At 43.1% G+C, this 144,179-nt stretch overlaps 1 protein-coding gene and 1 non-coding gene across 2 annotated transcripts; both read left to right on the top strand.

Moving 5' to 3' along the window:
- Positions 1-25,981: 25,981 nt before the first annotated feature.
- On the top strand, positions 25,982-98,670 carry LOC126481702 (UDP-glycosyltransferase UGT5-like). Its single transcript, XM_050105650.1, has 7 exons — positions 25,982-25,998; positions 38,631-38,757; positions 57,997-58,243; positions 69,638-70,218; positions 80,538-80,760; positions 90,581-90,800; positions 98,361-98,670. The coding sequence occupies exons 1-7, from the start codon at positions 25,982-25,984 to the stop codon at positions 98,668-98,670; spliced, it is 1,725 nt and encodes a 574-aa protein (XP_049961607.1).
- A 39,672-nt stretch (positions 98,671-138,342) lies between these two features.
- Positions 138,343-138,417, top strand: Trnat-ugu (transfer RNA threonine (anticodon UGU)). The gene has a single exon. It is a non-coding gene; the product is annotated as a tRNA-Thr (tRNA).
- Positions 138,418-144,179: the final 5,762 nt, after the last annotated feature.

The following is a 144,179-nucleotide window of genomic DNA, read 5'->3' as shown; positions in this document are numbered from 1 at the left end:
AGAGCTATGTGCCAATCTATGCACATAGTTCGGAATTGTTGACGAAAGAGGAGCGGTTCGACCCCTTGGAAAAAGGCGGTATACACGCGACGGATTTCATTAAGAATTGTGAAAGAGTTTTACCCAGATCATGGACTAATGAGAGAAAAATTAATGCGATTATTGATGTGTTGGCTGGTGATGCCAAGCGTTGGGGCTTAAACCTCAACATTACGGACCTGACTTTTGACGAATTTAAGAATTTGTTTCTGGCTGAATACTGGTCACAGCAAAAACAGCAAAGTGTCTGGCGCGATTTTGTCGTATCGAGGCCTTTCGATGCGAATTCGCGCGGTTCGATGAAGGAGTTTTGTGAGGGTTGGATCCGCAAGTTGGAATACTTGCGTGATCGCCGCACGGAATCCGAAATAGTCTGGGAACTCTACAAAAAGCTTCCAGATGATACAAAACGCTACGTAGGAAGCAATTACAGAACAATAAATGATTTCCTGGAAAGAGTTGAGGACGAGGACAATTGGCGCAATAATCGCGACAGTGGTAGAGGCCGTGGTAACAACAACGGGTACCACAGCAACCACAACAACGATAACCATGGGAATAATGCATACCGCAACCATGGCAGCAATAACAATAATGGTTCGGATCGTAATAACAATCGGTACAATGCAAATAGTAACAGGAATGACGGAAACCAGTATCATACTAACGTGATACGGGCTTCACAGGATAGTAATAACACCAGAGGGTGTGATCAGCCGCCTCAGCAGCATCTGGGGACCGTATCTGCTGGGACGAGACAGGGAAACCATTAGCCGCGCCGGTGAGGGGCCGAGCGGGCGTGGAGAAATTTTGGCGGCCCAATAGCAGGAGAAAACCCAGGTGTCGTCGATATGAAAATTCCGTGTGGAATAATCAATGGCGGGAGAGTGTGCCAGTGTTAGGAGAAAGGAGTGCGCCCACAAGTAGTAGATAAGCTGTATACACGGCAGTAGGAAGTGCATTCACTGTCAGTGAGAACAATTTAAGTAGTGTTCCGGAAATCGATTATAAAGTGGCAGCTGTAATACCCGCAGCGGAACTGGAGATTGAGCGCCCACAAGTAGTAGATAAGCTGTATACACGGCAGTAGGAAGTGCATTCACTGTCAGTGAGAACAATTTAAGTAGTGTTCCGGAAATCGATTATAAAGTGGCAGCTGTAATACCCGCAGCGGAACTGGAGATTGAGTTTAAGAATGATTCGCAAGTGTTGAGAGAAGATCAGATGTCGGATAAAAGTCCGTCATCGAGCGAGGGGATGCAGAGAGGGATGAGGTCTGGTTAAGGCAGTTCGGTCGCTTATACGACGAACTAGGAGGTTATAGGGGCCTGCATGGGAGAAGTGTTTATGGGGAGCGCGTGCAGGATTTTCCGCGTCTCGTCCCGCAGGAAGATAGTGTTTGTGAAATGATGGAAAGTTCTGGCCCTAACCGGCAGACTTTACTAGAAATAGTTGATGTTAATGGGGAGCACGAGCAAGATTGGTCGTGTTTCGTCCCGCAAGAGTTGGATGTTGAAGTAGTAACGGAAAGTTCTGGCCCTAACCGGCAGACCTTACCGAAGTTTTCAGTGGTAGAAGTTGCCGACCCATCCGACGCAAACCTCCAGTTTAAACATTGCGAAAGTATTAAGGAGAAAGATTGCGAAAATTTTAGTGATAGCCGGACACGATTGGTAGAAAACCACGTAGATTACAGTGTGTATGAGGTTAGAGCTGACGTTATACGGTCAGACGATAACAGTGTGGGTTGCGCAAATCTAGAGGAAGTAATTGCAGATACTACTGGGCACATTTCTCAAGGTAGATAGGCAGATGAGATCAATCTGGCTAAAGAGGAATCAACGAAGGTGACAATTAGTGAATTGATAGCAAAGCAACACTCGCTAGTTGACGAGTTACAGGAAAAGGTTTCGGTATTGGAGGCGAGGCTACAGACAAAGCCTCAGGACAAACGTGTTGAAATTAAAACTGTATGTGAACAGAGGTTGAAAAAGCCACCAGATAAGCCGGATTCGGGATCAAAGCCGGATGGTTTTTTCTGGAATGACCTGGATATAGACGAGGATTTACTGTGGGAAAATAAAGAAACAGTCGAGGACAAGTGTAGACGGGTAGTAGTGTCTGTTAATATGCACGACCTACAACTAAACGTGTTGATTGACACCGGTGCAGAATTGAGTGTTGTATCTGGGAAAATATTTTAGTTACTGAAAGATAGACCGGGCATCGTAGTTATGCCAGTAACAGGGGTGAAAATTATCGGTGCTACCAGGAAGGCCAGTAAACCGGTCACAAAACAGATTTTTGTCCACTTCGAGATATGTGGGGCACGATTTGAACAAGAGTTTGTCGTCGTGCCAGACTTAACTACGGAAGTAATTATCGGGTTAGATTGGCTATTAAAGTACCGTGCAGTGATTAACTGCGAAAGCAAAACTTTGACATGTACGTCCCAAGATAAAACAATAGTAGTTAGTTTTGACGAGGCAGGAGACGGTGTGCATGGGCAATACCAGCCTATACACATTGTTAACTGGCCGAATGGTATTGATGTAGGTATGAATTTGAACTACTGTAATGTGAGGAATCTCGGCATTGACAATAGTGTAGAAAGTGAATTGGAAAGTATTGTAGACGGTGTGTCAAACGTAACACACGAACAAAGACGAGGCCTGTATGAAGTAATAATCAGGAAAAAGAGTGTGTTTTCAGACAAACCGGGTCTTGTGGAAGGATATAAATGCAAGTTGCATGTAATTCCGCACGAACCATTCTTCGTGAGACCGTATGCTATACCGCTGTCCAAAAAGGAAGCAGTGCAACGGGAGATAGATAAGATGATCGAATGGGGAGTGATTGAAAGAAGTACGAGTCCATATAATAACGGTTTGGTCATTGTAGCAAAACGGGATGGTAGTGTGCGTATTGTGATTGACGCACGCACGTTGAATAGGGTCGTTCAACGTGAAACAGACAGACCAGAGAGTATGGAGGACTTTTTGCAACGTTTTCATGACGTTAAATTCATGACTAGCCTCGATCTGACGGCTAGTTACTGGCAAATAGAACTCGAAGAAGAATCTAGGCCATACACCGCCTTCTTGTTTGCGGGCAGGTGTTATCAGTATAGAGTACTGCCGTTTGGACTTAATATATCTGTGTTCGTATTCATCAGGGCCCTAGATAATGTGCTAGGACCGGCTTTGAGTTCAAGATTAACTGTATATGTTGACGACCTATTGTTGGCCAATGCCACTTGGCATGACCATTGTGACCTGTTAGATGAAGTTTTTAGAGCATTGCGCCGTGGCGGAATGACTCTAAAGCTAAAGAAATGCGAATTTGTGAAGCAAGAACTGAAATTTTTAGGGAATGTAATTACCACTGCTGGTACTACAAAGGACCCAGAGAAACTAGAGGCAATAAGGAATTGTCCTCCACCCAAGTCTAGGAAACAGTTAAAAAGTTTTCTAGGGCTAACAGGATTTTACCGTAAATTTGTAAAGGGACAAGTGTTTAATGATGAAAATTTGAATAACCTTTTACGCAAAAACGTTCCGTTTGTGTGGACTGACGGGTGTCAGGCCGCTTTCGAGAGATTAAAAGACGAGTTGTTAAGATCTAACATACTATTTCATCCTGATTTATCGCTACCCTTCCATCTGGGAACGGATTCGTCGAATTATGGGGTGGGGGTAGAACTGTTCCAAGAAGTTGGTAAAGGAGAGGATAAGGAACACCGGACGATAGCGTTCGCGAGTCGAACTTTATCAAAAAGTGAGCGAAACTACACGATTTCTGAGAAAGAGTGTCTCGCTATCGTGTGGGGATTCAAAAAGTTCAAGGGTTACCTATGGGACCGTAAGGTGATTATTCATACGGACCATAAGGCGCTCACTTATCTGAAGGATTGTAAACTACTTCACGAAAGACTGACTAGGTGGTCGCTGTATTTACAGCAATTCAACTATGACATCTGTTACGTAAAAGGGACCGACAATTGCGTAGCGGATGCGCTGTCGCGTTTGCCCGAGTCTAATCAAGAGATATTGAAAGATGAGTCAGATGGAGTGGTCAAATTATACTATTTTAAAGAAGTTGAGGGACGTAAATTAATAATGAACATCTGTAAGAATCTACGTCGTCATCAGAACGAGGAAGGTTGTTTAAATATGGTGAAAACCCGATATGACGAAAGGAGTCCAGAAGGAGAAAAATTAAGGAAATATTACAAGATATACGATCATATCTTGTACATATGTAAGAGTGAAGATAGCAATATTTGGCGGGTATGCTGGCCCACCAAATACGTCACGGAAATAATTGACTACTACCATTTGGCGTATGGTCACTGTGGACCAAAGAAATGTACGGAAAAGCTGAGTGAAGTAGCGCATTTTAACAACATGTTAAAACGCGTTACTGACAGAGTGAAAACTTGCGATTTATGTCAGAAGGTGAAGGTTACCAACTGTACGAGTCGTGGTCCTATGCAAAGTATAAGGCCTAACGACACCTTTGAATTACTGTGTGTGGACTTGTACGGACCTTTGCCCAAGTCATCAGAAAACGTCGCCTACATTTTAGTAGTGCTAGAAGCTTTTCCCAAGTTCATCAAACTATACCCTATTAGGAAAGCTACAGCCAAAGCGGTCTATAGCAAGCTTGTGAACGATTATTTTGTTCATATTGGTAAGCCCAAGGCGATTTTATCAGACAATGGGGCACAATTTACTTCTAAGTTGTGGAATGAAGGCATGGAAAGTAATGGGGTCGAGGCGATCCATATTTCAGCTTATTGCCGGCTGGGAATCCCGCTGAGAGGTATATGCGCGAGCTAGGCCGACTTTGTCGTACCTATTGCCATCACAACCATAGGGCATGGGGCAAATATGTAGCAGTATTTGAGAGAATTATGAACACCTTGAGACATGAATTGACGGAATTTTCTCCAGAGGAAATCTTGTTGGATGACAGAAGTAAAAGTTTAGTCGAAGAGATAATCAAATTCCCTCCACGGGTTGACATTAGTATTGGTGTGAAAAAAGATCGTTTGCGAGAAGTAATGAAGCTAAAAGCCGATGCTCGCATACGTTGTCATGACGCTAAAGCGCGTTTTGCTAAGTTTGCAATCGGAGACGTAGTACTTGTAAAAGCTCATGAGAAATCGAGCGAGATAGACCATGAAATCTCTAAATTTAAGTTTGTTTATAATGGACCATATAAAGTCATTGTTATACCTCACACAAATGCTTATTGCTTAGAGTATCCAAGCTCTGCAAAACTATTAGGTATACGGAACATTGTAGACCTGAAATTGTACCAACCTAGGATTGATTAATACCACAGAATGGGTAATTTGTACAGTATGTAAAATAGAGTGTAAGATTTAACGATTTGCTAGATTGCCATGCTTTTGACTGACCAAGGTCATTAAAGAAGTTGTAATTAATAAGTAATTAATTTTGATTAATCAATTTAATTTTAATCAATTTAATCATGATGTAATCAACTGAAAAATCCAAGCTGCTAGTTTAAGTTTTCAGCTGAGTCACAGTAGATTAAGGAATGTTAATATGATTTTGTAAATAGCTGTAAGATTTCATAAACATGTGATTTACTAGTCATTGCCAATGTACTTAGACGCTGTTTTAAGTTTCAGGCTAGTACATGCTTGTGATGATGGATAGTGTTGAGTTATCCACTGTGATAGTGTTAATGGACTCCTTGAGATTACTCGGGAGTGAGTTTTTCCGAAAGAATTCAGTGAAACGGACGTTCTGGAAATGCCGTTACGCAGGCGACTGAGAAAAGCGTGCCGCACAGGCGGGCGCAACAATACTGGCGGGGCGGAACCGTTGTCGGCTCTTCTGCCGCTGTCGGCTCTTGTGCCGCTGTCGGCATTCTTTGTACTTGCGAGTACGGACGGCGGAGTTGTTTTTCTTCCCGGACAGCTGATATGACAGAATTCTGTTGTCAATATTTATGTTTTTGTCGATCTGCTGTATATTATTTTCTTGTTTAGCGTTAAGTGCACACTCATGACGAGAATATTAATTATGAAAAGTTTATATAAAATACGTATTCTATGTAATTAATTATTAATTTGCGTATTTTGATATACCTGTTTTCTAAGACCATGTAATCTGATTAATTTTGTAAATAGTATTCCATTTCTTGATACTGCTAGGAATTAGATTTTTAGAATAGCTAAACCATTTTCTATGTTTTCTATGAATTTTAATATGTTGTCAACCTGTTTTATTTTGATCAAGATGACAGAGTAGAATAAGATTAGGAATGTCTCCACTCAATTATTATCGTCTAAAAATTGGTTTATGGTTAATTAGGCGAATGCCATATTTTGTTGATGTTTTGAGCACATGCATTTCCGCTGTTTCTTTTTTTTTTTTTGGACATTTTCTGAGTCTGTTTACGTTACACGAACATCCTCAGACAATGTGGGGCACGTGTAACGCCGGAAATGCATATCCTCCTATTTCCATCTATTGTACTATAATTTGTTTTCCTTATTTTTGTTACCTGAATATATGACATTTCTGTGTCTTTACATATTGTAATTGTTTTACTATTTGTATATATATATTTATGCATTTCTGTCGATGTATAATTGGTTTGTTTCGTAAATATTATTTATATTTTTACGCTGAGTCTTGCCTAGGGAAAACTGCTATCGAACGATTACATCGATAGGTCGTGTGAAGACTCAAAGTGTGTAGGATCTTTGGTAGTGTTAACTCTGCCGCGTGGAGCGCGGGCAGAGCAAGAGAGAGTCTGGCTGGAGTAGCGAGTGGAGCAGGTGTGTTGTGTGACGCTCCCGCGAGTTGCCGCGCTTTCGGGGTTTGGCAGCATGTAATTGCGCTCGACTCGCGATGATAGTTTCTGACATGGTGTCGCGGACGGGAAGCATTAGCTGGCGCACATCAAGAGCCCGTTTCGCCTGGTGACCGTGTCGAGAAGAAGGCGCGCCAACATCCAGCTTCTGCAACAGCGACGGCCGACAATGAGTGACTGTCGCCACCTCCTCCATCGACGGCTTCAAACCTTCAATCAACCAACAAGGAAGATTAAAAGCACGTAAAGTTTCAGAACTGTATGGCACACCTCAGCTTTTCAAATTGTTCCATTTGCCTCGCAAAATTACAGCAACTTAGCATGAACCTTTGTTATTCATTGTCCCAATTGCATTGCCAAGCAGGGTCCCTTCCTTTTCCGAAATGAACCCGAGTGTCGTTGAAATTCAAACGCCAGCATAATTCCATTTCACTGCTTTAATTTCAAAGTTCAATTTAAGTATTCGTAGCTGGCTACAATAGTTAGATTACACAAGCACAAATTAAGAGTGCGAGTTTTGTTACCGTATTTTAGCTTACCTGTGACTGCAGCTCAGCTTGGTACGTACTAAATTTTACTATTGTTAATTGTTCAGAATCGTTTAATTCAAGGTCAAAGTTAAATCTCTTCTTTCTAAATTGCGTAGATTCAAGTAGCTTTAGAAATGATTGTTGAGGTAGTCCAAGACTAACTGTATTTCGATGTGCTTCAGAAAGAAAGCTCACTATTAACTTCAGTCACTAAATTAACTTTCGATTTTCCGGTTTCATTAATTCTTTTGCTAAATTAAGTGTAGCGAAATTTATTACTTCTGACAAACTTTCAGTTTTCACACTACACGTGTCAACCTTCAGTTGCCACGCTTCTAGTGCTAATTATATGTGTAATAACCTTTCTTTTTCAGTTTTATAGTAATTGTCCATAGGACTGGCGACCATAATTACCCCCAAATCTCAAATATCTAATTACCGCTAGTTGATTGTTAACGTAACGGCCGCACATTTACTTTCTTTATTAACTTTATCCCTATTTCAAAATTAATTTCCACCAGTTTCACTTGCATTTTTCCTTTCATTTAGATGTAACCCTTTCCTCCTTCTTTACCGACAGGTTAACTTCGGTGACGATTGCTTTTCCAAAATTCCCATTAGGTACACGCGGTTTCATTTATCACTGTCATTAAGGTGGATAAGTGAGGGGGAGGTTACAATTTGCACGCACAAATTCGTTAATGTTCCCGACATAGGCGACTTCGGCAGACGTCGACGGAGCTCTCAACGAGGGCCATCATTAACTTCCCTTCGACCATTTTTAAATCTTCATAACCATTCGTAACACAGAGTACGGCTTAAGCGTTCATCACCGTAGCCTTTCTGCATCATTCGGTTTGTCTCTGTAAGGGTTTTCTTGAGTCTCGCGCAAAATGTAATGCAGACGCGTTGGTCCTGTAACTCAGCCATCTCGAAACTCGCAAACTATGCGACACAATGTTCTACTCAGTATAGTACTGAACAATAACTAACAAACACGCAACAATGAAACTTCCGACAGTTACGCATTAAACACGGTCGTGTGGGGATGCCAACCGAATTTCACCACTGACGCGGGTTTAGAATGTACCGGAACTTTTTTGAACAGTGCTCGCATTTCCAGCTATACATAAGATATGCCCTTGTAAGGCAGGTAGACGCTTCGCGGATAAGAACTTTTCGTGTGTTAGGATTTACATCAAGTTTATATTTCTATACCCGCATCATCGAAGACCGGCCGCGCGGGATTAGCCGAGCGGTCTCAGGCGCTGCAGTCATGGACTGTGCGGCTGGTCCCGGCGGAGGTTCGAGTCCTCCATTGGGATTTTGTGTGTGTGTGTTTGTCCTTTGGATAATTTTGGTCAAGTAGCGTGTAAGCTTAGGGACTGATGACCTTAGCAGTTAAGTCCGATAAGATTTCACACACATTTTAACACCCAAGACCTATACTTCCTAACGGAAGATCCAAGTCACATCACATAGGAACATAATGACTCAGGAGTCCAAATAGAGTACCCACAGGGCGCTGACTGGTGGAGCAGCTGCCTGTCACTCCGAAAGAGGAGTTCGTAGGGGGCGCTCCTCTAGTCTCTCGTTTCGCAGCTGAGTTGTTTGAACTAGCCGCCGTCGTGGCACTTGCTGCCATTCTTGATGAGTTCCCTCCATCTTCGTCATATTTCTCGCAATTTATATGAAGAATGTTCATTTTGCGCTTGGCGTAATCTTAAAAGCGCACTGCAGGTTAAAAAATGTTAAATGTGTGTGAATTCCTAAGGGACGAAACGGCTAAGGTCATAGGTTCCTAGGCTTACACACTACTTAAACTAACTTACGCTAAGAACATCACATAAACATCCATGGCCGAGGAAGGACTAGAACCCCCGGCGGGAGGGACCGGAGAATCCGTGACATGGCACCTTAAACCACGCAGTCACTCCGCGAGGCGCACTGCAGGTCTTTCGTGGTCTGTTGGCAAGTGATACCTCACTAAACAAGTGATATCTCACTAAAGGGGGACCGTCGACAACATGACATCATGTTTTAAGGAGAGAACAGTACAATAGCAAAATATCTAAGCCTACAATCGATCCCACGCGAAAATCTGGGACATAACATAGTACCCGGTTATGACATTGTGAATGTACTGCTTTTTAATTTCGTACTTACCTGGTGTTTTGTCACTCACTTCGTCGCACTGCAGCTCCTTAACGCCCGAGCGTTAACTGCTGTACAGCGGAGCCAAACGTTTGTGAAATATTACTGTTACTTTGGTGACATGCTTCGTTCATAATGTCAAAGTACCCGTTTCTTAACCTGTATCTTGTGCCAGAGATCCCTTTTCACTGAACATTTTCATGCTGCTATTCACAAATTTAGTGTAAATGAGTAAAATAAACAAATCTGTGACCGAAGAAACGATGGAGTGCTATTTAGTTATCAACACCACCGTCGAGCGCGATTGTCTTTGGATTTTAGAGTTAACTATCTCAAAGTTAAGTACATTTATAGGAGACCAGCTATCCGTCAACGTGTTTGACATGATTAAATTGAAAGTGTCGGGGAAGAAAGTGCTAACCCTCAATTATAAATCATTAGTGAAATCGACAGTTACCAGTGTGAGGCAAATGACATGAAAGGATTAGGCTACTTTAACTAACGTCATTTATCATTCGAAAATAACATTTATTTCTCTATTTTGGGGTAACAACGGGTCCCCTTAGAAAAACTGGCAGGAAAACTGAAGTTAATTTGCCATTTCAGATATAAAGGCGTTCAAAATGATGAGTGAGACAGCCGTTGAATTGCAGTAATCATAATCTCAAACAAATTGAGAAATAATACCTTAACAATATTGGACCCGTTTTAAAATTTTTAAATTAAACAATTTTAAATATAACAGCTAATTAAAATAACTAAAACAGTTCAAGATTAATTTCTTCAGGCAGATTCAAATACAAGATATTAGCCAGACCCCCCAAACGATAAATATTAACAAAGATAACACTTGTCCTTCACAGATTACCCAAAAGGTTTACACCAAAAATTTTCATTAAAACTTAGAACAATAATACAATATGTATTAAAAATTAAACGGAAAATTTCGTGCGCGAAGCCAATTAATAAAAGGCCTCTTGGCCTCTTGGTGGACAACAAAACTTCGTTTGTAGTGCAATTCAGGTAACAGAAGATGCTCAGCTTGAGCACAGTCAACCAGGGTGCACGACTCCAAACAAACAGCAAGCCGCGCTAGCAGATGTTCGAGAACCATGCACGCGGCCGCAAGTATGGCAGGCCCATGCGAAAAAAAAAAAAGAAAGAAAAAGAGGTGCGTGTGAAATCTTATGGGACTTAACTGCTAAGGTCATCAGTCCCTAAGCTTACACACTACTTAACCTAAACTATCCTAAGGACAAACACACACACCCATGCCCGAGGGAGGACTCGAACCTCCGCCGGGATCAGCCGCACAATCCATGACTGCAGCGCCCTATGCCGCTCGGCGGCGAGAAGCCTTCAGCACTGAACACTCTGCCAGCAACTCAGTAAATGCTGTTATGTAACAAGAAACCTAAGTGTCTTGGTGGATTACGCTACAGGTTAAGTTATGGTTTAACAGTGACTGCACTTATAGAGCGTTTCCAACAATTCGATACGCCCTAGGAAATAAGATTGGCTAGCAGAGAACTGTTGAAAGGCAGCAGTAATTTCTTCCAGGAAGGAATATAAATAACAAAATCGCTAGGGTCTTCCCATTGGCTGGAGCTCACAAAGTGCTTAACGGGGTGGATTACGGTGATACCAGAGAGCTCATCAGATTCAAAACATCACGAGAACAAATATTAAAATTCAGAAACAGCTGTTCCCTTGCATAAGAATTATAAAACAAACACCTTTTTTACATTCTTTTTACTACATCTGGCGTAGGCCTCTGATATACGTATGCGTGACAACTGGGCACATTACGTCGCCATAACAACATTAACCATGACAAATTATCAAATTATTTGAGACAGAAGCCGGCCCCGGTGGCCGAGCGGTTCTAGGCGCTTCAGTCTGGAACTGCGCGACCGCTGCGGTCGCAGGTTCGAATTCTGCCTCGGGCATGGATGTGTGTGATGTCCTGAGGCTAGTTCGTTTTAAGTAGTTCTAAGTTCTAGGGCACTGATGACCTCAGAAGGTAAGTCCCATAGTGCTCAGAGCCATTTGAACCATTTGAGACAGAACATTGGCCACCAGGTTAACACAAGTTACTTTAAAATCACAGGGCAACACACTCGTCCTAGAATCACAGAGCCAAATAATAAGGCGTGCATTACAACTCAACGAACATAAACGCGAACATCTGCTCACGCAGCTTGCGGAGCGAGAAATCGCTGCATATAGCTGAACGACTAGTTGCGCACGACATAAGCGGACCAGACCTTTGCCTTTCGCCCAGTCTTGGCGAAGAAGACTGAACAACGGCGCGGAAAAGAGGTCGTGCCCATCCGAACCGCGTGTCCGTCGCTCCAAGCACTGCGGCTGCCACCGTCAACCGCCTGCGCCGCGATCTCCGGAGGCCTTTCTCCCTAGGCGGGACTCTAGTGTCCGCTTTTGAAGACCATCTGAGACAGCGATAACCGCACAACGAAGTAACCCACGTCCCCTGGTGAGACGCCAGCCAGAAGATATCGATACTGGAAGACGAAATGAGCTGCCACAGTTCGACCTCCCACACTCAAGCCAGAAACCCCACCCCCACATCCCATTTTCTGATTTATAAATGAGAACAGAACGAGAGAAACGAATTACTTAGCTAGCTTTTATTTGGCTGACATGTACTTTCAACTTCTTCCCAGTCACCAGGTTGCATACTGGCAGATTAATGGGACTTAAGATCTTAACAACTGCACAGGGTCCCAGAAACCTGGGAACAAGCTTCCTGGTTATAATATTACCCTAATTACCAGCCATACACAAATTCTCAACAAAAGTCGTATCCCCAATTTTGCCACCAAAGCGTCTGATTCCCTGATTATACCATCTCACTTGACAGTGATGGGCCAAGTCGATGTTCCTAGCTCTATACCTGTTTTCTTTAATCAGACAGGGCTAATCCGCTAAGGCAACTGATGGTATACTCGACAAATTAGCCAGGGACGGATTAAGGGAATATGAAAACATCAAAGCACCAGAAGCCTCATACTGTGCCGAATTTAAGGCAGCATCAATCCAAAGGTTGAAAATGTCCCATTTGGTCTGATACTTAGCATGACAAATAGTAAAGACGGCCTTAAGATTACGATTACCCCTCTCCAAAAAGGAAGGATGAGGCTAATAGGGCATGGTCACAATATTCATAATGGCATTACGAAAATAAAACCGCTTAAATTTTCGTGACACAAAGGCGGGGCATTGTCACCGACAAGCGTATTTAGTGGTCAGAAACAGGAAAATATTTGAGCGACAAATATTTAGCGAGGCAGTAAGCCCTCTACTGTGAAGTAGCCAAGCAAAGCAACAAAAGGGATCCACGACAACTAATATATAACGGTATCAGCTCTTGTTCGAAGCAGGGGGCCCACATATTGAGTAAACAGTTTATCCAAAGGGCTTTGCTCCCTTTCGGAATCAGCAAGCCTTTATGTGAGTTTGAAATGGGCTTCGTCATTTTGCAAGAATAACACTCCTGAACCGATTGGATAGTATCCTTAACCATGTAAGATGAGTATGGACCTTAGCAAGGGTTTTATAGAGGCCCAGACGCCCACGAAGGCGTCATAAGGGACTATGAAAATAATAAAATCCTGATGACACCAGTTCAACTGGTAAACAGATTTTGGGTTCGGCTAATTTCCCAGCTCTACGACGAAGTATATCCTTCCTGAAGGAATAACCGTGAAGTTGCTCACAAGGTAACAACCGCCTTCTTATAGGACCTAAATAAATATGTCAGTCCTACTTAGCCTTAAATCAGAAAATAGTGGAGGTACCTCAGTTCAAAATGGTTCAAATGGCTCGGAGCACTATGGGACTCAACTGCTGTGGTCATCAGTCCCCTAGAACTTAGAACTACTTAAACCTAACTAACCTAAGGACAGCACACACATCCATGCCCGAGGCAGGATTCGAACCTGCGACCGCAGCAGTCGCACGGTTCCTGACTGCGCGCCTAGAACCGCGAGACCACCGCGGCCGGCGGTACCTCAGTTAAGACGTTAAAAACGGAAGACCTGACGACCGAACAACACTCCCAGGATTCATGGGCGCCCTCCTCAAACATGCGCCTGAGCGTATTGACCATCTAGTTATCTGAACCCCTTATATGGTGAATCATCAAAGGAAACGCAGGTATACGGACCGCCCACCTCGAAATCCTACCTGTCTTTCTTGGGCGAGCCCAAATCCAACATAGGGCCTGGCTGTTAATCTCTAGGTCAAATTCTCTGAGTTCAAGACAAAATGTCAACTTTTCAAAAGCGAACAGAACAACAGAACGGCCAGAGGCTTTCACTCATACTCGAAATACTTATGTTCACGTCCCACCAATCTTCACGAGGTGAATGCAACAAGTCGTCTTTCACGAGGGTCTTCCTGTAAAAGGACTGTGGACACCTGGCCTTACACGCGTCGGTCTGTAGAATGAATCTGTTTTCGAAATTAGGAATCGCTAGTGCTGACGGGTTACTTGGAGCCGTCTTAATCGCCTCAAATGCGGCCTGCTGGCTCTATCTCCAAAGAAATTTCCGTGCCTTCTTACGAAGATCGTTAAGAGGGGTTGTTGTTGTTGTGGTCTTCAGTCCTGAGACTGGTTTGATGCAGCTCTCCATGCTACTCTATCCTGTGCAAGCTTTTTCATCTCCCAGTACCTACTGCAACCTACATCCTTCTGAATCTGCTTAGTGTATTCATCTCTTGGTCTCCCTCTACGATTTTTACCTTCCACACTGCCCTCCAATACTAAATTGGTGATCCCTTGATGCCTCAGAACATGTCCTACCAACCGATCCCTTCTTCTGGTCAAGTTGTGCCACAAACTTCTCTTCTCCCCAATCCTATTCAATACTTCCTCATTAGTTATGTGATCTACCCATCTAATCTTCAGCATTCTTCTGTAGCACCACATTTCGAAAGCTTCTATTCTCTTCTTGTCCAAACTATTTATCGTCCATGTTTCACTTCCATACATGGCTACACTCCATACGAATACTTTCAGAAATGACTTCCTGACACTTAAATCTATACTCGATGTTAACAAGTTTCTCTTCTTCAGAAACGCTTTCCTTGCCATTGCCAGCCTACATTTTATATCCTCTCTACTTCGACCATCATCAGTTATTTTGCTCCCCAAATAGCAAAACTCCTTTACTACTTTAAGTGCCTCATTTCCTAATCTAATTCCCTCAGCATCACCCGACTTGATTAGACTACATTCCATTATCCTTGTTTTGCTTTTGTTGATGTTCATCTTATATCCTCCTTTGAAGACACTGTCCATTCCATTCAACTGCTCTTCCAAGTCCTTTGCTGTCTCTGAGAGAATTACAATGTCATCGGCGAACCTCAAAGTTTTTATTTCTTCTCCATGAATTTTAATACCTACTCCGAATTTTTCTTTTGTTTCCTTTACTGCTTGCTCAATATACAGATTGAACAACATCGGGGAGAGGCTACAACCCTGTCTTACTCCCTTCCCAACCACTGCTTCCCTTTCATGTCCCTCGACTCTTATAACTGCCATCTGGTTTCTGTACAAATTGTAAATAGCCTTTCGCTCCCTGTATTTTACCCCTGCCACCTTTAGAATTTGAAAGAGAGTATTCCAGTCAACATTGTCAAAAGCTTTCTCTAAGTCTACAAATGCTAGAAACGTAGGTTTGCCTTTCCTTAATCTTTCTTCTAAGATAAGTCGTAAGGTCAGTATTGCCTCACGTGTTCCAGTGTTTCTACGGAATCCAAACTGATCTTCCCCGAGGTTGGCTTCTACTAGTTTTTCCATTCGTCTGCAAAGAATTCGTGTTAGTATTTTGCAGCTGTGACTTATTAAGCTGATAGTTCGGTAATTTTCACATCTGTCAATACCTGCTTTCTTTGGGATTGGAATTATTATATTCTTCTTGAAGTCTGAGGGTATTTCGCCTGTTTCATACATCTTGCTCACCAGATGGTAGAGTTTTGTCAGGACTGGCTCTCCCACGGCCGTCAGTAGTTCCAATGGAATATTGTCTACTCCGGGGGCCTTGTTTCGACTCAGGTCTTTCAGTGCTCTGTCAAACTCTTCCCGCAGTATCCTATCTCCCATTTCATCTTCATCTACATCCTCTTCCATTTCCATAATATTGTCCTCAAGTACATCGCCCTTGTATAGACCCTCTATATACTCCTTCCACCTTTCTGCTTTCCCTTCTTTGCTTAGAACTGGGTTTCCATCTGAGCTCTTGATATTCATACAAGTCGTTCTCTTATCTCCAAAGGTCTCTTTAATTTTCCTGTAGGCGGTATCTATCTTACCCCTAGTGAGATAGGCCTCTACATCCTTACATTTGTCCTCTAGCCATCCCTGCTTAGCCATTTTGCACTTCCTGTCGATCTCATTTTTCAGACGTTTGTATTCCTTTTTGCCTGTTTCACTTACTGCATTTTTATATTTTCTCCTTTCATCAATTAAATTCAATATTTCTTCTGTTACCCAAGGATTTCTACTAGCCCTAGTCTTTTTACCTACTTGATCCTCTGCTGCCTTCACTACTTCATCCCTCAAAGCTACCCATTCTTCTTCTACTGTATTTATTTCCCCCATTCCTGTCAATTGCTCCCTTATGCTCTCCCTGAATCTCTGTACAACCCCTGGTTCTTTTAGTTTATCCAGGTCCCATCTCCTTAAATTCCCACCTTTTTGCAGTTTCTTCAGTTTTAATCTACAGGTCATAACCAATAGATTGTGGTCAGAGTCCACATCTGCCCCTGGAAATGTCTTACAATTTAAAACCTGGTTCCTAAATCTCTGTCTTACCATTATATAATCTATCTGATACCTTTTAGTATCTCCAGGGTTCTTCCATGTATACAACCTTCTTTCATGATTCTTAAACCAAGTGTTAGTTATGATTATGTTGTGCTCTGTGCAAAATTCGACCAGGCGGGTTCCTCTTTCATTTCTGTCCCCCAATCCATATTCACCTACTACGTTTCCTTCTCTCCCTTTTCCTACACTCGAATTCCAGTCACCCATGACTATTAAATTTTCGTCTCCCTTCACAATCTGAATAATTTCTTTTATTTCATCATACATTTCTTCAATTTCTTCGTCATCTGCAGAGCTAGTTGGCATATAAACTTGTACTACTGTAGTAGGCGTGGGCTTCGTATCTATCTTGGCCACAATAATGCGATCACTATGCTGTTTGTAGTAGCTTACCCGCATTCCTATTTTCCTATTCATTATTAAACCTACTCCTGCATTACCCCTATTTGATTTTGTGTTTATAAACCTGTAGTCACCTGACCAGAAGTCTTGTTCCTCCTGCCACCGAACTTCACTAATTCCCACTATATCTAACTTCAACCTATCCATTTCCCTTTTTAAATTTTCTAACCTACCTGCCCGATTAAGGGATCTGACATTCCACGCTCCGATCCGTAGAACGCCAGTTTTCTTTCTCCTGATAACGACATCCTCTTGAGTAGTCCCCGCCCGGAGATCCGAATGGGGGACTATTTTACCTCCAGAATATTTTACCCAAGAGGACGCCATCATCATGTAATCATACAGTAAAGCTGCATGCCCTCGGGAAAAATTACGGCTGTAGTTTCCCCTTGCTTTCAGCCGTTCGCAGTACCAGCACAGCAAGGCCGTTTTGGTTATTGTTACAAGGCCAGATCAGTCAATCATCCAGACTGTTGCCCTTGCAACTACTGAAAAGGCTGCTGCCCCTCTTCAGGAACCACACGTTTGTCTGGCCTCTCAACAGATACCCCTCCGTTGTGGTTGCACCTACGGTACGGCTATCTGTATCGCTGAGGCACGCAAGCCTCCCCACCAACGGCAAGGTCCATGGTTCATGGAGGAAGAGGGGTAGCTAACTGAAAGAAATGAGGGACAAACTTCCGAAAGTGGTTGGCCATTCCGATAAATCGGGCGACTCCCTTTGTGCTCTTAGCGGAAGCAATCTTCCTAAGTTCGGAAGAATGTTCTCATCTGTTCTGTTTCCATCTTTAAATACCAGGTGTCCCAAAACCGAAGTCTGATGACTGGCGAGAGTGACCTTACAGGGTTTGACCGTGAACCCAGCAGACCGGAGCCTCAATAGGACCTGTTGCGAAAGATGTTCAGCAAAGGACCGATTACACAGAGCAACATCATTAACATAATAATAAACATAGTTAAATTTTAAATCTCCCAGAACAAGATCTCAAAGCAGTGAAAGCACGGCAGTCCCAGTGGCTAGCCCTTAGGGTACATGGTTGAATTTAAAACGGGGAAATAGTTAGGTTAAAGTTATATATGGTGGGAATTGGTGAAGTTCGATGGCAGGAGGAACAAGACATCTAATCAGGTGAATACAGGGTTATAAACACAAAATCAAATAAGGGTAATGCAGGAGTAGGTTTAATAATGAATAAAGAAATGGGAACGCGGATAAGGTACTACGAACAGCATAGTGAACGCATAATTGTAGCCAAAACAGACACGAAACCCACGCCTACCACAGTAGTTTAAGTTTATATGCCAACATCTTCCCAGATGATGAAGATACCGAACATACGTATGATGCGATAAAAGAAATTATTCAGATAGTTAAAGGATACGAAAATGTAATAGTCAAGAGGAACTGGAATTCAATAGTAGGAAAACGAAGAGAACGAAAAGTAGTAGGTGAAAATGGAATTGGGGCAAGGTATGAAAGAGGAAATCGCCTGGTAGAATTTTGCACAGAGCATAACTTAATCATAGATAACACATGGTTTAAGAATCATGAAAGAGAGATGTATACGCGGTAAAGGCTTGGAGACACTGGAAGGTTTCAGGTAGATTACATAATGGTAAGACAGGGATTTATGAACCAGGTTTTAAGTAGTAAGACTTTTCCAGGCGCAGATGTGGACTCTGACCACAATTTATTGGTTGTGAACTGTACACTAAAACTGAAGAAACTGCAAAAAGGTAGGAATTACGGAGATGGGACCTGGATAAACTGAAAGAACAAGAGGCTATAGAGAGTTCCAGAGAGAGCATTGGGAAACGTGTGAAAAGAACTGGGGGAGAAAATAGAGTACAAGAAGAATGAGTTGCTTTGAGAGATGAAATAGTGGCGGATAGTGGCGGCATCAGAAAGTCAAGTAGGTAGAAAGAAGAGATATTGAATTCGTGAAAGGAGAAAATATAAAAATGTAGTAAATGAAGCAGGCGAAAAGGAATAGGAACGTCTCAAAAATGAGATAGGCAGAAAGTGCAAAATGGTTAAGCAGGGATGGTTACAGGACAAATGTAAGGAGGAAGAAGAATGTACCACTAGGGATAAGATAGATACTGCCTACAAGAAAATTAAAGAGACCTTTGGAGAAAAGAGAGCCACCTGCATGAATATTAAGATCTCAGATGGAAAACCGGTCGTCAGCAAAGAAGGGAAACCAGAAAGTTGGAAGGAATATATAGAGGGTCTTTACAAGGGCAATGTACTTGGGGGAAAATATTATGGAAATAGAAGAGGACGTATATGAAGATGAAATGGGAAATACGATACTGCGTGAAGAATTTGACAGCACTGAAAGACCTGAGTCGAAGCAACGCCCTGGGAGTAGACATCATTCCTTTAGAACTACTGACAGCTTGGGAGAGCCAGCCATAACAAAACTCTTCCATCTGGTGAGCAAGTTGTATGAGACAGGTGAAATACCCTCAGACTTCAAGAAGAATATAATAATTTCAATCCCAAAGAAAACAAGCATTAACAGGTGTGAAAATTATCCAACTATCAGTTTGATAAGTAACGGTTTGGAAGGTAGGAGACGAGGTACTGGCAGAAGTAAAGCTGTGAGTACCGGGCGTGAGTCGTGCTTCGGTAGCTCAGATGGTAGAGCACTTGCCCGCGAAAGGCAAAGGTCCCGAGTTCGAGTCTCGGTCGGGCACACAGTTTTAATCTGCCAGGAAGTTTCATATCAGCGCACACTCCGCTGCAGAGTGAAAATCTCATTCTGGAAACATCCCCCAGGCTGTGGCTAAGCCATGTCTCCGCAATATCCTTTCTTTCAGGAGTGCTAGTTCTGCAGGGTTCGCAGGAGAGCTTCTGTAAAGTTTGGAAAGTAGGAGACGAGGTACTGGCAGAAGTAAAGCTGTGAGTACCGGGCGTGAGTCGTGCTTCGGTTGCTCAGATGGTTGAGCACTTGCCCGCGAAAGGCAAAGGTCCCGAGTTCGAGTCTCGGTCGGGCACACAGTTTTAATCTGCCAGGAAGTTTCACTAATACCAACTCTTTACTGGAATAACTGGTAGAAGCCGAACTCGGGGAAGATCAGTTTGGATTCCATAGAAATGTTGGAACACGAGAGGCAATACTGACCCTACGATGTATCTTAAAAGATGGGTTAAGGAAAGGCAAACCTACGTTTCTAGCATTTGTAGACTTAGAGTAAGCTTTTGATGACGTTGACCGGAATATTCTCTTTCAAATTATGAAGCTGGCAGGGTCAGATACATAGTGCGAAAGGCTATTTACAATCCGTACAGAAACCAGATGGCAGATGTAACAGTCGAAGGGCACGAAAGTTAAGCGGTGGTTGAGAAGGGAGTGAGACAGGGTTGTAGCCTATGCCCGATGTTATTCAATCTCTATACTGACCAAAGGAACCAAAATGAAAAATTGGAGTAGGAATTAAAATCCATGGCGAAGAAATAAAAACTTTGAGGATTGCCGACGACGTTGTAATTCTGTCAGAGATAGCAAAGCACCTGGAAGATCAGCTGAACGAAATGGATAGTGTCTTGAATGGAGGATATAAGATAAACATAAACAAAACCAAAACGAGGATAATGTGTAACAGTTGTGATACTAAATGTAACTGTGTTTTCTCTTTTGATGCTAGACAATTGTCAGGATGAGCATTCTACAGCATACTGTCAGGGTGAAAATATTAAATAAATTAACTTTTCTCTCTTAACAACATGTGGGCAGCGTGGGTTCTTCCTTGGCTCGGGTATGAGGTAGAATGAAACATCATTTTTACATAACTTTTATTGAAAATATGTACAACTGTTTCTTACTCGATGTTCTGGCTCGGAGAGCGGCAGCTGTGTCGTTTGCGAAGTCTTCTGCTGCGGCAGCGGCGGCGGCGGCGGCGTCTGATTGCGCGTAGCGGTGTGCATCTCGTGTCGCCGTCTCGCCCAGTTGACTGGAGTCTTGCAGCGCGAGGTGGCCCGTTTAATTATTGCGAGCGAAGTCGTGCATCGGATGGTGATACCTTGGATGTGGCGTCCCAGTGTTTCTCTTCTCTAAGCGGCCGTGTGTGTTCAGCGTCGGCCAGCGGAGCGGCGCGGCGCGGGAAGGCCAGTGTCCTGGACTCGAACCACGGACTCCCGCTTGCCAGTCTTCGGCTGTCAGATCTTCATCCCAGCTCACAGGTGACTGCTGATGTGAGGCCGTCTCCTTCCCGTCCTCACGAGTCACCCGGGTACGTAAAAATCAGTCTTCAAATACCTTTTAACTTCTGTCTTCTGGCGCCGCGGCTGCTGCTTGCTATTCCATTACAGCGGCGGACTTGGTGCGTCTGTGCATGATGCAGTCTCTTCTTGCATGACGGTCTTCAGCACCGGAACCGACTGAAAACTACTGCTACGCTTCTTCACTTCTTCGTCTTCTTCGTCTCCGTCTCCGTCTCCGTCTCTCGGGCCCACTGCGTCTCGCGTATTTATTCACTTCAGTTTACTGGAGGTGAACGACTTCACGGCCATTGCCTCTTCTGTCACGTTGAAAAGTTTCTCGAAGAATCTTCTTAACGTCGGTCATTGGCTTTTGGGATGTAGGCGAGGGCCTTTGCTCACATGCGACAACTGAGAAACACGTGAGCCGGTCGGGCGATGCCCTGACGGCTGAATCGACAGCGCCCGCTTATGTGGAACTTGCTGACTTCATGGTCATTGTCTCTTCTGTTCTGTCCGCTGTTTGCCAGTATGTAACTCTCTAAAGTAAACCAAGTTTTTCATTTATATTCTAATTTATACTTCACTTTGATTTCACTAATTTATTTACTTAAGTACCACTCAACAAATGGAAGGTAGTCGAATTAAATCAGGTGATGCTGAAGAAATTAGATTAGGAAATTAGACACTTAAAGTATTACGTAAGTTTTTCTTTATTGGAAAGCAAAATAACTGATGACTGTAGAAGTGGAGAGGATATTAAATGTAGACTGGCAATGGCAAGGAAAGTGTTTCTGAAGAGAATGAATTTGTTAACATCGAGAGTATATATTTAAATGTCAGGATGTCTTTTTTGAAAGTATTTCTATGAAGTATACCCACCATGTATGGAAGTGAAACATGGACGATAAACAGTTTAGACAAGAACAGGGTTGAAGCTTTCGAAATGTAATGCTACAGAAGAAGGCTGAAATTTCGATGGGAAGTGCAGTGTCCTGCTGTCGGCAGGAAAGAACTAACGATCAAGTTTGAACACACTTTACTTTACTAAAACGATTTCTTGGCATTCATTAATTTCCGAACTCAAGAACAGAAAGAAACACAGTAATTCTTGCGGTAGCAAAAGCGAGACAAAAGTAACAAGACAATGAAAAGAAATAATAGCAACCAAAATACCATGCTACACAATTCCGAAGTGGCGTTACGCCCAACAAGATACAAATTTCTACAAACTGCGGCGAGTGTCTACTGGCCTAGAGACGGCGTAGGTATTGGCCGGAGGTGTCCTATCTGTAGGTACACACTGCCTATCTGACTCTGCTGGCGTGCTTATAACACCGATTCTGCGGTGTTCTACACTTAGTCACATCCGTTCTTATTGGTGGATGTCACACGGCCATTCACGAAGTAGTGCCATGTTTATGCGGAAAGTCTGTTGATGTTTTCATTCACTGGCGATGTTTTGATCTGAGCTCTTGAAGAGAGGTCGGCAGCCCACCTTGCTCGTCTGTTGTGCGGGTCCTCTAACTGATACCGGGCCACCACGACAGGTAGATCAAGCAGCTAATGAGGAGGTACTGAATAGAATGGGTGGAGAAGAGGAATTTGTGCCACAACTTGACTAGAAGAAGGGATCAGCTGGTAGGGCACCTTCTAAGGCAGCAAGGGATAACCAATTTAGTATTGGAGGGAAGTGTGGAGGCTAAAAATCGTTGAGGGAGACCAAAAGACGAATACCCTAAGCAGATTCAGAAGAATGTAGGTTGCAGTAGTTATTCTTAGATGAAGAGGCTTGCACAGGATGGAGTAGCATGGAGAGCTGCATCAAACCCGTCTCTGAAGGTCACAACAACAACAGAAGGCTATAATGTACTTGGAATCCTCTGTCAAGCGTATTTGGTGATAAAACTGATTTCTTTGATAATAAACCTGATTTCAGTCAAGCACAGGAGAACAGGAGGCTTCACGGGAGAATTGACTCGAATATGACCTTTTCATTGGGGATCCTATAATCAGCAACCGGTCTAAAATCCTCCCCATGTCTCTTAGGCACAAAAAATGTAGATGAGGCAAATGGAGAAGTTGAAGGTTTAATTACAACATTGCGAAGTATGGTCTGTATCTTTTGCATTTAAACCTTCATTTTAGGTAGTGACAGTAAGAATCCTGGCAGGCGGATAAATCATCCAGTAAATGGATTTTATATTCAATCTTGTCACTCACCCCCAACCGATCAATTAGTATGCTGGGAAACTCGTTCAAAAGATCCCTTAACCGAATAGCGCCAGGTGCACTAAAATGACCAAGATCCACCTCCATCTGGTCAGTCTGCAAGGTATTAATGTTAACACTACTAGCGGAACATTAGGCAATCTTCTCTGATGGAAAAAAACCAAAGAGAAGGTGTTACTGGCAAAATCGAGGAATAAGAATGTCTGTAGAACCAAGAACCATGCGTTTTTGGATGGGATGGCCTGCAGCCAATGAGAGAAGAGTTAGTGGCAGAAGATGGCTGGAGTCAAGTGGACACACAGACTTTTCAGTGGTGTGCCTGAAGTAGGGGCGCTGGTCACCTTTATGCGAGTTCTTGAAGGAAACAGGTATGTCTGTGGTACCTTGCGATATTATTTCGTGTAAATGACAGACACTGAGCGGTGAAGGGTCGCTAACAATACTGTAACTTTTGAAGAGGTCTGAATGTGCTCCAGTGCGGAACTTCAACTTTTTCGCCTACATTATGGAACTGAGACTCAACATATTATCACTTCCTACTCGTTATCTCTTATGTATAAATTGTCCGCCCCAGTAGCTGAGTGGTCAGCGTGACGGATTGCCGTCCTCTGGGCCCGGGTTCGATTCCCGGCTGGGTCGGAGATTTTCTCCGCTCAGGGACTGGGTGTTGTGTTGTGTTCCTCATCATTTCATCCCCATCCGGCGTGCAGGTCGCCCAATGTGGCGCCGAATGTAATAAGACCTGAGATATGGCGGCCGGACCTGCCCCACGAGGGGCCTCCCGGCCAATGACGCCAAACGCTCATTTCATTTCATGTATAAATTAAATTTTCATACTGTGAACCCTGAGTTATTTAGAGCTGGCGAATGTTTATTATATTGTGGACTTACTTGTTCGTGGGTCATCTATGACTGTTTACTTTGGTGATTCGGCTACCATTCTTATAACGTACTCAATACAACTTTTTTGCATGTTATAAGGTTATCGTCCTGTCTGTGTTATAATTTGTTACTGTAGGATCACTTTCTGTTCGTTTGAGAATACATTATTGAGTAAACGGTACTCAACAGAAGTCGCTGGTGTGATCAGTTTCAGACGTCGGAATAGAACCCTTTTTTTAATTATTAGTTTACCTTTACATAAAATTTCTGTTTATTATGTTAATTCGCAATTCTAGCCAATGCATAGACTATTTGACTGTAGGATCACAGTCTTAAAATTTCTGTTTATTATGTTAATTCGCAATTCTAGCCAATGCATAGACTATTTGACTGTAGCATCACAGTCTTAAAATTTCTGTTTATTATGTTAATTCGCAATTCTAGCCAATGCATAGACTATTTGACTGTAGGATCACAGTCTTGTCTTAATATTTGCAGCGAGTTATCTAAAAAAACTAAACTCCGTCCGAGCAGGCCACGAAGACCAAACGGTACCGACCGGCCGCCGTGTCGTCCTCACCAAGAAGCGTCACTGGGTGCGAATACAGAGGAGCATGCTGTCAGCACACCGCTCACCCGGCCGTATGTCAGTCTACGAGACCGGATCCGCTACTTCGCAATCAAGCAGCTCCTCAGTTTGCTTCAGAAGGGCTGAGTGCACCCCGCTTGCCAACAGCGGTCGGCAGACCGGATGGTCAGCTATCCAAGTGCTAGCCCAGCCCGACAGCGCTTAACTTCGAGGACCTGACGGGAAGTAGTGTTACCACTGCGGCAAGGCCGATCTCAGCGAGTAATCTGCTGGGCTTGAAAGCAGATGTGCGTGGCTCTACTCTACAGTATTACTGAGCTATTCTCTTTAAACAGATCTGTGCGTAGCCTAATTATCTAACGCATGAGCAACAGCAGGTAAATTGATTTTCCCGTATAGGATATTGGTTAGAGAAGCCATTCAGAAATCATTTACGTAACGTCACAATTCGTTCGATCGTGTGGGATTCTGGTTAGAGATTCTAAACTGAATAATTCCTCTAGATGAGGTAGCAATCTTTGAAAGTCAGTATATGGATCAAGGACCATTCAGCATGGAGGCATTTTTCCTCCTCATTAATACACAATCTACAGGGCTGTATCGTCAGTTTGATCACACGTGCTGGTAGAACTATGCAAAGCACTTACTCGATAATAACAAAATAAAATTTAAAATTCGTATTCTAAATACGCAACTCTCTTCGAGATTTTGAGCAGTCGATAAGGGCTCTACCTCTGATTACGCTTTTGCAGACATTAACTAGGTTCTGCACCAGCCACGTTACTCGAAATTACCGACCTGCTTGTACCAAGGAATTAATTAATGCCAGTATTGTCATATTTGCAAACAGAAGAGACAACTGGTTTTAAATCAATGGTTCCCTTGTGAAGCGGCACCAGTACTGATGGAATAGGATCCATATTGGTACGAACAAAGGGAGAACTCAAATACTAGTATCACTCTCGAGAATTACTAGAACCCATTCCAGGATTCGAGATGAAAAACTCTCCCGAACACATATAGAATCTAAGGGAGCAGTTCCTTAACGAACAATTGTCTGCCCTCAAAAAGAAAAAAAAAAAACAGACATGTACCAATACATGTCAGTTGTTTATAACTTTTAATGTACCATATAAAGAAAATTTTTCACAATAAGGACATATAAAACAAATCGAAACATAGTAATTAATATCTTGTCTAGTCACTTTGGTCACTGTAGAAAATTTCTCCAACAGAGTGTAATGGGTGCTGTTTCAAGGTATGTGCAATATTCCTTTTGAATAATCATGCGGCAGACATTGCACTTCTCGAGACACTGCGTTGAAAATTTTGAAGCAACCATTGTAAAATTATCTTACATTCCAGACAGTCAGCACCTCGGCAGCTTGGTATTTCGATGTTCGTTAGGTTGCGCATAATTATGTACTTCTTGACTCATACTGGTTTCTTTTATACTAATGAGGAATTAAAACACAAACGGCTTGAAAATTGTCAGTACTCCTGCATTGGTCCAATGTTTTGCTTGAAGTGATGATTTTGACACCACCTTTTTTATCATGTACACTGCACTGATGAGTTGACACAGCCTTTTATTTCTTCAGGACTTACATTCCACGGGAGAGGTTGGAGCACATCTTCACCGTGTGCTCATTCACTGAGTTTGTTGTTAATCATGGCGTTCAGTACTTTGAGTGCCTCCTTATTATCCTAGCATCCAGCATTGCTGATGTTGGGTATCAGACGGTGTATTTTTTCCTCGTACATTTTCATTTTTTTTTTGTCAAATCATTCTTTGACGTTTTCAGAGAACACATCTGTAAAATGCAGAGCCTGTGCAGCAGGTTTTCCTTTGGTGAAAAGGGTAGTGTCATCGGCAAACTGTAATGTGTGGTTACTGCAGTCTATACCACTGACATAAAAAAGGACAGGAGAGCTCTTATGACGCATCCCTTAGGCACGTCATTCTCCAGTTTTTGTTCTTGGGAGATTGTTCCATGTACTTAAACTACCTACCTGCAATTTTCAAGATTAAAGAGTTGCCTGAACAACACCTCCAGTACGTTAACACTTAAGCGTATTAAGCAGTACCATGTGCGAGACGCAGTCAAATAGCTCGTTGAGGCCACACAGAGCCAGCGTGATACTTTCTCAGTCCTCAGACCCCTGCCTTATCTTTATAGTTAAGTTCAGTGCTGCTGTAACCGTTGACTTTACCTTGCGAAAAGCGTGTTATGTGTCATGGAAGAGTTTATTGTCTTCAAAGTAACTTAGTACCCGGTCTTTCAGCGCAGGTTCAATGACATTAGCTAAAACTGGGATTTTTGAAAATGTTCTAAAACTGGACATTTTGTAGACTGGCACTATTCGTGCAAGTTTCAGGAAGTGTGGGAGGACACCAAGGATAAGCATTTGTTGATTACTATGGCTATGGGTTGAGTGAACTCTGGAATGATTTTCTTCGGGATTGTGCAGGACACTCCATATCGGTCTGCAGTCTCTGAATAATCAGATTCACTGAATGAAATTTTCACTCTGCTGCGGAGTGGGCACTGATATGACACTTCCTGGCAGATTAAAACTGTATCCGGACCGAGACTCGAACTCGGGATCTTTGCCTTTCGCGGGCAAATGCTCTATCAACTGAGCTACCCAAGCACGATTGAGACCCCGTCCTCACAGCTCACAAGTTTCATATCAGCGCACACTCCGCTGCAGAGTGAAAATTTCGTTTTGCAAGCATCCCCCAGGCTGTATGTCTCCGCAAATATCCTTTCGTTCAGGAGTGCTCGTTCTGCAAGGCTTGCAGGAGAGCTTCTGTGTAGTGTGGAAGGTAGGAGGCGAGATACTGGCAGAAGTAAAGCTGCGAGGAGGGGGCGTGAGTCGTGCTTAGGTAGCTGACTTGGTAGAGCACTTGCCCGCGAAAAGCAAAGGTCCCGAGTTCGAGTCTCATTCCGTCACACAGTTTTAATCTGCCAGAAAGTTTCAAATTAGATTCACTATTTTTAAGATGACTTTAGGGTGCAATACATTCTAGTTGTTAATGGTGCAACAGCTTATATTTTTGTATGAACTGTAGAATCTGAGCCTGAGACTGGAATGTCCCTTACAGTATTTTTCAGTATCCTAACATAGTACTGGTTGAAGACATCAGGACATGAATTTAAGAGAGAGGTAGGCTTCTTCCTGTGACCATTTACCGGATTCCAAGCTGCTTCACATGAATTACGAGCCTCTTAAATGAACCTGTCGTATTTTTCCTTTGCATCCTCAGATCCCCATCTGTACATTCTCTCGTTTCTTAAGTTCTTACAATGAAGCAGGTCTTTAGCTGGAGGATCTAGACTTGGCTTCATTTGCTGCCTGAACGTTATGACAGTGCATTTTAATTGATCTAGCTCAGTTGTATACCACATCTTTCTTTTAATAGGTTCTCACCTCCATTGTGATTTGCCTACAGGATTCTTGTTGGTGGGTATTGGGAACACGTCGTCGAATTTCGTTCTTACGCTTGGGAACAGATATTCAGATGAGTCACTGGCAATTATTTCTGCAATTTTCTGTAGCTAGTTTACGCCAAACGTTGCAGCTTTCATCTCATTTACTATTTTTTCTGTTATGATCCTTCCGCAGAAGTACCTTGAGTACTATGTGCTTGAACTTTACTCTTGCTCTCTTCGTACTGAGTTCCGTTATTAATCTGCTGTGATCTGCAATCATATTTTCAACTACACTGATACTTTATTTCCCATAACTGAGGTCTATAATTGCGTCTAGACAGGCCAGCCCATAGCTGTTTATAAGGGCCCTTTCCTTAGTACCTCTACCATGTACAGGGTGAGTCACCTAACGTTACCGCTGGATATATTTCGTAAACCACATCAAATACTGACGAACCGATTCCACAGACCAAACGTGAGGAGAGGGGCTAGTGTAATTGGTTAATACAAACCATACCAAAATGCACGGAAGTATGTTTCTTAACACAAACCTACGTTTTTTTAAATGTAACCACGTTAGTTTTGTTAGCACATCTGAACATGTAAACAAATACGTAATCAGTGCCGTTTGTTGCATTGTAAATGTTAATTACATCCGGAGATATTGTAACCTAAAGTTGACGCTTGAGTACCAGTCCTCCGCTGTTCGATCGTGTGTATCGGAGAGCACCGAATTACATAGGGATCCAAAGGGAACGGTGATAGACCTTAGGTACAGAAGAGACTGGAACAGCACATTACGTCCACATGCTAACACCTTTTTATTGGTCTTTTTCACTGACGCACATGTACATTACCATAAGGGGTGAAGTACACGTTCGACGGGCGTTTCATAGGACGTGGAGGACGCATAAATTGGCCAGCCCGTTCTCCTGATCTTACACCTCTGGACTTTCTGTGGGGTACGTTAAAGGAGAATGTGTACCGTGATGTGCCTACAACCCCAGAGGATATGAAACAACGTATTGTGGCAGCCTGCGGCGACATTACACCAGATGTAGTGTACGACATTCATTACGCCAGAGATTGCAGTTCTGTGCAGCAAATGATGGCCACCACATTCAACATCTGTTGGCCTGACATGTCAGGACACACTCTATTCCACTCCGTAATTGAAAACGGAAACCACGTGTGTACGTGGTAATGTACATGTGCGTCAGTGAAAAAGACCAATAAAAATGTGTTAGCATGTGGACGTAATGCACTGTTCCACTCTCTTCTGTACCTAAGGTCCATCACCGTTCCCTTTGGATCCCTACGTAATTCGGTGTTCTGCGATACACACGATCGAACCGCGGAGGAGTGGTACTCAAGCGTCAACTTTAGGTTACAATATCTCCGGATGTAATTAACATTTTACAATGCAACAAACGGCAATGATTACGTATTTGTTTACGTGTTCAGATGTGCTAACAAAACTAACAGGGTTCCGTTTAAAAAAACGTAGGTTTGTGTTAAAAAGCATACTTCCGTGCATTTTTTTATTGTTTGTATTAACCAATTACACTAGCCCCTCTCCTCACGTTCGGTCTGTGGAATCTATTCGTCTGTATTTGATGTGGTTTACGAAATATATCCAGCGGTAACGTTAAGTGACTCACCCTGTATATGTGTGCCACCCTGATATTATTTAGTTTTTACATTGAGCAAGCAGTAAAGGAAACGAAAGAAAATTATTGAGTCGGAATTAAAGTCCAGGGAAAAGTAATAAAAAATTTGATGTTTGCTGATCACACTGCAATTTTGTCAGACACAGCAAAGAACTTCGAAGAGCAACTGGTCGGATTGGACATTGCCTTGAAAGGGGGATATAAGATAAACATCAACAAAAATAAAACAAGGTTAATGGAATGTAGTGGTATTCAGTCAGGCGATGCAGACGGTTTTAGATCAGAAAATAAGACACTGAAATTAGTAGGTGAGTTTTGCTATTTCGACAGTAATAACTGGTGATGGCCGAAGCAGAGAGGATATAAAATGTAGACTGGCTATGACAAGAAAAGCATTTGTGAAGAAGGGAAATTTGATGACGTTTAATATATATTTAAGTGTCAGGAAGACTTTTCTGAAGGGATATGTCTGGAGTTAGCCTGTTCTGGTAGTGAGATGTGGTCGGTAAACAGTTCAGGCAAGAAGAGAACAGAAGCTTTTAAAATCTGGCGCTACAGAAGAATGCTGAAGATTAGATGGGTGGATCAAATAACTAATGAGGGGGTACTGAATGGAATTGGGGGGAAGAGAAATTTTCGGCATAACTTGACCAAAAGGAGACGTCGCTAGATACGACACTTTTTAAGACATCAAGGATCAGCAATGTACTATTGGAGAAAGCGTGGTTAGGGGGACGAGTAAAAACTGTAGAGGGAAATCAAGAGATGAATAAAAGAAGTAGTTTCAAAAATATGTCGGTTCAGTAGTTATTCGGAGATCAAAAGGCTTTACAGGATAGAGCAGCGTGGAGAGCTGCATCAAACGAGTCCGTGGTCTTAAGTCTACAGCAACATGTATGTTGTCAACGGCGGACACAGGGAGGACCATTACTTACTTAAGGAAGTGGGTGTGGGATATATCATTAACAGTACTTCAGAACGAAAGAAACAAAAACGCTTGGACTCGAAAGTAGCGCCCCTTGCTAAGTCTCACTGGAAAGGCCTAGTAAGTTGCTATTTCGTTATCAGAAATAACCAGAAAGTCTCTGCTTCCCTCACCAGCAGATCTGAACTACCTACGGCCAAACATTCTTATTGCACGAATTATTCTTCGATAAGTAGTGGATAACGACAGAAAGTTGGTTGTTGCATAACAAATAAAAAATAATTTTTTTCGCACTATGCACAATCTCTTCCCAATGGTATAAAAAACGCACAATCAAAACCATCGGTGCAGCGAGTAAATGAGTTTAGGCGACACAAGAGAAGCGGAAATGGTCACATTTACCCGACAAGACGTGCAAGAAATATGGAAGTGTGCTTGGACATCCATTGTTTCGCAAGGAACAGTCTCACTGAATTCTGTGTTATCCAGGATCGTTGGTTGGAGGCTAACGGCACCCTGACTGTGGAATTACGACTCCGTGTGTAAGTTGCCGTTAGCGTCATAACACAAACGGCTGCGTATGGAGTGGTGCAATGATAGTGAACCGTAGAATGCCTATCAATGCCGTCGCATTGTGTTAAGCGATGAATCGCGGGTTCTACACTACTCTGGATGACCATGGCGGCGACCTGGGAAGAAATGCCATTCTTCCAATATTTTGGATTGACAAAGCGGTGTTACTCCTGGTGGAATGGTGTGGGGAGGCATCGGGTGTGGCTCCAGGTCTAGGCTGGCAGTGATTAAGGGAACACAGTACAGCGCTAGGTCACGGATATCCTGTGTCCACATGTGTTACCTCTCATGCAACAGTAACGTGGAGACATTTATCAACAGGACAACGCTCATCCAGTCATCGCACGTGTCACCGTGAACTGTCTATGTTTTGCTGAGGAATTCAAGTAGCCAGCAGCATCCTCATATCCGTCCTCGATAGGACATGTGTGGGATGTGATCGGCTGTCATCTCTGTCCTAGTGCCGATACCAACAGTTCTACATCTACATCTACATTTATACTCCGCAAGCCACCCAAAGGTGTGTGGCGGAGGGCACTTTACGTGCCACTGTCATTGCCTCCCTTTTCTGTTCCAGTCGCGTATGGTTCGCGGGAAGAACGACTGTCTGAAAGCCTCCATGCGCGCTCGAATCTCTCTAATTTTACATTCATGATCTCCTCGGGAGGTATAAGTAGGGGGAAGCAATATATTCGATACCTCATCCAGAAACGCACCCTCTCGGAACCTGGACAGCAAGCTACACCGCGATGCAGAGCGCATCTCTTGCAGAGTCCGCCACTTGAGTTTGCTAAACATCTCCGTAACGCTATCACGGTTACCAAATAACCCTGTGACGAAACGCGCCGCTCTTCTTTGGATCTTCTCTACCTCCTCCGTCAACCCGATCTGGTACGGATCCCACACTGATGAGCAATACTCAAGTACAGGTCGAACGAGCGTTTTGTAAGCCACCTCCTTTGTTGATGGACTACATTTTCTAAGGACTCTCCCAATGAATCTCAACCTGGTACCCGACTTACCAACAATTAATTTTACGTGATCATTCCACTTCAAATCGTTCCGCACGCATACTCCCAGATATTTTACAGAAGTAACTGCTACCAGTGTTTGGTCCGCTATCATATAATCATACAATAAAGGATCCTTCTTTCTATGTATTCGCAATACATTACATTTATCTATGTTAAAGGTCAGTTGCCACTCCCTGCACCAAGTGCCTATCCACTGCAGATCTTTCTACATTTCGCTACAATTTTCTAATGCTGCAAGTTCTCTGTATACTACAGCATCATCCGCAAAAAGCCGCATGGAACTTCCGACACTATCTACTAGGTCATTTATATATATTGTGAAAAGCAACGGTCCCATAACATTCCCCTGTGGCACGCCAGAGATTAACTTACCGTCTGTAGACGTCTCTCCATTGATAACAACATGCTGTGTTCTGTTTGCTAAAAACTCTTTAATCCAGCCACACAGCTGGTCTGATATTCCGTAGGCTCTTACTTTGCTTATCAGGCGACAGTGCGGAACTGTATCTAACGCCTTCCGGAAGTCAAGAAAAATAGCATCTACCTGGGAGCCTGTATCTAATATTTTCTGGGTCTCATGAACAAGTAAAGCGAGTTGGGTCTCACACGATCGCTGTTTCCGGAATCCATGCTGATTCCTACAGAGTAGATTCTGAGTTTCCAAAAACGACATGATACGCGAGCAAAAAACATGTTCTAAAATTCTACAACAGATCGACGTCAGAGATATAGGTCTATAGTTTTGCGCATCTGCTCGACGACCCTTCTTGAAGACTGGGACTAGCTGTGCTCTTTTCCAATCATTTGGAACCTTCCGTTCCTCTAGAGACTTGCGGTACACGGCTGTTAGAAGGGGGGAAAGTTCTTTCTCGTACTCTGTGTAGAATCGAATTGGTATCCCGTCAGGTCCTGTGGACTTTCCTCTGTTGAGTGATTCCAGTTGCTTTTCTATTCCTTGGACACTTACTTCGATGTCAGCCATTTTTTCGTTTGTGCTAGGATTTAGAGAAGGAACTGCAGTGCGGTCTTCCTCTGTGAAACAGCTTAGGAAAAAGGTGTTTAGTATTTCAGCTTTACGCATGTCATCCTCTGTTTCAATGCCATAATCATCCCGGAGTGTCTGGATATGCTGTTTTGAGCCACTTACTGATCTAACGTAAGACCAGAACTTCCTAGGATTTTCTGTCAAGTCGGTACATAGAATTTTACTTTCGAATTCACTGAACGCTTCACGCATAGCCCTCCTTACGCTAACTTTGACATCGATTAGCTTCTGTTTGTCTGAGAGGTTTTGGCTGCGTTTAAACTTGGAGTGAAGCTCTCTTTGCTTTCGCAGTAGTTTCCTAACTTTGTTGTTGAACCACGGTGGGTTTTTCCCGTCCCTCACAGTTTTACTCGGCACGTACCTATCTAAAACTCATTTTACGATTGCCTTGAACTTTTTCCACAAACACTCAACATTGTCAGTGTCGGAACAGAAATATTTGTTTCGATCTGTTTGGTAGTCTAAAATCTGCCTTCTGTTACTCTTGCTAAACAGATAATCCTTCCTCCCTTTTTTTATATTCCTATTAACTTCCACATTCAGGGATGCTGCAACGGCCTTATGATCACTGATTCCCTGTTCTGCACTTACAGAGCCGAAAAGTTCGGGTCTGTTTGTTATCAGTAGGTCCAAGATGTTATCTCCACGAGTCGGTTCTCTGTTTAATTGGTCGAGGTAATTTTCGGATAGTGCACTCAGTATAATGTCAATCGATGCTCTGTCCCTACCACCCGTACTAAACATCTGAGTGTCCCAGTCTATATCCGGTAAATTGAAATCTCCACCTAAGACTATAACATGCTGAGAAAATTTATGTGAAATGTATTCCAAATTTTCTCTCAGTTCAGTAATTAAAACTTCCGGGCTAAGAGGCCGTGGTCCAATAGTAGAAATACTTCTCCCAGAAGTTTTAATTACTGAAGACGCCGGCCGTGAAAGCCTACACGCTATGTTTTCTCTCAGTTGTTCTGCCACTAATGCTGCTGCGTCGGGAGGTCGGTAAAAGGAGCCAACTATTAACCTAGCTCGATTGTTGAGTGTAACCTCCACCCGTAATAATTCACAAGAACTATCCACTTCTATTTCACTAGAGGATAAAATCCTACTAACAGCGACAAACACGCCACCACCGGTTGCATGCAGTCTATCCTTTCTAAACACCGTCTGTGCCTTTGTAAAAATTTCGGCAGACTTTATCTCTGGCTTCAGCCAGCTTTCTGTACCTATAACGGTTTTAACTTCGGTGCTTTCTATCAGCGCTTGAAGTTCCGGTACTTTACCAATGCAGCTTCGACAGTTTACAGTTACAATACCGATTGCTGGTTGGTCCCCGCATGTCCTGACTTTGCCCCGCTACCTATGAGGCTGTTGCCCTTTCTGTACTTGCCCGAGGCCATCTAACCTAAAAAACCGCCCAGCCCACGCCACACAACTCCTGCTACCCGTGTAGCCGCTTGTTGCGTGTAGTGGACTCCTGACCTATCCAGCGGAACCCGAAACCCCACCACCATATGGCGCAAGTCGAAGAATCTGCAGCCCACACGGTCGCAGAACCGTCTCAGCCTCTGATTCAGACCCTCCACTCGGCTCTGTACCAAAGGTCCGCAGTCAGTCCTGTCGACGATGCTGCAGATGGTGAGCTCTGCTTTCATCCCGCTAGCGAGACTGGCAGTCTTCACCAAATCAGATAGCCGCCGGAAGCCAGAGAGGATTTCCTCCGATCCATAGCGACACACATCATTGGTGCCGACATGAGCGACCACGTGCAGATGGGTGCACCCTGTACCCTTCATGGCATCCGGAAGGACCCTTTCCACATCTGGAATGACTCCCCCCAGTATGCATACGGAGTGCACATTGGTTTTCTTCCCCTCTCTTGCTGCCATATCCCTAAGGAGCCCCACTACGCGCCTGACGTTGGAGCTCCCAACTACCAGTAAGCCCACCCTCTGCGACCGCCCGGATCTTGCAGACTGAGGGGCAACCTCTGGAACAGGACAAGCAGCCATGTCCGGCCAAAGATCAGCACCAGCCTGAGACAGAGCCTGAAACCGGTTCGTCACACAAACTGGAGAGGCCTTCTGTGCAGCCCTCCGGAATGTCTTCCGCCCCCTCCACACCTCGAGACGACCTCCTACTGTACCACAGGTGAGGGATCAGCCTCAATGTGGGCAGTATGGCCACAGTCGTAGTCCGATCGGAGGATGCGTGGGACGAGCTGGCCGTCCCCGACAAACCCCCATCCGGACCCCCAAAGTGATGCCCTTTGGCAACAGCCTCAAGCTGTGTGACCGAAGCCAACACTGCCTGTAGCCGGGACCGAAGGGATGCCAACTCAGCCTGCTTCCGAACACAGCAGTTGCAGTCCCTATCCATGCTAAAAACTGTTGTGCAAAGAGCGTCTGAACTAATCTACAGAGAGCACAAACAAATCGACACAGAATTTAAACGGTTATTAAAATACAAGTTTGCCTAATAGATGCAGTAATGCTGCTACTAGCGCACTGCTGACACACTGCTCGGCGGCGGAAGGAGACTACGCGATTTTACGCTATTCAGGTACTAAAACGCGATGCTAACGCTCAAATACTATAATACGCCTGAAAGTTTTGAATTAGATAACGCAAGTTCCAAGAACACGCAAAGAAATTAAGAATTAAACTATGTAACAAATAAGTGAGCTAGGAGTATACGACTTGCTGCAGCAGCTGCTTGTCCAACGGCGGCAGGGAGCACACTGTTGTGTACCAGGTTTCCTCAGGAGAGGATACAACGTCTGTATGACACCTTTCCCAGGGAAATTACTGTACGCAAGCAACACAGCAATGTCATACTGATAGGTGAGACCAGCAGATCTTTCTAAACTTCATTCGATTTTGTAATCATGTAAGATCAAATAAGGCAGAAGGGATAGATAACCTTTCATCAGAATTTCTAAAATCGTTGGGGGAAGAGGCAACAAAATAACTATTCACGATGGTGTGTAGAATGTATGAGTCTGGCGACATACCTCCTGACTTTCGGAAAAATATCATCCACACAATTCCGAAGACTGCGAGAACTGACAAGTGCGAGAATTATGGCACAATCAGCTTAACAGCTCATGCATGCAAGTTGGTGACAAGAACAATATACAGAAGAATGGAAAAGAAATTTGAAGATGTGCTAGATGGAAATCAGTTTGGCTTTAGGAAAGATAAAGGCACCAGAGGGGCAATTCTGATATTGCGGTTCATACAAGAAGCAAGAGTAAAGAAAAAATCAAGACACTTCCATAGGATTTTTTCACCTGAAAACACGTTCGACAATGTAAAATGGTGCAAGATGTACGAAATTCTTAGAAAAATAGGGGTAAGCTGTAGGGAGAGATGGGTAATATACAATTTGTACAGGAGCCAAGAGGGAATAATAAGAGTGGAGGACCAAGAACGAAGTGCTCGGATTAAAAAGTGTGTAAGATAGGAATGTACTCTTTCGCCTCTACCGTTCAATCTGTACATCGAAGAAGCAATGATGGAAATAAAAGAAAGCTTTAGGAGTCGAAGTATAATTTAAGGCCGAAGGATATCAATGATACGATTCGCTGATGACATTGCTGTCCTGAGTGAAAGTGAAGAAGAATTACATGATACGCTGAATGGAATGAACAATCTAATGAGTACAGAACATGGGTTGAAGGAAGACGAAAGTAATGAGAAGTAGCAGAAATGAGAACAGCGAGAAACGTATCACGATTGATGGTCACTAAGTACATGAAGTTAAGGAATTCTGCTACCTAGGTGGTAAAATAACCAAGGACGGACGTAGTAAGCACATCGAAAGCAGACTAGCAATGGCAAAGTGGGCATTTCTGGCCATGGGAAGTCTACTAGTGTCAAACATGGATCGTAATTTGAGGAAGAAACTTGTGAGAATGTACGTCTGGAGTACAGAATTGTATAATAGTCAAACATGGACTTTAGAAAAAGTGGAACACAAGAGAGTCGAAGCATTTGAGATGTGGTGCTACAAACGGATGTTAAATATTAGGTAGACTGGTAAGGTAAGGAATGAGGAGGTTCTGCGAAGAATCGGAGACGAAAGAAATATGCAGAAGACACTGATCAGGAGAAGGGACAGGATGATAGGACATCTGTTAAGACGTGAAGGGATGACTTCCATGGTACTAGAGGGAGCTTTAGAGGGCAAAAACTGTAGAGGAAGACGGAGATTGCAATACATCCAGCAAATAATTGAGGACGTAGGTTGCAATTGCTACGCTGAGAGGAAGAGGTTGGCACATGAACAAAATTTTCGTATTGACACCTGTATATAAGTTGAAAAAGGTAGCTGATGAACTTGAATCGTATCAGCTTCATCTTTACCTAGGAGTGGTGTGTCGTCTTCCGGAGCCTTGGCTTTGCTCTGCCGCGATAGGTCCGTTTGCTTTTAAATTTCGGAGGGCGCTGCGTTTTGTGGAGAGACCTGTTGACGACGAGAGCATCAAGTGCTGCTGCCGGAGTGAGACGGGGAGATACGTTTCCGGTTGTGTGGCAGCGCAATGTTGCGGGAAAGGTGGTATAACTTGCTGTGAACGCACGTGATTGCTACGAGCGTGTGTACTCGGGACGGCGGCAGTCGTCCTGGACGGGCTGTGTGATAAGGAAGCTCGGCGTGGCAACTGTTGTCGCGGCGTGTCCGCGTTGCTACGGCGGAACTGGGGCGATTGACGTAACTCGAGCTGGTGCTGGTTGCAACCTGTCGCCGAATGCTTGTCTGCCTTCTTGACTAACGGAGAGAATTTCTTGACTTGATGTGTCTCACTCAATTTCTGCCCGTGTCGTCGGGTGTGTTTTGCTCTAAGGTCGTGTGCCATTTTGTTTCGCAATTTTAGTAGGCTCAGGCGTGCCCAAAATCCCGATTCAGTGATCTGCTGTTATATTGTCAAGTGTAACTATCACCAGAAAAGAGTGTTAACACTCTGTGCCTTAATAACTGAACCTAAAATATTCTCTGTAGTTGAAATTTTATTCTGACCCAAGTGCAATAACGATCTAGTATTTTACAGTTTGTTGAGTGGTATTATTATTTAGTACTGGCCGTCACATTTACTGAGTCGAAGATTTACGAAGGCCAGTGGGCGTCATTAACAGTTCCTGCCTAGATAGGCGTTATATTTTGAACCATGTGTTTCAATGTTTAGTAATTTTTATTTTATGTGTTACAGAGAGTTGCTGCCATGCCCTATGTGGATGATTCGCCACGTTGGTGAAGTTTCTAGTTGTTCTGCTGGTCTGCGCCATATTGCTAAAGCAGGCAGTCCTGGCACAGCTGATTGTAAATATTTCCTAGTGGTGAGGAGCACGGGCTGGTTTTAAGCGCCAACTCACTAACTTCAACCATTCTCAAATATTTATTACTACTGATATTCAGGCCCTTCAGGCCGAGTGGTGACGTCACTACCACTTTTTGGTTATTAATTTTATCTTGTTAGCTTGTTTCATAAAAAAAAGCCTTTGGTATATGAATTTGTCTTTTGGTCTTTACTGCTCCTTTGGACGAAGTAAATTAACTGTTGGTTTTACATTCTTGTAGCATTATCAAAACAGCATTTGTGGTTATATTTGATTGGCCCTTCTGGCCGAATGAAATGGCTCTGAGCACTATGGGACTTAACATCTGAGGTCATCAGTCACCTAGAACTTAGAACTAAGTAAACCTAACTAACCTAAGGACATCACACACATCCCTGCCCGAGGCAGGATTCGAACCTGCGACCGTAGCGATCGCTCGGTTCCAGACTATAGCGCCTAGAAACACACGGCCACTCCGGCCGGCACCAATGATTAAAGTCAATCCTTTCAGTAACTTATTGTATTGGTCAATAATTAAAGGTGTTGGGTCATTCAGACCGTGATTATCTCCTTATGTTCAATATTAAGGTTGTCGTTCTGACATTACAGTTGTGAATGTTCAGCGGCCCTTCAGGCCTGGAGCTTAAAAATTTGTATTGTGTTTTGTGGTGTATAAAATTAAATTGTGTTTGAAACTGTAACCTCATCTGGTTCTACGCTTTCACTCCCTGCAGTTTCTGAGCTCTGCTTACCAAACGTTTTGGTTAAGTTTTCCCATACCACGACGTATCAGAACTAGTATACAAGTTTTAAACGCCTTTACGGGCGATAATTGACGTACAAATAAATCAACAACCGAGTTCTAAATTCCAGCAGGAGACTACAGAAAGAAGTAGGGGAGCTGACCCGTTTCAAAAGCCAGCCGCTGAACTTATCGTTGAGTCAGCTCGTGATAAACAGTTTCACTATCGCGAGTGTGACGTCGCTGTGCCAGGTGCCTGAGGCGGCTCCTTTATCTGCTCCAAGGTCAGTTTACACGGCCGGCGAGAGGGGCGCCACGTGCGACGCCAGTCCGCCTTCATTCAGCAGTACCAACGCAACGCGCCAGTGCGGTTCGCGCTCCTAGGCTGAGGGCGTACACGGGAATATCGACGCACAATGCGAGTAAGTTGGCAGCACTGCGTGAGAAAATTAGTGTGGTGAAACTGGCTTCTCTTGCACCAGCAGCGTGTGTATTCCAGTGTACTAGAGATGGGCAAACTGAAACACGTAACTGTTTCGAAACAAATGAAACAGTACAATGTAATGTTTCGATACGCTCTTTCGAAACAGTGAAACAGTTTGTGTTTTGTAATCTAATTAACCTAGACATTTTATCATCTTGAATGTCTACTGTATAGGTATGTCCATGTAAACACAAATGAGGTGCGAGAGCGCTAATCATGTCGCAGAAAGTATGAAACTATCACTTCGGCCTCTTGGCAGTTTCGTATTTCATGCAGCAAATGCGCTGCTTTCGTGTCGTGTGACTTTCATACTTTTCAATTGGCTGAGGACAGCTATAGCTGAAGACAGAAGAACCACCACGAACGGAACTGGAGGTGGGAGCGAACTGCAGAAACAACGGATATGGTACTGGGATTCCCACATTCCGCTAGTATGGGAATATACCCATCTTGCTAATTGCCATGCACACAAAGGGAATCATTGTGGATAATAGGCAGTGACTATAGACTCACAAATAATTCGAATAAATAACAAAATATAACAGAATAAATTTTGTCTTTCAAGGTGTTTCGAACAGTTACTATAAATTCACCATGCTTCCCAGCCCTTCCATTCACCATTACACTATCAGTGATATGTCAAACAGATTGCTTGCAATTATACCTACATTAAATTTATGTATATGTATAATAACTGTCACTCTACGCACTTCTTTTATTCAAAATGTTCTAGGCTTACTTGCGTTTCGTAATATGATTACTGTGCTTGAACAGAGAAACGTATGTTATAAGAAAAAGTGTAATTTAACTGAATGATTTTCACATATTTATTATTTTGAATGTGAATAGTATGCGTTGTTTTACTGTTTGGTTGATGTTTATAAAGCAAATGTTACGCCATTTCGGAATAGGACAGTCATCTAGAAACGAAGCTTTATTTTCGGATATCTTAAGCTTCATGCTATTGCTTGTCAAAACGATTTCGACACTCTTGAAAGTGTTTCACGAAGTGGTATATTGTGTTTCAGTACCTGTGCCGAGCCCGAATCTCGTCCGACACAAAGCGGAATGAAACATCACTGTTTCGATACAATCAGTCCGTTGCAAGCACAGGTGGACTGAAACAGCCTTATTTTGAAACAACGATACAGTTTCTGTGTCTGGCTCGAGATCGAATCTGGTCTGGATATCCGAGACAGGGGCGGAATGAAACACCACTGTTTCGAAACAGTGAACCACAGCCGTTCCGAAACACTGAAACAGTTCCACGTATCAATACACTGTATCGAAACTTAGGAACAGGGGCCAAGTCTACAGCGTACGTAGTGTTGTTGCTGAACGAGTCCACGTTGTGGAAATGAGCTCACGAGATACGTTGTGTGTTAAATCTGGAGAAATGCTAATTACAAATGGGAAGGAAACGTAAAGAAAAACGACGGAGTTATGATGTTAAAGTCACAGAAAGATTAGCAGTAATATTTATCGTGACTGTGTCTATACCATGAAATTCCTTGGAGCTCGTGACTCGAGAAGTAGTCGTCCACGTACAGAGCCAAGTGTGGTCATATCTGTGGTATACTACGAGTCCGTAACAGATTATATTATCTTGGCAGGTTTAAGGTTATACAAAATGTTGATTGTTCAACGAAGAGCGGCGTGTTTCGTCACAGCATCGTTTAATCGGCTTGACAGCGTTACAGAAATACTACAGTGGCAGAGACGGGCGTACTTAACGTGTCCTTGCGTCACAGAGGCTTTTTACTACTAAAATTTCGAGAGAGTAATTTCCGTTACGTGTCTGACAACGTATTAGTTCCTCCCACATGTTGTTGTTGTGGACCTCTGTCCGAAGACTGGTTTGAAACAGCTCTCCATGTTACTATGTACTGCGCAAGCCTCTACATCTTCGAATCACTAATGCGATCTACATCGAGTCTCTATTCTTACAATTTGTCTGGTTATATACTAATGTCAGAGCTTTGTGCATAAGAGTAATAGTGCTTTTGGTGTTAAACGTAAGTTCAGAGATTCCTGAGTTTTCAAAGTAATTTAACGTAAGTACGTTAAAGGGTTCTTGAAAAAGTGTGTAAACAGTTTTGCGGGAAGTTTCGTTGTAGTAAGCAGGACGAATTATTCAGTGTTTGCTAAGTGCCTTATTATTAGCATTTTTATTGCCTCCTTTAATGTTACTCTCCTGCATACTGTGACTGTAGTTGCAGTTCAAAAATTCAAATGGCTGTGAGCACTATGGGACTTAACATCTGAGGTCATCAATCCCCTAGAACTTACAACTACTAAAACCTAACTAATCTAAAGACATTGCACACATCCATTTTCGAGACAGGATTCGAACCTGCGACCGTAGCGGTCGCGCTGTTCCGGACTGAAGCGCCTAGAACCGCTCGGTCACAGCGGCTGGCGTAGTTGTAGTGGCAGTGGTATCGATAGTAGTAACAGCAGTAATAGAAATAGTTTTATTCATTGGTGGTTCACTTTTAAAGAGATAAGAGAGTGTCGTAGTATTTAAATTTAAGATGGGAAAAGGTTCTTCATATACACAAAATTTACGAACACCGAGGTGACAAAAGTCGTCGAATATCTCCTGATTTGGTGCTGGACCTGGTTTCCCCCTGCCTGGTGCAGCCTCTCGACGTGACATCGACTCAACAAGTCGCTGGAAGTCCCCTGTCGAAACATTGAGGCATTCTGCTTCTGCAGCCGTCTATACTTGTGAATGTGTTGCCGGAGCTGTATTTTGTACACGAACGTACCTCTCGATTATGCCCCACAAACGTTCGATGGGATTCATGTCGGGCTATCTGGGTGGCCAGATCATTCGCTCGAATTGTCCAGAATGTTCTTCAAACCTATCAGGAACAACTGTAGCATGGCGACAATTCCATCGATGTTTGCGAACAAGAAATCCGTGAATGGCTTCAGATGGTTTCCAAGTAGCCATACATAACCACTTCTAGTCACTGATCGGTTCAGTTGGACCAGAGGACCCTGGTCATTCCATGTTAAAACAGCCCGCACCAATATGGAGCCACCACCAGCTTCCACAATACCTTCTTGACAACTTGGGACCATGGCTTCATGGGATCTGCGCCACACTCGGACCCTACCATGAGCTCTTACCAACTGAAATCGGTAGTTTTGTGGACAGGTTACGTTTTTCCAGTCGCCTACTGTCCAACCGGTATGGTACCGAGCCCAGGAGAAGCGATGCAGGCGACGTAGTGCTGTTATCAAAGGCTTTCGCTGGCATTAATGCCGAATTGTGCCACACTTTCCTAACAGATACGTTCGTCGTCCGTCCCACATTGATTCCCGCTGTTATTTCACGCAGTGTTGCCTGTCTGTTAGCACTTACAACATTTCTCAAACACCGTTGCTATTCGTCATTACGTGAAGGTTGTCGGACACTGCATTGTTTATGGTGAGAAGTAATGCTCGAAATCTGGTATTCTCGGCACACGCTTGGCACTGTGGATCTCGGAATATTGAATTCCGTAACGATTTCCGAAATGGAACCACCATTCCGCGTTTGGAGGCTGTTAACTGCCGTCATGCGGCCATATTCACGTCTGAAACCTTTTCACACGAAACACCTCAGTACAAACGACAGCTCCGCCAATGTACTGTCCTTTTATACCTTGAGTACGCGATGCTACCATCATCTGTGTGTGTATATATCGCTATCCCATGCCTTCTGTCACTTCAGTGTACTTACAAGCGTAGTTTGGCGAGGATGGGCAGTCGGTTGTATGCCTGTGTTAGTGAAGATTCCGGAACTTTCCTGAAGTAATTTAGGAAAAATGACAAAATCTAAAATTCAAAATGCTCAGGCTCCATCACCCCAAATGCAAACCCATTCTGTTAAAAACAGTGTACGTTAACCGGGGTAATCCTTAGTGTACAAGATACTGCTTCGTTTACACACAATCCAAAAAAAAAAAAAAAAATACACTCCTGGAAATGGAAAAAAGAACACATTGACACCGGTGTGTGAGACCCACCATACTTGCTCCGGACACTGCGAGAGGGCTGTACAAGCAATGATCACACGCACGGCACAGCGGACACACCAGGAACCGCGGTGTTGGCCGTCGAATGGCGCTACCTGCGCAGCATTTGTGCACCGCCGCCGTCAGTGTCAGCCAGTTTGCCGTGGCATACGGAGCTCCATCGCAGTCTTTAACACTGGTAGCATGCCGCGACAGCGTGGACGTGAACCGTATGTGCAGTTGACGGACTTTGAGCGAGGGCGTATAGTGGGCATGCGGGAGGCCGGGTGGACGTACCGCAGAATTGCTCAACACGTGGGGCGTGAGGTCTCCACAGTACATCGATGTTGTCGCCAGTGGTCGGCGGAAGGTGCACGTGCCCGTCGACCTGGGACCGGACCGCAGCGACGCACGGATGCACGCCAAGACCGTAGGATCCTACGCAGTGCCGTAGGGGACCGCACCGCCACTTCCCAGCAAATTAGGGACACTGTTGCTCCTGGGGTATCGGCGAGGACCATTCGCAACCGTCTCCATGAAGCTGGGCTACGATCCCGCACACCGTTAGGCCGTCTTCCGCTCACGCTCCAACATCGTGCAGCCCGCCTCCAGTGGTGTCGCGACAGGCGTGAATGGAGGGACGAATGGAGACGTGTCGTCTTCAGCGATGAGAGTCGCTTCTGCCATGGTGCCAATGATGGTCGTATGCGTGTTTGGCGCCGTGCAGGTGAGCGCCACAATCAGGACTGCTTACGACCGAGGCACACAGGGCCAACACCCGGCATCATGGTGTGGGGAGCGATCTCCTATACTGGCCGTACACCACTGGTGATCGTCGAGGGGACACTGAATAGTGCACGGTACATCCAAACCGTCATCGAATCCATCGTTCTACCATTCCTAGACCGGCAAGGGAACTTGCTGTTGCAATAGGACAATGCACGTCCGCATGTATCCCGTGCCACCCAACGTGCTCTAGAAAGTGTAAGTCAACTACCGTGGCCAGCAAGATGTCCGGATCTGTCCCCCATTGAGCATGTTTGGGACTGGATGAAGCGTCGTCTCACGCGGTCTGCACGTCCAGCACGAACGCTGGTCCAACTGAGGCGCCAGGTGGAAATGGCATGGCAAGTCGTTCCACAGGACTACATCCAGCATCTCTACGATCGTCTCCATGGGAGAATAGCAGCCTGCATTGCTGCGAAAGGTGGATATACACTGTACTAGTGCCGACATTGTGCATGCTCTGTTGCCTGTGTCTATGTGCCTGTGGTTCTGTCAGTGTGATCATGTGATGTATCTGACCCCAGGAATGTGTCAATAAAGTTTCCCCTTCCTGGGACAATGAATTCACGGTGTTCTTATTTCAATTTCCAGGAGTGTATTTCATAATCTGAAAAGCTAAAACCGTTCGTTCATGTCTCAGCAGCACACACTGCACACGAAATCCACCCTGTACACGCACAACCACTGATAACAGGACCATGGCGATTAGGTTTGGTTTCCATTTTGTGTACTGTGGTTTCTCATTTACTGGCCTGAGGTACTGATGCTGAATAATATAAATGTAGTGCATCGGTTGTTTGACGCTACTATTTTTTTTAATTTTGTGTACTACGACCTTTAGCTGCGTAGCCATTCCGAAACAACATAGTGAGAATAGAAAATAACGATTCGTTACAGTTAGCAGAATAAAACCAGTGAAACAACAAAATAAAAGAGCATTCACAATATTTAGACTGTTAACTATATATGTTTTGGTTTACATTCATATAATTTTGTCAGCAGTCTCTGACTGTCCTGATGTACAATAAAGTAAAATAAAAATTAAACGTTATATAAGTACAGGTAATAACTTGAACCAGGCAGCCATTGAAAGCGTCATGTTACAAAATGGTTAACCACATTACTGGCTTGTAGAGCTGCAGGCATGATGTTCGGTTCAGTACAGACAGCAGCACACAGCCCAGCCATTTAATAGTGTGAGGGACCAGTGGACTGTGTGCTGCAACACCCCATAACAAACAAGTCAGGGGTAAGCCAGTGTGCACACATGCGCTTCATGTGTGTCCACCATCCTACCGTACCCTCGATAGGTGTACAGCAGCGTGTACACTCCTATGTTGAGGATCTCTGGTATTCTAATGGCTCGAAACGTATTGATCAGCGTAGAGACTTGTACATCATCATAAGCAGCTGAGATAGGCAGATGTCCAGGAGGTGGTTGAACTAAATGAACGGTGGCCAGCTGTCAACTATTACTACCATCTGATGGTCACACATTGAGTATACGAGCCTCGCAGTCTCCTGGCCTCGGGGAGGGCCATTCTGGCGAAAAAAAATATCTCCTAGCACTATGGGACTTAACATTTCAGGTCAGCAGTCCCCTAGACATAGGCTACTTAAACCTAACTAACCTAAGGACCTCACACACATCCATGCCCGAGGCAGGATTCGAACCTGCGACCGTAGCGGTCGCTCGGCTCCTGACTGTAGCGCCTTTTTTTCCTTTTTTCTTCATTTTCTATTATTTATTTATTTTTTATTACCTCTTCCACTTCAGGCGTTGGGCCTTATCACCCATACTACCCCCAAAAACCTATCTAGCAGTAGCAGTCACGTAGCAGTCGATCGTAGCAGTCACGCGGTTCCGGACTGAACCGCCTACAACTGCTCGACCACAGCGGCCGGCTTTGGCGAAAACGGTTGGTATTCGCTGGAGGAACCTCTGACGTCACAGTGGGGAGGCAAGCGCCTCGCGGCTGTCTCGTAAACGAGCCACATCACATACACAAATAAAATCAAGTGAATTACAGATGTATTTTGCCTTAGGACTAATTATATGGTATTTTTGATAAAAGATACAGATGAAGAGGCAACCAGTAGCTGTTTTCTCCTTGTGGCACATTGCTTCATAGCTTTCAGCTTAGCTGTATGATTCAGGTAACTAATTCTTATAAAAGTTCTTGTTCCTACATAAAGAGCTATATCTATGTCATGAAACTCAGAAGACCTTCATTCCAAAATAGAGTACAGAGATTTTTGAATTTTGTTTCCTTGCACACTCTGATTCCAAGAGGAGCAGCCAATTCAGGTCCAAAATGTGATACTTTGTTTGTCCATGCTGTTGTTTAAGCCTTAAGACATCCAAGAGATGTAACTGTTATCCAATCTGCAATAGATTCTCTTATTTCACTTTTGACGTTTAAATGCAAAGTTGCCTGCATTGCATTTTTCTACATCTGGACTATTAAATCCATAAATAGAAGTGCTGGTGTTGTGTAGTCGTTAAGAAAATTTCTCACACGATACAGGTTGTGGGTTTGAATCTCATTTTTTTATGTTTATTTTGAAATCGTTATCGAAATGAGTTTCATCATTATTTTTATTTAATTACTTAGGTTTAATGTAGTTTCTTATTTTTAATATTTTGCTGTTTTCATTGTTTCATTAACGCTTTTATTTGTTCTAATTTTCCCTCCTGTTATTCTTGTTTTGTTTGAAGGACTGCAGGGTGTGATACGCGGGACTAGTAACTGTAGATGGTTTCCCCACGTCTGGCGACCTCTCCTCTCCTTGTTACAAAATGTGTGGATGCAAGAGTTCAGCCGCGATTCGTGCTATATTCTCACAGTGAAACAGTGGCAACTCGTTCAAAATCTTACCAGGGTGCTGCAAAATTACGAAAAGGTACAGCAAATAAATTCACAAAAAATATATTAAAATAAAAAGTGTAACTCACAAACTGACGAAATAATAAAGTCCGTAATCATTGTTTTCTGCTGCAGAATTTATCTGTACCTTTGGAGTTGAGACCCTCAACGTTGGTCATCATATTGTTCTCAGTGGAGAGCCGTTAAGTCATTGTTCTGACATGGTATTTCAAAGAGAGGTCTTACACCTCTTTAGAGATGAAAAATGTCTTTCAGGTTCAGCAGGCGTCATCAATCTGTACTATTTTCAGAGGTCCTGTTATGTGAGAGCAAATATCCTACAGGTCGTTTCTCGAAATGGAGTATTGATACAGCCTCGACGAAAGATCCATACCCAAAAATTGGAAAGTTGTACATATCACACCAATATTCAAGACACGTAGTAGGAATAATCCACTAAATTTCATGCCCATATAATTAACGCCGATATGCAACAGGATTTTGGAGCATATATTGTGTGCGAACATTATGAATTATCTCGAAGAGAACGGTTTATTGACACACAGTCATTACGGATTTAGGAAACATCGTTCTTGGGAAACACAACGAGCACTTTACACACACCAAGTGTTGAGTGCTATTGACCAGGGATTTCAAATTGATTCCGTATTTCTAGATTTGCAGAAGGATTTTGACACTGTACCTCAGGAGGGGCTTGTGGTGAAATTGCGTGCTTATGGAATACATGTGACTGGATTCGTGATTTCCTGTCAAAGAGGTAACAGTTCGTAATAACTGACAGAAAGTCATCGAGTAAGAGAGAAGTGATTTCTAGGGTTTCCAAAGGTAGTGATATGGGCCGTCTGCTGTTGCTCATCTATATAAACGATTTAGGAGTCAATCTCGGCAGTCGTCTTAGTTTGTTTGCAGATGATGCTGTCGTTTATCGTCTAGGAAACTCATCAGAAGTTCAAAACAAATTGCAAAATGATTTAGAAAAGACATTTCAGTACTACGAAAATTGGCAACTGATCCTACATAATGAAAAGTGTGTTGTCACGCACATGAGTGCAAAAAGGAATACCTTAAACTTCGGTTACACGATGAATCAGTCTAATCTAATATTCAACTAAATACCTAGGTATTACAACTGCGAAGAATTTAGATTTGGAAGGACTCATAGAAATTGTTGTACGGAAGGCAAATCTAAGACTGCGTTTTACTGGCAGAACGCTTAGAAAATGTAACAGATCCACTAAAGAGACCGCCTATGCCACGGTTGTCCGTCCTCTTTTAGTATACTGCCTCACGGTGTGGGATCCTTATCACATAGAATTAATGGAGTACTTTGAAAAAGTTCAAAGAAGAGCAGCACGTTTTGTATTATGGCGAAACAGGGGAAAGAGTGTCACGGGCACGATACGGGATTTGGGATGTACACCATCAAAACAAAGGCGTTATTCGTTGCGGCGAAATCTTCTCACGAAATTTCCATCAACAACTTTTCCTCCGAATTCCAAAATATTTTGTTGACGACGACCTACATAGAGAGAAACGATTATCATAATAAAATAAGGGAAATCAGAGCTCCCTCGAAAAGATATAGGGGTTCGTTGTCTCGGTGCGTAGTTCGAGAGAGGAATAACAGAGAGAATTGTTAAGGTGGTTCGATGAACCTTGCCTGGCACTTAAGTCTGATTTGCAGAGTATCCATGAAGATGTAGACGTTCCTGAAGTCTAGTCGTTGATACAATACCGACAGCTCTGCCTTTAACCTTCGATTCTCCTACATATTGGAAGCCTGGACAACAACAATAAGTTCTTTCTTAGGAAAACAGGTTCTCTTCAAACTTGGGAAATTTAACAGCATTGTTGCGTCCAGATGATATAAGGCTTGGAAACGATCATGGGATTTTCTGTTAATTCTACCGCATACTTCTTTTGCCTCGTAGTATCGAGAAAGACTATCTTCTAGAGCTTGCTCTGAGAGGTGGTTGTTGCTGTAATGTACTGATGAAGGTACGAAGCTCTATTAGTACTGGCGGAGGTGATGCCACGTCATAGCGTGCTGAAACGAACACACAAGACCATAGCGCAGCTGAAATCATTTCAGTACTCGGCGCTGTGGTTCCTAGTTGTGGGCCAGAGCGTTCTACAAGAGATGTTGATGTCTGTTTGGTTTGTATACCACCACACATTCAAAGGGAAGATCTGTAATTCTAGTGCGGTTTCTGGCTCGCAGTCACAGATAATTTTAGTCGGTATTTACAGTCTCTTATAGCACATTATCACCAGCTGCCACTGCACTGAAATAGTTAATATGTCTTTGGAATACGAAAAACAACTATTTCTACGAGAAATGAAGCTATAATATCCAGGAGCAAAAGCTAATAAACCTAAGCAACATAATCTATTTATTTCCTATTCATTAATTGTTGCAGAGTACTGCAGTAAGGTGTGAAACATAAAATGTATGGAAATTAATTTATGTGAAAGTAATATCTGAGTTTTAATTAATTTGAATGTTAATTATTTAACTGCTGACTTCTTATCTTTTCACTTGCATCCCTATTCTCTACTTTTTTTCCCTTTAGAGTTTGCAATGTTCATGCTGCAGGTTGGTATGGACAGTAGCTTCTTTGTTGAAGGTAATCACGAAGTTCGTTTCTTAAATCTCATTCGTAATTTTCTGGCTGAAAACGAAATGAACCACCTTAACTCTTTGAATACAGTTTGCCGGCGTGTATGCAAGTGAAGAATCTTATAAAAGCATACAAAGCTGCGAGTACATCTACGAATAGAGCATAGGTATAGGTAATCAATCAGTCGTACACCACCAGCTGTGTATACCAGTATTCATCTACATCTACATGGATACTCTGCAAATCACATTTAAGTGCCTGGTAGGGGCTTCATCGAACCACCTTCACATTTATCTATTATTCCAATCTTACATGGCGCGCGGGAATAACGAACACCTATATCTTTCCGTACGAGCTCTGATTTCCCTTATTTTATCGTGATGATTGTTCCTCCCTATGTAGGTCGGTGCCAACAAAATATTTTCGCATTCGGAGGAGAAAGTTTGTGATTGGAATTTCGTGAGAAGATTCCGTCGCAACGAAAAACGCTTTTCTTTTAACGATTTCCAGCCCAAACCCTGTATCACTTTTGTGACACTCTCTCCCTTATTCAGTATTCAGTATTGTTTTCCAATACGCACAATGAAAAAACCACGCACATGCTAAAATTCAGCGTTCATTAGACGTGCAGTACGTCGCAAAAATTGTTGTTTTACACGTTGCTACTAGCCTGATGCGAACAGTGGTCCATAGGTTACACATTACACTTGCCACACATGTAGATACAATTATATAAATGATATGACTGTATTGATTTGATGGAAAGAAACTCGTTCATTAGACGTGCAGTACGTCGCAAAAATTGTTGTTTTACACGTTGCTACTAGCCTGATGCGAACAGTGGTCCATAGGTTACACATTACACTTGCCACACATGTAGATACAATTATATAAATGATATGACTGTATTGATTTGATGGAAAGAAACTTGTGTACTCTTTTTTTCATTTGAAATCTGCTAAAGGAAGGAAAAAAACGTCTCTTTTTTCAGCATAGAGATTACGAAATTGATAATTGATCATTCATCAGTTACGGATAATTTGCAAAGGCTTGGTAAATTTGTTGTTAGAATTAGGTGGGAATGAATAAAAGTACCAGCAGTGAGACAGGATTCACAGACCTCTTGCTCATAAAGATAGGTCCTGCGGTCGCGGGTGGTGTCAGCGACCATACAAAAACTTTGAAACTCGTTTTTGTCGATAACGTTTGAGAGTTGCGTCTTCCCGTTTAATTATGTTTAAATCCTACGTGGTGAATTTGTACGGTATCCTTATAAGCCAGCTGCAAATGCACGGCCGAGTGGCAAGGAGTCAAAATGCAGCTACGAAATATTACGTAGCAAAATATTAAAATTCAATATGATGGACCTGCATGATAAATGAGAAAATCAAATTGTGCATCCTGGCGTCAAATGTTATACCCAGCATTGCACCATCCTGTGCAAAGTCTACTTTTCAAACTGACTTTTATAAGCAATGGCTGTAAATAAATTTTAAATTACTCTACCGATAAACCGAAACTGCCACAATCATAAACGATTTGTTAAACAGGTGCTTCGTTGTGCACTGAATGCATGGTGCCACAGTTTGCCTGCGACTTAGCTTAGGTCCAAAGTGTCAATAATATAATTAAAACCATTCATTTAAGCCAACCAAAATGATAAGTATCCAACACTTACACGTATTATGACGTCAGAGTCTCAATCTACAGGTCTACCCTTTTCAGATATGTAAGACATTTCTGTTCCGAATTAAGTGCTATGCTGTTCCATTGTGACAGGCCTCCAATTACATCTGTAAATCAAGTTTGGTGTATGCCGTATTAAAAAAAAAGTACCAAGTGACCTAACAGGAAATGCGCTCTGTTCTAATATGACACGCTTAAATATATAAAAATATTCTCCGGTATTTGCTTATTTTAAAAGTTTTGCGTGCTGGCACCAGATCATGTTTTCATTGATATTTAACATAATATGAATGAACGAATGTTACTTATGATCGAAAGGTGATCAGCTTAGGGAGACACTCATTTGAATGCGTTTAGTCTTAAGAAAGTGACATACTTTCAGTCATGGTTTCATGGTCTCTCGATGTAAGTTTGTAAGACATTTGCCTACATGTATCATGGTGTGGTTTCCCGAGAGTCAGCTGTTTTCGCAAGGTCGGATCTGGAGCGCAGCTTGTGGTGGGTCTGCGTAACTTTTGACAGGAGGTCAGCTTCATCTGTGTATGGTAGTTCAGCTGCACCGTTCCAACACCTGAAAATTTTACGGGTGACGGAATTGTTAAACAGCGCCTGGGGGCTTAAACATTCTCACGCTGCTTTCGAGTGTTGACTGTTTTCGCTATTTGAGGTCTTATCTTTTCCCGAATGTTAGACTGTGATGAACTTTAACGGACAGAAGCAGCCTCACTGGTAAACTTTACTAATGACGCGTGACTGGAACCAGGATTTTGGTTCTGGTTTCACGGCAGGCGACCTAACTGAGGATTCGGCCTAATGTCATTAACTATTCACGCGATCTTAACTGCTGCTACGATCTTACTTCTTTAACCTTCTTGTGTAAGACTGTTCGCATTTAACAAATTCATTTAAAGCTATCATGTATACACCTGTGTTTTGAATGAACGATATTAAACATCCAGCTTAAATTCGCCATGACCTTGAGTACCTTCTTCGTTGTTTTGTTTCCACTGAATTTTAATTCAATTTATTTAACGTATCTACTTAGTCTTTAGCTGTTACAATATATGCCAAACTTCGTGTATGTATTCGTTGATAGCCTAACACACGTGTTGTAGGCTGATGGTGCAGTTACGAGGGAAGAAGTACTTTGTAGGACGACCGACCTCTATGACAGCAGCACATAATTCGTTGTTAGGGGAGTCCACTATCCCCCGAGGCCCAACAAATTCTAGAACCAATAAGAGAATGTTAACGCAATACGTCCTGAATAATTTTCTCAAATAGGGGAGGGGGAGTCAGCTTGCAACACGATCGCTTTACTTTCTAAAAATTCTTTTGGTTGTTCTGGAGTAACTAAATGTATTCCAGCCCAATGTCCAGCAATGTTTTAACAATCCGTTTCAGAGATCAGCACAATCGTTACTGCAGTATTTACCTTGCTCTGCATTGATTTTGGTGGCTTACATCATTGAGTGCGATCCTATAGGGCACATTTTACCGAAAATTGATAGGAAATGTTGCGATGGCTCTGCTGGAAATAATCCTGTAACAATTGTTTCCAATCCCGAAAGCCTTGGATATGTTTGCTTAAGTACCAGCAGAAATTTCCTCGTTGTATCGGGTGCACATCGAAAGCGCACTTACACCCCACAATCAAACAAAGTAGCGTGTGGCCTCATAGATGTTGAGCAGACTGTGTCCAAATAACGGCCAATACATACAGGGTTGATTGTGTCCACGAAGTCTTCCATCTAGCCGGTGAACATGTCCTATCCTGTGCATATATGCCTTGCTTCTCAGCCTCTAGACTTTAGAGTCTAGAGAGCAAATCAAAATGTACATGTTTACTCTAGAGTCTAGACTCTTCGCCCACATCCTAGCACCTCCCGTCAGTGAGACACAGATTGACTTTGTAGAGTCAGTTTGGCATGGGTTCGAGCGTCATTGTGCTGTGAAGTAAACGGGTCATTCCCTACATGCTCTGTGTAACCTTGCGAGTTTTTTCCGAGCGAACGTTTGTTTTAGGATAGATAGCTCCATGTAACTTCGGGGGCTGACATCTGCCGGCCTAACCGGGAGACACAAGCGCATCTGTCACTACCTGTCGTGAGAAAGCTATCCAGAGTCTCTTACTGGACGCGTACATTCACCATCTATGAGAACCTAAATAAATGATATTAAACAGTATTCAATAATTTTCAAAATCGGTACACTACCTTTTGACATTCAGGAGAACACTGTACCCAAATTTCAGCTTTATAACTATCATAGTTTCTGAGATAAAAAAAATTGCAAAAAAAGTCAAAGACCGACACTTAGGAAACTTAACTCAATTAGAAAATGTAAGAGTGTATTCTTTGGTATTATTTAAAAACATAAACAGATCTCGCTGGGTGCAGAATTAACTAACTGAGATTTTCATACTAAAAACTTTAATTATTTTTCGTTTTCATAATATAAAAGTCAGACAAAATTATTATTTGTGTCTAATATTATTGAGGAAGTAAATATGAGTGAATGAGAGTGTGTACGTGGGACGTTCGTCAAATTGTAATCTGGCATTATATACTTTCTTAAGTAACCTGCAAGACTTACGTAAGCCTGTCTTGGGGAATGTTCGTAGGGAATTTACCCACTTTGCTGATGACGTACGTCTAGGTGTGATTCCTATTGCAACAGAGCAGCCAGAATGTCAGTTGGAGTATTATCTGTATCTAAAGGATATTTCCAGATTTACTTCCTTTCCGTTTTAGTTTATTAAACATTACTTCAATACTTTTATATCAGAATGCAGTAGATGCGTTTGTATGTAAGAGTTGGTGTATGCCATGACCATGAGCGAGCATTCTGATTGGCAGGGAGTATGGTTAGCCAATCAGAACTGAGACGGTTCCCACTCGTTACCTGATGGTTATACTGGGGGTGAGGCCACAAGGAGGCAGTCTCTTGCTAGCTTTGAACGCGGACGGTCATGTTACTACTGTGAGTCAAAATAATGTGTAAAATGAAGGAATACTTGGTTCCTCGCGTTTGATATGTGTCGTGACTAACGCTGACGTAATTACGGACAGTTTTGTAAAGTTTGGAAGTTTTAGATCTGTATTGTTGCAATGATATTCGAGTGTGAAAATTTGGCCTTCGTTGTATCCGCGTGGCATGTCCCGGTAATCAACCAATGAGCATTTGTTGACAGCAATTTCTTTTTTGAAATCCACCACAAGTACCGAATGTAATAACTCATGTTGGTGGTGGAATTAATGACTGTGGAAACGTTGCTTGGCTCGGGTCAGATTTGGACAGATATCTGGCTGCTGTGCGTGTGAAATGAGTGTAAACATTGTGAACGTGAAGAAAATAGCCAATAGTTTAAATGTGGACTGGATAGTACCGTTTCTTTGGCTAGATGGACAAAAATAAACCTTTTTGTGGGGAAATTTCGGACATTATTTTTCAGAAGCCATTCCACTTTCTTACTGCCCGATAAAATAATGTAATGACACTTTTTCTACAGAAATTTATTTCATCACAAGCGTTGCGCGGCCTCAGTAATTGTAGATATTGGATTGGTGTTTTTTATCAACACAGCTTTTACATCATCTTACATGTATCTACGTTACCGAGTGGAGGGATATCAAGCAGACGCCATGCTGAGTTAGGTGATTTCTAATATGCAGCCTGGAAAGCAGAGTAAAACCCCGCCACGCCGCAACTGCTGGCTAAACTTGCTTAATGGTGACCATCTCAAAGCAACACGGTGACAGAATTGCGTCTTCCACCCTATATTTCATCCAATGTGGTCGTGTGGGAGATTGGTGAAATCGATTTTTATCCTGCTCTCATACTGTTCCGTCGGCATTGTGGCAGTTTTATTGGGTTGACCCGGATACCTCGGAGAATGCGAATTTGCTGTTAGAGTGGTCAGTATGGGATAGTGAATAGACCGGGTGAGGTTACTTAAGATTCTACAGTTGCGTATCAGAGCGAGAGAAGGACAGACGGAGACGTCAAGACCTGAGTGTTGCGTCTTTTCTTCCTTTTTTTTCCCTTATTGTATTTCGATTCCCCCCGAAGGGGGCGGGCTGGCAGCAGCTTATTACGCTGCTCTGCAGCCTACAGACTTTTTTAAAACATAAGAAGAATATAAGAAACAATAAAAGCAGGCTATAAAACGGTGACTGATATTGTAAAACGGCAGAAAATTGAGAAAAGTTAAAACATAAAGGAAAGGGTTGGCAAAGCTAATAAAATACACAGGAAGCAGGCAGGTAACATAGTAGACAGGCAATTAATAAAACATGGCTACAGTCTGGTTTCTGTTCGCAAGATATAAAATCACACACAGCGACAGTTTGATGTCCGTTCGCAACACTTCGGAGAAGGCACACAACACTGAACACTCACTGTAAACACTGTACTAAAATGGCGGGCTGGCCGCGGTGGCAGAGCGGTTCTAGGCGCTTCAGTCCGGCACCACGCGACCGCTACGGTCGCAGGTTCGATTCCTGCCTCGGGCATGGATGTGAGTGATGTCCTTAGGTTGGTTAGGTTTAAGTAGTTCTAAGTTATAGGGGACTGATGACCTTATAAGTTAAGTCCGATAGTGCTCAGAGCCATTAGAATTAAAATAATATATCTGTAATGCATAATGTACGTAAAAACTAACTGTAAAATAGGTAGTTTTATGATTTCAACACACATAATTTTCTGAAAGACATATTTTGACTAAACATATGTGCAGATGTTTAATGAATCGATATTTCACATGTCTATTAATAATTTTTTACAATTTCAATACATATTTACAGACATCAGGGGTAAAAGAACCTCTGATTACTTAAAATATCATACTGTATTCATAATCCGTCTTAGTATTTGCATGGCCCTGCGGATTTTATTAATATAAAATTATGAAACATAGTTGCAGTTTATATGTCTGACAACAGCACCTAATCAATAAATAAGAGTTTTCAATCGTGTTTCTGTGAAATTCTCGAGCCTCCGCTGGTCCTTCGATCACGTGATGTCTGACGATACTGTCACCAACATTTTTATTGCCGCTGCAATTTAATCTCGTGACAGGATTAACAGTGGTTTTACCACAATATATGTCGTTTGTTGGGCATTTAATCTGTCATTAATTATGTTCACTGTTTCATCTCAATGTAGAGATTTGAAGTAAATCAGCCAAGAACTTTGAATTAAACTAGTCAAGTATTTTTTGAAACGTTTGGTGACAACTTTTCTCCTTTATTTATTTCATATAGATGTATATCTATAAACTGCGTATATTAAATATATATATAGCTTGTGTCCGCCCAAATGTCCGTTAAGGGCTCGTATAGAATCTCGAAGTAAGTCCGCCAAGAACGTTTAGAGATTTTTAGTAACATCGTTCCCCTTTTATATATACGTAAATATTTCAAGTGAGGTTACAAAATGTTATGTTGACAGTGATCTTCTCTTGTCTTGAACGTTAAGTGTGCAAAATTTCACCAAGATCGGAATGAAACTTTAGATTTCCATTAATTACAAAGAAACAACAAAGAAACTGACACTAACAAGAGGATGCGTCCTTACATGTAGGTTCAAATGGTTCAAATGGCTCTGAGCGCTAGGGGACTTAACATCTGAGGTCATCCCATACACTTAGAACTACTTAAACCTAACTAACCTAAGGACATCACACACACCCATTCGCGAGGCAGGACTCGAACCTATGACCGTAGCAGCAGCGCAGTTCCTCACTGAAGCGCCTAGAACCGCTTAGCCACATCGGCCGGCTGCATTCAGGTGGACAGAAGAAGGGAGATGTTATTCATGTGTCTATATAGCCTCAGTTATTTTTCAAACTGAGTGATAACAATACTTCAACGATGCTAAATGGACAGTGATACATGACACAGTGGATCTTTGGCTTAGCACATAAAACTGATTTAGTACGTATTTTCGGAGTTCGCTTCATGTGGGTCACCTGGTTCGATAGTTGCGTTTATTATATGTGCAGTCCTACCTACCGCTGTTACAGGTGAGTGCTGTCCTGCTGCTGCTGTTGGTGACGTCAGCGTCGCTGCTGCCGGCCCTGGAGGCTGCCGAGGTGCTGGGGCTGTTCCAGTCGCCTGGGCGCAGCCAGTGGCTGCTGGCGGAGACGTACCTGAGGGCGCTGGAGCGGCGCGGCCACCGCGTCACCGCCGTCACCACGTACCCCTCCAGCCAGGGCGGCGCCGCGGCCAACTGGACCGAGATACTCATACCGAACCCTTTCAACGAAGACGGTGAGCAGAGTCTTCTTTGTATTCCAGCCTGAAGGAGGCATCTGTTACCAGAGAAAATAATTTCTTGCCTGGCACTCTATCTACGTCTCTTTGGAAGTCACACTGTTTTTTTTTGTTTTTTTTTCACAAGCTCGTGTTTTTGCTCTGGAACTTTAATACCAAAGCCTCAGAGGTAAATAGCTTTAGCTCTCAAAGTAATAATGGCTTGGAGTATCGCGAGTAGCTCGTTTGCATCTTAAGTAATTATTGCTAGAAATCGCTTAATTTGTGGTGAAGTGAAATGTGCGAGTTGTTAAGCCCTCTCGTCGGGTATACTGGTCGCCGGATGAGAATCTTTTTAGTTGGTACCACTTAGGTGACTAGCTTGCCGATGAGGATGAAGGTTTGACGAAGATCACACAATAACCAGTCCGCAAGTGGAGAAAATCTGCGACCCAGCTGGAAATCGAACCTAGGCCCCTTGCATGGCATTCTGCGCGCTGAGCACTCAGCTACGGAGGCGGATAATTGTGGCACAAGAAAGAAATCATACTTGCGGTCCAACACAAAAAAAAAAAACAGTCTGACGAACTCGTTGCTCTGTAAACATTGTAAGAGCAACACGCTATGTTAACGATTCCGAGAGCCTATTAATATGTTTCTGATAAATTGTCAGTAATACTACCCCTCACCTAGGTCCAGATGACATCATCCCTAACTGCAGGGCCGGGCTGGGAGACCGAGCGGTTCTAGGCGCTTCAGTCTGAAACCGCGCGATCGCTACGGTCGCAGGTTCGAATCCTGCCTCGGGCACGGATGTGTGTGATGTCCTTAGGTTAGTTAGTTTTAAGTACTTCTAAGTTCTAGAGGACTCATGACCTTAGAAGTTGAGTCCCACAAGTGCTCAGAGCCATTTGAACCTAACTGCAGATGGGCAGTGATAAGTCACCTGTACTGCCTATGTCTCAACTGTGCTGATCAGCTATACAAGACAGCAGTATGTCTATAGCGACCATGACACCCTTTGTTTACACTAATCAGTGAGAACATTATGACCACGTACCTAAAAGCCCGTATGTCCACCTGTGGCTGGCACGGGTAATTCGTGTGTGAAATCTTATGGGACTTAACTGCTAATGTCATCAGTCCCTAAGCTTACACACTAACCTTAATTATCCTAAGGACAAACACACACACCCATACCCGAGGGAGGACTGGAACGTCCGCCGGGACCAGCCGGACAATACATGACTGCAGCGCCCACGACCGCTCGGCTAATCCCGCGCGGTACTGGTAATTTCAGAGACGCTTTGTGGCATACAACCAATGAGGCCTTGGTAGGTCGTTAGAGGTAGTTGGCGCCACATCTGCTCACAAAAGTCAGCTAATTCCCGTAAATTAAGGTCAGAGGGGCGGTGAGTTCTGACGCCACGTTCAATCATATCCAAGATGTGTTCAATCGCGTTCACATCCGGCGAGTTGGGAAGCCAGTACGTCGACTGAAACTAGCCACTGTGTGTCTCGAACCACTCCGTCACACTCCTGACCTTCTAATATGGCGCATTCTCTTGTAGAAAAGTGCCACTGTCGTCAGGAAACATGACCGTCATGACGGGTGTATGTGACCTGCAACCAGTGTAGGATACTCCTTGACCGTCATTGTGGCTCGCACGAGCTCCACTGGACTCACGGATGACCACGTGAACGTCTTCGGCAGCATAATGGAGCTGCCGTCAGCTTCTCTTCATCCCACAGCACAGGCGTCAAGGATCTGTTCTCTTAGAAGACGATGGATTCGTGTCCCTCCGTAGGCATGATGAAGAAGGTATCTGGATTCAGCAGGCCATGTAACGGTCTGCCACTGCACCAAAATCCAGTGCCGATGGTCACGTGCCCTTTTCAGTGGTAGCTGCTGATGTCATGGTGATGACGTAGGCACATGCATGGGTCGTCGGCTGCAGAGGTCAATCGTTAGGAGTGTTGGGTGCACTGTGTGATCAGACAAACTTGTACTCTGCCCAGCATTAAAGTCTGATTTTAGTTCCACCACAGTCCGCCGCCTGCCCTGTTTTACTAGTCTGCCCAGCCTTCAACATCCGACATCTATAATGCGGGGTGCCCGCCCAACCCAACAAGTTTTGCAGTTTCCCATATGCTCTTGCCGAGCCGCTGGGTATCCCAGTCTGCCCTCAGTCAAACTCAGAGCGCGAGTCTTCCCCATTTTGTACATGGACAGCGCACTCACCGATACTGCATGCAACGTGCGTGTGTCTGACAAGCAGTCATTGCTTGCCAGGTGGTGCTGCTATCGTCTGGACGGGTTTATTTTCACAGTAGGCGGGCCATGATGTTGTGGCTGATCACTGTAGGCGCTACCATTTTGTGACATTGTGACCCAGGTCAGTGCCCTACTAATGATGTCGCAAGGCCTACCCACCGTTCCAGTCACAAATCATGTTATAACTCTTATCAGTGAAGTCATCAAATGGTTCAAATGGCTCTAAGCACTGTGGGACTTAACATTGTAGATCATCAGTCCCCTAGACTTAGAAGTACTTAAACCTAAGGACGTCACACACATCCATGCCCGAGGCAGGATTCGATCCTGCGACCGTAGTAATAGCGTGGTTCCGGACTGAAGCGCATAGAACCGGTCGGCCACAGCGGCCGGCAGTGAAGTCATCAGCCTTATCGGTGACTCCCCCATAAGACCTCCTCCACCCTCATCTACTACCTTACATTCAATCTCTCCAGCCAATCACACTGTACTACTAAAGTGAAGCAGCCAGTCAGTAGTGTCACTCTCCTCTAAGGCAGAGTTATAGTAACCTCAGACAAGTTCTTCGTAGAGTGCATTTATGTGCTTAAATAATGCACTGTGGTAATTATTGAACATTCAAAGATCAGTATTTACGGGCATCTTTGGTTGACGGTCTTGGAAAGTGTGTATTTATAATACTCTCTCTCTCTAGTTTATTTACTTTCGGCCTACGCAACATAAATTCAGCAAGCGTCTCTCTCTCTCTCTCTCTCTCTCTCTCTCTCTCTCTCTCTCTCCCTCTCTCTTTCACCTTTGACACGAAACACAGCGATACGTGTGCACATACACAATTCAGTATCCCATTTTACGTACGTAATGCATTGTCTTTGACAGTGGAGTCATGTTAATATTACGCCAGAGGTATGTACAAGTAGACAATGTTTATGTAAAAGATCTATAACTTTGATCTTCACATTTTAATACAAATCTTAATGTATGTATGTGTACATAAATTCTGTAACTTGACACAATTTTTATGCATAATTTCAATACAGTCGTCGTCGTACATGTAGGTTTGCCCAGTGTCAGCGTGAACGCAAGCTTGTGTGTTATGGTATGACTTCTAGCGATATTCCGTTTAATATTGAATTTAAATACGGTGGTGGTGCATTTACCGAATTAGCTGTTAGATGTGAATGTGATACTTAGGGTATACTGAATCAGTTACGTGTTGAGAATATACCGAAGTACTGTAATATGGTGTGGAGGAAATACGTGTTTGAACCTCACAATATTCGTTGAAGAGCACAGTGGGTACACAATTATCTTTCGGAAAAAATGTAACTCGACGCAATTTTTAGGCATCTTTATAATAGAATGATATTTTCACTCTGCAGAGGAGTGTGCGCTGATATGAAACTTCCTGGCAGATTAAAACTGTGTGCCGGACCGAGGCTCGAAATCGGGACCTTTGCCTTTCGCAGGCAAGCGCTCTGCCAACTGATATTGCCAGAAGTAAAGCTGTGAGGACGGGGCGTTAGTCGTGCTTGGGTAGCTCAGTTGGCAGAGCACATGCCCGCGAATGGCAAAGGTCCCGAGTTCGAGTCTCGGTCCGGCACACAGTTTTAATCTGCCAGGAAGTTTCATATCAGAGCCCACTCCACTGCAGAGTGAAAATCTCATTCTGGAAACATCCCCAAGGCTGTGGCTAAGCCATGTCTCCGCTATATCCTTTCTTTCAGGAGTGCTAGTTCTGCATGGTTCGCAGGAGAGCTTCAGTAAAGTTTGGAAGGTAGGAGACGAGATACTGGCAGAAGTAAAGCTGTGAGATCGGGCGTGAGTCGTGGTTGGGTAGCTCAGTTGGCAGTCACTTGCCTGCGGTAGGCAAAGGTTCCGAGTTCGAGTCTTGGTCGGGACACAGTTTTAATCTGCCAGGAAGTTTCACCTTTATGATACCTTAGTTTGATAGGCTGGGGAGAAGAGAAGAGGTGGCAGGTCAGGGTTTTTAACATCCCACTAACACAGTTCCTCTCCTTTGACCGAATTTTTTGATTGAACTTTACTTTTTAATACCTTGCTGTGATTGGCTAGTGATAAGTGAAGGGGAACGCATGTGGGGAAGTTTTTAATTTCACAGTAACACAACTGGACTCTTTCTATCATCTTGAATTTTATTATGGGCTCTCATTTTCAGTACTGTGTTATGAGCAGATGAAAATAAGGGATTTCCGGAAAGCATTTCACACGGGGCCCCACTGAAGACAGTTGACGAGGGTCAGAACATATGGATTAGGCTCCCAGATACATGAGTATCTCGAAGACTTCTTAACGTATAGAACTCAGTGCGTAGATCGCGACGGTGGGTGTTTATCGGAAAAAGTGGTATTGTCAGGAGCGCCCAAGGAATTTTTATAGGACTGCTGTTATTCTCTGTATACAATAAAATATACATTAACTATCTAACGGACGGCTCGTGGTCTCGCGGTAGCGTTCTCGCTTCTCGAGCATGGGGTCCGGGGTTCGATTCCGGGCGGTGTCAGCGATTTGCACTGCCTCCAGATGACTGGGTGTTGTTGCGTCGTCTTCATCATTCATCCCCATTACGGTCGGAGTCCTGCAATGGCAAACAAACTCCACTAGAACCTTGCCTAGCAGGGCGGTGCGGGTCTCCCGCTATGTTAAGGAGTATGGGACTTCATTATCATCTGACGGACAGGTTGAACAGCAATCAGCGTCTGTTTGCTCTGATGCTGTTGCATGGCGGTAGGTGTCGTGTTAAGGCACAGTAGGTAGACGAAAGGCGTCTTAGGAAAATTTATAGCTGGTGTGACGAATGGCAGGTAGCTTTAAATGTAGAAAAATTTACATTAATGCGGATGAGTAGGAGAATCAGTGCTGTAACGCTCCGATGCATTAGTAGCGAGATACTTGACACAATCATATCGATTAAATATCCAGTCATAACATTGTAAAGCAGTATGAAATGGAAAGAACACGGAAGGCTGGTAGTGGAGAAGTCAAACTCTCGACTTAGTTTTATTGGGAGAATTCTGAAAAAGAGTAGCTCATCTGTAAAGCTGACAGCGTGTAGAACACTAGTGTGACCCGTTGTTGAGTCTTCCCGAGTGTCTGGGCTCCTCATCAGGTAGGATAAAAGGAAGACACCAAAGAAATTCGTACGCGTGCTACTGGATTTGTTACCGGTAGGTGTGATCAGCACTCAAACACTATGGGAATCCACCGTGAACTCGAATGGGAATCCCTGGAGAGAAGGCGACACTCCTTTCGTGAGGCACTACTGAGGAAATTTAGAGAACCGGCACTTGAGGCTGATTTTAAGAAAGAGTCTACTGCCGCCAACGTGGATTTCCCGTAAGGACGACGAACATAAATTCAGAGAAATTAGGGTTCGTACGGAGGTCTGTACATAGTCGTTTTTCCCTCACTCTATTTGCGAATGCAGCGGGAAGTGACTAGTAGTGGTACAGGCTACCCTCTGCCAGACACCGTTCGACGGCTCGTCGAGTATATACGTAGATGTTGACGTAGATGTAGACTTCCAGCGGCACAAAAGCACTCTTGTATTCTTTGAGAAGTTTCTGACCGTGCTTGAAACACTTGCAGAGTAAGTTCAAGGATTTTGCTGGCTGGGGGCTTGTATGGGAGTATACGTCTCCCTGTTGCATCCCAATGAGAGGACTGGATAAGCCGATCAAAAATATCCACACATTCCTCAAGGCGTTTATAGTGCGGTGAGGGGAGATGTGTCGTCCTTTGGTATCCTGGCCACTAGATGGGTGACAACAGAGTATAACATTCATGCCACAAACTGGCGAATATTCAACATCCTTTCAGCAGTAACCAAATCAGTCCTGTTTTCATGTCCAGTAACCACTAACACCTTGATTCCACGAGTGGAAGAGGTATAGGCTTCGAGAATGGCTGCCACCTGTGACCTTCGAGCAGGCTGTCCGCTGACACGATCACACCGATCTGCCTGCCTCTGACGGAAGTGAGAACCATCGATGAGCGGCCACTGTGTCCCAGCTGACCCGAGCTCTGCACCTCGGGTGGGCATCCGGCCTGCAATTTCGTTTCAGTCCGGCCCAGGGAAGAAAATGTGGGGGGACACAGTGAAACACTCTCACTGTGCCTCGGCTCGGACTCATTTTCGGATTTTTCCACCGACGCTCGCTTCACCTCAGATTTCCAATTTACGACACAAATAAGTGAAAGTACTGCTTGCTCCTCGCAAGCGCAATGTCATTTCGCCGCTACTGGATTTGAACAACACGTTGCCAGTACGGGGGCAAAGTTACACCCCATGTGCTCATGTGAGTTTGGAGTCTGGGGGCAAAAAGCTCTGCGTCGAAGGGCTACACGTTACTTCACTGCTTACTGCCTTTATCTGTCCTGTTCACTCCTCGATCACAAACGATAAAAATAATGTCGTGTGACAACGGCCTCCCCTGGTGCAAGTTGGTTGGTTGGTTGTTTTTGGGGAAGGAGACCAGACAGCGAGGTCATCGGTCTCATTGGATTAGGGAAGGACGGGGAAGGAAGTCGGCCGTGCCCTTTCAAAGGAACCATCCCCATTTGCCTGGAGCGATTTAGGGAAATCACAGAAAACCTAAATCAGGATGGCGGGACGCGGAATTGAACCGTCGTCCTCCCGAATGCGAGTCTAGTGTCTAACCACTGCGCCACCTCGCTCGGTCCTGGTGCAAGTCTTCAGATTTGACGCCACTTCGGCGACTTGCGCGTCGATGGGGATGAAATGATGATGATTAGGACAACACAACACCCAGTCCCCGAGCGAAGAAAATCTCCGACCCAACCGGGAATCGAACCCGGGCCCTTAGGATTGACAGTCTGTCGCGCTGACAACTCAGCTACCGGGAGCGGACATCACAAACGATGATACTGGGCGACAGTTGCACGAAAGGTACCGACTATTCGCAAAATGCGCCGATTTGAACAGCGAGGTGGCATTCAGATTGGTACATCATCCCACAAACATTTACGTCACGGACGCTGCTATAGTTTCGACTTCACGCGCCAGGAGCGCTGCTGTCGCGTCACGTGACAAGGCAGTCCACGAGCTTATGGGGTAGTCGTCTTTGAAAGTATGAAAAATATGTGATCTCATCATTTTCTTTTCGATTGAAAAGTAATTCTATATCTGATGATATAGTTTTATTCCTTACACTTTTGTATTTTAGAATTCATCTTTATATAAACATCGGACTCTCCATGTAACTGCTGCACCACAAAGAAGGCCCCCCTGCAGCTGAACGTTATTTACCGACAGGAGTTTCCTAAGCCCTCCTATTGGTCAGTAACAAAATACTTTTGTGTAAGTCATTTCCAATATACTTTCTATCAGCATACACAGGATAATTGAAAAATGTTAAGCGCTAACAAAATTGTAACTGTTGAAACAAATGTCACTTTCTTTGCCCACGAAACTGAAACAGAAGTGTGAACCGAAAATAGACTTTTGAAGATATCACAAAATGGCTATGTACAATGGTAGAGAATTCAGTTCAGAATGGCAGCATCAAAATCCAATCAAAATCTCATGTACCGTTCTCAAGTTATGTTTCCTGGCAATATGAAAAATACGCTGTCATAGGAAACATACCGCTAGTGAGCGACTCCTGGACGATACGGCAGTCCTTTCAGATCTTCGTCGTAGCGGTTGTCCTGCGAGCCTCTTTGGCACCCTTTGCCATCCGCTGCTCCGTTCGCTCGATACGCTTTACGTTCGCTTTCGTGCAGAAGTTGTAGCAGACTGGTCCGATCTCAAATTCAAGCCCGTTCATAATTTTAAAAATGCCTGTCAGTCCTTCGCTGAAATTACTTGTCAAGTATGTCTTTACCGCTGTGAATAGTTTTCGGAGACACTTTTTCCCAAATCGGCTTGTAATCTGAGAACAGAGTTTCTGGCGAAGGTGGGGTGAACACTACCCAAGTACTCATCCCGCAGAACTTACCAAGAAAAAAAAAGACAATTTCAAATTTTCAAAGAGGACTACACCTTTAAGTAAGAATGCGAATGAAGCCTACGGTTCACCGAAGGTTGCGCTCGCAGGTATCGCAACCAAGTCCCTGTGCATAATGTATTACAATTTTCACCTGAGAAGCACCACTGACGTCAGAAACACCTAACAGGCATCAAGTGCCCGTACCATTTATCATCTGCAGGAATAGGTTTACTCTGTACTGAACATACGAGAGCCGTCGAAAAGTGATGCAACTCGTTATCTTGGCCAGCTTGGGGTGAAAATTGCGGAATTTTTTTCGGCACATCGTGCGATATTCCCTCTTCGGCCGCTATAGTTTTATGAAGTTCCAATTGCTGGCGTCACTTATATGTAGCCTTCCAAATGGTGTCTGAAACAGGTGAGTCCATACAGGGAGCTCTCACTGGGTTTCTTTTTGCGTAAAACCAGAGCATCGCAGAATTCACAGACGCTTTCAGAATATGTAGGGAGATCCAGCAGTGAACAAAAGCGCGGTGAGTCGTTAGGCCCGGCGCCTGCCAGCATCACAACAAGTCGCGCAAACATGTCCGATCTCCTTCGTGGTGATCGGCCACACACAGCTGTGAATCTTGCAATGTTGGAACGTGCTGACACTCTGATTTGAGGTGATCGATGGATCATAATCACGTCGCTGCTCAAACAGACGTCTCTACAAGTAGTAGTGAAAACTCGTCCACCAGTTGAGGTACGTAAACGTGTGGGCGTGCTGGCTTCGCCACCGCCTAGGAAAAGATCGTAAATACCAACGAAGGACCATCTGTGCCGAACTGCTGGCCCATTACGAGGCGAACCAAACCTTATTCCATGGAGTAGCATCACACCACCTCTCCTCAGAAGGAAAAAATCGAAGGGCACCCTCCGCTGGTAAAGACAAGGCGACGGTCTCCCGAGGCTCTGAAAAGAGTTGTGTCCTCATTGCCTGACGATCGTCTCTGAAGTGTACTGTCCTTCCATCAGAAATTTGGAGAAATAGTTTTAGCGTGGTCGACGCCACAACAGAACGAAAAAACTTCTCCTTCCCCATGACAACGCAAGGCCTCAGACAAGTCTGCTCACCCGAGAGGAGCTCAGAAAACTTCATTGGACTGGTCTTCCTCGCCCGCCATACAATCTGGATCTCGCATGTTCCGACTTCCATCTGTGTGGCCCAATGAAGGATGCACCCCACGGGAAGTGGTACGCGGACCACGAGCACGTTACTGCCGTAGCAAGGTGTTGGTTCAGTCGTCGACCAGTGGGCATGCAGGCCCTCCCAGTGTCATGGCGTAAGATCGTCGCATTGAACGGTTATTGTGTTAGAAAATAGTGGTTCATAGTCAAATGAGTATTGGTATCCCGGATAAACCAAAATATTTAAAAAAAAAAGTGATACGTTACCATATTGAATGCCTCTCGTACGCTCGCATAAGAATGAAAGTTTAATCAACGTATGGCACGGGCATGGTCCTAATGGGGTATTAGTTTGGTAGCTTTTATTCAACGTGTGTCGTTGTTGTTGTGGTCTTCAGTCCTGAGACTGGTTTGATGCAGCTCTCCATACTACTCCATCCTGTGCAAGCTGCTTCATCTCCCAGTGCCTACTGCAACCTACATCCTTCTGAATCTGCTTAGTGTATTCATCTCTTGGTCTCACTCCACGATTTTTACCCTCCACGCTGCCCTCCGATGCTAAATTTGTGATCCCTTGATGCCTCAGAACATGTTCTACTATCCGGTCTTTCTTTTTGTCAAGTTATGTTACATACTCCTCTTCTCCCCAATTCTATTCAATACTGCATCATTAGTTATGTGATCTACCCATCTAATCTTCAGCATTCTTCTGTAGCACTTCATTTCGAAAGCTTCTATTCTCTTCTTGTCCAAACTATTTATCGTCCATGTTTCACTCCCATACATGGCTACACTCCATACAAATACTTTCAGAAACGACTTCCTAACACTTAAATCTATACTCGATGTTAACAAAATTCTTTCTTCAGAAACGCTTTCCTTGCCATTGCCAGTCTACATTTTATTTCTTCTCTACTCCGACCATCATCAGTTATTTTCCTCCCCAAGTAGCAAAACTCCTTTACTACTTTACGTGTCTCATTTCCTAATCTAATTCCCTCAGCATCACCCGACTTAATTCGACCACATTCCATTATGCTCGTTTTGCTTTTGTTGATGTTCATCTTGTACCCTCCTTTCAAGACACTGTCCATTCCGGTCAACTGCTGTTCCAAGTCCTTTGCTGTCTCTGACAGAATTACAATGTCATCGGCGAACCTCAAAGTTTTTATTTCTTCTCCATGGATTTTAATACACACTCCGAATTTTTCTTTTGTTTCCTTTCCTGCTTGCACAATATACAGATAGAATAACATCGGGGAGAGGCTACAACCCTGTTTCACTCCCTTCCCAACCACTGCCTCCCTTTCATGCCCATCGACCCTTATAACTGCCATCTGGTTCCTGTACAAATTGTAAATAGCCGTTCGCTCCCCCTATTTTACCCCTGCCACCTTTAGAATTTGAAAGAAAGTATTCCAGTCAACATTGTCAAAAGCTTTCTCTAAGTCTACAAATGCTTGAAACGTAGGTTTGCCTTTCCTTAATCTTTCTTCTAAGATAAGTCGTAAGGTCAGTATTGCCTCACGCATTCCAACATTTCTACGGAATCCAAAGTGATCTTCCCCAAGGTCGGCTTCCACCAGTCTTTCCATTCGTCTGTAAAAAATTCGAGTTAGTATTTTGCAGCTGTGACTTTTTAAACTGATAGTTCGGAAAGTTTCACATCCGTCAACACCTGCTTTCTTTGGGATAAACCACTATCAATTTTTATCAGTGTATCTGCCATACAAATGAAAATGAAATCTGCATATTCGGTTTTTTAAGAAATAATGACTGAGCGGAACCGCTTAAGGAAGTAACTACTGTTGTAGCACCGATATAAACAGCCTACGGGTAGTTTTGTGACATAATATCAAAGTGACCTTGCATGGAGTCTCAGTAGAGTCCACCGATAGTAAAAATTTCGACTTTAAAGTTGATCATTCTTGAAACTAGACATCTCGCCTGGTTGAGCAGGCTACGCAATTCAGCTCACTGCTTCCTTTTTCTTTTCAGGTAATCTCAACGTATTCGAAGCGGCCTCGACAACTCTCTTGGATTTGGCGAAGGAGTTCCTTGTGTTTGCTGACAAAATGTGTCACGGATTCCTGAGGGACGAAAATGTACAGAAGTTGCACAAGTCGGGCAAGAAATTTGACGTCATTATTCTGGAGAACCTCTTCACAGAATGTGTACACGGATACGCTCATGGCCTGAAAGCGCCTGTAATTGTGCTCTCCAGTTTCGCGGGAACGGACTGGATGGCCGACATGGTGGGAAATCCGGCCCCGTACTCTTATGTACCGAACCCATTCCTCGCGTTAGGCACCCACATGAGTTTTATCGAGCGACTTCAGAATACACTTGTAAGTATAGGAGGCAAAATCATCCGTCAGTTTCTGTATCTGCCAATGCTGGATTCAATTTTACAGACGTATCTGAAAGATCCGTCACTACCTTCATTGTCCGAAATCGAAAGACAGACGTCGCTTCTCCTGATTAATTACCACTTCACCCATGGTTGTCCCCGGCCACTTGTACCCAACATGGTAGAAGTTGGAGGGTTGCATGTCAGGCAACCAAAAAAGCTACCCGAGGTAAGTTATGGCAACATTAACTCGAATACTAAATCTTAACGAATCTGGATATGTAGTTATTATTCACCTTCTCTGTTGATTAGCGCCGGCCGGTGTGGCCGAGCGGTTCTAGGCGTGTCAGTCTAGAACCGCGCGACCGCTACGGTCGCAGGTTCGAATCCTGCCTCGGTCATCGATGTGTGTGATGTTCTTAGGTTAGTTAGGTTTAAGTAGTTCTAAGTTCTAAGGGACTGATGACCTCAGATGTTAAGTCCCATACTGCTTAGAGCGATTTGAACCATTTTTGAACTTGCGGAAGTATACAAAGGCTGATATGACGAAAATCCACCCTTTGAGCCACGGTATCTTTTTAACAGGCTCCTATGTTCGTTTTCGACGACAGTTTGTGTGCCTACTTCGTTTTCGTCTGCATCTTAAAAGAATATACGGAATCTGTTGGTTCATAGAATAACCTTGTCACCAAATGAGTCAATTGCGTTAGGCATCTTTAAGCACTCAATATCAAATACTGCCGGGAATGTCATGTAACGCGTTTTCAAACGGGTAATAAACCTCACAGGAAGTAAATGACTCTATAAGAAAATATTCAGACAGGAAATGCAATAAATACATTCCGCTAGCGACGTCAACCCATAAAACTGAAATTATGTGTATCAACGCTTTGGGAGACAATATGAACAGCCGCCTCAGGTTGCCTGCAGATGATGCTGTCGTTTATCGACTGGTAAATTCATCACAAGATCAAAACAAATTTCAAAGCGGTGTAGAAAAGATATCTGTATGGTGCAAAAATTGGCAATTGACCCTAAATAACGAATAGTGTGAGGTCATCCACACGAGTGCTAAAAAGAATCTGTTAAACTTCGATTACACGATAAATCAGTCATCTATAAAGGCCGTAAATTCAACCAGACACCTAGGAATTACAATTACTAACAACTTAAATTGGTAGGAATACATAGAAAATATTATGGGAAATGGTAAGTAAAATCTCCGTTTTATTGGTAGGATACTTAGAAAATGTAACAGATCTACTAAAGAAGCTGCTTACACTACGCTTGTCCGCTCTTTTTTAGAATACTGCTGCGCGGTGTGGTATCATTATAAGATAGGACTGACGGCGTACATCGAAAAAGTTGAAAGAGGAGTGGCACTTTTGTATTATCGCGAAATAGGGGAGAGAGTGTCACTGAAATGATACAGAATTTGGGGTGGACGTCATTAAAACAAAGGCGTTTCTTGTTGCACGGAATCTTCTCATGAAATTTGTATCACAAACTCTCTCCTCCGAATGCGAAAATATTTTGTTGGCGGAGACCTACATAGGGAGAAACGGTCACCGTATTAAAATAAGGTAAATCAGATCTCTCACGGAAAGATATTTGTCTACGCTTTTTCCGCGCGCTGTACGAGATTGGAATAATAGACAATTATTGTGAAGGTGGTTCGACGAACTCCCTGCCAGACACTAAAGTGTGATTTGCAGGGTACCCATGTAGATGTAGATGAAGATTATTTTCATACGTGATACAGCTGTTCTGCCGTGTACGGCAAAGCGAGCTTTAAGCTGCTGATTCGTCTTCAGGTTGCCAACGGACAACACTGACAGCCACTAGAAACAATAAAAAAATAAAAGCAATACGCGTCTGCACGATGAAGCGTCACTTGTTTCCTGATTATGATGGCTTCCGAGCATTCCGCTTGTTAGCGAGACGCACTGGTCATATCAGTTATGTTCCAAAACTTGATGATATTATACACTACGCAACACAATTAAATTATCACTTTTTCGAAATTTCGTACTTGCTTCCCATTACGATGTATAAGTTTGAAATTTGTCTAAAAGTTGAATACAACTTTCCTGTGTAGTGATGCAAAATCTTGGCGCCCTGGGACGTCACCGCCCGGCTGTCGACACATGCGAAAAAAAAAAAAAATCACTAAAGCTCAGAAGTTGACAAAAGGTTCGGAGGCATTACACTCCGGCACGCCCTAATACATGCACAGTAGAATGCCGACTCGGCGTGTTGTCTCGACGCCGACGAAGTGGACTTTACACGTGGCCAAGGGGATATGCGACGGGGCAGCAACGTTTCGTACACTGCCCAACGAAATTGAAACCCCACTTTTACGAAACGTTGCAGTTGTCTCCCACTGCGATGCATAACTTCGGGGGGGGGGGGGGGGGAAGAAAACAGAGAGAGAGAGAGAGAGGGAGAAGGCCACACCTCGGATTATCATGTGAGCTACAAGTGGGTTAGTGATGTTATAATGACAGCAAATCTCTCGATAATTAAACCCAATACAACCACGGGCGTGTCACACGATGGGAAGGTCGTCACAGCGCCTCTTGCAGACATCCAACCCCCTTCTTCTGACGTCTCTGTGGTGGAGATCAACCGGCCGGAGGGGCCGTGCGGTTCTAGGCGTCAGTCTGCTTTCGGCTGCGGTGGGGCGAGAACGTCCGCTGCGCCCCGCCGTGCGCGACCGTGAGCGCTTGCTTGTGTTTACCTTCTCGCGGCGCGAGTTGTATTTGTTCCGAGTTCAGTCCGATTATGGCACACACATGGCGCCACGATACGATCAAAATTTCTTTCCAACCAGATCACGCGCTTCCTCGAGCCTATGAAACAGAACAGTTCATAGGCGACGATCTACGTTTAGATCCGCCGACTGTCGTCGGAATAAATTTTTCTATAACGGCGAGCGTGGTTCATGTTAAAATGACCAGAGCAGAGGTCTGCGCGACAATGGTTTCTAAATACTCGAACTCTCTCAGATTCAAACATTCTGACGGGCGTATCGGTGCAGTGATGGTGGATCATGCAGGCATGGGCCTAAGGACTGTAAAGGATTTTGAGCTCCCCTTCGAGGTCCCAGAGGAAGTTGTCAAGTATGCCTTCCGACCATATGGCAATGTTATCAGCCACGTTGCAGAAAAGTGGCAAACTTTCTCGACGTATAAGGTCTACAACGGTGTGCGCCAAATTCAAATTGAGCTCAAGAAACATGTGCCGTCCTATTTGAACATCGGTGGCTGTCGTGCAATCATCATGTACGACGGTCAACCGCGTACCTGTTCCGGATGTGGACAGGAAGGCCATGTTCGATCGAGCTGCTTACAACGTAGAATTACGCAGATACCAGTGGGAGACTCCGTTTCCCCGACGGGGACGACAATCCTGCCCCTCACGTACGCTCAGACGACGATGCGCACCATAGTTGAGAACGAAACGGGCGATCAGACACATCCATCGACGCCAGAAGTACCAAGGGAGGAAGAGGAAGGACCCTCGGTGCCAACCCATATGTCGCCCCCTCCACAGCAACAACAGCAGCAACAGTCCCACGGACTCCAGACGCAACATAACATTCAGAACGCGATGGACGTGGACGCGAACATTGTCCCGACCGCGGCTTTCCTAGCGGAAGGTGATACGACGCTGGATTGCCTCCCACATTCGGATACGGATGTCCACGTTCGAAAGCAACGTTCGCCTCGACGACGCAAGCGACGTCGGCGGAACCCTTCTGACGATTGCCTCCTACACACTGCCGGTCAAGAAGGTGACATCTCATCAGACGGCATGGATGCTGCGCCTGCTGAGGATATAAGTGGTGTAGACGGTTCACTTGCCCATACTACGAGTGCCCAGTTACTTCTTGCACCACAAACGCGGCAGGTCGCGTCGATGGATGGCGCTCCGTCTACCTCTACCAAAGACGACGTACGTGAGAGAGATTTAGGTGCCGATCAGCTACACAGCATCGTGTTGCACCCACTGTGGTCGGACGATGTTGAGGAACTTCCTGAAGAGGGCACGGGTGACAGGGGAGGGGGCGGCATTGGGGATGCCACTCCTAGCGCGAAAGACTCATAATTTGTAACGGGTTTGGTGGGCCCGGCATCTCTTGCGGTTAGCTTTGATTGCCATGGCGTCTACCCTGTGTGAAGAGGCTAGGCAGCACTCCTTTCGCCTTGCCACAATCAGTATCAACGCGATAAGGGCACCACACAAACTGACAATGCTACAACGCATGCTTGATGCGGCGGACATCGACGTGGCCCTCTTACAGGAAGTATGTGTCGCTAGTTTCCCTGACTTCTACGGATATGCTGCCCACATCTCCCACGCCTCTTCTACCGATTGTGGTGCGGGACGGTTTGGCAGCTACGGACGTACTGTACTTACCGAGTGCAAGAGCCATGGCAGTAACTGTCAACGGTGTACGACTCATCAATGTATATGCCCCTTCAGGTTCAGGGAGACGGAGAGATCGGGCCCGCTTTTTTTCGGAAGATATTACGCGTCTATTTATGGGCCGCATAGACGATATGGTGCTCGGATGAGGTTTTAACTGTACATTATCTCCGTCTGATCAGCAGCCACATCACGTCCCGTGTGCGGAATTGGAAATGCTAGTGCGTGACCTCCACCTGATTGACACGTGGCGCCACATCCGTGTCCCAGCTCCTGGTTACACCCATTATATAAACCATTCATCAAGTCGGTTGGACAGGATTTACGTCACAAGCACCCTTTCGACGGCGACGAGAGGAGCAGAGCTCTGGCCCACTGCATTCACCGACCACACGGCCTATATTTGCACCATTGCCCTCCAACCTGCACGTGTGTGGCGCAGTAGGCCCCCCTGGAAACTGAACGTCGCCCATCTGGACGAGCCGGCATGTAAAGGTGCTGTCGAAGAGTCGTGGAACGCGTCCTTACAGCGTCGTGGTCGTTACAGAACGACCCTCAGTTGGTGGATTGAATGTGCGAAGCCTGCTCTTAGGCGCACCTTCATGGCTTACGGCCGGGAAGCGGCGGCATGGAGGAAGAACACGGAAAACTTTTATTACACCGTCCTACGGGAATGTCTTGCTATGGAGCCCTTACCTGACAGGCAGATCATAGTCAATCACGCAAAAGCGCAGCTCGTCTCCTTAGCACAGTCATCATTTACAAGGCGCGTGCTCCAGACATGATACAATCAGAAAGGCCATCTACGCACCACGTCCTCCTAGAACGCAGGAGGCGCCGTAGGGCACTGGTAACCCACATGATAACCGACGACGGTCGACACGTGGTAGAACAAGCACATATAGCAGAAGCCTTCTATGGGCATTACGCTCAATTTTATTCAGCATTGCTCCCTGATATGGCGACGGTAGACACCGTTTCAGCACATGTCCACGGCACAGTTCCACCAGACATGGTACCGACTTTACTGGGAGAAGTGACAGGAGGAAGTGCTCGACGCCATTGGTAAAGGTGCTCCCCATAAATCACCAGGAATCGATGGGTTACCATTAGAGTTCTATCGAGCCTTTAAACAACTGTTGCTACCGTGTTTGATTGAAATTTGCCAGGAATTGATATCCCCGGGTATAACATTGCCTGCACCATTCTTGGAAGGTCTGATTGTCCTCATCCATAAGCTGAAGGGACGGAATCATGTCCGCGACTATCGTCCCTTAACGTTATTGAACAGCGACTTCAAGAAATTTTCGAGGCTGCTATCAGAACGTATTCGCAGCACACTATTGCACGTCTTGTCCGGCGATCAGACGTCCTTGGGGGGAACCAACAACATCAGAACTGCGTTATGTCGTGACAGAGATCTCACCTCCCTCGCACGGGTGAGACGTTTGCCGGCAGCCCTCGCGTCTATCGACTTTAGCCAGGCTTTTGACCGTGTGGGCCACACTTTCCTCACGGCCGTTCTACGGCGCAAGGAATACCCCAACCCCTTTATCACAGTGTTGACACGCCTACTACATGGTGCAACTTCTCGAGTTCTTGTTAATGGAAGACTGACGGCACCCATGCCGATCCGCCGATCAGTACGACAGGGATGTCCATTATCAACATTGTTATTTACATTGGCCTTAGAACCTTTGTTGTGTGGTCTCCGAGACAGGCTCACTGGGAGACAGTTCGGCGGCTCCGTCTATCGTTGCACCGCATATGCGGATGATTTGATGATCATCATGCGTGGAGCTGACGACATGGCCGCGGCTTTGGACTGGATTGCAACCTACGGTACAGCTTCTGGTAGCCAAATCAACGTTGACAAGTCCGTCGCCTTGAGCATCGGGATTGGGCTATCGCGGGACCACATTGCCCCCTTACGCTTCAGTGATACTGTACGCTGCTTGGGCTTAGATTTCATGAACGACATGCGACGCGCGACGACGCTCAATTATCGACGCCTTCTTAACCAAATTAGGGCTGGAATTGCAAATCAGCGCTTGCGATCCCTCAACATCGTTCAGCGGGCGTATTATGCCAATGTATACCTTGCGTCCCGCATACCGCACGTCGCCCAAACGCTACCCACTCCGAAGCCCTTGGCTCGTAGCATTATGGCAGCGCTGGGATACTTCGTCACCGCTGGTATGTTACTGAAGATCAGATACGTATCTCTTACCCTCCCCAAGGAAAAAGGTGGTCTCGGCCTAGTTAACGTCCACGAAAGGGCCATTGCCCTCTATGTTAACTCACATTTATGTCTTGTCCTACGAGCCTCACGAGTCTGCTTCTGACGGCGCTACGACCTGCTTCACTAAGAGCGCCGGTGCCACTGCAGGACATCCCAGTGCCCCTCTTTTATATAGGACGTTTCTATTTAGAACAAAGTTATTGCAGTGTCGCGCTCACGACACCACAAATGGCCACAACTCGACGCCTATATCATGACATGCTGCAACGCCGCCCCCTAAATGTGGTCGAACTAAAATATCCTGACGTACGGTGGCGCGTGGTGTGGAAGACTGTACACGATGCCATGCTTGATTCCGATGTTGTTTCCCATTGCTACGTAGTCGTTAATGGCAAGCTGGTGACGCAAGAACGTCTCTACAATATCCACATGGCAGTATCTCCCAATTGTGTGGGTTGTAAACAAGTAGATTCTGACGAACACCGCCTCAGCTGTGGAGAGACGGAACCGGTTTGGCACCTAGTGCGGCAGATGCTGGCTTATCTCTTGCGAGTTAGGCCGGAGCATATATCTGCACGCACGTTATTGTTTCCGGATGAGACATTTTACCCCAAGACTCGAACCAACTCCGTCACCAGGATACGTGGACATGTAGTCCATTACCTCTGTCGTGACGGGCACAAGAATTTCCTTGACTTCTGGCTCTATTTGCAAGAAAGACATCATGCTATTTCCGGGCATACCAGATATCCACAGTGCTTCGCAAACTACCTATGGAGTGCCTTTCACAGCCCGCCGTGCAGCTGGAATGTTCCAGGCAGTGGCAGATGAGGTCAGAACGAACTGCAAACGAGCATATACTGAACAATCTTTATCAGTGGGCGCAGTCGCTGGGGAGCCTAACTACGACGTGGTAGCTTTCTTTTCATTTTATGTTTCATATCTTCGATGGCGTCTTCATTCTGTTTTAGTTTTCCAGGCTTGATTAACTATGACTGTTCGCACATTGATATCTATATAAATAAAAAAAAGATTAAAAAAAAGTGGGCAGGAGACCTGCGTTCGAATCCAAATAAATACACAAGAACAAATAAAATGTAATAAAGTATTATACCCTTTCCTTTCTCCTTTTATTTTATTTTTTTATATAAAGTTCAGAGGCATATTTAATTTTTGTTCGTTGGCGGTACCTGAAGTGGTGGCGAACGGCCGTCCTAGTTAGCCTTAGGATGAAAGTGGCGGTGGCACTAGCTTTGTTTTTGTTTTCAAGCTAGATAGGTTTTTGGGGGTAGTATGGGTGATAGGGGCCAACGCCTGAAGTGGAAGAGGTAATAAAAAAAAATTTAAAAAAGGAAAAAAAAGGAAAAAAAAGCGCTACAGTCAGGAACCGAGCGACCGCTATGGTCGCCGGTTCGAATCGTGCCTCGGGCATGGATGTGTGTGATGTCCTTAGGTTAGTTAGGTTTAAGTAGTTCTAAGTTCTAGGCGACTGATGACCTCGGAAGAAGTCGCATAGTGCTGAGAGCCATTTGAACCATGTTTCTGATGGAGATCAGAATCGCGACACCCAGCGTTGAAATCACGTGGTTTCCTAATGGATGGCCAAGGAAAACATTTCAGACACAAAGACTTCCAGAATCGATTCGAAAACACCTGAGTAGAGGGAGTGGAGGGTTTCATTGAAACATCCCTTTTTCTGGGGAGTCGATTCCCGCACATTCTGCCATTGAAAACGACAGGTTTTTAACAGCCTTTGACATAGCTGATCGCCTCGGACGTTTAAACCCTTCTCTAAGGACATTGTGGGCTGCAACAGGATTGAACGTGGTCGTATCCCTTTGGAGCGCAAAACAAATACAATTTTTGTCTCATTTTCAAAACCAGTGAACGAAATTTGAACGTGATCAGAAACATCAGAAGGTACTGATGGTTTTTCAATCCTCCTGTTTTCAACCCCGCTGTGGAGTGATCGTGTGAAAGTGCAACATTAAAATATGCGTGGATAAAACGGCAAAGGATCCCTCTAAGGCCCTCCAGGTTCGGAAGTACCTCAATTCCACCGTCGCACTTTTGTCGCCTACATTAGTTATGTTCCTGCCGGTTAGATAACCCTTTCGACTCCTCCTGGGTAGGGTTAGTTAAATGTTCCACAGATCTTTGCAACGATCCTTTACCGAAATTATGTGGAACGACGCATTTTAAAGGATGTGCATACATGATAAGTGTTAACATTAATGAACACATTATCGTTTATACCAGTATAAACTGCAGGTGGCGTTGGGAGAAAGGAAGAGGAAGGGGCTGTCATTGTCACTTGGAATTTGTCCTCAACAACATGGACCAGTTTTAAAAGAACAGTGACATTCGTGATTATAATACCACAAGAAAGAAAGGCTTACACTATCCCCTACTTAACCTATCTTTAGCGCAATGTCTGACAGACAGCAGTAATAGTTTGAAAAATAAACTGACACTCCTTCACATCAGTTACCATACCATACGTGAATTCTTGAATAGGAATAAATATATGTATATGTGTAATATATGCATTTTGTGCTATTTAAAGGAATGGATAGTTATTAAAAATTTTAAGCTTAAAAAAGAGGCCTTGATTCATGTGTGCATTTCTTGTGCACTTGAAACGTTCCACATCATAACGGTTACCGTGAGATTGATCAATGTCACAAGTAACTAACTAACCTGCATCGGGACTTTGTGTGGAATCAGCAGCGAAAGAACAGACACCACGCTTTCGTACAATAAATTATCGTTTTAATTTGTTGTTTGTTTTTGCCTGCTTTCTTTCGCTAGGGCACATGCCAGGCTAAACTGGTGTCGAAGTATCTAAGAGGCTCATTCGTAACTTTCTCAACAAAGTTGCATGGGTGCACTTTGCTGCTTTATTCACGCACGTAAGCATGGAGAAAAACAGGAGGGTTGAAAGGGCATCATCACCCATAGCCGCTTCGCTTCACATTCAAATTTTGTTGGCTAGTTTTGAAAGCGAGACAAAGGTTGAGGTCGCGCTGCACTCCAAAGGAGTGCGTTAACGTTCAGTGTGGATGTAGCCCCATAGCGTCCTTAGACAAGTGCTGAGACGTCCGAGGAGTCAGCAGTATTAAAGGTTGTCAACAACGTCTTCCTGTTGGTCAACACACTGCGATATGTCGTTCTCAACAGCGAAATGTCTGTGAATCAACTTCGCAGGGAAAATGAGGTGGTTTCGTTGACGCCCTTCATTGGACCCACTGACGCGTTTTGGAGTCATTCTGAGCTTGTGTGTGTGTCTGAAATATTTTCCTGTTCCACTCATAAGAAAAGCGCGTTATTTTAACTCTGGTTGTCTTGGCTCTGACCTCATAGCAGAGGCGTCCAAAGAAGGCGTAAAACGTGGATAAGAGCAGCTGTGAAGACCTTCCCATGCCGTGACAAATTGGTGGTGGCACTGGGCAGAACTGTGGTGAAATCTGGCGCCCTTGTGACGTCACAGATCCACCTCACAGTTAACGTGAACTTTCGAGCCGTGGCCTTTGTTTCACACGTGTCGACACCTCGGCGTTTGAAGCGTCAACGGACCAGGGGGTGACGTCACAGGGCACCGCGCTTTTGCACTACCACAAAGGAAGGTAGTAGGTAACTTTGAGCCAAATTTCAAACTTATGCGTCATAATGGAAGGCAATTGCCAGATTTGGGAAAAGCGATCCTCTGATTCTGTTGCAAAGTGTACGCATCTTCTGCAACGTATACCACATTAAACCCGGCACCACAGGTAAAATTGCTGTTAATATTAAAGCGTCCAACAGATAAACATGTACCTATCATTAGCTGTGAAAATATGTAGATATTCTACTGAAGTAACTTCCCTCTGATGCAGGATATACAAAAGTTTCTGGACGAGGCCACGGACGGAGCGATATACTTCAGTATGGGCTCTAACTTGCAAAGTGCCCACTGGCCTGAGGAGAAGCGGTCCGCCTTCCTGAAGGTGTTTTCGCAGCTGAAGCAGCGAGTCCTGTGGAAGTGGGAGACGGACTCGATGCCCGGCCAGCCGCCCAACGTGAAGACGGGAAAGTGGTTGCCGCAGTCCGACATACTGGGTGAGTCGCACCACCTCTCGAACCAGACCACGACGCAATAAATAAGCAGCGGTAGCCATTCCACCTTTTATATGGTAATTTTTTATTTACACTTGTACAAACATGTGGAAAACATTGACAAGAAGGAACAGTGTGACAGGAGATTAGTTAAGTCTTCAAGGAATAACATCCATGATACGGTACTCGAGGAAAGTGCAGGGGGTGAAAACCGCGGGGGAAGGCAGAGATCGGAATGCTCGTATATACAATGAACTGTTGAAGGCATAGGGTGCAAGTGGTACTCCAGGAATGAAGAGCTTGGCAGAGGGGGTCAGTTCGTGGAGAACCTTATCAAACCGGTCATAAGAGTCATGAATAAAAAAATAGAACACATTCTCTTCCCTTCTCTGCGGCCGCAGTGGACAGTTCAAAAAGAGGAAAGAAGCCATAATAAGGAGAAGAATTGGACAAGGAAACTATAGTCTAGTGGTAGCTTGATATGTGTTCGAAAGTAACATATTTTAGACGACGAATACTTGTTTCGGGATAAACTGAATGTGGACGAAGATTATTGTTAATTGGACTATTAGCTACAGAAATATGCAGAGTAAGACTCTGTAACGCAGAAAACAATTATGTCTTCCGAGAAGTTACCCGATACCATGATAAGAGGGCTATTCGGAATGTAAGGAACGATAGGTCGCGAAATGGAAACCACAGTGAAAACCAAAACTGTTTTATTTGCTACAGTTAGCTACAACTTCCAGATACTTATCTCCATAGTCGCCGATCCGACTTACACGTTTGTTGTAGCGTTGTAGCACCTTTTCAGTACCCTGATTACAGAATGCCGCCCCCAGTGCTTTCCGTCAATTCTCTACGGCAGAGTTTCCCAACAAAATTTTCTCGAGGACCCCCTCATCGAGCATGATTGGTACCTTGTCATATGACAGTTTCAAGTACCTATGAAGCCAAATTAAGAGTCTTTTTATACGTTTTCTATTTTTGGTACTTAGAAAAAAACATTAACATATTCATTATTGAAAACATATTGAGCAGCCAAAACAAAAGATATGTTATCATACGAAATATATTTAATATATTTTTTATTCTAGTTGAATCTTGCGGACCCCTCTAGCACAGCTCGCAGACCCCTGGGGGTCAGCGGGCCACCTGTTGGGAAACGCTGCTCTACGCTGGCCTAGAGCTCCTTGTCTGTGCCAAAATGTTGTCTTCATAGCCAGCGGTTCATGCGAGCAGAGATGAAACTCATAAGGAGAGAACTACCGGCTGTATTGTGGGTAATCAAACATTTCCAATTGAAAACGATGAAGGAGCATCTTCATTGCTCCTGCAGAATGCGGCTGAGAATTGTCTTGAAAAAGAAAACGCACGACAGTTATGTAATGTTGGTTGTATAGCTTCAGGTGAAATTTCTCACTAGGTCCTCATACTTGCCGGGAGACACTATTGTTCTAGGTATCTTTATGTGCTCCCTGTGTGTTCAGATCTAAAAAGAACGACGCAACGCTATCGATGGGCATACGAGAGACACTGCCCAAAACACCCGTGCAAAACTTCTTCGCATTTTCACTGGGGTATCCATTTCGCGACCGATCGTTTCTTACTTTCCGAATAACCCTCGTATTTCATGTCATTGCTGAATCGGTTTCTGTCTAGAAACTATACTTTCTGGCACGTAAACGTTGTCACTGCCAGCACAATCTCTCACAGAGAGGTCTCTGTGACATTCCTTTCCGACAGCGCCGTGCAAGCAGTTATAATTTTGTTGTTAATTTTCGCCACTGTTATACGCAGATTACACTCTTTTAACATTTGGAATATTTCGTTTGTACCGGCTGAGGCAATATTTCCTTCCGAAGTCAAAATCACAGTTTTATTTCGTATTCTGCAATTAAAGCACTGATGCGTTCTTCGGACCATGTTGCCATATCCTGCCTTCTTCCACAACGAAACCACTCAGACGCTTCACCTCTTGAGAGCAGACGTGTGAGCGAATGCTTCGGTTTCTACAGGCCGCATTCATGTAACGTTGCATGCACCGTGAGGTACCGGTGTAGAGGTCCACTTCCCAGCTATGGTTATCTGGGAAATTTTACCAGATGCGACGTTCCCTAGCCTGCTCTTACTTTATTACAAGCTGTTTTCCACCAGCCACACACACGTTAAGTTAAGCTTTATCATCAGTCGCTATTAAAATACTACACACTTTCGCATAAGGTGTGTCCAAGGAGTAACACGCCCTTACTCAAGCTGTAGTCAAGTGAGTTGGTGTCGTCCGACTCACCCAGCCTGGGATCAAAGGTCTAGGAGAAAGGTCACTGCCAGGTCCCATGACATCTCATTCCTGAGAGTGACCTGGAAAGCCCAGCAGAATGACAGTGTTACGATTAGTGGCGTGTAGGATACTGAAGACCAGCAGAGTCCAGCAGATCAGGATCAAGAGATGAGAACAGTTAAGACATTTTGATAAATTAAATAAAAGCTCTCTTGTGATTGCACAGAATCGTGTCCTCGAGTAGTGAAAGAAGAGGTGTAAGTGCCTAGGATGAGTTAGTGATATTATCAAAGACACATGAGGAGAACAAAAGGGAGATGCAAGAATTTATTGAGAACGTGAACGCCGCATTTGGTGAGGTAAAAAGCGAGGATGAGACGCTCTTATTCCAGTATGTGAAATCCAAAACCACAGGGGATGCCTGTAAGGGATATGACTGGTTAGTGGGCTGAGATAAGAATCATTTTAGAGAAGGATTATTATGTCAAGAGAACGATTGAATTTGATGTGTGTAGGATATTTAGATCTGGACAGCGCTCTGGGAAATCAATAGCCATCTGCATAAATAGAATACATGAGGTACCCAGATCATTCAGAGTTGCCATAACTTAACGGAAGGAAAGCAGTTAAAAGGTGCAGTGGAGTTACTTCACACACTACGTTATGCTTGTTTCATTCAGAGAATGGCAAATGAGAAAATACAGCCTACTACGGACCATGTTTACGTGTATTAAGCATCTGGAGGCTGCGGATCCCTATAAACACAAAATTTTAAGAATACAGAACATTGTGCACAGTAGAGGCGAAGACATTAGCATAACCGATTCAGCTGAAATAACAAAAGAAGAGGTGATCGTTTTAATATCTATGGGAGAAAATTTGGAAATTTGTCTTTGGCTAATGGGACCAAACTGCTGAGGTCATCGATCTCTAAGCTTGCGCACTACTTAATGTAACTTAAACTAACTTACGCTAAGGACAACACACATACCCACGCCCGAGGGAGGACTCGAACCTCCGATGGGGGCAGGCGTGCGGACCGTGACAAAGCGCCGCAGACCACGCGGCTACCCCACGCGTCTATATGGGAGAAAAAAAGAAGTTTCTAGGGGAACATCATTGGCAGTGTAATAATAATAATAATAATAATAAAGGATACGAAATACTACATCTGTGGTAAACTGGACGGGTGTAGACACACCCCTGGGCAAGAGGAGCGGGGAGGTTCCAAGATTTTTGTTACCATCGTGATGAGTCAGAGCGTCCACATGCAATGCGTACCAAAATAACAGCGTGTGAACATGTTAAAGGTATTGACATAATGCAAAATACTATAGAGCTAAATGTTTTCTGTGTGTTTCGTGTGGACATTCATCGTATCAGTGTATTGAAAAGCCCAGGGGACGAATGACACAAGATGGCAAACGAAGCCGGTGGTGAGCACAGCAGCCAAGCATCACCACCGTCAAATGGCCTAAGGGTGGGGTGGTAAGCAGCGGGGCAGGAAATGAGGTAATGATGGCCGAGTCATGTGCTTGCAACGGTCGAACTGATCGCAGCAACAGTTTATGTTACCTGTAAAGAACCACTGACGTACGTCACATGCTAACAGGGACATGTAAACAAAACATTGCTGGCGCACATTTAACCAGATGTCACTATGAGTGCATGTTCCCCATGATTATGGCGTTCTGTTATTGTGTGTTTCCCATGACTAATGGGTTGGAGAAAATGAAATATGACATGGAAACAAAGCGTTTCCAGACCCACGTTGACATAACATGATTTCTTCGTCTACATGCGAAAAAAGTCCTGCAATTTGTGCCGTAGATTTTTGTTACACCCTGTATATATGCGATCTGTATTTCTTACAATTTTTTTGACAATTCTCCTCTTCTGTTGCCCTCCTGGCATTGTGAAATTATGCATTAGGGCTTTGGTTTCCGGTAACAGCTGTACGTTATCTGTAGCTCCTTTAATTAATATATTACATTCTACATTCCTAATGCTAAGTTCCTACACCTATATTTACAATGCAGTGCTGCCCTCAGTCCTACCTGTTTCACATCGTGAAATTTCCCGTTTGCTGTCCTGAGATGTTACCAGCTTCCAGGTTGTTCTAGTTATGCTGACTTCCCCTTCATGATGGTAATGTATACCTGCGGACGTCTTTGTCGTGATGAGAATGTCCTCAACCTTGTCGCCCTCTCAGAGCATTTGACAACTGTAGGTTTGCCACAGGTCGGCGATAATTTGCTTATTCCCATAACACTCCGTTTAGTTTCGTGAGATGGATACGTCTTACAAGAAACTGTGACGTCTTCCACCTTAGGGAATACACGTAACTGTTCATTAGCCGTAAACTATGTCCATAAACTTCTGTTTAACAAAATTATTTTCTTAACACAATTACCAGTTATGTGAGTGTCTTGCAAAAACCTCATTTCACAGTGCTCTTGATCACACATTGAGATCAACCCAGACGTTTGTTTACATATACTCCTTTGTTTATCCATTTTTTCACACACTCACTGATCAGGCGATAACTTAGCGCACAACACCTTAGAGCTATTTACCAATAAATGTGCAACCTCTGGTCGTATGTATGCGCATTGTTCTGTGCCAGATGTCAATTTAGTTGGTAACGATAACATTTTATACAAATTAAACTTCTTATTGTTTGTTAGTGTAGTACTAATTACATACCCTGACACACCAGTCTTTAACATAGATGCAGATCCATAACTTGTAATTGTAAAGTAGGGTTTCCAGTACCTTTAAGGGAAGAATATGGGTACATACTGTTACAAGTTATAGATCTTGACGTATTTTAACAAATGATGTGTTAGATTCTGTAATTAGTGTTTCACTAACTAAGAATAAGGAGTACTCCCTGTTCTGCGCTCATAGGTGACACACCGCGCCTGGTACACGTCCACCGCGGCGCTAGGGGACCACAGCACAGTTGCGACGCCTGAGGATGGGCTTATAAGAGCCCGAAACCGGTCGTGTAGTAATGAAAGAACTTTACAACTGTTGTATAATGCTCAGCTGCGGATGTTCCTCCGACAGGATCGATTGCAGTATAAGATTAATTATTTTAGTTATTGTATTTGTGTGCAATTCAAAATGTAATTGTAGTAAATTATAAAAATTGTTTGATGAGCCTGATGGAGGGAACTGCTGTCGTTCCATTTGTATAAGCCAGAGCCAAATGGACTGTGTTTACTTGCAGGGAACGGGGTAGTGGTTGCATATGAAATTTGGATGACAGAGTGTTCAGAAAAAGTAGACGACTATATGCTGTTTTCTTTCAGATGTTGTAAAAGGAACAACAAACGTACAACTTTCATTGTGTCAACAGCCTATGTGTAGTGCCCATTATTGTTCCTTTGCCGGCCGGAGTGGCCGAGCGGTTAAAGGCGCTACAGTCTGGAACCGCACGACCGCTACGGTCGCAGGTTCGAATCCTACCTCGGGCATGGATGTGTGTGATGTCCTTAGGTTGGTTAGGTTTAAGTAGTTCTAAGTTCTAGGGGACTGATGACCACAGCAGTTAAGTCCCATAGTGCTCAGAGCCATTTGAACCATTGTTCCTTTAAGGGGCGACGTCATGACCATAGAGTATTTTAGTTATGTCATTCCATAAAGAGAAAAAAACGATTGACTGCTGCTCCCTACTCGAGCCAACCCATGACATGATGAGACGAAAATGCAGACAGAACATCTGTAAAGGATAACGTGTTTACGAACTCTGGAAAGGAGCTATCTTTTGGAGGTCAGCCAAAGTGGAGCTAACATTTGTCACCGCAGCTAACAAAGCGAGGGTCAAGGACGAATTCGTGGTAAAAAGAAGCCAGAACTACATTTGGAATATTAAACAGAAGGTGATCACGTGCAGATGGAAAATGCGAGTAAGATAATGAAGATGAAGCAGCTGGAGTATCAATATAATCCAGTATCTAGCGAAAACCCAGCCAGTATCAAGATATCATTGGTCAGTGACACCTAGCAGCAGCTACTGAAGGAGATACCACGACAAGACGGTGAAATACTCAAGTGGAGGCTACTACAGCTGTCAGGGAAGTACATCTTAATGTTGTCCTCGGAACAGTGTCGAACAGAGGCAGCTGGTCGGTATCTCAAACAGCTGCTGTTGAGAATTTCAGTTAGTAACTGGAAAAAGTCACTGATTAATACTTATTTCCTGTTAGACCAAGGAGCCAGCCGTTAATGAGGTAGGCCAAGTATCGAGTGAATCATTAGTTCACAGAATGGGTGACAGTAAGAACACTCGTTTATGATCGAAATAGTATTTCAGGTGTAATAAGAGTTAACGTCCGGAGAGGGGCTGAATCTATAGGTTATTAGGTGTAGCTGGTCGGACACCTCACATCACAATGCGTTTAACTTTCTACTTAAGCACACCATTCCCGCCAAAATCAGATCTTTGTCGCCAGTCGCGAACACAAAGTAACCAAGGTGGTTTTGCTCCCTCTCATCTCCGCTCTAAATTCTGATTAGTATAACTACAACAGCACAAAAAACACAAACTGTCCCCACGTGGGTCTCACCGACCCTGTATTGGTGCATTGGACCTGTGCCATGACTGTACAACTCGCCACATACAACGTCCCATCGCCTCCTTCTCCAAAAGGCACTACAAAAAAATATTCACCATTATTGATATAAGACTTTATGAAAATATAGTATACTGAAGAAGTTTATTTATGGCAGAGGGTGCTCCTTTGTACATCATTGAGGAAAGCCCTGCTACACAGCTTAGAAAGGCTATAATAGGTTATAGACATCTACATTTACGTTATTACTCTGCTATTCACAATTGTCTGGCAGAGGGTTCAATGAACCACCTTCAAGCCGTCTCTCCACCGTTGCACGCTCGAATGGCTCGTGGGAAAAACGAGCACTTAATTTTTTTATGTGGAAGCCCTGATTTCTCTTATTTTATCGTGATGATCATTTCTCCTTAGGTAAGGTGGGTGCCAACAGAATGATTTCGCAATCGGAGGAGAAAACTGGTGATGTCATCTTCCAGTCCCACCTGATGCGGGTCCCACACCTCATAGCAATACTCCGGAATAGAGCGGTCAAGTGTGGTGTAAGCAGTCACTTTAGTAGACCTGTTGCATCTTCTAAGTCTTCTGCCAATGAATCGCAGTCTTTGGTTTGCTCTACCACAACATTATGTATGTGATCGTTCCAATTTAGGTTACTTTTAATTGTAATCCCTAAGTATTTAGTTAACTTTACAGCCTTCAGATCTATGTGACTTATCGCATAATCGAAATTTAGCGGATTTCTGTTAGTATTCATGTGGATAACGTCATACTTTGCTTTATTCATGGTCAATTGCCACTTTTCGCACCACACAGATACCTTATCTAAATTATTTTGCAATTCGTTTTGGTCATCTGATGACTTTACAAGACGGTAAATGACAGCATGATCATCAAATAATTTAAGAGGGCTATTCAGATTGTCTCCTATATCGTTAATATAGATCAGGAACAATAGAGGGCCTAAAACACTTCCTTGAGGAACACCGGATATTAGTTCAGTTTTACTCGATGACTTTCCGTCTATTACTACGAACTGTGACTTTTCTGACGAATCCAGTCGCACAACTGAGGCGATATACCATGGGCATGCAGTTTGGTTAGAAGACGCCTGTGAGGAACGGTGTTGAAAGCCTTCTGGAAGTCTAAAAATAAGGAATCAGTTTGACATCCCCTGTCGATAGCACTCATTACTTCCTGAGTATAGCGAGCTAGTTGTGTATCACAATCATAGACATGTGACACACAAGCTGCTGAAAAACATCGTTTATTTGGTGTTTTTGATGCTGTGTAGAAGCTGTTCTGCAAAAGAATAGTATGCATGATGCTTATTAGGGTTTCGTACACAGAGGTAGGGCTCTGAAAGACGATTTTACGAAGTGTTAATATCACGGTTGGATGTGTGTATCTGATGGATTGCGACCCACCTTTTTTATGTAGTATATGTTTCGGCAATAATGAAACTGAATGTAGGTGATCTGAATATCTGGTGTTTTTCTCTTGACTTCCATTCAGATACCCTACAAATCTGCGGATATTTTTAAAAGTTAGCGAGTACATCATCTGTACTATGGCTATAGTGCACTAATGAAATAATACACGACAAAATTGTGACCATGTATCACATCAAGTACCCACAAGTCAGCAGATACATAATGATAAAGAAGATCTGTTCCAATCATTGAATGAAATGTTCTGTAGTTATTACAGTGTGCTACGATAAGTACTTGTGTGTAAGATGATTATTGTTTGATAATGGAGTGTTGTGTAAACTGTAAATTATCAGAGTTTTTGACAGTGACAAAAGTAATGTACGTGTGTATGAAAAGCTTCAGCACAAATGTTCCAAAACTGTGGCAATATTTTGAAACTAAGCTTTATCTGTATCACTGGCCTATTTACAAACCGAGAATCATTGTGCAGGGGTTGCTTGTTTGTTTTGCTCAGAATATGTTCGATCACCATCCAATCTATTTAGTATGTTTGTAGCGTGTGTCAGGTCAAATCGTCTAAAAGCTCATCCACAAGTCTTAAATGTATTTCGAGAAGAGTGGAAAAACGTTCTGTCTGCACTGTACCGGAACATTAGAATGTTTTCTCAGAAAGCCCAACGCTATAATGAAGAAAGAATTTCCTACATCATAGTCAGCTCCACAAGAAAGTGTACCCAATAATTTTAAACGTAACGTCCGCAGCGAGAACTCTGGTAGTTGCCTCGAATCTGTACCAAATTGACTTTTGCACAGTGTATAGAAAAACAGGATGAGAGTTGAATGTTTAGTTTTGTCAGTTTCAGTTTTGGCTATTTGCACTTATTTACAGCCAATTTAAACACTAAAAAATAGAAATATTCATCAAAAATGACTCCTGAGGTCCGTTAAGAAGCTGTTTGGTTCAAACGAGGCACAGTTTGTGCCTCAAGAGGACAATGATCTGAAACATCGCAGCCGTCTCTGTACAGCTCGGACACAAAGACAACGGGGTGTGGACTATGGACTGGCCTTCAGTGTCTCCAGATGCAAATCCGATCGGAGTCTTTGGTCATACATTAAGGTGAAGCTTAAAAAATTCAGTATATACATTGAAGCAGCTGTCATATGAAATCAGGATGGTACGAAGATCGGTACAGAGAGAATATGAGGAAAATCTTCATGCCAGAAAGGTGCCAAGCTATAATTGATAATGGCGGCGATTAACTATTAGTTAATTGCGCAATATGTAATAACGTGTATTTTCACGTGGACATATTTTTGTAATAGCGTCTTTTTTCGCACAGATAACGGCGTACACTTTCTTGGTGAAGTGACTGTATGGCTATCGTCTTTTTGATGAACAGCTCTGGTTTTCCAGAGATGTTGCAGAGACGGTGTAATGGAAATCAGGCAACACAGTACCACGACTGCAGTGTACCAGCTGTGTACTGCTGGGCGTGACGGCTACAGCTGTTGCTCCCCCTGTGTTCCAGCCCACAAGAACGTGCGGGCGTTCATCACGCACGGCGGGCTGCTCAGCACGCAGGAGGCCACGGCCAGGGGCGTGCCGCTGGTGGGAGTCCCCGTGTTCGGCGACCAGTCGCTAAACATGGCGCAGGCGCAGAGGCAGGGCTACGCAGTCACGCTCGCCATCAGCAACATCACCGAGGCATCGCTGCAGTGGGCCCTGAACGAGGTGCTCACCGTCCCCAGGTAAAGGACGCCCTTTAAGCAAGCTGAGCCTCACACTATGGCGAGCCCTGATTTGGCAAATAAATGTGACTATTGTGTTTGGAGTACATTGAACCACATTGACACACACAGTGGTTGCGGTTACTACAAGCCACACCACAAGTTGGGAAACGGGGCCAAATTTCCAGTAGTTTACTGTCGAGTTGAGACTTTCACAAATGTTTTATTAGTATCTTACAGAAAATAGCAGCCTTTTAAAACACGCCGCTAGCGCCAATCTAAGTAATTTATAGCAATACAACAATTTTAAAAAATTTAAAGAACGTTAGTAAACAGGCTACTAAAGTAAATACAAAGCTTTGGTAATAAGGTACGGTCAGGTAGTGAAGTTACCATCACCGCCATTAAAAAAAATAAAACAGGCCTCATCAAACACACGGTTATTGGCATTATAAGGAATTTACAAAGTTGGAGGAATTAAAAAAAATTTAACCAAAAGTGTCCTGGAATATCATTAGAACATAACAGATATGACGGACCCGTGTAAGGCGGACACAAATCACCCACTCAGGGATGCTCAGGCTAGACAGAATACTGACCAGTTTAAGTACGCCCGTAAACACAATTGCCACTCTCAGGCTGGTCACTGCACCGACTTTTAACCAGCGAAAACTTGTTATAAGATGGCTTATCTTGCTGACAGAATTAGAGCTAACCTCGTGCAAGGAAACATTACACCACATAGACCTGAATGAGCGACCACATGATCAACCAACAAGAAGCATGAATTTACTCATAACCCACGACAGAATGGCGAAACAATTAAACTGCCAAAACTACACCTCCCATCGGACAGTAACGAGAGGGGGGGAAAGATCACTGTCTTGAATTACACCGGTGCCAGCGACAGGAAACCCGATCGCCGGAGGCCACAAGGAAGAAGAGGCGCTGGTTACACAAAATTATTACTTAATGATTAAACCTTCTACGAACTTAACTTGCAATTATGCTCGAACAGGCAGTGCACGACCCCCGATGACAAGGACCCACACACCCGACCGCGCACGCGTCGCCAGCGTACCCGACACGCCACGGTCACGCGACAACACGCTCTGTCACCGGAGTTCACGTCTTCTCTGCAACCTTGACGGGTAGTGATCGCTCTTTCATGTTAGGTGTCTCCTTTTAAACTCCAGTACTGAAACGGAAGATTTAAAGAAGCTTGTTAACGTCCCACCAAGGCAAAATGAACAGCAACTACTCGTGGGGCGGTTCTGTATACAACCAACACGTGGGGAGCTCTCCCGTATATCGATAGCAGAGGGAAAAGACAATCAAGCAGCCACTTAATGACAGACAACATATCAAACAAACGTGTCAGGGGAGAAAAGGACAACCAATGCAATCTGAACACGAGTGGACACACGGCTCTCACATCTATCATTTTTTGACGTTTGTGCCAGACTGGAGATGTTTTCTCCCGGCAACTACCTAAGAAAAATAGCTGTCGGACTAGAGATTAGTATTTCTATATCTTTACACTCCGCAAGCCAACTTATGGCATGGGAAGGAGTGCGAGAGCAATCTATGGTCTCTGCTCAATGGGACTATTTCACGTCCCCGCTAATAACATAGCCTCTCTGACGAAAAAAAGTGAAGCTCCCAAATGACAATGTTGAATGGCGACGTAACTTTGTTTGCGTACGTACGATCAGAGACTATGTAACTGATTAGAGTTGCAATTTTCTGTCGCAGGTAGGATAGACACCAGAGTGCATTAGTGTTGTTACCAGGGCTGGTAAGGTATACAGGAGGCATGAACGTCGCCATATGGTGAGTGATCACTAGGAAGGAGTGAGACAATTGCCGGGACCTAACAGACAGTCAATGGAGTTCTAAGACCGTCAAAGTTGCACAAAAGCATTTTTTTTAAATGTTCCATTATCAAGCCACACTGTAGAACAGAGTGTACCACCTGAAAATGTACATATGCTTTACATAAAGCCAATCAAAGTACAAATGCATTTGACAAGGTGATTACATACGACATTAGTCCTTTAGGGCGCTGAAGGGATTGCGCCATGTAGAGGTTGTTTGTTTTACTATGCAAAACTGCGAAATAAAGGTTAGTTATGACTCACAATGGCACACTCTCTTCAATGACCCCAACCTGAGTTTTAACGATGTTCAGTACTCAATCAAATATATTTCCTGTACGCAGCTCTGGACTGTCGCATGCAAGTAGTAACCACTCGTACAACCAATATGGCCACGGTAGACACCTTATGGGAGGACGTATGTGGTGTGGTGTGTAATCATCTTGTCGAACGTATCTGCACTTTGATTGACCTTCCGTTACCTGTAACGCAGTACACTCTGTTCTGGAGGATGACTTGATAATGGAAAGAAGTCCGAAACTGGTCGTCAGTTAAATAAAAAACAAATTTCTGTGCAACTTTCACGGTTTTATAGTATCACTGAATCATAATAAGTTGCAGTCTATTACCATCCAGCAGGCTGGAACTGAGTAACAGATTTTGAAAGGGCTCTCGTTGTATGCCTCCATATATCTGGCACGTCAGAGAGTGCCTTACCCAAATGTATTTATTTATTTATTTTTGAGGAAGGGATCATTCATATGTGGTAGTGGTCTGATGCTGGACTGCATTGGGAACATGAGGGCTGGCATACTCGTTGTCAAGTTACTGGTCGGTGACGTCAGATCTCCGCAAGGGAGGACCGTCGTAATGTGCACACAACGTGAACAGCTGTGTTTGGACTGGTGCCATAACGAGGAAGTATGGGCGGCCAGTGAATAGCTTCTGTATGTCCATCCTTTAAGCAAGAAGTCTCTGGGACGACGGCCGTTTACTATCGTGACAAAAAATAAAAACACCTACAGCCGTCCTTATGATCTTATTTTATTTTGTCGCTACCAGTTTCAACGCTTCATTGCGTCATCTTCAGGCTCTTTTTGATGCGGTACAGGTCCCTATGCATAACGCATTAGTAGCCAGCATTACTGGAGACGCAGTTGATGGTTGGAGTGCTGACACATTATCTGCATATCCAGTAATGCTGGATACTGATGAGTTATGCATGGGAATCATATCAACCTGTACCACACCAAAAAGAGCGTGAAGATGACACAATGAAGCATTGAAACTGGTAGCGACAAAATAAAATAAAATCATAAGGGCGGCTGTAGGTGTTTTTATTTTTTGCCGGCAGTGAATAGTGTCGCATTGTATTTGTTTAAGAATCAAGGGACAGCACTACCATGGATGTCCATCGTTAGTGATTATGGTGGCAGTGTGAGGGGAAGTCTCATTCTTCCAATGATTTTTGAGAGGCACAGCTGTGTTGCTCCTGGCGTCATTGGGTATGACCCCAAATTGCTCTGAGCACTATGGGACTTAACTTCTGAGGTCATCAGCCCCCTAGAACTTGGAACTACTTAAACCTCACTAACCTAAAGACATCACACACATCCATGCTCGAGGCAGGATTCGAACCTGCGACCGTATCGGTCGCGCGGTTCCAGACTGTAGCGCCTACAACCGCTCGGCCACTCCGGCCGCCAGTATGACCCCAGCTCACGTCTGGTAGAGACTGAGAGAAGTCGGACGGCTCGGTGTTATGTTGCCAACATGCTGTGTGCTCAGCTGTTTCCTCTCATCTGACTGTACGGTGGTGCCACTTTTCAGTAGAATAATGCTCGTTCATACACGCCACGAGACGCCCTGAACTGTGCGCCAGATGTTGCGATACTCCATACTCAGCAAGACCCCACATCAGTTCCCTGATAGAACATATGAGCGACCAACTCGGACGTCAGTTCCATTGCAGTGCCAGTACATGGGACAACGTGGACAAGTTACAATAGTTATGGGCCAGCTTGTCTCAAGAGAAGGTATAATGGCCCTATGACACCCTTCCCAAACGAATCATTGCATGGTTCCTGGCCAAAACGGGTGCAGTATCATACCGACAATTCAGGTCAAACTGTCCAGTATTTTGTCAACGTAACACGATTTTATAATCATGAAGCAACTCCATATTACCTCCCAACATTTGAAATATCGTTTCGTTTTCTCCTCCCTTTCTGGGCGCTTCACTTTTTTTTTTTGTCACGCACTGCAAATTTACAAATCCATAACTCCAATGTATAGCGTCCCGAGTGAAGTAATACGAAAAGACTTAAAAAAACAGTATTTATAAAGAAGAGACATTTAAAAATTGAATAATATACATTTTTCTCATGTACCCGTAAAATAATCATTTCTCTGTCTTAAGTTTCGAGGGCAAAGAAATATAACAAAATGATCTAAAGAGACGACAAGATACCCTCTTTTGTCAATTTTTTAGTCGTCTTCACTTCTTCTCTTGTCTTGGTTGTGTGTAGACGGACATCTTGCGAGTGCTGGCAAATGTAAGCATATTTGTACTAATTAAGCAGATAATATATTGATTTAATATTTTGGTTCAGTTTTAATTTGTAAGGGGTGAACCCGATTTCATGTCCGCCTTCTTTGAATTAGCCCGCATTCGAGTAATTTACAGTTCAACAATCGCAGCGGCCCATACAGCCAACGACGCTATTACGTGGCGATATTAACTTATAAAAAATTAGCGGAAGCGAGAAACTCGCCCGCTATTACCATAATATACATTTTTCTCCACAGCCGCCCGATGTTGCAGAAAATACGTAGCTTTAAGGTTCTTACTTTCAGTACCACAGCCGAGAGCCAGAGCCAGGACTCCGACTACAATGCAGTGGTTAACGGAGGTAATAAGAAATACTCTCGCGCGTGTGTGGGCCGCAATTATAATTAATAACTAAAGATTTTTTGCTTTAAGTGAAGTGAATAGCCAAGGAAATTAATATGAAAAGTTTATTCCATTGTTCAACTTATATGCTCATGTTTTAAGAATCAGCTAGTCTAACATTCTTAATGAATGTTAGACTAGCTGAATCTTAAAACATGAGCATATAATTTAATAAGCAAATAATTTAAGATTAATATTGTTAAAAAGGAGAACTTTACAAAAGAAATTAACTGTAAATCAAAATTTAATGCCCACCACGTAAGTCGACAACAATCGCCATCACCAATATTAAATTACGACGGCCGACGGACGCGGGAAATGGATGTTCTTATCTTCTAGCCGTTTGCCGTCTAGGGTTGCAGGCCCAAAGCTTTTGTACAATGACTGAGATGCTTTTCAGCTCTGGGTACTACAAACGGAAGCATCTCAAATGTTATGTTCTGGAAAAAAATATTAAAGTTGAGATATTAAATGAAGAAGTATTTAGACGAATGGCTGAAAAATGCCAATAGGGGTCTGTTACCAGAGGGGACAGACTTGTGGTAACTCGCTGCTGAAATGAGCACTAGAGGGTGAAAATGGTAATAAATAAGGAATAGGATCTGCAAAAGGGGTTATTGGGATGTAGGCAGTAGTGTCTATACAGAGAAGAAAAGAATATCGCAAGACAGGTTGCTTGGTTGATTTGGAGGAGGGGAGCAAACACACAGTCATTAATCCCATCGTATTGGGGAAGGATGGGAAAAAAGTCGGCCGTGGCCTTTCAAATGAACCATCCCGGAATTTGCCTGAAGCAATGTAGGGAAATCACAGAAAAACTTAGCGAGGTTGGGCGGACTTGCGTTTGAACCGTCGTCCTCACGAATGCGAGTCTAGCGTGGTAACCACTGCGCCATCTCGCTCGGCCCAAGACAGGATAGATTAAGGGATACAATCATACTAGTCGAAACTTAGATAATATAAAAAATGCAGTTCAAACATTTTTGCAGTATATGAGCCATAAAAAATATACTCCGTTTACCTGCCTAAGTACGCTTCCAGAGGAAGTACACTCGTTAACGGAAGGTATGTATTTTATAGCATGTAATAGAACACCTTATGAAACAGAAACTTCACCTTCTCAATGGTCATTCGTCTGTATTCCATTCCTGACGTCCTGGCCGAGCTTCCTGGGCGGGTAGGGGAGGGGGTGATGGGAGAAGAGAGCTCTAGCTACTAAAATCCAACAGATAGACAGATTTGGGGCAAGTGGGTTGTCAGAGGAAACAGCTTCCACTTTCCTTACATTGTAAGACGTCGTGGTCTCCTGACCTTCATTGCTTACATATTCCGCCCTGACAGTCATATTCCACACATCAAGACGCTTCATTCGAACCCAAACTCGATAAGATAAAGTCAGTGTTGTACGAATTCATGTAAACGATATGCAAATACCTAATAAATCGCAAGTGTGCACCGTGATCGAAATACTCGAGGCTGGCATACACACATACATTTCAGACACGACGGTCACAGAAACTTTTAGTCCGGGAGAGCAACCGCACGCCAGGAGGCCAGTCCCAACCCATCTACGTCGGTCGTGACCGCCCGTGGAGTGGACAGCGTTTGCCCGAGGGAAATGGGGAACGACCCCTTTGTCCAGCTTAAAAGCAAATTACGCTACATTGTGTGGGAGCGGCCACGCTACGCACTCTTTACACATAGCACGCAGTTTAAGAGATTTTCACAGGGAGACAGCAAACGCCAACCGCCGATACTACAGATTTCCGGATTGGTCGCCTTAAACGAAACGTCATTCTCCCGTTTTAGAAGGGCAATGCTGATTGGCAGACGATATTTCTGACGCCTTGAGGTGAAGGAGTAATGGAGGAGAGCGAAAGATATAGCCCTTCACGTCTGGCGTGGAGAGGGGCCGTTCCGCTGTCGCTCTTGGAGCGAGAACACGTAACGAGAGCGTGCGTACACTTCACTGCATTTCACACGCGACAGCCTCGACTGTACCTAGCAACATTCTAACGGATAATTAATCAAGTTGAGTAGGCGCGGCTCTCAGCCATTCTGCCAAATCAATAACAAACTTAAACTCTGTATAGAAATTTCATTAGCGAATCCTATCCTTGAGAGGTAACTTCACATTCCGAAAAGAACCAGGAAATAACGTGTTCAGTTCATAACTAAAAGTGCCACTGTGATTTCTCAGAATTTTTGCATAATAAATAATAATTTTCGTTAGTTTCATGTTTTTCTTACACTAACTAGCACTACTCCAGTACCCAAGTATCCCACTAGTTACGTAAGAAATTTTGTGAATTTTTGTGTCATTTCCTTACAACGGACGACTCCAGAAGATATTTATTTATGAAAGTTTTTCGGGGATTTCTATTTAGAACGCTAGGAGCGTCTGTCTGACTTCTGTAGCAGTGTGGGGGTGGAAATCGCATCTTGCAGGAGCCACAGTGTAAATCTCAGATTAATCCATTGCGCAGAATTACAGAATAACACCCACACGCTCACAAGATATGTGCTTGCTGATTCATCGTGGCCACAGTACATCCACAGAGTGTATTCTTAGGTCCCCAATGTTGGCAGCACCCAGGCACAAAACACTCGTTGCCCAAAATCGAATGATTTCAGCCGATCCAGGACTAGAAACCTTTCGTCCAGGACGATGTGAACAAACTGTATAAGTATTGGCAACTGCTGTTCATTTGGACATCCATATTTGTGTAACTGCTGACCCTCGGTGTCCAGCTACCGAGAGAACGCCCAGCAGCTGTCCCGCATCTTCAACGATCGCCCCAGGAAGCCTCTGGACGAGGCTGTCTACTGGACAGAGTACGTGATCAGGCACCAGGGGGCGCCGCACCTCAGGTCCGCCGCGCTGGACCTCGCCTGGTACCAGTACTTCCTGCTAGATGTCGTCGCGGCGCTGCTCGCCGTAGTACTGCTGGTGCTCTTCATCACAGGGGCAGCCCTAAAGGCTGGACTGCGGCTACTGAAGGGGACTTCCGGTGGATCCAAAGCTAAGAGGTCTAGCAGCAAGTCCACCAAGAGGGACTGACAGCTTTCTATTTATTTACCTGTTGTGTATATCTGATTTGTATATTTCCTAGTCAGCCGAATAAAATGGGTTTATACAACCATGGACTTTTAACAATAGCTGTTGGACAGTAAAACCATATTCACTTACTAGTTGTTTATTCAGCCTCGGATAGTTTCACAATTAAAACAGCTACACGAGCTTATTACAACAATAAAACATATTTCATTGTTAACATACATACAGATTTTTTTTGAAAGACTTCATCATGCCTTCAGCTGCCATTCTCTTTATTTCATGTACGATTGTACAAATTCGGCCTTAGGCCATTCTTAAGTGTCTAAAACAGAAGCGTTATACGTTGGATACATTACTGACGCTTGTGATTTTGATGTGGAAACAAGTCATATCTGCAGATATTCTAGGGGCATTATAACCTATGTTATGGATGATTTTTTATTAGTAAATTTTGCTATGAATGTCATTGCTCCTGTGACTCCATGTTATGCTCATAAAATAAATCCGAGATGTTTTACGCTATTTTAGGAGCACGTGACACTCGAGCAGTTCTTGCAAAGTTCTTGTATATAAGGCCCTCGTTTTAGCGTGCTTAACACTAGGAAGATTAGAATTGTTTTACAGAAATTTGTTAATTAACCTGCATATGCTTATCATCACAATTATGTTTACTTATCGTTCGTCATTGGTGTAAATATGGCTGTACGTAATTTCTTTAAAATAACCGATAAATATTTGTTCTTTTGTTTCTGGAACACATAATTTTTTGAGTAGTAGGTACAAAGATCGTATGTATGAAATCTGTCACAGTACTCTAATGAATTAGTACTGAAAACTATGAGAGTCGAGTAAAAACTGCTTTATGATCGGGTGATGTTTCGCATTACAGTCATACTTATTAATGAGTGTAGCGACAATTTTACATTCTATTTTTCTGTAATGCTTCGTCGTAGAGCTGGTAGAATGTTGTCTAGGAATTTCCCATTTCGCAGGTGGTTTTCGTCTTTTAAAACTCCGTCTGACTGATCTTTCAGACAGATGTAAATTTCAATTTCTTCCATTACGTCCATGACTTTTCCTTTCTGTAACTTATACATTGAGTATGGAGTGAGAAGTGTCTGCTCAAATCACGTTTCACCACATTTTGTGAAAAGTGCATGTAGCACACAAAACCAGTGTATAATAATGAAGTTCATTTAGCGATGTGTTTTTAAGAAATAAAAATATCGTCCACAGAGGATGACACATATGTGTCGAAACATGTCTGGGTAAATATAAAAAATACTAACTGTGTTTGCATAAAGTAATTTTTAAATATTAGATGGTTATCTATTTTAGAAAGGCTTCTAAGAAACTATAAACCAGTAAAAACTATTTTGAAAGCGTAAGTCCTAAAGTTTTCATAAGATATTTTTGCAATGTAAATACAGAAGTAGACACAAATGTTCAGACTAATATTAGTTTCTATGTGAACATTGGAAATGTTTTCATTCAAAAAGTAAAGCATTTCGAGAATTCCAACCTTAGTATTATGGAATCTCTTGAAGTTGTACAGTTAAAATAATAGGTAAAGTTAGACAGGGAAAAGAAGGCAGATTTTTTGGTAGTGGTACTCATAAACTGTTAGCCACTGTTCTTGATTGAAATTTGAAATCTGCTGTTGAGAACAACTTCTGTAAATTCTTACTTAGTAAACGGATTTGATGATAGAGTTTCAAGTGCTTAATCTAGTGTCTAAAAAGGGAATTAACTTTTAATGATATCCACAAAATTGTGGAATGTGTCAAGCTGTATTGTGAGAATGAAGGTTAATTATATGAGAAATTGTGTAGTTGTAATGGTGCGATTAAATGTGCCGTCTCTTTAGAGTCTCTTAGTCAGAAATGAAAAAAAGTTTTAACTGCTTTGAAATCAAAAAGTGTGAATTTTGAAAACTTGGGTAAGCTGGTGGGTTATGTTATGAGTACATCAGAAAGTAATGTTCACACCTAGAGTGTATTTCTTCTTATGAATAATAAGTATACAGATGTAAAGAGTAGGACTACAAACCTAATCAAATATGAACTGCAAGTTGCCATGAATTTTCCTTATTCATGCAGTGAAATCTTCGAATTTGCTAAAAATAATATAAAACTACTGACTGAGGCAAAATTTGTTGCACTATTTGTGTAAGTATTTGCGACGTGTAATTACTTACCTTTTACAAATTCTGCTTTGAGTTTTGGTGAAATTTCGCCGTGTTCTTAATCTCCCTTATTTCTTGTCAATTACATAAGTAGCTCACTTATTTTCTTCTTAAAAAAATTGGCCACCATATGTGAGCCAGTTTCTGAGCCAACATTCCGAGAGCATCTGCATGCAACGGACATTTAGATTCGGGCAGCACACTAAATGTAAATGCTCTGAGCGCGATTTAAAATAGCACATTTTCGTTGGGATAAAAAACATAAAAGCTGGACAAGAGCTGAGTGAAAAAGTGTAGTGTGCATCCGTAAAATCCCAGTTTCTCTTATTTTCAATTGATCGAGGAGTGATGTGCTCGGACGGTCCAATTAATGTGTTTACCCCTCAGTGCCTGGAGGCTGAAGTTTAGCCCTAAAATGGTTCTATCATGTTTCGGTGGTTCTTTTTGTACCGTGATATCGGCCGACAAATTCAGGTCACCTTTCACCATGAACCAGTAGGATTATTTTACCATATTCGATGCTCAAATGTTTCCGTTTATTTTATACCTTTATTGTGCGTTTGCTGTGCACTCTCCCATCTTCCAAGATGACACTTCCGGCTTCACTGGATTGCGTGCATACACCCAGCTGCAGGAGTAACCCGTCCAGACACAGCAACCCTCACATGCTGCTGTGTCTGGACGGGTTACTCCTGTAACCGAAATATCACATCTGAAGATGGTTCTAGAGGAGCCGAAACTTGTCATATGAATAAACATTTTGTTATCAAGATGGATTATGAGTAGTATTGTAAAACCACTGTTTGCGGCTACCCCATCAGACATGATCTCTGTTTTTGCATAATATGGGATTCCTCTTAACTTTGTAAATATGGCGGTCTCGCAAAATCTGAGACCAGTTTTGGAATCAACACACTGTTCCTTCAAGATGAGACACTTTACATATCATTTGACAGTCATTCTAAAGTTCGTAAAAATTACCTTTATTTCATTTTGCTACGACGCATAATCGAGTCATGGAAGCAGCATCTGACTCAAATATTTGTTCTTAAACTGACTGGATATACAAATAACAGTCTGTTTCATATTAAAAGTACCATGAATAAAAATAGTACATGCCACCAGGCAGCTTAATTCTACTATGAAGTGCATATTTATTCTTCGGTTTTGTGATCTCACGTCCCGTAACCTGGTGGAGAGAGGCGTGTCTGCAATACGGATTTTTGAGGGAAGCCATAAACGCTATCGACCTGACGTTGAGGCTCCCTGCACTTTATTATTCTCAAGGCGTGGCACAATTAAATAGGTAGCAGTAAAAATACATGAGCGATGGTTCTTATGTTGTTGTTGTTGTGGTCTTCAGTCCTGAGACTGGTTTGATGCAGCTCTCATTGCTACTCTATCCTGTGCCAGCTTCTTCATCTTCCAGTACTTATTGCAACCTACATCCTTCTGAATCTGCTTAGTGTATTCATCTCTTGGTCTCCCTCTACGATTTTTACCCTCCACGCTGCCCTCCAATGCTAAATTTGTGATCCCTTGATGATTCAGAACATGTCCTACCAACCAATCCCTTCTTCTTGTCAAGTTGTGCCACAACTCCTCTTCTCCCCAATTCTATTCAATACCTCCTGATTAGTTATGTGATCTACCCATCTAATCTTCAGCATTCTTCTGTAGCACCACATTTCGAAAGCTTCTATTCTCTTCTTGTCCAAACTATTTATCGTCCATGTTTCACTTCCATACGAGGCTACACTCCATACAAATATTTTCAGAAACAACTTCCTGACACTTAAATCTATACTCGATGTTAACAAATTTCTCTTCTTCAGAAACGCTTTCCTTGTCATTGCCAGTCTACATTTTATATCCTCTCTACTTTGACCATTATCAGTTATTTTACTCCCCAAATAGCAAAACTCCTTTACTACTTTAAGCGTCTCATTTCCTAATCTAATTCCCTCAGCATCACCCTACTTAATTCGACTATATTCCATTATCCTCGTTTTGCTTTTGTTGATGTTCATCTTATATCCTCCTTTCAAGACACTGTTCTTATAGTGAATAGTAAAGTCTGTGAATTGTGTTTGCCAACAAACCATGTACCTTGAATAAATGTTTTGACTTACTAGTTGATGAGTGGAACAGTAGTTTTAGCACAGCTGAACTCTGTGATCATAGGTACGGACTGCAACCATTCATCGTTGTTATCGATGAAATCCATAATATGGATTTACGGCGTAGTATTCAGCGGCTCCGAAGTTAATTGCTTATGGTAATGAAGTCACAGGTAACGGAAAAGGCTTTGTATGGTGTGTTTATGAACTGACAGCTGGTTGTATGGAGAACTATTCGTCCCTGATATCTACATATCGATAAGTGCTTCAGTGTTTAGTAATTGGACCCACACTACTCCTCACAGCGAAAACTGGCCCAATTAATGTCGCCCGTTACGTCGCTGAGAGCTCGAGTCGTCGAGGGGAGTACCTCCAGCGCGTATAATCCGCATCTCTCGAGAGGAGATCTCGGCTTGTGACGGGGCCTTCCTGGATGCTAACGCGCAGCCGCCGGCCGTATAGAGAGCTCACAGCCACAGACGCCAGCAGAGGAACGCTAGGTTTCTGAATGGCGGCGAAGAGCGGCTCCGCCGGAGATTGCCCGCCATGAGAAAGGCTCGCGCTCGGGCCGGCGCCCATTAGGGAAATCCGGGGAGCGACGCCGACGCCGCCGACGCCAGAGGCGACGCCTCGCGCCACCCATTAGCACCGCGACGCCTGCCCTGCCAGTCTGGGCCGGCTGCTCACACACGTCCGCATCAAGGCTCTATCGTCACTCTTACCCCAGTCTGTTTCCGCAGCTTGTTTCTTCTGCTCCCGTACCCACTGGGCGAGTCTCAGACTGGCGTACATTGCTGATCCAACACCTTGTAGCGACCTAACTCAGTGGTGTGTTGATTAAACTTTGGAACTCTGTACAGCTGCTATTTTCCGTGGCCAACATTTGACAAATCCTTGATTGGTTTCTGGAAATATATGGCCCCAGATGTCTACCTACACGTTACACAATCGCTGCACGTTAAAGACGGGTCGTTTGAGAGTGCAGTGCTGCGCCACGAATAAGTACAGCCGTGGATTTGGGGAATTCTTGTAAATTTCACGCAGCTATGGATGGAAGGCAGTAGTTAACGGACCGATTCGGACATAAAGTAAGAGCCTACGGAATATCAGAGCAGCTGTGTGGCTGGATTGTAGAGTTTTTTAGCAAACAGCACACAGCATGTTGTTCTCAATGGAGAGACGTCTACAGACGTTAAAGTAACCTCTGGCGTGTCACAGGGGAGTGTTATGAGACCATTGCTTTTCACAATATACAGGGTGAGTCACCTAACCTTACCGCTGGATATATTTCGTAAACCACATCAAATACTGATGAATCGATTCCACAGACCGAACGTGAGGAGAGGGGCTAGTGTAATTGGTTAATACACACCATAAAAAATGCACGGAAGTATGTTTTTTAACACAAACCTACGTTTTTTTAAGTGGAACCCCGTTAGTTTTGTTAGCACGTCTGAACATATAAACAAATACGTAATCAGTGCCGTTTGTTGCATTGTAAAATGTTAACTACATCCGGAGAAATTGTAACCTAAAGTTCACGCTTGAGTACCACTCCTCCGCTGTTCGATCGTGTGTAACGGAGAACACCGAATTACGTACGGATCCAAAGGGAACGGTGATGGACCCTAGGTACAGAAGAGACTGGAACAGCACATTACGTCCACATGCGAACACCTTTTGATTGGTCTTTTTCACTGACGCACATGTACATTACCATGAGGGATGAGGTACACGTACACACGTGGTTTCCGTTTTCAATTACGGAGTGGAATAGAGTGTGTCCCGACATGTCAGGCCAATAGATGTGCAATGTGGTGGCCATCATTTGCTGCACACAATTGCAATCTCTGGCGTAATCAATGTCGTACACGCCGCAGTACATCTGGTGTAATGTCGCCACAGGCTCCCACAATACGTTCTTTCATATCCTCTGGGGTTGCAAGCACATCACGGTACACACTCCCCTTTAATGTACCCCACAGAAAGAAGTCCAGAGGTGTAAGATCAGGAGAACGGGCTGGCCAATTTATGCGTCCCCCACGTCCTATGAAACGCCCGTCGAACGTGTACCTCACCCCTCATGGTAATGTAAATGTGCGTCAGTGAAAAAGACCAATCAAAAGGTGTTAGCATGTGGACGTAATGTGCTGTTCCAGTCTCTTCTGTACCTAAGGTCCATCACCGTTCCCTTTGGATCGCTACGTAATTCGGTGCGCTCCGATACACACGATCGAACAGCAGAGGAGTGGTACTCAAGTGTCAACTTTAGGTTACAATATCTCCGGATGTAATTAACATTTTACAATGCAACAGACGGCACTGATTACGTATTTGTTTATATGTTCAGATGTGCTAACAAAACTAACGGTGTTCCATTTAAAAAAAGTAGGTTTGTGTTAAAAAACATACTTCCGTGCATTTTTGTATGTTTTGTGTTAAACAATTACACTAGCCCCTCTCCTCACGTTCGGTCTGTGGAATCGGTTCTACAGTATTTGATGTGGTTTACGAAATATATTCAGCGGTAACGTTAGGTGACTCGCCCTGTATACAGGGTAGAATGTGTCGGAAGTTCCATGCGGGTTTTCGCGGATGATGCTGTAATATACAGAGAAGTTGCAACATTAGAAAATTGCAGCCAAATGCAGGAAGATCTGCAGCGAATAGGCACTTGGTGCAGGGAGTGGCAACTGACCCTCAACATACACAAATGTAATGTATTGCGAATACATAGAAAGAAGGATCCTTTATTGTATGATTATATGATAGCGTAAAAAACACTGGTAGCAGTTACTTCTGTAAAATATCTGGGAGTATGCGTGCGCAACGATTTGAAGTGGCATGATCACATAAAATTAATTGTTGGTAAGTCGGGTACCAGGTTGAGATTCATTGGGAGAGTCCTTAGAAAATGTAGTCCATCAACAAAGGAGGTGGCTTACAAAACACTGGTTCGACCTGTACTTGAGTATTGCTCATCAGTGTGTGATCCGTACCGGGTCCGGTTGACAGAGGAGATAGAGAAGATCCAAAGAAGAGCGGCGCGTTTCGCCACAGGGTTATTTGGTAACTGTGATAGCGTTACGGAGATGTTTAGCAAACTCAAGTGGCAGACTCTGCAAGAGTGGCGCTCTGCATCGCGGTGGAGCTTGCTGTCTATGTTTCGAGAGGGTGCGTTTCTGGGTGAGGTATCGAATATATTGATTCCCCCTACTTATACCTCCCGTGGAAATCACGAATGTAAAATTAGAGAGATTCGAGCGCACACGGAGGCTTTCCGGCAGTCGTTCTTCCCGCGAGCCATACGCGACTGCAGCAGAAAAGGGAGGTAATGACAGTGGCACGTAAAGTGCCCTCCACCACACACCGTTGGGTGGCTTGCGGAGTATAAATGTAGATGTAGATGTAGATGGGATGGCAGGCTTGAGCGATGCTGATATTTTGCAAACGGTTCAGCTAGCAGGTTTACTACACGTCTCGCAGGCTAGAAGGCACGGACGGATGGGCACTGTATACAAACGTGAAGTAACCAGGGCAGCACAGGACGCCGACGAGCTGTGAAGGACCCATACGTTCTAGTTTCGATAGCGCCCAGTGACCTGTGTGTGGCCCGAGGAAAGCTGAGGTTGTAATCATCAAAGAGCACTCTACAGAGGAACTACGTCAGAGACATAAGGAAAAGGCGCAGAAATAATTGACCAGGGAGGATAAAAGCAGGCAACCATTTTCTCTGCATCTACAACCGGAGAGTATGACGATTGTTTAACTTGAGGAACAACCATGAAGTGCTGAGTGCTATTGACAAGGGCTTTCAGATCGATTCCATATTCCTGGATTTTCGGAAGGCTTTTCACACTGCACCATACAAGCGGCTCGTAGTGAAATTGCGTACTTATGGAATATCGTCTCAGTAATGTGACTGGATTTGCGATTTCCTTTCAGAAAGGTTCAAATGGCTCTAAGCACTATGGGACTTAACAGCTGAGGTCATCAGTCCCCTAAACTTAGAACTACTTTAATCCTAACTAACCTAAGGACGTCACACACATTCATGCCCGAGGCAGGATTCGAACCTGTGACCGTAGCAGCCGCGCGGTTCCGGATTGAAGCGCCTAGAACTGCTCGGCTACCACGGCCGGCCTGTCAGAAAGGTCACAGTTCGTAGTAATTGACGGTAAGTCATTGGGTAAAACAGGAGTGATTTCAGGCGTTCCCCAAGGTAGTGTTATAGGCCCATTTCCCTTCCTTATCTATATAAACGATTTGCGAAACAATCTGAGCAGCCGTCTTCGGTTCTTTGCAGATGACGCTGTCGTTTATCGACTAATAAAGTCATCAGAAGTTAAAAACAAACTGCAAAACGATTTAGAAAAAATATCAGAATGATGCGAAAACTGTCAGTTGACCCTAAATAAAGAAAAGTCTGAGGTCATCCACATGAGTGCTAAAAGGAACTCGTTAAACTTCGGCTACACGATAAATCAGTCTAATCTAAAAGCCGTAAATTCATCTAAGTACCTAGGTATTACAATTAAGAACAACCTAAATTGGAAAGAACGCATAGAAAATGTTGTGGGGAAGGCTAAACAAAGACTGCGTTTTATTGGCAAGGACACTTAGAAAATGTAACACACCTACTAAGGAGACTGCCTACACTACGCCTGTCCGTTTCCTTTTGGAATACTGCTGCGCGGTGAGGGATCCTTACCAGGTAAGACTGACGGAGTACATCGAAAAAGTTCAAAGAAAGGCACCAAGTTCTGTATTATCGCGAAATATGGTAGAGGGTGTCACAGAAATGGTACAGGATTTGGGTTGAAAATAAATAAAAGAAAGGCGTTTTTCGTTGCGACGGAATCTTCTCACAATATTCCAATCACCAACTTTCTCCTCCAAATGCAAAAATATTTTGTTGACAGTGGCCTACATGGGGAGGAACGATGACCACTATAAAATAAGGGAAATCAGAGCTCGTACGGAAAGACATAGGTGTTCATTCTTCCCGCGCGCTATTGTGTTGTTATGGTCTTCAGTCCTGAGACTGGTTTGATGCAGCTCTCCATGCTACTCTATTCTGTGCAAGCTTCTTCATCTCCCAGTACCTACTGCAACCCACATCCTTCTGAATCTGCTTAGTGTATTCATCTCTTGGTCTCCCTCTACGATTTTTACCCTCCACGCTGCCCTCCAATACTAAATTGGTGATCCCTTGATGCCTCAGAACATGTTCTACCAACCGATCCCTTCTTCTTGTCAAGCTGTGCCACAAACTTCTCTTCTCCCCAATCCTACTCAATAGTTCCTCATTAGTTATGTGATCTACCCATCTAATCTTCAGCATTCTTCTGTAGCACTACATTTCGAAAGCTTCTAATCTCTTCTTGTCTAAACTATTTATCGTCCATATTTCAGTTCCATGCATACGCTCCATACAAATACTTTCAGAACGACTTCCTGACACTTAAATCTATACTCGAAGTTAACAAATTTTTCTTCTTCAGAAACGCTTTCCTTGCCATTGCCAGTCTACATTTTATATCCTCTCTACTTCGACCATGATCAGTTATTTTGCTCCCCAAATAGCAAAACTCCTTTACTACTTTAAGTGTCTCATTTCCTAATCTAATTCCCTCAGCAACACCCGACTTAATTTGACTACATTCCATTATCCTCGTTTTGCTGTTGTTGATGTTCATCTTATATCATCCTTTCTAGACACTGTCCATTCCGCTCAACTGCTCTTCCAAGTCCTTTGCTGTCTCTGATAGAATTACAATGTCATCGGCGAACCTCAACGTTTTCGTTTCTTCTCCATGGACTTTAATACCCACTCCGAATTTTTCTTTTGTTTCCTTTACTGCTTGCTCAATATACAGATTGAACAACATTGGGGACAGGCTACAACCCTGTCTCACTCCCTTCCCAACCGCTGCTTCCCTTTCATGCCCCTCGACTCTTATAACTGCAGTCCGGTTTCTGTACTAATATCCTTTCGCTCCCTGTATTTTACCCCTGCCACCTTTAGAATTTGAAAGAGAGTATTCGAGTCAACATTGTCAAAAGCTTTCTCTAAGTCTACAAATGCTAGAAACGTAGGTTTGCCTTTCCTTAATCTTTGTTCTAAGATAAATCGTAAGGTCAGTATTGCCTCTCGTGTTCCAGTACTTCTACGGAATCCAAACTGATGTTCCCCGAGGTCGGTTTGTACCAGTTTTTCCGTTCGTCTGTAAAGAATTCGCATTAGTATTTTGCAGCTGTGGCTTATTAAACTGATTGTTCGGTAATTTTCACATCTGTCAACACCTGCTTTCTTTGGGATTGGAATTATTATATTCCTCTTGAAGTCTGAGGGTATTTCGCCTGTCTCATACATCTTGCTCACCAGATGGTAGAGTTTTGTCAGGACTGGCTCTCCCAAGGCCGTCAGTAGTTCCAATGGAATGTTGTCTACTCCGGGGGCCTTGTTTCGACTCAGGTCTTTCAGTGCTCTGTCAAACTCTTCACGCAGTATCGTATCTCCCATTTCATCATCATCTACATACTCTTCCCTTTCCATAATATTGTCCTCAAGTACATCGCCCTTGTATAATCCCTCTATATACTCCTTCCACCTTTCTGATTTCCCTTCTTTGCGCTATACGAGGTTGTAATAATAGAGAATTGTGAAGGTGGTTCGCTGAACCCTCTGCCAGGCACTTAAATGTGATTTGCAGAGTACCCATGTAGTAGTAGAATCATCACGGCCTTTTGGTGATGGTAATCGGCGGCCAACCGGCCCGCTGAAGCTGCCTCCAGCCACCACTGCAGAGGTGTCTGTGGGCACTGAACGAGCTGACACGGGAGGACGGCCGGAGCTGCTGAGGGTCACTGCGACGACGGCGGCCGGCTGCTTCCCTTCGGCGCTCTAAATGGCGTCCACAAGTCGCGCTTGAGGGAGCAGTCAGCCACGCTCTGAGTCACGGGCACAATTAAGGGGCTCCGGGACGCCCTATACTTGCAATGTTTAAATAACGCTTATAAATTACATCTTTCCTCACAAGGTATTTGAGGTAGGAAGTTGAACTTTTTACAGATTATTTATTGGAATATGGGCTACAACTTAACACAGGGATTTTTACAAAAGTTTAGTTCAGTTATTAAAGATGATTTTTTTTCAATTGTAATGAAAATTCACAACATTTTTTCCAATTTTTTATTTATATATTCAAAAATACAGTTTTTTGGAAAAAGGCTTTGTTAAATTATGCAGAAGGTACTGTGTAACATTTACTGAAAGTTTGAAACAAATATGTTTGGAAGATCTTTAGAAAACATGTAATTAGTATGAGAAAATAAAAGTTTTGGGAATCGAGCGACAAAGATTGGATTAACTTTTTAGTGCATTCCAGGTCCATAGGATGGATTATCTTCATCCTCTGCAAACTCCTCCTCCAGCTTCCTCTTGTTCCTCCTCCTGTTTACTCTTGCTTGTATTTCTAGACTCTTTACAGCCCTGTCTGCAGCCCGAAGGCGTTCCTTGTCTAAAGCAAGCATCGCTCGTTGTTGTGTTCGTAGATTTTGCTACCATTTTCTTCACTTGCAGTTACTGCAACACTGTTCCAAAAGGTGGTCATGTATGAACACTTATCACATTTCAGTTGTATTTCACTAGCAAGTCCTACGTGCTTTATTATGGAGAGTTCCAGACCAACTTCACTACAATGAATACATCTTACACAGTTTGAAAAAATTCCTTTGAGAACCGACATATCAAATATTTCATTCACATCCGATTCGCCCATAAAACATTCATAGTTTTCACTCATTGAACCAAGCTTCTTGTGTGAAGTATTTTCTTTCCCACTTTGACTGCTATGGGCAGGTGTACTTGAGAGGTTAGGTTCACTCACTTGGTTATCGTCTTTATTGTCTACAGTAATAACACATACCTTTGGCTTTCCAACATTTATTCTTTTCTTAAAAGCCTTCAGAGGATTTCTAATAACTTTACTTTTACTCATTATTATACTTCAACAAAACAGAGACTCAAGAAACAGAATCAATTACGAATATTTTCGAGATAACGACAGAGTAAATAAACATGAAACAATCGACAAGCACACCAGCGATATATATCGAACCATCACAGGTTAGCCACAACACATACTTTATCTCACATCACTAAAATGTACCTGATGAACACGGACGTTAATAATAACACCATTTGACAGCAGTTTAACAGCGCCACAGTGGGTCACGCCCATGTAGAACACATTTCAAAAAAAATTTAAAAATAGTTGTAGTCTTCGGAATTGAATAAATTATATATCTATTAAAAGGTAATAGTCTGCAGATTCAGAAAACGCAAAAAAGTAAAAATTGATCTTTTCATGATTTTGAGCCTTTCCGGAGCCCCTTAAGGCGCGTGGTGGCCACTTAGCCGTAGCGCGAGTAGGACCGCTACGTCCGCAAGGCTGCGCAACCAGACGTTGAAGCTGCAGATTCCGGCATTCGCGTTGACGCTGACCCACGCACGCTGCGCAAGGCCGGCTGTGCACCTTCGATGTAATAAAGACAGTGACACACCTGCCTGTGTTTCTCTGCATACTTATACGTGAGTCAGCCCTCTCTCTCAAACCATAACTCTCGGTCATGCTGACATATTGCAATGCCTGATCTCTGGAGGCTGTAAAAGTGGAGCAGTCATCCGATAGCTTCCAAGATCTCTTCCATTGGGCTCAGATCGGGCGTACTTGGTTGCCAAGACATCAGTGCGGCCGTCGAACCTTTGTAGCACGAGTCTGGCCTTCTTATAGGGACAGTTGGGGGAGACATCGTGTATCAAAGAGTGAATGTGGTCTATCATAATGTTAATGGAGTTCACAGCTGTAATGATGGCTTTGATAACTACAATACGTCTCCCACAAAAGCCCACGTCAATGTACCCCATAGCATAATACTGCTCCTACTAACCTGCATTCAGTGAGTGAGCCAGATCGCTGGTCGATCATCAGCGATCTGCTTCTTATCTTTGGTGCGTTCCCAGGAATGAGCATCTTTGCGTTTTCGGCTGGGGCGCGCGGGCCGGCGAGAGGCAGTCGGTTTGGGGCGGCCGGTGAGACTGGCGGAGTTGTGGCTCGGGCGAAAGCACGTGTGTGACGTCTGTTACGCTGGGGCTGTTTGCTAATCGCGAAACTCCTGCGGCGGTTACTGGTTGCCTGGAAGGCATTTCGTATAAACTGTGCCAAGCCTCGCAGTGAGATGGGAGTCAGGAGTTGGTTGGCCTAGATGTTTGTACAAATTGAGGTGCCTGTGTGAGAAGCACGGCGTGAGCCTGTTGGTTGCTTCGTCTTTCTGGCAGCCACCGCAAGCGGATGTTCGGCAGGAATGTCTACAGTTTGTGATGAGCATAGTGTGAACAAGTTCTCGTAGGATGTGCTCCCGGCCTGACTCTTAGCCTGTGTTATTTGTGGGTGCCGACCCCTTTTCTGTTACTGCTTCCGCTTGTCCTGTAAGATTTCACAGCAAAACTGTGTTTTTGTGGCACTCTGTGTTTCTGGCTCAGCCTGCGCCTAGAAAGGGGAAAGATTTGGAATTCCTTAATGCTGTAATTTAAACATATAAAAAAATTGTTTTTTCAGAATAAGCGTCTGTTTCGTTGGGACACTGGAGTTCAAACAGGAATGGCGTAATGTTAATGAGTATGTGTTACTCCTCAAACGAAGTGTATTTAATGTCTTGCTGTCTTCTGGGGCACGCAGCTGTGTTATTGAACTCATTTTGAAGAGTTCTGTCGGGTGAATGACTGCTCCCCACTTCAGTGTATTCTTTAGAGTAGTATTGTAAGGTTTTTTGGATATTTGTCAGTGGGGTGTATTGATTCAGTTTTTTTTCTTTTTCTTTTAAATTACGGTGAATTGTTTAGTTTACCTGGTTATTGGCTTAACTCGCTCTTCACGCACTAAACCAGCTGATACTGAAATCGTTTTTTTTTAATTCCTGTTTAATGTCAAACAGATTCAAATGTAACTTCATTTGTGTTATTTGAAGTAAACGTGTTGGATTGACCTTAATGAATTATGTGCAATCGAAGTAAGCGACCCAGTCCTTCATTAGTGCTTAACAGTGGCGTGTGGTTCGGGTTGTGATCCCCGTGCTCGGACCAGTCAGTGATTCGAGCAACCGGTAACGAGGATGACCGCATATGCAACACAAGCACGCACACCAGTATTCAAGAAAGGCAGTAGGAGTAATCCGCTAAATTACAGACCCATATCATTAATGTACATATGAAGCAGCGTTTTAGAACACATATTGTGTTGGAACATTACGAATTACCTCGAAGGAACGGGTTATTGACACACAGTCGACATGGATTTAGAAAACATCGTTCATGTGAAACACAATTAGAGGGTCTATACAAGGGCGATGTATTTGAGGGCAATATTATAGAAATGGAAGAGGATGTAGATGAAGATGAAATGGGAGATACGATACTGCGTGGAGAGTTTGAGTGAGCACTGAAAGACCTGAGCCGAAACATGGCCCCGGGAGTAGACAACGTTCCATTAGAACTACTGACGGCCTTGGGAGAGCCAGTCCTGACAAAACTCTACCATCTGGTGAGCAAGATGTATGAAACAGGCGAAATACTCTCAGACTTCAAGAAAAATATAATAATTCCAATCCCAAAGAAAGCAGGTGTTGACAGATGTGAAAATTACCGAACTATCAGAGTAATAAGTCACAGCTGCAAAATACTATCGCGAATTCTTTACAGACGAATGGAGAGTCTCGTAGAAACCGATCTCGGGGAAGATCAGTTTGGATTCCGTAGAAGGAATCCGTGAGGCAATACTGACCTTACGACTTATCTTAGAACAATGATTAAGGAAAGGCAAACCTACGTTTCTAGCATTTGTAGACTTAGAGACAGCTTTTGACAGTGTTGACTCGAATACTCTGTTTCAAATTCTAAAGGTGACAGGGGTAAAATACAGGGAGCGAAAGGCTATTTACAATTTGTACAGAAACCAGATGGCAGTTATAAGAATCGAGCGATATGAAAGGGAAGCAGTGGTTGGGAATGGAGTGAGACAGAGTTGTAGCCTCTCCCCGATGTTATTCAATCTGTATATTGAGCAAGCAGTAAACGAAACAAAAGAAAAATTCGGAGTAGGTATTAAAATCCGTGGAGAAGAAATAAAAACTTTGAGGTTCGCCGATGACATTGCAGTTCTCTCATAGACAGCAAAGGACGTGGAAGAGCAGTTGAACGGAATGGACAGTGTCTTTAAATCAGGATATATGATGAACATCAACAAAAACAAAACGTGGACAATGTAATGTAGTCGAATTAAGTCGTATGACGCTGAGGGAATTAAGTTAGGATATGAGACACTTAAAGTAGTAAAGGAGTTTTGCTATTTGGTGAGCAAAATAACTGATGAAGGTCGAAGTAGAGAGGATATAAAATGTAGACTGGCAATAGCTAGGAAAGCGTTTCTGAAGAAGAGAAATTTGTTAACATCGAGTATAGATTTAAGTGTCAGGAAGTCGTTTCTGAAAGTATTTGTGTGTAGTGTGCCGTGTATGGAACTTAAACATGGGCGATAAATAGTTTGGACAAGATGAGAATAGAAGCTTTCGAAATGTGATGCTACAGAAGAATGCTGAAGATAAGATGGGTAGATCACATAACCCATGAAGAGCTATTGAATAGCATTGGGGAGAAGAGGAGCTTGTGGCACAACTTGACAAGAAGAAGAGATCGGTTGGTAGGACACGTTTTGAGGCATCAAAGGATCACAAATTTAGCATTGGAGGGCAGCGTTGAGGGTAAAAATCGTAGAGGGAGACCAAAGAGATGAATACACTAAGCAGATTCAGAAGGATGTAGGTTGCAGTAAGCACTGGGAGATGAAGAAGTTGGCACAGGATAGAGTAGCATGGAGAGCTGCATCAAACCAGTCTCAGGACTGAAGACCACAACAAGAACAACATCTTCCCACATTGGGCGACAAAATGCTATGAATTCACGAAAAGATAGAAATGTGGAATAATGTATTCTGTCAACGCTGGGCTCCAAAACACAGTGTAACGAATTAAATGAAGGGATTATATCGTGGTGTCAATGTGTTTACTATTTTACCATCCATATAAATATAGCTGTATTCATATTAAAGTTTTATTTATAAACTTTATATAGCTGTCTAGACTGCGTACAGTACAATACATTAAAATGTGATGACCATTTTATTCGACTAATCATCTTCAGTTCTGAGAACAAGAAAAGAATGGAAATAGCTTTAATTTTTTCCCACCATCTGAAGATGGTTGCTTAGTCGCTTGAAACTAGTCATCACATTGTAATGTTTCCAACTGCACGTTATGTTGGCAATTAAAAAAAAAATTAACTCTACAGAAGATGCGTTCTCATAAAAAGTATAACTGAAGCGGTTTTCATGCGTTATCAATGCCGTAACCTTGAGTTATTGCGACACCGCTGCAATATATTCCATCGCTGGTGACATGAGGCACGCAAGCCGGAGGGTTGAGAAATATATGTATTATCATATTCTCCTTCTTCTGACATTGTCAGGTATAATTAATAAATGTAAGTCTTGGAGCCGATTTGATTCGGCATAGATTTTCCATGGAGGTTCGAGTTAGGTGACTTTACAGAGCAATCGAGATGTAATATTGTGTAGAATTGTTCAGCAAAAACAGACATGAACTTCGCTGTTTCGGTTTTTATGTCCCTATGTGTGGAATGGCCTCTTGCGAGGTGACCGATTCCAAATGTTCATTGCAAGCAGCTCACGTCGCAGTTTTCTCTCGCTATTCGGATGCGATGGACCTTCATTCACGGCCTGCAGCAATTTCTGCCGGGTCTGGAAGCGATTCTGATTCACAACCCGTGCAACGTGTCTGCGGTCCCCCTCAGTCAGAATATTTTTCCGACAGCCACTCTGACGTCGTGTTTCGTGGCCACGTGAGTTCTACCACAGTTTATAGACGCGCTGAAGAGTCCTCCGTAAAAATCCAGCGACTTCAGACGCCGCATGGTCATGGACACGGCCAAACACGATTGTCACTTTTTGATACTCTGTCACGTCCTTCCATTTGCCATGTGTCCGTATAATTTCCGCTTGAAACATAAAGGCCTCACAGACCGACACTCCGTATGTTCACGTGAAGACAGTACGCACGCGGTTGACCGTTTGACTCGATCGTAGCGCCAGCTTTGTAGGTTTAAATATTCATCTATGCGTGACTAATATATTTCCTGTGATCCTATAATGCTTTGCTTAAGGAAATGCCGTAAAATGGTTTTGAGAATGGCTACACTTCCATTACGTGTTGGTTTAATTAAAGAAAAAGGAATATGTATTCAGTGAGCGATCTATAGCATCAACTCCCTATTGACGACGTATGACGTTATTTTGATTGATTTTTGTTGTACGTTCCAGCTTTTATTGTTTACTGTGAAAGTAAATGATATTTCTCAGTTCCTGTATAAGAAGACAACAATCAATTTCAATTTCCTCATTCGTTATTTCATAACAGATAAATGAAACGCCTCAATATTACCGGCATAAGAGTTTCTCTAGGTATATGGTCAGCACATTGTCACGTTTTTCATTCAGACGTTGTATTTCAATTCTAAAAATGACTCTTTCCACATCATAACAAGAGGTGTTATGGTTCATGGAAGATGAAAATCACTGAACTATACTGAGAGCAGACAGAAGTGGCCAAGACATACAGAATCCTGGCATAGCCCTATATGTGCTTTGGGCTTTGTTACGTTCCCCAACACGATCTCGAAAAGTGGAACAAAGCTTTGACAATGAAGCACTATTTCAGTGAAAAGAATCGCGCTATTAACTGGATTTAATGAATGGTTGTCTTACGCTACTTGTTTATACTGGTCAATTTTCGTTTTATTTATTTATTTATCCCTATCTGATTATGGCCACCACACACTTCCATCGTACCAGGGTTTCACACATACAGTAACTTTTTACGTCATAGTTACCTAAGAAATAACGCTTTTAATATGACAAATAGTATTAAAGTGATCTAAGTGTCTATATTGACAATGTGAGCAAATAAAACTAACCGTGAACTAATAAAGTTAATAACGACGTACTTCTCTTACAGCTGATGCTGCCAATAATAATAATAATAACAAGAATGACATTTTCATATGTAAAAAACATTTTATAGGTATACAAAATAGATGTTTCCTGATACACTTATATACATTCAGTCTCTATCTGCACACACACACACACACACACACACACACACACACACACACACACACACTTCACTATTTATATACTTGATTCCTTTCAACGGTGACTAGCGGATATTATAAGGGTCATTTCTCCTTCTACTATTATATTTTGGAATAATGTCGCAGTTTCCAAATTGCGACATATTGATGACAGCAAAAATCATAAGGTAGTAAATGTACACTGAAGCTGTTGTCTGAATGGCCAACCGTTTAAAATTGCCAGCCAGCCGACAAGGGATTCTACAGTGGACACCACACAAGACAACACAAGATCTGTGTAACAAACACTTCTTTTTTAACGACTACATGTCTCGAACACAATGCCATAACATTTTAGTGCATGAAAATATGAAAAATAAGTCCACCAGATTTATCCATAACGAAAAAGCTATAGATGGTAAACATAAAAGATCTGTAAAATGTGATTTTCAACTAACTTTCTTGTCACCGCGGCCACTTTAATTAGTTAAGACTTTCCAGAACTGGCGAACCGGTTGGTATGAATCATCTTGCAATTCACCTTTTGCAGCAAGCGTATGATAGTCTTGAAAAGTGAATACTTGATACAAAAACATAACACGGACGATAGACCATAAAGTCAGTTCACCAAAAGTGTAAAAAAAACTGTGGGTTAAACACTTTTACCGCAAAGCTTTTTTAATCAGTCAAACCAACTACGAATTTAAAATTTTCTGTAATTTACTGATTAACCCTCATTAATACACTCCTGGAAATTGAAATAAGAACACCGTGAATTCATTGTCCCAGGAAGGGGAAACTTTATTGACACATTCCTGGGGTCAGATACATCACATGATCACACTGACAGAACCACAGGCACATAGACACAGGCAACAGAGCATGCACAATGTCGGCACTAGTACAGTGTATATCCACCTTTCGCAGCAATGCAGGCTGCTATTCTCCCATGGAGACGATCGTAGAGATGCTGGATGTAGTCCTGTGGAACGGCTTGCCATGCCATTTCCACCTGGCGCCTCAGTTGGACCAGCGTTCGTGCTGGACGTGCAGACCGCGTGAGACGACGCTTCATCCAGTCACAAACATGCTCAATGGGGGACAGATCCGGAGATCTTGCTGGCCAGGGTAGTTGACGTACACCTTCTAGAGCACGTTGGGTGGCACGGGATACATGCGGACGTGCATTGTCCTGTTGGAACAGCAAGTTGCCTTGCCGGTCTAGGAATGGTAGAACGATGGGTTCGATGACGGTTTGGATGTACCGTGCACTATTCAGTGTCCCCTCGACGATCACCAGTGGTGTACGGCCAGTGTAGGAGATCGCTCCCCACGCCATGATGCCGGGTGTTGGCCCTGTGTGCCTCGGTCGTATGCAGTCCTGATTGTGGCGCTCACCTGCACGGCGCCAAACACGCATACGACCATCATTGGCACCAAGGCAGAAGCGACTCTCATCGCTGAAGACGACACGTCTCCATTCGTCCCTCCATTCACGCCTGTCGCGACACCACTAGAGGCGGGCTGCACGATGTTGGGGCGTGAGCGGTAGACGGCCTAACGGTGTGCGGGACCGTAGCCCAGCTTCATGGAGACGGTTGCGAATGGTCCTCGCCGATACCCCAGGAGCAACAGTGTCCCTAATTTGCTGGGAAGTGGCGGTGCGGTCCCCTACGGCACTGCGTAGGATCCTACGGTCTTGGCGTGCATCCGTGCGTCGCTGCGGTCCGGTCCCAGGTCGACGGGCACGTGCACCTTCCGCCGACCACTGGCGACAACATCGATGTACTGTGGAGACCTCACGCCCCACGTGTTGAGCAATTCGGCGGTACGTCCACCCGGCCTCCCGCATGCCCACTATATGCCCTCGCTCAAAGTCCGTCAACTGCACATACGGTTCACGTCCACGCAGTCGCGGCATGCTACCAGTGTTAAAGACTGCGATGGAGCTCCGTATGCCACGGCAAACTGACTGACACTGACGGCGGTGGTGCACAAATGCTGCGCAGTTAGCGCCATTCGACGGCCAACACCGCGGTTCCTGGTGTGTCCGCTGTGCCGTGCGTGTGATCATTTCTTGTACAGCCCTCCCGCAGTGTCCGGAGCAAGTATGGTGGGTCTGACACACCGGTGTCAATGTGTTCTTTTTTCCATTTCCAGGAGTGTATATTCTGAAGTATTGCTAATTCTGAGAGGCATTGATTTTCCTTTTGTTTTCCTTTCCTTTCACTTTTTTCTTCTCTTTGTATATAACTGCAATACAGGAACATTACACATATCTTTGTTAGCTGCGTTTTATTCTATAGTAAATGAAATCGATAGTCAGAGATAGTAGTGATGGAACAAAATGTGAGCGAAGTGACACTTCTTTTATAAATGTGATGAAAGCCCAACATTGTAACCAATTGCGTCGGGAAGTTCTCATACTGGTTCAAATGGCGCGAGGCTCGTGAAATACTACAAACAACACTGACAGTGAATACGTGGTCAAGTCGTGATTACTGGTTTCGCCGGACAGAATTCACTTCGTGGACAGCTGTTACAAAACTGATGTTTCATAATTTCCTGTTTGCAACCTAAAACGAACTAGCGTGGGTTAAGACAGTAAAAGCGGCCATAAAATCAGTTAAACAGTGTGCAAGTTCTTCGTCAGGCGGTGAATTCGCTGGTGTGGGACATGCTACAGTTTCGCTATCGCCGCCATCTTGCTACTGACAATACTGCCCGACGTCATCCGTCTTGCAAAGGTAAGTACTTTCCAAATTTATCTTCGTCATGACTGTGAAAGCAGCCCGAGTAATTTTTAATCTCATTTTTATTGAATTTACAACATAAATTGTTTTTCTGAGGAAATGTAGTTTTATGCATGTTACCAATGGTGTCATAACCACATACGTGATTTTCTGAAGAAGCGTAGTTTTATGCACATTATCAATATGTGTCATAGTATTTCCGACCGCTGCTGTTAGTCGATTTTACTTTTTTCTTTTGTTTGCCTTCGTATCTACCCGTATTAGTTAAAGCCTTCTGCGGTAGGTTCTGGGGGGATATGTATGTTCAGTTATTATGTCAGATCGTTTTACGTATTAAAATGTCTCATTTCTTAAAATGAGTGCGTGTTGTGACGTCCTGCTTACGTTTATGGCCACGACCAATCAGAATAAAGCAGATTATCTCTTTCTTGGCAACGTTTAAACAAGGCGTGAATTTTAAATCTGGCAGCAGTACGATGACGCCAACTTGCATCGTTCTGGAAGTAGTGATTGAGTTTACTTACTTTTATGATCACTTTTGGGCAGATTTACAATTTTTGGGATTGTTTTGCTGTTTATGGGATTCTTTCTTTATTTTTTATATTTTTAGGGTTGTCTTTAGCAAGTGCAAACGTGACTTCATTATCGCAACTGATTTTTCCAGTTCTTAAGTGAGTAAGTGCTGTTATTTTACGATTCTGTGCTGAATGTGTAGGCACAATCACGGTTGGAATTTGAAAGGTTACATGGGTCGACAGAAGCGTCCGATCCCACGCGTCGGCTTTGACCCGTGACGTAAGGGTGTTGTCGTGTGTGACATCATGACGGCGCGGAGATTGGTTTGAGTGTGGCAGTCTCCAGTTCTGCTTTATCTTATTTTATTTACTTTTCTGATCTGTTCGTTCTATCTCGTGAGACTTTTTGAAATTTAAAAACACGTATTACTTATTTTAATTATCTGTTTCCTCCAATTTCTGTTTTAGTTTATTATATTTATCTTTCTGATCTGTTCGTTCTATCCCGTGAGACTTTTTAAAAAAAAAGACAAAAAACACTAATCAGCTACTGAAGCATCTTTATCTTTTATGGGTTGCAAGGGTTACGACCCCTGGGGAGGTGGGTGGGTATTCATGCATGGCTGTCTTCACTTACAAGTTGTAGCTACGCAAGGCGTCTAAATTTGTTTATATTTAGGTTGCACCCCACCCAAAACACCCCATTTCCCGCGCTTGTCCCGTTAGTGTCATTAGGTTTCTTGTGGAAAGTGTGTGTGTTTGGTTTTGTTTCCGCCATATTTGTGACGTCATGGGTCAAAGCAGACGGGCGGGATCGGACGCTTCCGTATTTCCGGTTACATCTCTTCAACGGTAGTTTCGATGCAATTAATGGCTTCTGGGAAAGTTAAAGCGTTGACAGCCGACTCCACATAGCTTGTGCAAAGAAATCAGTACGTGTGACATTACTTACGATCCGTTGCAGACGTTACGCACTATGGCAGACGACGCTGGGGCTGCTGCATCACGTGAGATTCTTCCGTGCAACCGTCAGCTGTTTTATATACGCACTGAGGATCTTAGCGCTCGCTGTTTCACTCGCGTAGATTGTATGGCGTTCAAAGATTTTTCTTTTTATTTATGCGATTTCTGCGTTGTTCACAAATTGCAACTTGTAAGTTTTCACGCTAATTAAGACCATATAAACATGGCCTATTCCGAATGTATTTGTGATCAAAAAGCGATTCTGGTACCTGGAGTCCAAAGTCTTTCTTAATTAAGCTTTTTGCATTCTTGTGGAAGTGTTTCCGTAGGAACTCTCATCCCCTAACAAACATTTCTTTACATCTAACGGAGAAGTGAAATAGGTGTTTTGAATCACGTTCACACTTTTACTTATAAAATACTTTATTAAAATACACATATGTTCACTTTGCAGAAGACACACGAAGACTATCTATTGCGCCTCATCACTCACGCATATATACACAAACATAGCTGTCACCACAATCGATACTTCTCGAACATACTCGATATAACTTAGTCTAGAACGATGTTCTGGAACTTTCTCATATCCGATATAAATGTATTACATAATTCCAACACACCTCCTTACATTTGTATCACGATGTTTAACATATTCCTAATTTTAATGAATTTTTCTTTACATAACGACTTTGTGAATATATCTGCAACATTTTCATTTGAATCTACTTTAACAATATCAATGAGTCCCTGTAAATAATACTCATTCACAAAATGGTAATGCACTTCTATGTATTTTGAATTCTTTGTAAAATTACCAAACTTCGCTATATTTAATGCTCCTGAATTATCTTCATATATGACAATAGGTTTTTCAAATTTAACATTAAAAATGTCTAAAATATCATGTACAAGTTTCACCTCGCTTACAGCTTCAGACAATGCTACATATTCTGCGAAAGTTGAAGCCTTTGTAACACTCTCTTGTTTTCTTGACTTCCAAAATACAACATTACCAAATAAACTAATTACATAACAAGAAGTTGACTTTCCATCCACACTATCACCTGCCCAATCTGAATCCACAAAACAATCTAATATCTCAGCACTTTCATTCCTACAATAGTTTAATTTCAAATCTTTAGTTAAATATAAATATTTCAAAATTCTCGAAGCATATTTAAATTGAGTACTACTGTAACAACTTTGGAATCTGCTCAAGTAATTCACACTATAGCTAATATCTGGTCTAGTACCCGAACTTACATACAAGAGTGCACCTATCAAGTTTCTATATGTAACGTCATTACAATCTTCATACGCTGGTTCTAACTTTAAATTTACTTCCATTGGAGTTTTGTACAAGATCGAATCTTCAATTTTATATTTCGCAGCTAACGAATCAATATATTTTTCTTGACTCAAACTCATAACTCTTGTTTCACAATCATAATTAATATCGAAGCCAAGATATCTTTTTACCTCACCTAAATCTTTCATATTAAATCGTTTTGACAATAAGTTCTTAATCTTAACAATTTTTTCTCTTCTCACACAACAAATGAGCAAATCGTCGACAAAAATAATCAAAAAATCAAGACATCTCCATCTCGCAATACATAAAGACAATAATCATATTTACTCCTTTTAAAACCTAAACTTCTTAAAAACTCGTCAAGACAATTGTACCAAGCTCGTGAGCTTTCTCGCAAACCATACAATGCTTTATGCAATTTACAGACTCTATCTGTACCATCATCATATCCTCTTGGCTGCTTTACATAAACTTCAAATAAAACTTTACAATTTAGAAATGCAGTCTCTACGTCCTTTTGTTCTATAACCAAACCTTCTTGACAACAGTATGACAACAAAATCTTTAATGTTTGCATATTGGTTACTGGAGAATAAATATCCTCAACGACTTCTTTTTGTTGAAACCCCCTGACAACTAATCTTGCTTTGTAAACACTTTCTGATTTCTTTGTGGAAAACCCACTTTACATCAATGGCTTCTTTATCAACTGGTTTATCTACTAATTCCCATGTTTTGTTTCTGTTCAAACAATCAATTTCCTTATTCATCGCTTTTTCCCAATAATTTGATTCGGCGCTGTTAATCGCCTCCTCAAAGCTTTCCAGACTATTTGCACTGCAAAAGTTTACATAAATAAAATTGCTGTAAACATAATCATTTAATATTTTTGGTTTTCTTTCTCTAGATGATCTCCTCAACTCAAGTACTTTCTCTGGTTCATGATTATCAGAAAGCTTTTCATTTTTCTCAATTTCCTTCTGTTTTTCTATTAGATCAGTTTCATTTTCTATACTTTCGTGTTCAGAATCACTAGAATATTCACTTACTGAATCATAATCTTTAAACCCAATACATTTAACACCACTTTTAACAATGTCCACATGTCGAGCAACAACTATCTTATTATTTATTAGCACTCTGTAGCCTACTTCATAATAACCCATTAAAACCCCTAATTCGGCTTTCCTATCCCATTTCGACTTCCTCAGTTGCTCAGGTACTCTTACAAAAGCTCTACTCCCATACAACTTCAAATGATTAACATTAGGTCTTTTCCCCAGTAATATCTCATAAGGAGTTTTCCTTTCAATGGTGTTAGGTAAAGTTCTGTTTTTGAGGTACGCTGCTGCACAAACCACTTCAGGCCAAAATTTTGTGTCTACTCGCGCTTCGGCTAGCAGACACCGAGACATGTCCATGATGGATCTGTTATACCTTTCAGCAGTACCATTAAGCTCATGCACATAAGGTGGACAAGCATTCAATACAATTCCTTTTTGTCTCACAAATTCATAGACATTTTCATTTAAATATTCCTTCCCATTGTCACATCTTATCTTTTTAACAGTTTTCCCAGTGAGATTCTCAACTTCATTAATATACTCTACAAAACAATTGTATACTTGATCTTTAGATCTTATGGTGTAAACACGAGCTGCCTTACTGTAATCATCAATGAAAGAAACAAAATATCTTTCCCCATACATTCCAGTAGTTGAGTGAAGCCCATTTAGATCTGTGTGAACAATTTCTAAGATTTCTTTTGCTTTGGTTCTATTATTTTTAAAAGGAACATTATGCATTTTGTTTTCGATACAAATTTTACATTTCATAAATTCTGATTCTAGTTTTGAAGGAACCCCATCTAACAATCGATGTTTACATAAAGTATTTAGATAATTGAAATTAACATGTCCCAAAACGCGGTGCCATTTTTCCTTTGTTGTCATATTATTGTCTTTACTCATAACATTAACATTAACTTCTCCTTTATGAATAGTACTACTCATTTTATACAACCGATTCTCTTTCCATGCAATCGCAATCAATCCATTAGCTTTATCAAAAATTTTAGCATTATTCCCTACCGATACAATTTTATGATTATCTGTAATTTTGGCATAACTGATCAGGTTTTTGTCTATGTCTTTTACAAAGAAAACATCTCGCATATTAATTGGAACCATTTGATCATAGACAAGAAAATTACTAATTACATTACCAACTTCAGTAGCTTGCAAAATTTTTCCATCAGCAATTTTTACATTTATAGGTTGTTTTAAAGTTATACTCTTAGAAAAATATTCCTCATTAGTAATAACATGATCAGTACAGCCACTGTCTAATAACCAATTGATTTGAATTTGATTGTTGTTACTTGACTCTACTGTTCTATTTTGACCTATCATAGAATTAACCTCTGTTATAAAACTACTCATACCATGATCACTCTGATGGTAACCTTGCTTTCTGTGATGCCGACCGCTGCTAAAACCATGCTGCTCTCCTCGACCACGTTGCCTGCTGCCATAACCTCCATGCTGCATGTTGCCGTAATTTCCACGCTGTACATTGCTATAGCCTCCACGCTGCATATTTCCATTACCTCTGTCGCTACTTTGAAAATGTACTCCACGATGTCATGTGCCTCTGTTACTTGTTCTTCCCTGGTTACAATCACGTTTGAAGTGACCTGCTCTGCCGCATCGATAACATACTTGCTCCTGATTTCTTGAATTCAATTTTCTTTCTGTGTGAAATGCATTTGATTTTACCTCTTCATTTCCAGTTTTTGCATTCAATAATTGAATCTTACTTTTAACGTTTTCAACTGTCTGGTCCTCTTCCTTCAAGACGTCCACTAAGTCCCCAATATAGCTCATTGACTCCGGTAACGTTTGCAGCATATAATTTAACTTCTCCTTTTCCGTTACTTTAGCGCCTGCAGATTTCAGCTCATTTACAGTTTTTTCAAATGCACTGAAAAATGTCCCCATATCACTTAACCTCAATTTGTCCAACTTGTTTCTGCATAATATTTGAAGGGCTGTAGACTCTTTCGAATATAATTCATTAAATTTCTTCATGATCTCGAAAGCACTTTCTCTGTCACTCACGAATTCTAGTTGCTTATTTGTGATTGCACCATAAATATAGTTGATAGCCTTCAAGTCCTCTTCATCCCACGTTTCCTTGTCTGAGCTCACTTTTACCCTCGTAGTCACTGTAAGGCATTTCTTCCTTTTTAGGTACATGATTATCCGCTGCTTCCAGTTCCCATAGACCTCGCCATCAAATACAGGAATAGTTATATCAGCCATGTCGAACTTTCTGAATAACACGCGACGGCCACAATATAATATTTAACTTCTACTTTTCTTTTCAATAACCACGCTCTGCTACCATGTTTTGAATCACGTTCACACTTTTACTTATAAAATACTTTATTAAAATATACATATGTTCACTTTACAAAAGACACACGAAGACTATCTATTGCGCCTCATCACTCACGCATATATACACAAACATAGCTGTCACCACAATCGATACTTCTCGAACATACTCGATATAACTTATTCTAGAACGATGTTCTGGAACTTTCTCATATCCGATATAAATGTATTACATAATTCCAACAATAGGAATTTTCGTAAATCTAGCTTTAAAATTTTTTAAAGTAACGAAATACTTTCTTAAAACTCTTCCACTGGCATTGCATTTGCTTAGGGAATGAATTTCCAGTAACACTGAAACATGTATTTTTTATACGTTTGTTTGTGTGGCCATTTTCCGCAGCAGCTGTTGACATCTGTTATTATAGGTTATGTGCCTTGAGCTGACTGCAGTGTACTCAAAAATAATTTTACCACACGCGTTTCGCTTATATTTATAAAGTATCTTCTGTGGCACTGGTGTTTCTTTACATAGACTGCACCTCCCCCCCTTCCTTGCAGTGGCTGGTGTCGGCAGGTTTCATTCCACATCTGTGGTTTTTGGCATTTTGCGTTATTTCCTGCGCTGCACTGTTTATAATTGACTTTCTTATTGCCGAGCGGTTCTAGGCACTTGAGTCTGGTCCCAGGTTCGAATCCTGCCTCTGGCATGGATGTGTGTGATGCCCTTAGGTTGGTTAGGTTTAAGTAGTTCTAAGTTCTAGGGGACTGATGAGCTCAGAAATTAAGTCCCATAGTTCTCAGAGCCATTTGATCCATTTTTTTACTTTCTTAACTGTTTTTCATTCATCACTGCTACAGTGTCTATGCCGTGATGTCTTAACAGATGTCCTACCATCCAGTCCCTTCTTCTTGTCAGTGCTTTCCATACAATCCTTTCCTCGCCGATTCCCCGGAGAACCTTTTCATTCCTTCCGCTATCAGTCCATCTAATTTGGAACATTATTCTGTGTCACTACATCTCAAATACTCCGATTCTCTTGTTTTCCGGTTTTTCCACAGTCCACGTTACAATAATGTATAATGATGTGCTCGACGCGTACATTCTCATAAATTTCTTATTCAAATTATGGCCTATATTTCGATGCAGATAGATTTATCTTGATCGGGAATGCCCATTTTTCCACTGTCAGTCTGCTTTCTATGTCCTCCTTGTTCCTTCCGTCATTTATTATTTTGCTTCCTGGCAGCGGAATCCCTTAAATTCATGTATTTCGTGATCACCAATTTCTCGATGTTCTCATTTCAACTACTTCTCATTACTTTCGTATTTCTTTGGTTTACTCTCAACCCGAATTCTGTTCCCATTAGACTGTTCATTCCATTCAGGAGATCGTGTAATTCTTCTTCACTTCCACTGAGGGTAACAATCTTATCAGCGAATCTCATCATTAGTATTTCACCTCGAATTTTATTTCCACTCTTTCACCTTTATTTTTGTCATTGTTTCTTCCATGTATATATTCAACACTAGTGGCAAAAGACTACATCCCTGTCTTACACCAGTTTTAATCCGAGAACTTCGTTTCTGGTCTTCCACTCTTATTGTTCCCTCTTGGGATTTGTACATATCTTGCTCCAATGTACACTATCGAGCGCTTTTTCCACAGTGATAGTTCCAATGAACGTGTCTCGATTTTTCTTTAGCTTTGCTTCCAATGTCAACCGCAACATCAGGATTGTCTTTCTGGTGGCTGTGTCTTTCGTGAAGCCAAAGTGGTTGTCATTTAAATGATTCTCAATTCTCTTTTCCTTTTTTCTGTATATTATTCTTGTTAACCACTTGCATACACGAGCTGTTAAGCTGATTGTGCGATAATTCTCGTACTTATCTTCGAAATTGTGATGGTATTTTGAAACTCTTGTGGTATATCGCCACTCACGCGTTTTACACGCCAACGTGAATAGCCGTTTCGTTGCCACTGCCATAATGGATTTAGAAATTCTGATGGCATTTTGCCCGTCTCATCTGCTTTATTTGACCTTACGTCTTACAAAGCCGTTTCAAAATTTGATGATGATAATTGGTCCCCTAGCTGTGCCCTATTAACTCATGCTTCCCTTTCTATTACGTCTTCAGGCAGGCCCTTCACCTCCTACAGATCTTCAAAGTGCTCTTTAAATCCATTCGTTCTCCCCTCTGTATTTAATAGTGGATTTCCGCTTGCATTCTTAATGTTACCCCCTTGCTTTTAATATCACCGAATTTTGACTTTCTTGTAGGCTGAGTCATTCCTTCCGACAATCAAATCTTTTTCGATTTCTTCACATTTTTCATGCATGCATTTCGCCTTAGCTTCTATGCACTTTCTGCTTATTACACTCCTATTTGTCTTGTATTGCTGCATTTCTCAATTTTTCCTTTTATTTCATCGATCAACTTAAGTATTTCGTTTATTGCCCACGGTTTCTTCAGTTACTTTCTTTACTCATAAGTTTTTCTACCTGACTTCCGTGATTGCCTTTTTTAGAGATGTCCATTCCTCTTGTATCTCCCAGTCTTTTCCAAGTATACCTGCTCCCCTTGCGATACTTGAACAGAGTATTCGCGATTACTAGCTGAAATTTACTGCAGAGCTCAATTGGTCTCTCTCCTCTCATTCCTAGTACCAACACCAAACCCTTCCATAACCCTTCTTTCTACTGCTTCCCCTATAACCACATTCCGTTCCGCCATCTTCATCTCCCTTTACGTACTGAATTATCCATTCAGTCGGCTTGCGATGTCGGCATGTACACCTAATCAATTGTTGTCGGTGTTGGTTTCCTGTCGATTTTAATGAGAACAAACCTATCACTGAACTGTGCACAGTAACTAACTCTCTGTCCTAACTTCTACCTTCTGATTCATAACGAATCCTACTCCCATTATACCATCTTCTGATGCTGTCGATATTACCGTGTACTCATCTGAACAGAAATCCTTGTCTTCTTTCCGTTTCACTTCACTGACCTCCACTGTATCTAAATTTATCCTTCGTGGTTTCCATTTTCAGATTTTCTGGATTTAGTACAGCGTTCAAACTTCTGACATTCCACTCCCCGGCTAGTAGAACGTTATCCTTTCGTTGGTTATTCACTATTTTTCTCACGGTTACCTGCACCTTGGCGGTCCCGTCCCGGAGATCCGAATGCCGGACTGTTCCGAAATCTTCGGTCAATGGAGAGATCATCATTATCCTTTTTCAAATACAGGCCACATGTCCAATGGACACACGTTTGCGTCTTTAAAGCAGTGGTTTCCATTGCCTCTTGTAGCCTCATGCCGTAGATCATAGCTGATTCTTCCACCTTTAAGGGTAGTTTCCCACCTCAAGTTCAGGAGAGTCCTCTGAACCTCTGTCGAATTCTCCGCTGATACTACAGGGCAAATAAAAAGACAAAGCGTGAATAAATTTGGCAGAAATATCTTAAAACACTAAAAAATCTCCGACAAAGTTGTAACTGGTTTGGCACCCAGAAAATTCATTTTGGTAGTAGTCTGTGTGATTCTGTATAATGCACTGAACACCCTGACGCAATAGCCGTAGTGCTTACCTGACTCGAAACAAGTCCCCTAGAGTATAGCAACATTCTTTCAGAGTTACTGAGGTCCCTGAGAGAGCCAGCTATGTCAAAATTATTCCACCTGTTCTTCAAGATACACGATAAAGGTGAAATACCAACGAATGTAATAATTACAGTTCCAAAGTCGAGGTTGTAAAATACTGATATGAATTATTTACAAAATAATTCACTATCTGATGCAGTCTTCGGGTAAGAGCAGTTTAGATTCTGGAGAAATGCAGGAATATGCGAAGCGTCTGTGGTACAAGGACTTAACTTAGATGATGGACGTACTTTTATAGCATTTGTAGTTTTAAAGCATACTACGACGTTGGCTGGACTACATTCTTTGAGGTTAGGAGGGCATCATGAATAAAACACAAGGACAAAGTTACCTACAGCCAATAGACGAACCAAACTGCTGTTGTAAACAATGAAGGCTATGAAAAGGAAGCAGGAGTGAAGAACAGAGTAGTATATGGTTATCTGTTATCCCCCATTTTATCCGATCTGTGCACTCAGCATCTTGTGAAGAAAACCCAGAAAAAATTTGAAAGGGATATTAGATCAGAGAAAAGAAATTAAAACTTTTAGGTTTGCCGATGACATTGTTATACCCATAGAGATGGCAGAATACTTGAAAGAGCACGTCAGCTGATTGGATAGTGTCTTGAAGAAAGGTTATAAAATGAGTACCAGCAAAAGAAAAGGAATTCTAAAGGAACGTACAGAATTAAATTAGGTGATGATGATGGAGTTATTCTGAGAAATGAGAGACTAAAAGTAGTAGATGACTTTTGCTATGTGGGTAGTAAAATATCTGATGATGGACGAAATAGGATATAAAAATATACATAGGCGGGCAATGGAAAGAAAAACGCGTTTATGGAGAAGAGACATTTGCTAACCTCTAATGCAAATTTAAGTTTTAGAAAGTGTCTTCTGAAGGCATTTGTTTAGAGTGTAGCCTACAGTAGAAAAGAAACGTGGACCATAAGCACTTCAGGCATAAAAAGAACACAACCTTCTGGAAACTTGTTTTACAGGAGAACACTTAGATTAGATGGGAAGAAATTATGGCCCTGCCTAACTAAAAGAAAGGAATGATTGAGAAGATATATCCTTAGACAGACAGGAATTATCAGTTTAGACTTGGTCGGACGTGTGTGTGTGTGTGTGTGTGTGTGTGTGTGTGTGTGGTGGGAGGCGAGGGCGGGGGGGAAGGGGGGAGGAGGATAAAATCATAAAGGGAAACCAAGCAATAAACCCAGAAAGAAGTTTCAAAAGGATGTATGTTGCGGTAGTTACTCGGAGATGAAGAGGCTTGCACGGGACAGAATAGCGTGAAAACCTGCATCAAACGACCCTTCCAACATAAGACCACAAAACGAACATATACTGCTGATACTACAGATATTGTGAAAATGAACTGCATCCCCTTCGTCCTCACTATGCTCAATTACTGTAAAGCGTAGATGATGTGTAATATTGATCCCACAAAGGCAATTATAATTATGTAAAAACCCGACTGCTATGTTGTAGAAAATCAATGTAACCATTACCATATCTCATTGATGCATTTATTAATTTTGCACTGAATTTATGAAATTATCGTCTTACTGCCAAACGAAAAACAAACGTTCTCAGAGTGATTCAGGACCATGTGAAGTAATCGTTTTGATTTTTGCTTGCTGTGAACACTGTTTCTTCTTGGATTATAGTATATGTCTATTAGCCTGTTTGCAGCGGGTGGCTGTCTTTCGTCATTTACTTCCCCCCCCCCCCCCCCCCCCCCCCCCCGTGTTCCTACTCCTCACCTCCATACGGTGGAACGGGACGTCGTAACAATTTCCAGACTCTGGCCGCCCACACGAAAAACATGGTGGCTCCCCTTCACTCGTAGCTTTATTGGATTCCGGATGGAGCAGACGGAAAAACATACCGACCACTTTGCGACCGAACGCACCACCTGCGAACTCCACGGAAACCCTCGCAGCAATACTGGGGAAGTGTGGGTGGGGAAATTCTGTTTCATCATCCCTACGGAAAAATCCGGTATTAAAGACCGTGTAAGATTTTCGGAATGGTACAGGTGACAGAGAAGAATGGTCTATATTAGAAAAATGATTGTAGTCTGATCTAAACCTGAAATGTTAAAGTGTGAGATGTATTTCTTAACGAAAACCAACTTAAAGGATTCGTCATCAAAAAATTTACTTCCGTTCTCCAGCAGTCCTCGTATATGTATTACTGAACACGAGAAAAGCATTAGTTGCATATACAATCGCTTGATGGTGTATAAATGTTTTACTTTTACTTGATCGTGGAAAGAACACACCTCTTTACAGATTTCACACTAGCCCAATACTGACACAGATGCCCCTTGCACTCATAACAATATTGTTGAAAGCTGGCTCAAATATAAATGCATTTTCTCCTGCCAAGCAATATTTTGCACACGATGACTTTCCGGAAACAGTTCCAAAAGTTTATTGAGTTAAGATATTTTGTAGTTGACGACTAATGTGTATCATTTTCTGCATCGTACAGTTAACACACTGTTTCGTCAACAGGTAAAAATGTGTCGTTACTGTCCTTGCGGTACAGATACTGTGAAACATGAAAGGAATTTTTCGTGCGATATTTGAGCCTCCTTAAGTCGAATTTGATGCATAACAATTATAGTGCGCCAGAATTTGTCTTCCGTTAAATCGATGTTACTAGCAGATGTCACGTCATTTTATTAAGACGATTTGCTATTATGAAAAGAAACTGGCGATTAATGAGTTGCTTTAGAAATGATCTTATGATTTTTTTGTAAAATTTTATTGAGATTGTCGTCTGAAAATTTGAGCTGCAGAATCCGGTCGTATGATTCCAACGACAGGAGCAAAGAAAAACCAACTATTGTTAAAATGGAGAATTAGCGTGCTACGATTGTTCATCGTAAGTGGTTCTTGATTTGTCCCTTGAGAAATTCAGTTAAACGTTTGTTGGTTTGTACCGGACTAAGGTCAGCCCGAATCTGGATGAAACTGTGGTGTGTTTTGAGTCAAACGGTACCATCATTTAGGAGAATCCCGTGACATTCTTAACGGCTTGTTTGAAATATATTTACAGCGATCTGTGATAATTTTGATCTCACCTTGTGGAGTGAAAAGCGGGAAATTAGAATTTTGCGTGAGGTAGCAACAGTGGCTGCGGTATATTGTAGTTTAGGATTGGTTCTCGTGGTTGGTGATTTTATGCCAATACAGTTACTGAACGAAGTGTAGCTAGAAAGCCAGTCATTTTTAGGCGGTCCCTGTCTCGGTTAAATTGGAGATTTTGCATTTTGTTGTGGGAGATGCGTGACGTCTTTATTTGAATTTGAAGGTGGAGAAAGCACTTGCTGAGGAAATAGTGCCTCTGCGTTGTTGTATTAGTGGCTTTTAAGGCGGGGCTTTGCGATATTGGGTCCAGGCTTATCTTGCGACTTCAGTGTGAGCATCGATGTATTTAATGTCTGGAAATCTCTGTATAGTTACACGCACTGTCTTGTCTTTGTAATTAGGAGAACGGACGTCCTACGGTTGTTTGTGATACACTGAGAATCAATTTAACAATAAGTTAGTAGCAGATCTGCACGCGCGGTCTCCAGTTTAGTAGCTTTTCCTATTAAATCCTAAACGACAAAGCCAGAACCACTGTTACTGAGGACACGCTAATTGTCTCTCCTATCGTGCGAGCGCTGTTTTAAATTATTTCAATAGTAGTGGCACCGCAGAATGCCAAAGCCTGAGATGGGATTAATTTTGTGTCTATTTTAAAGTCGAAGCAGTTTAAAGTGGCGGTGACACCAAGGATTTTTTGTTTAATTTGTTTTTCACTTTTCCTCTTAGACGGTCTTGTGAAATCTTGAAATCAAATCTGACTTGTATCTGTACATAAAAGAAAACAGATAATAAAAACAGAAAAGTTCCCATTTGAAAAATATACATAGTGTCCCAAGTCTCACGTGCCCTATATTTAGTTTTCAAGGGTATTTTAAAAGTAAAGTTCAATTTTATAGCAAACCAATAAATTGTAAATATTGCAAAGTAGTAAAAGGAAGTTGCAAATTAGATAAAGAAAAATCCTCAACGTCATAGAAGTCAAAGATATTTATTATCAAAGAAATGGGAATATCAGTTCAGATTTGTTAACTTCCAAAGAGAGGAATTATTTATTTCTTTCTTAAGTTGTAAAGGAAACAAATTATCTCCAGAATTTTATTTGAAGGGAAAGAGAAGTATTTGTTGAAACAAAAGATAATTTATTTGTTTTTGAGAGTGTGATAATTTCATAACATATCAATACGTTGGTATTAAAATTATGCAACGATATTATTGTAGCGTGTTGCTATGTACATAAGTGATCTCTGATTAATAACGTTAATCAAACAGAGTAAATTATATCTCTGAAACTGGGACCTAAAATAAATATTATTTAAAACGGCACACAATAACTCTGCCATTAGCTTATTCTCCATAATTTGGTTGTGGTTTTGCATTGGAAAGATATTCTTAATATTCTTATGGTATTATGAGCACGACAGCTCGTTTTTTATGGTTTTTTTTATTTACAAAAGAATTGAACATCCATGTTACGCCGTTGTTTAGTGAGGTGCGTTCTCGTCTATTCGTATGTTAGAACTGCACACTGGAAGTTTTTATTCCGTTGCTGTGACTGGTGATGTCGAGTATTTGATTTCTTGTCCGACGAACACTATAATGCATATAATTTTCCGTTGGTGCTAAGATCATGTTTGGCGGTAGTGATTCGTACGAACCTTGCAGATCACTTGATAGTCAGGTCCGCTGTTAATGTCATTATCGTAACAATCCAATAGCTACCACTGGCCCGTGAAATTACAAATAGCATCTGTGGTAATTCTGTAATGCTTCGTAGTGGTACGTAGTGTGGGCTCTATCGAAGAAATTTCAACATCGAAGTAAGATTGTCTACGTGTAGAACTGCACAGACATAATTTCCAATACAGAAGCTTACGCTCGCTGGATATCTTAGGCGTAGTCTTACCTTTGAAGTTGAGTAACGTAATTCCACCACAGAGCTAACATTGCGGATTTTTGTGTCGTGCTTCTTGCAGCGAAGCTAAGGTGTTGATTTCTGCTTTGCGACGTTGCTCACGTGTCACTATGTCTGTGTAGTGTCTTATCGTTTTGTTATTTCTTCGAGGGTGGTCGTTCCCGCACGATGGCACAGTACACAATCATCACTTAACGTAGTGTATGGGAGCAACAGTTCGTGTGAGCACTTGAACAGAGAAACACAATTTTGATACATATTTTTTTAATCATTAAGTATTTTTTTCGTTACACGATATCAACAAAAAGCCGTTTTCTTTTTGTATCTGTTTATGTGTGCCGCACGCGTACCGGCGTGAGCTTTTAATCACAATTTCAGTTCTATATCCTTTATTCTCACTTACCCCATGAGAGAATTTATACAGCCCGTAATGAGCTAGATATAGCGCACATCAGTGCTATACAACCGACTAACTTTAATAAACCACCACGCAGTCAGCTTTTTTATGCATCGTTTTGAAAATCGAGCACCATTGAAACTGAGAGATGAGCTCGTTTGACACGCACGTTTCCAGGAGGCTGATCTATCTGTATAGTTCGAACTCAATGAAGCGCTGAATTTGGGCACGTTGCTTCGGCGAAGCGTACTGGTGCGTACCTTCATAATTCATTTTACATGACCCACTGACTTGTGGTAATGGTAGAAGTAGAAAGAAATGAGATTAGCGACTAACTTTACATAAAAATTACGGATACTGTAGTGAACGAACTGAAGGATCTCTGCTTCCTTGGGATCAAAATAACATTTGACCGACCAAGCAAGGAGTACATAGAAAGCAGAATATTACAGGTAAAAGTCTTATGTTGCTTATGTAAGACTGCTTGCAAAAAAAAAGAGCATAATTTGGGGAATAAATTGCGCTAATGTGCATTTGGAGCACAGCACTCTGTGGTAGTGAATCATAGAATGTCAAAAAATCGGTTCAAAAATGGTTCAAGTGGCTCTAAGCATTATGGGACTTAGCATCTGAGGTCATCAGTCCCCTAGACTTTGAACTACTTAAACGTAACTAACCTGAGGACATCACACACATCCATGCCCGAGGCAGGACTCGAACCTGCAACCGTAGCAGGAGCGCGGTTCCGGAATGGAGCGCCTAGAACCGCTCGGTCACAACGGCCGGCTGAAAAATGGGAAGCTGGAGATAATCGAACCGATTTAGAAGTGCCTGTTACGTATGGATGTTGGAAATAAATTGGACTGATAAGATACTGTGAGGTACTCCGCAGAAATCGCTAGAAAAGAAGAAAAACTGACTGAAGCAATGATCAGGATGATAGGGCATGTGATATGGTATCGGGGAATAACTTACAGAGTGCTAGACGACGAAACTGCAGGGACAGAGAGAGAGATTATAATATCTCTAACAAATAATCCAGGCCACTCGTTCCGGTTGTAAGCCCGAGATGAAAAGGGTAGCGTAGAGAACACTAGTTGGGATCACATTCACTTTGCTTACTGCTATTGGTCGGACATTTTAGTGGGCAACTATTGGTTGGTTTGAGCGTAGACCGAAACCAGTCACCGACGAAATAAACATCCATTTTAGTTAAAACTCTGGTTATATCTTTTGCATCACGTAGAGGGATAAGTCCTTTCGGATCGCATAAGGTCTGTCGGTAAACTGATGACCGAAACGAAAGTTTCTTATGAGACTAGAGCATCCGCGATTGTCAGTAAGAAATGCCGTCGTTATGGCTTTGTATGTCCATTAGCAACAAATTTTCGTATCCGATGAGCCTCACTTTAATTTCAATCTAATCATATTCGACGCTACACGAGATACTGCTGAAATGAATACAATATTCCGAGAACGTCATTGGCTACCGGAGATAATCTAGGCCAGTGAAAGCTGTGAACTCTGTAACAGGGTAGTTCTCTTATCATCAGCTTAGTACCTGTTATCATAGAAAGACTTTTTTTATGTGTGCCTGATACAAACAACATATTACGAAGGAAATAGTTACCATATCTACTGAAAAACTGGAAGAATTTGAACGGAAACAGCATATTTACCCCATTATCAATTCTTGTACAAAGACTGAATTATAAAAACATGGTCCATGTCATGCTATTACGTCTTACTAACCTTCTTTCATTTGTGCAAGCTTCTCCATTTTCTCTCAATATGGCATGTTTTTGCGATATTCTCATGTTGCATTTATAGATTTCTGTGTTGACAATTCCACATTTCGAAAGTAATCTAATATTCTCGGGCATTCTCCTGAATTTCACTAAAATGGTTTCAATGACAATACGAACTAACGTAGAGAACTTAGTTTGATTGCCGCATACGTTGGTAAGGGCGAACTGTAATACCAGGAAATGTGATGCTGCAAAACGTTATTCCAAATCAGACGGGAAGAAGGATGAGAATTAGAGAAATAATGTATTGACAGCATCAAGGGTCGTGATTGATGGTAGTGTCTGAGATGTTACGTTTTCTTGAGTACTGATGACCTCGTCAGGATGACGGTGCAGGATGTTTGGCGCGACAGCCGGTACAAAGAGCTAGGTGGACGGCTAAGGTAAAGCCACAGAAGCGGCGAAGCCATTGGCCGCAACCCACTTATACATTACAAGCAGCACACAAGTCGGAGCCGCATCTCGCTGCTATAGCGCTCAGTGTAGCAAATGGCTCTAAGCACTATGGGACTTAACGCTCAGTGTAGCAGGCTGGCCCTGGACAGTGACGTGTACTCAGCTCTGCACGCGGCCTAAGGAGGCTGCCGGTTCACAGAATCGCCACACTCTACCGGCTGGTTGGTTGGATGGTTCGGGGGAGGGGACCAAACAGCGAGGTCATCGGTCCCATCGGATTTGGGAGGGATGGGGAAGGAAATCAGCCGCGCCCTATCACAGGAAAATCAGAGAAAACCTAAAACATGATGCGCGGACGTGGGTCTGAACCATCCTTCTCCCGAATGCGATTTCAGTACGCTAACCGCTGCGCCAATTCGCGCGGTACTGGGCAGCCGCGCAGCGATGAGGTCACGATTGAAATTATAATGAAATCGAGACCTTTGGCTGCTTACAGGGGTTGATAATTATCAACGGGGACAGCTGAAAAATGTGAGCACCGATCGGTACTCGAACCCGGGATCCCCTGATTACATGGCAGACGCTCTGTGGGACTGAGCCATTGAGGACACAGAGGATACTGCAACTGCAGGGGCTTAACTCCTGATAAAGATGGTATCTGTTCTTACGGACATGTCCGATAGATAACGCTTACCGGCCAATGATCTTTAGTGTGGATGCACACACATTGGTCAAACTCTTACGGGAATCGGTAGATTGACTGCCGCGAGAAATGAGTACAGTGGGGAGGGGCACTACAAATGTAGTGTGTGAACAGTAAATTGGAAGTGTGGGTCTCAAGGACTGCGTGCCAGAGATAAGTCCCTGCAGTTGCAGTATCCTCTGTGCCATCGTTGGCTCAGTCGGATAGAGCGCCTGCCATGTAAGCAGGAGGTCCCGGGTTCGACTCCTGGACGGAGCACAGACATTTCAACTGTCCCCGACGATATTTATCAATGCCTGTAAGCAGCTAAAGGTCTGGATTTCATTATAATTTCATTCTTCGAGAGCTGCAAGATCACCAATGGTATCTGTACATATACCAGCTTCATATGAAGTCGGGATGTTAGAATCTCTGCGACTGTAGAGGCACTGGAGATCTGGGATGGAGGCAGATTCGCAGCGACAACGAGTTCCGTGGTAAGTCGGTCACGTTGTTTGGTGTAGGGGCGTGACCGGTTAACAGCCTCTGGCGGGCCCAGTGCTTGGAGTGTCCGAGCGCGGAGTTGATCCACTTATGATACAGCATGAGCGGCACCTGGATGAAAAGATGCGATAGCAGAGAGTGTACTGGCAGGGTTTCGGACAAAGGCACATGCGTGTGCGAACCGTGGGCCCATAGGCAGGCGCCCTGTAGATAGTCGAAGTCAGTCAGCATTTAGCCTGTAGCTGGAAGACGCCAGTTCCACTCCTGGCAGCATCAGTACCGGAAGGCCGTATGGCCCATGGGAGGTTGACGACTGTCGTGGAGTACTTCTCATGGGGGTCTCGACATGTGTAACTAGTGTCGATGTGGAATTAGGCAAGAGGCATTGTTTTTGTCAGTGTGACCTCTCTACAACTTCGCAGTGACACCCTACTGCCTGCCTGGCATCAGATTACGGCCGACATACTGAGAGCCACTGCACAATACTACTGTGAAAGGAGTCTTTAGAGCAGCAGCAGCCAAAATTTCAGCTCGCATGCCATGTCCCGGCACGTCTGCCATAGCGCTTAGCCTCCTTGCGTATTTCTTCCACCACCACGCCAAGCTGTGTGAGCGCTTGGAGACAAGGACAGGGGAAAACTGTGAATTCGTCGCATTTAAAGTACAATGCCGTCGCACTTCACTACGTTTCTGAACAACATTGATCAAAAACTGAAACGCCCTGCTAAACCCGCAGGACAGGTCAGGTAGTTGGAATTGTGGAAAGTGGCCAAAATGAGCGGCTGTTGGTTGCACTCGAACACACATAACTTTCTTTATTTGACCAAACATTACAGTGCAAATTCCTGAACTTAGTTATCGCCTGAATATGCCACACTATCTTATGCCTTAAGGGCACAGCCACTCTAATTTAAAATGAAAAACGGCTAAATGCTATTAACTCAAAATTCAAACGCTAAAGAGAATATTTAGAGGGTAGAAGGCCTCACGTTAAGTAATTTTTATAGTTTGACTGAAGGCCCAAAAATCTAACAATTGAAAAGCAACAACCTTAATTTAAAGACGGCTGAAGGCCGATGATTTAAGACTTAAGAGTTAGAAAATTGCTGCGGAAGTAAAGGGAACTTCACAGCAAACATAAACATAGTCAAAGCCTTGCAGACAAACAAAAATTACGCGAAGCGAAATGTAGTGTGAGGAGGGCTATGCGAGAAGCGTTCAACGAATTCGAAAGTAAAGTTTTATGTACTAACTTGGCAGAAAATCCTACGAAATTTTGGTCTTATGTCAAAGCGGTAGGTGGGTCAAAACAAAATGTCCAGACACTCTGTGACCAAAATGGTACTGAAACAGAGGATGACAGATTAAAGGCCGAAAGACTAAATGTCTTTTTCCAAAGCTGTTTCACAGAGGAAGACTGCACTGTTGTTTCTTCTGTAGATTGTCGCTCAGTTGACAAAATGGTAGATATCGAAATAGACGACAGAGGGATACAGAAACAATTAAAATCGCTCAAAAGATGAAAGGCCGCTGGACCTGATGGGATACCAGTTCGATTTTACACAGAGTAAGCGAAGGAACTGGCCCCCATTCTTGCAGCGGTGTACCGTAGGTCTCTAGAAGAGCGTAGCGTTCCAAAGGATTGAAAAAGGGCACAGGTCATCCCCGTTTTCAAGAAGGTACGTCGAACAGATGTCCAGAACTATAGACCTATATCTCTAACGTCGATCAGTTGTAGAATTTTGGTACACGTATTATGTTCGAGTATAATGAATTTTCTGGAGACTAGAAATCTACTCTGTAGGAATCTGCATGGGTTTCGAAAAAGACGGTCGTGTGAAACCCAGCTCGCGCTATTCGTCCACGAGACTCAGAGGGCCATAGACTAGGGTTCACAGGTAGATGCCGCGTATCTTGACTTCCGCAAGGCGTTCGATACAGTTCCCCACAGTCGTTTAATGAACAACGTAAGAGCATATGGACTATCAGACCAATTGTGTGATTGGATTGAAGAGTTCTTAGATAACAGAACGCAGCATGTCATTCTCAATGGAGAGAAGTCTTCCGAAGTAAGAGCGATTTCAGGTGTGCCGCAGGGGAGTGTCATAGGACCGTTGCTATTCACAATATACATAAATGACCTTGTGGATGACATCGGAAGTTCACTGAGGCTTTTTGCATATGATGCTGTGGTGTATCGAGAGGTTGTAACAATGGGAAATTGTACTGAAATGCAGCAGGATCTGCAGCGAATTGACGCATGGGCAGGAAATGGCAAAAGCCTAAGGCTTTTTGCATATTATACTGTGGTGTATCGAGATGTTTTAACAATGGAAAATTGTACTGAAATGGATCTGCAGCGAATTGATGCATGGTGCAGTGAATGGCAATTGAATCTCAATGTAGTCAAGTGTAATGTGCTGCGAATACATAGAAAGATAGATCCCTTGTCATTTAGCTACAACATAACAGGTCAGCAACTGGAAGCAGTTAATTCCATAAATTATCTGGCAGTACGCATTACGAGTGATTTAAAATTGAATGACCGTATAAAGTTCATCGTTGGTAAAGCAGATTCCAGACTGAGATTCATTGGAAGAATCCTAAGGAAATGCAATCCGAAAACAAAGGAAGTAGGTTACAGTACGATTGTTCGCCCACTGCTTGAATATTGCTCAGCAGTGTGGGATTCGTACCAAATAGGGTTGATAGAAGAGATTGAGAAGATCCAACGAAGAGCAGCGCGCTTCGTTACAGGATCATTTAGTAATCGCTAAAGCGTTACGGAGATGATAAACTCCACTGGAAGACTCTATAGGAGAGACGCTCAGCAGCTCGGTACGGGCTATTGTTAAAGTTTAGAAAACATACCTTCACCGAAGAGTCAAGCAGTATATTGCTCCCTCCTACGTATATCTCGCGAAGAGACCATGAGAATAAAATCAGAGAGATTAGAGCCCACACAGAAACATACCGACAATCCTTCTTTCCACGAACGATACGAGACTGGAATAGAATGGAGAACGGAAAGAGGTACTCAGGGTACCCTCCGCCACACACCGTCAGGTGGCTTGCGGAGTATGGATGTAGAAGAAGATGTAGATGTAGATGGTAAAAGTAAGTAAAAAATACAAGGCAGAAGGCCGTATCTTCCATTAGGCTGAAGGCCCCCAAGTAGTCTGATGCTAAAAAGACAAAGATTCTTAATTTAAAAACGGCTGAAGGCCTGTGACTCAGAACAGAACAAATAAATTTTTAGTAGGCATAAAGCCCAAGGCTTTATCTCTAAACAACATTTTAATCAGGCTGAAAGCCCAAACAGTCTAATACTTGACAAGGAAGGAACTTTAATATCAAAGCGGCTGAAGGCCCATGGCTTAAAACACCACTAAAGAGAATTCATCTGTAATTCAAAAGCATCAGCTATGAGCCATACAAATACACACAACAGAAAATAAGAAAAGGCAGTGCAGATAACGGCGCTCAGAAGTTTCGGGGGTCGGCCAGCACTTGAAATAGTTGCGTTCACGTAGGTGAGCAAGGCAGTCGGGCCAACCATTCTCGATCCGACGACAACCCAACCAAAAGACAGTCAACGGACCCACCGACAAGGTAATTTGCGCTCCACTCGACCACCACACAACTGGGAGTTCAATGCCAAACGTAAAAGGCATTGACGCCCACAACCAAGCATACAATAAGCTGTGAAACTACACACCCTGCTGGACAGCGACAATGCAGTGAAGTAGGACACTGCCTGAATTTACGTCAACGACCAGGGCAAGTAACCGGAACGTTAACGGCCACAAGGCAGAAAAATCCGCTGGAGCACTTCAATTGCATATAACCAAATACAGTTAGACTCCACACGACAGTGGCTAAACCTTCGCCAACTCTAAAACACAAGTTGTTGCCCGCGGAAATGGCCCAACAGCCAACAATGAGAGCCAAACAACACAATGAGAACAGTCTTGACTTGCTGGTAAATTAAACCCAAACTCAACTTTCGTGCCCAGGGTCGGTGAGCCACAGACCTCGTAGCAATGGGAACAGCCCCACACACTCCGACACGGTGTGGAAACCACGAGCGGGCCCGGCCAAACCACGCCCCACGGACATTCCCTCGCTGCTACACGCCAACCGACCGACTGCCACACATCAGCCAGGAGACAGCACTAAAATAACTGAGCAGTCGACATTCCAAGCTACACACAGTTTCACGAACACTTGCACGAAGGACTAGACAATACTAATGGCAGCGACTGTGCAATAACAAGGACGAATCACGAGTCGGCACACGCAGGCAACCCATAAGCGATCGCCGGCCAACGTACACATCGTCTAATAAGGCGACCGATCGATGACCAACCAAGGTGGTCCGCACTCAAGCGATATGTATCGGCAACTGTCGGGCGAGTCACGGCTGTCCAGAGCTCACCGCAGCCGCGCCCAGACTGAACTTCTGCCGCGTCGTAAGTCGAACACTGCCAGGTCCGAATTGCACTGCTAGCGCCTCCCAACTCACTGCCAGATCCTAACTAACTCCGAACGCACGACAACCTGGAAGTAACAGCAGTCAGCAAAGACAACACGCCAGGGATTATATCGATAAGCGCCGCTGCTGCCGCTCACGGGCAAGCAAGGCGGCAACTCAGTGACGCCAGTAAGTGAAATTAACATAACGAGGTTGTAGGGAAGCAGCATACTCACGCCTTATAAGATTCACATCAGTCTTTCCATTGTGTGCCAGCCTAGTCAGCTGTAACTAGTTCTGATGTCATAAATATTGCGCAATACTTTAAAATGAAGTAAATAACCTGAAACGCTTCTAGCATGTCAGGAGTAATACAAAATCAATATGTGTTGGATATCAGTTCAATAACTTTTACCATTTTCGAAATTTGGATGTTCTTCTGTAAAAATCATTGGCGCAACAGAAAAGAGCTAGAAACTTAAAAATTTATATTTAGATTCCTTTTGCACGCTAATTTAGTAGACAGTATTCTGGATCTCACAAATTAAAATTTTAGTTGAAATCCATGATTTTCTGATTTTTGTCTTAGAAATTAAGGAAGCAAGATAGATTAAGTAGGCGAATAAATAAAGCTAGGATGATTAAATTTAAGTAGAATGGAGATCCGCTATAATCTTAAGAATGTGAGAAGTTTCAACTGAACAACTATAAAACTACAGCGATAGCGTATCTCCAAAGAGCAAGTTCAGAGCTCATCTACTGTGTGTAGTGTAATTAAATTAATTCTCTCGCCCAAAATATTTGACTTAGCCACGTCAGACTTTTATTATGATTACTTACTTGTGTGCTGATTGCACAATTAAATTGAGAGCTTCATCGCCCATCAGCAAAGGAAGCAATGATTTATTCGATAACTTAGTGGTGCATTACTAGCCCAGCGGCTAGTCGGGAGAGCGGATTTGATCGGGCGTTCCCTTGGCAGTCTGCACCGCGGCTTTATGTGTAAGAACCATGCGTGAGGAAGGAAGGCCCCAGTTCTATCCAGACGCTGATTAGCGCACCA

This window comes from Schistocerca serialis, chromosome 5 (genome assembly GCF_023864345.2).
Source record: "Schistocerca serialis cubense isolate TAMUIC-IGC-003099 chromosome 5, iqSchSeri2.2, whole genome shotgun sequence".
In the NCBI taxonomy this organism is placed as follows: Eukaryota; Metazoa; Arthropoda; class Insecta; order Orthoptera; family Acrididae; genus Schistocerca; species Schistocerca serialis.
Note: the sequence above shows the minus strand (reverse complement) of the source record. Positions and strands in the feature narration are given on the sequence as shown.

Coding starts and splice junctions, on each gene's coding strand:
- LOC126481702 (XM_050105650.1), top strand. Junction 80,761..90,580: donor GCCGCAGTCCGACATACTGG/GTGAGTCGCACC, acceptor CCTGTGTTCCAG/CCCACAAGAACGTGCGGGCG. Junction 90,801..98,360: donor GAGGTGCTCACCGTCCCCAG/GTAAAGGACGCC, acceptor CTCGGTGTCCAG/CTACCGAGAGAACGCCCAGC.